At 62.4% G+C, this 139,827-nt stretch overlaps 1 protein-coding gene across 1 annotated transcript; it reads right to left on the bottom strand.

The window, feature by feature from the left end:
- Window positions 1-18,770: 18,770 nt before the first annotated feature.
- FBRSL1 (fibrosin like 1) lies at window positions 18,771-101,036 on the bottom strand. The gene is made up of 19 exons (XM_065889545.1): window positions 100,758-101,036; window positions 85,731-85,931; window positions 69,162-69,266; window positions 66,982-67,017; window positions 48,490-48,519; window positions 31,701-31,746; window positions 28,933-29,266; window positions 28,598-28,806; window positions 27,410-27,609; window positions 26,631-26,687; window positions 26,329-26,424; window positions 25,704-25,772; window positions 25,516-25,545; window positions 25,247-25,318; window positions 23,907-24,036; window positions 21,865-21,942; window positions 21,578-21,661; window positions 21,176-21,374; window positions 18,771-19,605 (listed from the first exon to the last, which is right to left on the bottom strand). Exons 1-19 carry the CDS (start codon window positions 101,034-101,036, stop codon window positions 18,771-18,773), a joined length of 3,090 nt encoding a protein of 1,029 aa, XP_065745617.1.
- Between the last annotated feature and the right edge of the window lie 38,791 nt (window positions 101,037-139,827).

The following is a 139,827-nucleotide window of genomic DNA, read 5'->3' as shown; positions in this document are numbered from 1 at the left end:
CACGTTGGGGAGGCGCCCCTGCCATTCAGCCACCGTGGCCAAGCGGGTGGAGAAGTCGCGGCTTCAGGTCACTTCGCCAGCCCGGTGCCACCTGACTGCCCTTTGCCGCGTGAGTCCAAGCGAGAACCGCCCTGCTGAGTCCAGTCAGCCCACAGGACCCGAGAGGCAGTCACAAACTGCCCTTCGGGCTGCTGGGTTTTGGGGGTCGCTAGGCAGTGGTGGACCCTGAAACACTGTGTGGAACTGAGCCCTTCACACCCCCGTCCCCAGAGCCCAGAGTCGGCCTGGGTCCCTGGTGCCCTCGCCCCACACACCCAGGCAGCACCCACTGCAGTGGTCCAGCAGTGCCAGCCTCTCGTCCTGTCCTGCGTGGTGCCCAGAACTTTCTGAGACGCCCTCTGGTCCTGTGAAGGTTCTTGTGCCAGCTCTCCAGGCCCAACCCTCCCATCCGTCCCCAACTCCCAGGCCCACCCCCTCCTCTGCCTGGACCTCTGTCCTGCATCCCACCACCTGGGGATCCCCACTTGGGGAACCCCGGTCCTCCCTCCCAGCATCCCCACCGCTCCCTTAGAGGCATCTTCCACACGTTATGTAATCTGTCGACAGGTCCATTTCCCACACGAGGCCAAGAACCCCCTCCGAGGCGATCAGGTGGCTGCGGACACTCAGTCTTCTTCCGCAGAGCCTGGCTTGTCGTCAATAATAAGTCAGGAAATGTAACAATGAACACTGTGTTCAGACCACCCCCGTGAGAACAAACAGGGCTGCGAATCAGCAGCCCCCCAGGCAGGCGGGTGGGGACCCTGAGAGTGCAAGAGGTCGGCTCCAGGGACCCTGAGGGGTGCTCGTGGGGAGGCAGGGCGGCTGACCGGCAGTGGGACGTCCCACGGGATGGGGCAGGGGCTGGTCCTGAGTCGGGGCGGGCAGACCCGGGGGAGCTGCGGTCGCTGGCCTGGGGCCGGCCGTCTGGGCCCACGGCTGCAGAGGCTGCGGCTGGTTCCTGGGGTTCCCACGTGGGCCAGCGTCCTGCCTTCCTGTGTGGCCCGGCCACCGGCCACTGTGTGTCCGGTTTCTCCTGAGGAGGGAGGAGACTTCTCGAGAGGGTGAAGGCGGGAACAGAGGCGGGGCTGGGAGCTGCTCCCGCGATTCCGCGGCAGCTTTGCCCCAGGCTCCCTGGAGCCTGGCTCCTGGGTGAATCTCTGTTTGGGGGCTGGGAGTCTTTTCCGGAAGCCACAGCCTGGCCAGCCTCACTTCTACACAGAGGAGCCGGTGGGACCCAAGATTCAAAGGTAGGGCCGCTGAGGATTTAAGCCGTTATCAGCTACCAGAGGGCGTTTCTCTGCGGGGAATGTCCACTCCCACACGTTTGCTGGCGCGCCTTATTCTTCTGCTGTGTGAGCGTGCTGGGCGGCCTGCACGCCAGCGCTCGTCAGGGCTGTACCTTTGGATCACCTCTCCTTGTGGGCACCAGAGGCTCAGCCGCCTCCCCGCTCGGAGAATAAGTGAGGCCGGGTGGGTATGGGACCAACACGAGGGGTTTATGCTCTAAATATGGTACCTGTGGTTGTATAATCTAATTTATCAGGATGTGTAACGTTTTGGGCAAGATTTGGCATCGGGCTTTTGTCAGATTGAGACGCTGTGGAATCACACCTGACGTTGATGTTGGAAGGCAAAACCGTGGAAAGATGCCTGAGCCGAGAGACTTATAAACGAATATCCGAGAAAAGAGATTCTATCCATAGAGGAGATTTCAGAATAAGCAGGGCCTGCGAATGCGCTGTTCTTCAAGCTCAGGACCAGCTATGCCTCCAGGGCCCTGAGTTTAATTCTGGTAAAATGTGTACAATACAGAATTTACCACCTTAACCATGTTTTAGGTGTACAGCTCAGGGGCATTAAGCACTTTTTCACTGTTGTGCAACCTTCACCACCCTCATCTCCAGGACTCTTTCATCTTCCCAAACGGAAACTCTGTCCCCATAAAATAACACCCCCCACCCCCAGACCCTGGAAGCCAGCCTCCTGCTTCCCGTCTCTGTGGATTTCACTCCTCCAGGAAGGATCACATAGTGGGAACCAACCACACAGAATCTGTCCTTTGGCGCCTGGCTTATCTCACTGAGCATCGCGTCCTCCAGGTTCTTCTGTGTTGTAGCAGGTGCCGGAGTGTCCTTCCTTTTTAAGGACAATAGTGTTCTATTATGTGGACAAACGTTTGGTTTGTCCATCATCCATCGATGGACCCTCGGGCTGCTCCCCCCTCGGCTGTTGTGAGTGATGGGGCTGTGGGCACAGGTGGGCCGTGACCTTCCATGAACTGGACTTTCTCCAAGGGGTACGGTGTTCCCACGCTGTGTGGGCTGATGGATCAGGCACATGGTACCCAACTGCGTAAACTGGGTCTGCGAACTTTTCAAGGGCCTAAGAAAAGGTTTGAGACCAGAAAATATTTTTTTCCTGGTTTAAAGTACAAAAAGAACACTGCAGGTTTGAAAGTTAAAGGTGTTCAAGTTGTGATTGAAATTTAGCTCTTACGTAGTTGTGACATAATGATTACATTTGATAGGTTTGACATGATGTGGGAACAGGGTTTACAAAGTTCCTACAATGGCTGTGGGGTTGCCATTTATCTTGGAAACTGCTTGTACGACTCAACTGTCTGGTGTCATTTTCCTTTAATCGTGTGATTTGAGGCATCCGAGACCTCTGACCTGCTATGAAGGAAAACAAGTGAGTTCCCGCGCCGTCCCTGGAGCCTGTGTCCGGTGGCCCTCACAGGTCAGCAGCAGGGCAGAGCGCCGTGGTCAGCACAAGGGCGCTTGTCCAGAGCTTGCCCAGCATGGGGGCTGGTCCACCGCGCAGGGGAGGAGACAGCCAAAGAGACAGGCTTCAGAGGGAACCAGCCTTGCCCACACCTGGCCTGCCGGGCTCCAGGATACAAGGCCGTCCTCGTCTGTGGGGTTGTTATGCAGCCTGGCAGACTGATACGGGGGTCCCGTGTGATGGGTCGGGGGGCATATTTGGCTTCTCAGGCTGGTCCTGAGTTGGAGGAGGGGCAAAGCCAGGGAAGCTGGGGTCACTGACCTGGGGCTGGCATCTGGGGTCACTGAGAGTTTTGGCCAGCTCCCCAGGGTGGCTGCTCCAGGCTGTGGGTCTGTCTGTAGGTTCAGTCTCCCAGGACCAGAGAGTGTGTCTTGGGTTCCACCGTGGAAACACTTATCCTCCTCCCAAGGGCCGATTCTGAGTGGAGGGACAGGATCCTGGGCGGGGCCGGGGCCTGGGAAGTGCGGGCGGCGGCGCCCGGTGAGGCCCCAGGACCCAGAACGGCCTGCTCACATCTGCCGACCTGCGATGGGGTTGCAGGGAGACCTGGAGACACACTTGGACCTCTGCCAGCACGTAGGACGCACGTGTGGGAAAGGTGTGTCCCAGGTTTGCAGGTGCTTTTTTTTTGAGGGGAAAAGTTTAAAACACTATTGTCGAACACGTTGAAATAGACTTTGAGGTGCTTTTTCAAAGGTAAAATTTAAATGAGAAGTGGTATTGTTGTCACTAAGACCTGCACCCTCTGCTCTCTTTTCTCTGCACCTTCACTTCTCGGCATCCGCAGATCCAAACAGGGCTCTGAGTTCATGCTATTGTGTCTCTTTTGAAAGAGCGAAGCTTCAGAATGAAATGCTTTAGCGCTGCTTTTGTGGCTCATGAGCTATGGTTTACTGTAGATAAATTTAACTCTAAAATTACAGACAACCAAAACTCAGAGAAGTGACGTGTCCTGTGACTTGCCATTTTCATCAACAAAAGTATAAACGAAGCCACTCTGAGATGTTCCGTGTTGCTCCATTCTGTCCTTACTGAAGGCACAGGGCAATTTCTGGATATTTGCATGGGGCCGAAAGAGTCTGTGCTGACGGGCAGGAATGGTTCTGGAGCAAATACCAGCCCTGGTTGTTTGGATAGGGTGCTCTGCGTGAGGTGCAATGCGCAGGAGACAACCCAGACCCCTGCCCGGCCACCCCCAGGTACCCAACACCGCTGCCCCACCAGGCCCCTGCCCACGACGACTTTCCTGGTCTGAGGTTCTGTCCCGATTGGGCGGGCTGGGGGGGGCACCACCCCCAGGCCACCCCCGCTCCCAGTCTGTGCTCCACCCGGCTCTGCTCTCCGGAAGGCTCTGAAGGGCCGGGCGTGCTCCAGAACAGGTGCGGGAGTTTAAAAAGCAGATTTCCACAGTGCTTCGCGAGGCAGATGACCCCGTGCTTCACGGAATCATCTGAAAACCGACGGTTCAAAGGGGGCCCACCCCTCATTTCACAGGGAGGGGAACTAGGGCCCAGAAAGGCCCGGCGGTCTCCCCAGATGCCCCGCAACAAATAGAGTGACCTGGGACAGTCTGAGGGTGAGGGCCGTGGGTCCTGAGGACACTCGTCCTGTCACATCGCAGGGTCCAGAGCTGGAGACCAGAGGGGACCGCTGCCAAGGTGGGCCCAAAAGAGAAGCGAGGAGAGATTCTGGGCGCGCTAACCTCAGAGACGCTCTTGTCTAAACCAATAAAGGGCTCGATCGCTCCCCAGAGAAAGGCTGTTGAAAATACATTTTCCACTCAGTGATAAAGAGAAATTTGCTACCAAGCCCTAAAGTGACACGGAGGACCCTCAGGTGCGTATTAGGAAGTGGGAAAAGCCACCTGAAAGGTGACACACTGCACAGCTGCAACCCTGGGACGGTCTGGAAAAGGCACAGCCATGGGGATGTGAAGGGATCGGGGGTCGGGGTGGGCAGTGCCAGGGCTGGGGGACGAACAGGCAGAGCACAGAGGAGTTTCTGGGCAGTGAAACGACCCCATATGATTCTCAAGCGTAGGTACACTTCATACATGTGTCCAAGCCCATCGCATGTACAACACCAAGGCCGAACCCTCATGAAACGGTGGGCTTTGGTTTATAATAATGTATCCAAATCGCTTGATGGACTGCAGCAAATGCATGACACCAACTAAGATACTGATAATGGAAACAGAGGCGGGGCAGGGGCATGTACGGGAACTCTGCACTTCCTGCCCAATCTCGTAAACAAAACCCCTCTAAGAAAATGACTATTCATGTTTAAAAATCCATCTGGATGGAGAAAGCCCCAGGAGGGGAGGGGCAGGAGCCCTGCGGCCGGGGCCTCTTGGGGGCCAGCAGGCCACGCGCCACGGCCAGCGCTGGGCATCTGCTGCTGCTCTGGTTGCGGCCCGCGACCCTGGTGACGACACGGGGGACGCACCTGCCACGGTCCCACAAGGTGAGCTACACGTCCCTGCCCCCTGTCGCTGCACGGTGCAGGGCTGCCCGCACCCAGGCCCGCGGGGCCCCTGGCTCCCAGCCCGCTTTCCTGCCCCGGCTCTGTGCTCCCTCTTCTGGGCCCCCTCCCACGCCCAGCCTGTGAGCACGCCCGCCTCCCAAGGCTCTCAGGCCCCCGGGACAGCTGACTCCTGACTCACACCCAGGCCCGGCGCCAAGTCCCCAGTCCAGTGCCCTGCGACCTGGGACAGAAGCTGCTCCAGGGACCCAGCGCGGCGTGGAATGGCAGGGGGTGGGCCCAGGGGAGCGGGGGGGGGGGGGGGGGGGGAGGGGCAGCGGGTGCGGGGCGGCAGTGATCAGCTCGTGTGCATCGTGGGTGCCAGCGGAGACAACGCGACTGGCTGTCCTGGGGGCTGTGTGTCGCCGCCCTGATCCCCTCATCCTGCCTGGTCCGCGGCGGCCCCTGCACAGAAGCGGCAGGGAGGACTCCGTGCCGCACGGCCCCTCCCCGGGGCCCTCCTGGCTGCTTGGTCTCTGGGCGGCTCCTCCTCTGTCCTCGGGTCTCACCCGCTGGGCCGCCCCGACCCTGAGCCCAGACGCCTTTATTCTCAGCCCTTGAGAGCTGAAGTGACTTTCCCAGAACAGTAAACGCGGAACAGCGGCTCTTTGGGACCCTCAGTAGTTTTGAGCTTGTGAAGGAGATTTCTGAGAGCCGAGTGGAGGGCCCCTCACAGGTGGTGGGCGGGCGGCAGGCCTGGGCTTCAGTCCAACTACTTGTTGGCTCTGTGATCCCGGGCAGGTCACCTACCCTCTCTGAGCCGCAGCGTCTCACCTGTAAACCGTGAGAGCGTGGGGAGGGGCTGGAAGCTTCATTCGTGGCACCCCTCCCTGCCCGCCGCTTCCGTCCTCCGTGCCTCAGTTTACCCTCTGCCTCCCTCCCCCGGCTCTCCGTCTTCTGGACCCCCGTGGTCTGCGGATGTTCCAGCAGTGTCAGGCGGGCGAGCCAAGTTTGCAGGGTGGGGGAGCACGCGGGGCTGCGGCGGGCACAGGTGGGGGAGCCTTGACTCGGCAGGGCATCGGGGAGGCCTGCGAGGAGTACTCAGAGTGCCAGAGAGGCGGCTGCGTCACCAACAGCCTGAGTCCCCAGAAGTTCTGCAGCCCCCAGGCCGTCTTCCAGCAGTGCCTGTCCTGGCAGAAGGTGTGCCCTGCCCGGGCCGGCGAGGGGCGAGAGGCCGGGGAGGGCGGACCCTGGGAAGGAGGGCCGGGGGCCTGGCAGAAGGGACCAGGTCTCCTTTTCCCGCAGCCGAACGGGCACACCTGCCTGGACCACACGGAGTGCCGGAGCGGCTGCTGTGTCACCAGCAGCTTCGGGCTGCAGACGTACTGCACGGCCAAGAGCATCTTCCTGCAGTGCGTGCCGTGGCGCAAGGTGAGGCCAAGGGCCGCAGGGCCGGAGGGGGCCGTCTGCTGGCCCTGACCACTGCCCCCAGCCCAACGGGGGCTACCGCACGGACCACGGCCCCCAGCCCAACGGAGGCTACCGCACGGGCCATGGCCCCCAGCCCAACGGGGGCCGCTGCACGGACCACGGCGAGTGCCGCAGCAAGTGCTACATCCAGCCGAACGAGGTCGGCCCCCACCGCTGCGTCCCCCGGAGCGGCGTCCTGGTCCAGTGCCTGCCCTGGGTGAGTCCTGGAACCGGGTCCAGCCTGCCTGTGGGGCTAACTCCAGCGACTGGCCTGAGGGCGGGCGGGCGGGCAATGACCTGGAAGTGGTGTGTCCCCTCCCAGGAGAGGCCGCCAACTGCCTCTGCAGATCGGTCTCTGTTCCCGTTTCCTGAAGCAGAGCCCGGATGAGGCGTCAGAAAAGGACACGGGTCCCGGGGGGTGGGTTCTCAGGTCCACCAGGGTCGCAGCAGGACACGGCGCTGGACGCCCGGGGAAGGGCCAGCACAGCGGCGGGGGGCGGACCCACGGGACGGGGCAGCACCGGGACTCACTCCTGTGGGGCTGGACGAAGGGAAGGACTGTCTCGGGGGCCTCCCCCCCATCGCCTTCCCCAGAGGAAGGAGCTCAGTGAGGCGGCCCCCCAGGACGCAGGACCTGAAGACACCGCGGAGGACGGGGTGGGGGGGGGGCGCAGAGGGAGGTGGGGCACGGTGACCGGAGGGGCACGGCGAGCGGCTGGGAGATGACACTCTGGTGCCCAAGCTCGGACCCCGGGACCCGTGACTGCAGTCTGACGGAGAAGGTGTGTCTGAGCCCCGAGGGTGAGAGCCAGAGCTTCCTGAGCACGCCCGCCTGGCCCGTCAGCACCCAGAGCAGCGGTGGGTACAGCAGGTGCCACGACAGTGAGTCCACGGGTGTCCCGAGGGTGCCAGAGACAACCAGGCCGCTCCGCCGGCAGCCTCGCCCAGAGGCGCGGACTGTCGGTCCCGAGGACAGTGTGGCCCTTACAATCCAGCTGCCCGAAGGCTGCGTCTCCCCGTGCGTTTCCTAATTCTAATGTGTCTTCTAGTGACTTGGACCCGGTCTGTGCCCTGGAGACCTGCCTGGACCCTGAGCCCCGCACGTGTTCAGGCTGCTCTTCCCGGGATGATGAAAACCTGCAGGTATCAGACGTCTAGCTGTGAACTCCTGAGACCGCCCGCATCCGGTGGCCCCTACTGGAACCTCGAGGTGATAACTCAGCATCAGTAAACCTCCCGACTGAGTGAGTGTTTCTGTGGACGTGGAGACACCAGGTCTCAGCTCAGCACCGTCCTAAGGAGCCCCCTTCACCAGAGACCGAGTCTCCCCAGAGGAAAGGGCAGGTGCAGACATGGCCCTCCCCCGCAGGCACACACAGATGACTGGTCACTGCAGGTAAAAGTCATCAGTTGGCCGTTCCAACTGGAAAGGCTCCCCTGACCTTGCGGATGGCGCAGTGAGGACATTGGAGCCCGCTAAAGACCCCTGGGGGGGGGCCTCCCACTGGTCCCACCTTCCCCTGGAGCAGAAGTGCTGGCTGATCTAGAAACTGTTCCCTCTGGTGGCTTCTCGGGGCAAACACCAGAGCCGCTCCTCTGCACCCAGAGTGCCAGAAATGTAACTGTCACCTTCCTCTGTGCCCAGCACCCACCCCGCAGACACCAGGCTGCTTTTCTGGGCTCTGCTAAAACAATTCTCCGCCCTGTGCCTCCCCGCTTCTGCCCGCTCCTCCTGGGCTGGAGATGACTATGACAGTACTTGCAGAGTAAGTCATGAGAAGCCGTCGCTCCCACCCTAATAGTGAGAACAAGCCAGGTAAGCCACAAAGTATAGTTTTTTTTTTAAAAAAAGAATAGATTTAAATGTAAAACATAAAACTGTAAAGCATTTAGAAGAAAAAGAGGAGACTATTTCATGATCTTGGATTAGACAAAGAGGTCTTAGTCATGACCAAACACCACACATAACAGAAAAATTAGATAAATTGGATTTCATAAAAATTAAAAACTTTTGTTCTGTGATAGACACTGTTAAGAGAATGAAAAGACAAGCCACAGACGAGAAATGACACATCTGACAAAGGACTCGGATGCAGACTATACAAAAAACTCTCAAAAGTTAAGTGAAAACAACTCAATTAAGGGACATTCCTGGTGGCGCAGTGGCTAAGAATCCGCCTGCCAATTCAGGGGACACAGGTTCAAGCCCTGGTCCAGGAAGATCCCACATGCCACGGAGCAACTAGGCCCGTGAGCCACAACTACTGAGCCTGCGCTCTAGAGCCCGCGAGCCACAACTACTGAGCCTGTGTGCCTAGAGCCTTGCTCCGCAACAAGAGAAGCCCCTGCTCGCTGCAACTAGAGAAAGCCTGCAGGCAGCAATGAAGACCCAACGCAGCCAAAAATAAATAAATAAAATAAATTAAAAAAAAACAACCCAATTAAAAACAAGACAAAAAATTTGAACGGACATTTCACCAAGACAATATACAGACAGCTCAGACGCACGAGAAAGCTGGTCCGCCATCGTTAGTCCCGAGGGAAACGCAGAGCAGGCTGAGGTCCAGCCTGTGATTAGACGGACCAAGGGCCGCCAGGCTGCAGAGCCTGGGGCACCCGCGGCGGACGGGACGCCGGCGGCCTCGCGAGCAGCGGGGGGCGGGGGGCGGCCGCGCACACACTCACCGGGTGCGCTGAACACCTGTGTCGCACCCTGACCCGCTCAAGCTCTTCATTCTTGCTCCTGACGCTGCTGCGTGAGTGGACAAACGTGGTGCATCCCCGGACGGGAGGCCCCGCCGCCCGAGGAGGAGCGGCCTCAGAGGCCACGCCCGCGAGGTCCCGTCCACGCCATTCTCCAGAAGAGGCCCAACTGGGCCCAGGCGGCTGCAGGCTGGGGGCGGCACGACTGGCCGCAGCAGGGCTTCCGGGGGCGACGAGAGGCCAGGCCCCGGTTGTGAGGGGTGCGTCAGCCTGTGGCTTTGTTCGCGGCTCGCCCGACTTGGGGAGACTTTACTGTCGCTCGTGAGCCCCACGTGAAACGAGTCTGGTGGAGCCCTGGGGACGCTGGTGTGTTTGAGCTTGTGCGGCAGGGAAGCGGGACAGACGTGAGGAAACAGGCAGCCGCCACGAGCTGAGGCCCCCCCGCGGCTGGCCGCTTGGCATGCAGGGCTCTCGGGGAGATGGGCAAGGAGAGGACGCTTGGGCCAGCCCTGGGGCCGGCGCCGCCCGTGGGTCGTGGGTCGAGGTTCACCGCAGGGCGCCCCCCTCCCCCCAGGGTCCTCTGGGCGGGCGAGTCTGCAGGAGGCCGGGCAGGCCTCGGGGCTCCGTCCAGCGTCCGCCGCGCCGCCCTCTCCCCCGCAGGCCACCACTCGTCCACCTTCTGTCTCTGCGGCTTTGCCTGCTCTGGACGCTCCGTGGAGACGGACTCACACGATCCGGGGCCGCTGTGGCTTCCTTCACGGATCGCGATGCTCTCAAGGCCCATCCACGTTGTCAAGTGAGGCAGAACTTTGCTCCTTTTTGTGGCTAACATTCCACCGAGTGGCTGCACCTACATGCTGTCTACCAGCACCCGTGGAGGGACACTCGCGTTCTTTCCATTTTCGACTCTTCTGAGTGAAGTGGCTGTGCACATTCTTATACACGTCCTCTGCGGACACAGGTTTTTAATTCTCTGGGCCTGTACCAGGAGTGGGACTCTGGCGCATACAGTTACTCCACGTCTCACCTTTTAGGAAATGCCAGATTGCTCTCCAAAGCACCCGCGCCCTGTCACACTCCCACGGGCGCTTTGCGAGGCTCCCAGCCTGCCCACACCCTGCACAACGCTGCTTATGGTCTGTCTTCTTGGTCCTGGCTATCCCAGTGGGCGGGAAGTGGATCCCAGAGTGACTGCAGCTCGTTCTTTAAAAACAACAAAACAGGACATCCCTGGTGGCGCAGTGGTTAAGAATCCACCTGCAGGGGACACGGGTTCGAGCCCTGGTCCGGGAAGATCCCAGATGCCGCAGAGCAACTAAGCCCGTGCGCCACAACTACTGAGCCTGCGCTCTAGAGCCCACGAGCCACAACTACTGAAGACCGCGCGCCTAGAGCCCATGCTCCGCAACAAGAGAAGCCACCGCAATGAGAAGCCCGCGCACCGCAACGAAGAGTAGCCCCTGCTCGCCGCAACTAGAGAAAGCCTGCGCGCAGCAACGAAGACCCAACACAGCCAATAAATAAATAAATAAATAAATAAATAAATAACAACAACAACAAAACCGGGACTTCCCCTGGCGGGGGCACGGGCTCAATCCCCGGTTGGGGAACTAAGATCCCACATGCCCGCCCGGCGCCGCTCCCAGCAAGGCCAAAAATAAATAAATAAAATAAACCCAGCAAAACCAGAAGGATCGCTCTCCTTAGCTCAAAATATTCTGGAGACTCTGGGGTAGCGGCGGGACCTTCGCTGTGGCGCAGGGTCCCCCGCACGGCCAGCAGTGTCCGACCTTGTCCCCGCCTCGTTCCCTGAGGTTCTGCCCACCGACCCCTCCCTCTCCGGGAGCCGGTCTCGCGCCGCAGGGCCTCCCGGGATCCGCCCGCAGAGCCACGGGGCGCCCTTAGCCGAGTCCGTACTCAGACGCCTGGTTCTGAGCGGGACCCCGGCCACCCTAGTGCCGGCCCCTCCGTGTTGTCCTCAGGTGCGGGGCCTTCCGATGCTGCGGACGCTCCGCCTGCTTCATGGCGCCTCAGCTCCTGGGGCGCTGGGCCCGCCGCGCGGGCGTCTCGCCGGTTCTGTTGTTCGATGCACCCACAGCGGCCCCACCCGCCGGCACGCCGCGGGCACAAGGGAAGTTCCGCCCGCGGCCGCCAGGTGGCGCTGGGGGTCGGCAGCCGGCCAGGCCCCGGGGCGCCCCAGCGGCTCGCTCCTCCGGGGATGCGGACAGACCCCGACGTTTCCCCTTTGCAGCAGGAAAACAGCAGTTTGCCCACTGGCTGCCGGCCTCGCGCAGGTTAGCCCGGGTGAGCGCCGCATGCGAGGAGATTCCTGGCGGGGGGGTGGGGGTGGGGTGTGTCCCTCCGCGGGGATCGGCCGGAGCCCGCGCTCTTCCCCCTCCAGGAGAGCCTGGTCCCCTCGAGGCCGGGCAGAGAACGTGGTGTCCGGGGCGAGCTGCCCCCGCGCGCACGGCTGACAGAGCCTCGGGGCGGCGTGGACGCGGCGTCCTCCCCGTGTCTCCACGTGGTGCTCCCTGTGTCTGTTCTCAGGACGCCCGTCCCGTGGGATTCGGCCCTACCCTAATGACCTCGTTCTCCCTCAGTCACCCATTTAAAGGCCCCGTCTCCACGCAGAGTCACATCCTGAGGTCCCGGGGTCAGGGCTTCAACCTGTGAATCTGGGGGACACAGTTCAGCCCGTGACACCCTCCAAGTCGTTCTAGAAACACCGTAGACGGGCGGGAAGAGCCGCCGGGCCCCAGGCCCTGGGAAGGGAGGGAGAGGAAGCGGCGGTTCACGGAGGGGCCCCGGGTGGGGTTCTCATCTGTCCCCTTGAAGGTCCTCCGGGTCCCCCCCCGCTGGCCTCCTGCCATCCTGGACGGCCCTGATTTGATGGCAGACCGAGGGCTCCTCGGAGGAGGGACCCCGGGATCCACCTCGGGTCCAGGGCCAGGCAGAGCAGGAGGAGGGGGTCTGCAAGGGAGCTGGCGACAGGTGATCCGAGGGCCACTTTCCACAGGGGCTCACGGGGGTCACTCGATGGTGGCGGCCCCGCCTCTGAGGCCTGGTGGCTGGGCGGCCGCGGGGACTTTGCCGCGGTGCTGGGGGCCGGGGCCCACGGTCCCGGGCACCACCCTGCGGAAGAGACTTGGGTGATTGTTTCTTCGTCCAGAGCAAGTCGCACGTCTCCCACGACACGGGGAGGACGGGACGACCTCCTCTGCAGGCGAGAAAGCGGTCTCCACGGGTGCCCCCAGGCGTCCTCGCCCCCAAGTTCACACGCAAAATGCTGCAGACGCCTGTCCGCCGTGGGCAGGAAGTGGGTCTACAGTTTTCCTGACTTTTTTTCTTCCCCCAAACTTCTTATTCTGTAGTCACAGAATGCAATTTTTGAAAGACTGTGGTAAAATACACACGACCTAAGAATTTCTCTCTCAGCCATTTTAAGCGCACAGCCCAGGGGCATTCAGTACATTCGCACTGAGCGACCGTCCACCACCATCTCCACAAATTCTCATCTCCCCACACGGAAACTGCCCCCTCAGACCCCTGACACTTTGGCAGGCTTCCAGCGCCGAGAAAGGCCGAGCCCGCGGCCTTGGGCCGCCCCGCCTGTGAGCACTTGGCGCCGTCCCTCTAGCTACGTGGGGAGGGATGAAGCCACCTCCCTGCTGCAGGCTCTGCCTGGCGGTCACTGCTCAGCGCGGCCACTTCCTGCGCTAAGAAGCTCTGGCTTGAAGCCCAGTGGGTCACGAAACTATCGATAATTCCCCGGGACGCAGGGCCACGATGGGGAGACAGTCAGGGGACGGGAGCTTCGCGCTCGGGACAAGTGGCCTACACTGGAGACACTCTGCGTGGTCTCCCCCAAAACTCTGATGAGAAGTGACAAGAGGTGTCGGCTCCCTGGGTAGGGTTTCGGATTAAGTCTCTAGGTGGCTAATCCCCTAGGTGCTGCGGGCTGAGCGCAAGCCTGGCCCTGGAAGCGCTTTGTGGCTACGGTAACGTGGCTGGAGAGAAAGCGGGCGCTTTGTGGTACCGATGCGGCGAGCGCCGGCGGCTGGAGCCTTGGGGCGGCGTGGGCCCTGCAGGACCCGTGGGCAGGGAGCCCCGAGCGCTGGGAGGTTTGCTGGGGAGAAGGAGGGCGGGGGCGCTGCGTCCTGCGGGCGTGAGGGGCACGGGAGGGAGGGAAGACCCAAAGTTTGGCTTTTGCAAAATATAATATAATAGAATAGAAAAACCTCTGAGAGTCTGACTGACAAAAGAGGAGACACCGGTGAGCCCGAGGAACGTGAAAGACAACAGTCTCAGAGGAAAGACAGTTGTAAAAACTGGAAGAAGCGTGCTGTGTGGACCCATTCGCTTGATGCGCCCACATTCCTCAGAGAGCAGACCCATTCCCAGGAAGATAAAAACTGCCCAAACTGTCTCTGAGACCAGGTAGTAATGCTGAAGAGATGGGTTACCCCCTAAAATCAGAAAAGGTCAGTGCCCCTGCCTGGCCGGGGGCAGGCTCGCCGGGACCTCCTTGGGGGACAGATGTGGTCACAGATGAACGCGACATCCTCAGAAAGATGTCGGCAAGGTTGCCAGGCAATGTGTTAAACAGCCACGGAGGCACAGGAAACTAAGTCTCAACTTCCTCCTCAGGACTCGGAGAAGCAGAATAAAATTTGGTCACCAAAGAGCTGTTGAGGGACTTCCCTGGTGGCGCGGTGGTTAAGAATCCGCCTGCCAATGCAGGGGACACGGGTTTGAGCCCTTGTCCGGGAAGATCCCCCATGCCGCAGAGCAACTAAGCCCATGCGCCACAACTACTGATCCCACAAGCCACAACTACTGAGCCCCCACGCCACAACTACTGAAGCCCGGGCACCTAGAGTCCATGCTCCGCAACGAGAAGCCACCGCGATGAGAAGCCCGCGCACCGCAACAAAGACCCAACGCAGCCAAAAAAACAAAAAAACAAAAAAAAAAACACACACACACACCTGTTGGGTTAAAGTGGTCAAGTGTGCAACCTACAAAACCATTTTAAAATTGAGTGCCTGGCTCAAGGCAGCGAGGGTCAAGGGGAAGAGCACGGGTTTGCTTGGTCAGACTTGGCCATTTCACAAGAACTTGAGTGCCTGAGCACAAAGGCGGTTCAGAGTCAGGACAGCTGTTTGTGCCATGTGTGACGTTATCCGACTCAAAGAGAAAACCCACACGGCCAGCTAACAGATACTGAACACCTGTGTCTGATTTAAAAATTTTAAAAAGTGAGCTAACGAAGAAAACCTGGTGACCTAACGTCAAACTACCCACTATATACGTACAGCACGTAAGTGCCAGCCCCGGGGTGGCACGAGGGGACAGCACGAGGAGAGACAGCACGAGGGGACAGCGAGAAGATGCTGGAGGACAGCCAGACTGTTCTTGCCTGAAGACGACCTCCCAGTCTACCTGGAAAGTAAGAGAACCAACAGAAAGGCAGTTGGAACTGCTAGGAGGTTTGGTCAGTACCTTGGTCAGGAGAGGTCCGGTTGTGTTGCCATGACGAACAGCCCCACGTCTCAGGACTCTGCTCTGTGCTTTCCCACCACGAGCCCCACAGTGCAGCCCGCTCGGGAACAGTCCTGGTTGCTGAGGCCCCGGGGGACGCCACACCAGCGATCGAGCGTCCCTGCTCAGAAGCAGCTTATGCCCTAACACGGCTGACGATGACCAGGGCGAGTCCCACAGCTCCGTCCACACACGGGGGCCAGTGGTGCAGCCCTCCCGTGCACTTGGAGGCTGCGGGGTGCTCGGCAAGCAGCACCAATGCCACAGGAAGGGAGAGAGACCCACGGCGGACACGCGAACCAGGAGCTGCTCTGCACTGTCGTAACGACCAGCGCGACACGCAGCTTTACCGCGAGCGTCAAACACCTGGCAGTACACACGAGCAGCTGCGAGACAGCTGAAGAGAATTAAAACCTTTACCAAGAGCCCGAAAAGGAAACTTAAATACATTGGTGAGAGTCCTGTGATGGGTCAGGAAGGATCAACATTGTAAAAGTGTCAATTCCTCCCAAACTTGTCTATAAATCCAATGCTATCCCAGTATAAAAGTGACAGGAAAAAACTAACAAAATTTGACAAGCTAACCCTAAAGTTCACATAGAGAAACTGTCTGCAAGAACAGCAGCAAACTTTGTGCTCACAGCCTCCCCCAAGGCTTCCCACCTCCTTCCTGGGCCAGGAGGGTATCCTCCTGGGCCCCTCTCTTTCTCTTTCACGTGGTTTACACCCTTATTTTACCGGAATATTTCTTCCAGTGGCTTGCAAAGAAGAGACGCAGGGAATGAATGTCTGTCTGAATCCTTGCGTGTCTGATACGTCTTTTTCTTGACTGGTATTTGGCCAGGATGTTTTAAGATCGCTCCTTTAAAATGTCCCACTGCACTTAGCTTTCTCCCCGCCGCCCAAATTCTATCAGTTGGATGAGGGACATCCTGGAAAGGCCGTCTAAGTCGTTCACCTTTTCTCACATTTTCAACTCTCTTTTTGTTTTACCTTCTAGGGGATTTTATCAACTATAAATACTATCTTTTAACCCTTTTATTGAAAAATTTTGACAATCATTTAACTTCACAGACGCTTCCTAGGGGGTGGCACTCCAGCGTGGACTGTGGGTCCCTGGAGGTTGGTGCTGCCTTACAGACAACGGTCCCTATGGGCCACTTTCGTAGACTACGGCCCTTGTTGGGTGATGAGCCAGCACGGAGGGCGCCCCCCAGTGGGCAAATTCCGTTATTGATTTTGCTCCATCAAAAATCGTGCCCTTCTGGATGATACTCCATTAGAGAGCATGATCCCTTGAAAAGGACGTCCCTTAGGGATGGCCTGCCCCAGGGCAGATACCAGCACTACCCTGCAGGTGACACGCTGCTAGGGGCCCTTGTCTGGGAAAAGGCAAGCCGCGCAGGCCTACTCCCCTGGTCCCTGTGGTTCAGTGCAGACTGTGTCCTTTGGCTTTAACTCAAGTATTTTATTCCTTCATGTGACATCCCTGGACTCCCAAGTGACACTGGTCAAGGGCAGACCCTGAATCGCACCCACCCTGCAACTACACCTACGGGTGGGGTCCCAGAGCCCTGGGCGCCAGCCGGCTGGGCCTCTGCTTCTCACTGCCTGCTCTGCAGGGACCCTGCAGCGGGGTGGGGGGCAGCCCAGGGTGGGCGTGGCCATGAGCCTCCCCAGTCCATCACAGGAGAACTCGGTGACGGGGTGCCCCTGAAGCTCTGCTGTGTAGGCTACAACTGAGACCGGGGAAAACCAAGATGTGCAAGAGGAAGGCACTGCGGCCCAGTGGCGCTGGTCCCCGGGAACCAAACCCCTTTGGAGAAGCCCCTGGCTGGTGCTCCAGGGTGCAACGGTGACCAGGAGCTTGTCCCTGGGGATGAAGGGCACCCCCCCACAACCCTCCATGGGGACCGTCATGGGCTCAGAGGCCCTGCTTAGGCCCTGGCTGCTCACCCAAGGAGGCCAATCCACTTGGGGTACAGTGCCAGGGCCCCATTTCTAAACCACGGCCAGGGCAGGAGTAAGGGCCCAGTGCTCAAGCAGCTGCGGTCCCCAGTACAGGGCAGGCGCCCCCTCGCCCTTCTCCTCCAGCGGGTGGAGGCAGCCAGCGGTGGCCCTGCTCCCCTCCCTCCTGAGCTCTCACCTCTCCAACAGCACCACCTGCTCTGCTGGGGCAGTGGGGGGCAAGGCCCGCCCCGCCCTGCACGTGCACCCCGACAGCTGGTGCACAGAGAAGACCAACCCAGCGGACAAGTTCCATACAGGGGTGACGTGGCAGATGACAGGGTGGGGACCACGTGACCAAAGCGGAGTTGAAGATCCAGCTGGAGGTGGCAGGCAAAGGTCAGAGGGATGAGGCTGAAGGGCCTGGGGGAGCGGGGCGAGGCGAGGCGACGTCGGCGCTCCACCGGGCAGCCCTGGTGGTGGCAGCGGCCAGGGTGCGGGAAGGAACTGAGGGTGGGTGTGCGACCCCCAGCTGTCACAAAGCCCCACAAAACACTCAACCGCCTGTCCATCCAAAATCAAGGCTGTATTTACCTTCATTGGTTGATGTGAGAACAGAATGTTTAAAATAACCGGAGTCTACAGTGGAAACACAGGGTTGAGGATACAGAACCGAAGAAAGCAAACAGCTACAGATGGCCGAACCAAGGCTCAAACGCCGAGGACACAGGTGTGGATGCCAGCAAACAAGGTACGCTGACAACAGGGCATGGTGACATTCACGGGGTTATGAAAGTAAGCCTGAAACCAAAAGGAAATCATGCCAAGGCCTTGGCCGGTGGGAAAACATGAGACAAACGTCTGCTGATGTCCTCCGTGAGAAGTTACTTCTTTTGTGCCTTTAGCCTTTTCACCTCCCAAGCCCTACTTGTCTGGGGTGGATCCCGAGGACGCTGCACAGTTAGCACAAGGTGCACACACGTCCCAGGGCCGCTCCGTGGTCCCCCCGGCGGCCCGGCCGCCCTGAGCGCTTGCATAGTTGAAGGACGGTGCTGCAGTTAAACGTCTCAGGGCATTTCCAAGTGACAGCGGGTGGGTTTTTGTGACCACGTTAAACAGATAACCAGAGGAGCTTCTAGAAACCGTTTTTATAAAGTCTACCCAGGTAAAGAATTTAATAACATCATATATTTATATTAACAGACTATTTACACTGTTTGTGTTTTTTTTTAAAAAAACAAACCGAAAAAGAAACCCTTCTACACTTCTGCATAATAAGGCAAATAAAGTTTTGTACATTATTAATTATCTTAATATATATCTGTAACTTCGGTTCCAAGTACCAAGGGAGGGCCAGGGCCGGGCCTGAGTGGGGACGTCACAGTGCGCTGGACAAAATGACCGTTTTCTTCTCCATAAATAAGACAAAAAAAACCCCTGGGGCTCTGAGGCCATTAAATCGCAAAAGCAAACTAAAAGTTAAAAAGCAAAAGTCTTTTTTGTTTCATTTAAATGTCTAAAGAGCACAAAGTTGAAAAAAATACAAATCTATTAAAAACGCTTCTCACCTGTGGGAAAAAAGGTACAAACTTGAATTTTTTTTCCAGTAGCCTCATCTCAAGCTCGGAAAACAAAAGACCACCCCCAGAAGAGCTGTGTATGACACCCCCAACTCCGCAGGCTGCGAGTGGAAGAGCGAGCATCGCCCCAGGACCGATGGAACTGTGCTTAAGTTCTAGAAACAGACGTTTAGGTTAGTCGACAGCAGTGTGTGCGTTCGTGGAGGAACCTCCGCATGCGCGGCGGGCGCGGCCCCGCGGCCACTACCGCGCCTCTACCTCCTGGGGGTTGCGCGACGGGGAGTAGTCGCGGGCCTCGCCGGGCGCGCGGGCCCCGAGCGGCGTAGTCCTGCTCCGTGGCGGCCCCGGGGGCGTGGGGGGCCCGGCCGCGGCCACCAGCGGGGGCGGCGCGCCGAGCGAGGCGGCGGCGGCCGGCGGGGTCCGCGCCAGGAGCCCGTTGTGCAGCGCGGCGGCGGCCGGCGCGAGGCGCGGGTAGTGCAGGGCGCCCAGCGCGGGCAACAGCGCCGCGCCGTCCAGGTGCGCGGCCCGGGCGCGCTCCAGCTCGTCGCGGCGCGCTTCCCGCAAGCGCTCGGGGCTGTAGTCGTGCGGCTCGCGGTCGCGGTAGGGGCGCTCGGGCGGCTCGAGGAGGGCGGCGGGGCCCGGGGCGAGCGGGGCGCGGCGGGGCGGCTCGGGGCCGCGGTAGACGTCCCGCGGCGGCTCCCAGGCGAAAGCTGGGCGCTCGCGGCCCGCGGGGCCCGGGCCGGGCTGCGGGGGCGCGTCGCCGTCCTCCCCGCGCTCCTCCTTGACCTTCACGTCGCTCTGGGGCCGCTCGGCCGCCGCCTCGAGCGGCTTCACCGGCTCACGGCCCAGGAGGCCCGCCAGGCGCAGGCCGTCCCCCAGGGCCGCCTTGCTGGGCTTGGCGCTGTCCTCCCGGGCCGGGGAGCGGCTCTCCTTGACGCGGGGCTCGGCCTCGCGCTCGGCAGACACCCCGGGCCGGCCCGGCTCGCCCTGGCCGCGGAGCAGGAGGCCACTGCCCGGGTGGCCCACGGCGGCCACGGGCGAGGACCGGCTCAGCAGGCGCGTCTTCTCCAGGAGGTCCCTGGGAGCGACAAGACAGCACCCCTCAGCCTGGCGGGACACCCTGCAGCGAACTCCCCTGACACAAAGCTCCCACCTCAACGCGGCGAGGCCACTGCCCGCCGTAGTGACCTCAGGGTCCTTGCCTGCGTGCGTGTGGGGTCCGCTTAGCACCCCCGGCTCCCGTGGAATCACTGCTAGTGGGACCCCGTCAACACGTGGTGACCACAACCCACGTCCCCACGAGTTACCCCACGCCTGTTTCCCCTCCACAAGCACCACGGAGACCGACTTTGCAGCAGAACCGCAGAGCGCTCCACGGGGTCCCAGGCCACTGAGCCCCTGAGCCGGCCCCAGACCCGCTGCAGAAACAGGGTCCTGCAAATCCTTCCTCACGTGGAGCGTGTGGCCTGGCTGCGGTCACCACAGTTCCACCCACCCCACTGCAGGCTGGTTCTCACCCGAGGCGCCACCCTGTTGTTGTTTTTTCACCCTGTACTTTTTAGTCCTTTGCCCCTGAGCTGGGAGCACGATGGGCACGGCCCCCACCTTGATGAAGGGCTGGGAGGGCAGCTGGGCTTGACTGGGTCAGATCCGAGGCTCCTTTTCCCCTTGGGAGTCCCCAGGTCCCCCGGCCCCCTGACCAACCCTCAGTGCTGCACCTGGCCACCATCACTCTACTCGAGCCCCACCCGCTTGACCCTGAGGTCCCCATGGGGGACCTGCAACTCCCCGGGCTCCTGACCCGCTGTGGCGTAAGTGCTGTGGCTGTAGGAGGTGGGCAGGCCCTGGGCTGCTCCCTGGCACCCTTCCTGGGTTCTGCGACACATCCCCACCGTCTTCCAGGCTGATTCTAGGTCATCTCCTCTCTCTCCTTGCTGTCTCAAGCTCCACCCTGTGCACCCTGTGCACCCAGTGCTTGGCACGCAGCACTACCCATGAGTGAAATGCTCCACATTCAGGAATGGGGGCACAGGACCTGGGTGGAAGGGCCGAACAGGGAGCCCTCTGCTCCAGTCCACGTGGCGGGCCACGACTCAAGAACACTCAAGCCCCAGCCTCTGCCCCTGACCTCAGAACGTGGCTACCACCTCCCCTGCCCTGGCCTAGCTCTGCAACGCATGGGGCTGGGGGTAGGGAGGCACGCACAAGCTCAGCCCCCATCCACCTGCCCACAGGTGTACCTCCCAGACTCGGGCCCTCTGGTGGCTCAGCAGCCCCCTGCAGCGTGCAACGGCATTCTCTGCCCTGCTGATATCTGAACTCCCTCGAGGCCCCGCTGTGGTCCACAAGCCCACGGTCCCCGCCAAGGCCTCGGAGGGAGCGAACCCCCGCCCTGGATGGTGCCTGCCCAGACCCTGCAGCAGCAAGGGTCCTCTGTGCAGGTAGAATGGAGAGTGCTTGGGTGTGGGGTCCCCTTCCCCTACTCTTCCCGGGCCCTGAGGATACAGACTTCACAGCCTCCCAACCAAGGAGACTGAGGGCAGAGCTCAGTGTGCCCCGCGGGCAGGTACGCACGGCTCAGCTGAGCTGCCTAGGCTCTGCGGGGGCAGGAAGCCGGCAGGATGGGAGAGCGGAGGGTCCCCACTCACCGCTCCTCCCTGCTCTTGTCCAGCTCTCGGTCGTGGTTGGTCAGGGCTGAGACCTGCTCGGCGTCTACAGGCTTAGGCCACGGGGGTGGCGTGGGAAACGAGGGCGGCGCCCGGTGCAGCCGGTTCCAGGCCTCGCGGGGGCTGGGCAGGCCGTGCAGCGTGGGGCCCTCCTTGGGGGCAAAGAGGCTGCCACCGGGAGCTGGGGGGTGGGTGGCGGTGGGAGCGTGAGGCCGGGTTGCGAGGGAGGCGCACACACACGGAGATTCCCGACCTCAGACCTACACGTGCCCCAAGGAGCCGGCAAAAGAGGTCCGTACGCCCGGCGTCGGGGCGGCCCTGCCCCACGCAGGCGTGCGCGAAGTGAGGGCGCATGCGCGGGGAAGGGGGGACGCAGTCACTCACTCAGCGCGTGGCTGCCCAAGCCTCCGAAGGCGTTGCTGCCCAGGCTCCCCAGGCCCCCGAAGGTGCTTGATCTGCTGAAAGGGTCTGTGGGGGTAACGAGGGCTCAGGGGTCCCCACGTGCGCACCGGACCCTCCCCACACCCCGTGGCTCCCGAAGCTGGCAGGCGCTACCTCTGCAATCGGAGGCGTACCTGCTTTTTGGGGTCATCTCCCCACCCACCTGCATCCCCCCAGCCCTGAGGTCAGCACAGGCCAGCCAGACCGCACGGACCTCAAGGGGCACCTACCCGTCAAGTGACCAGTGGGCAGGAAGCTGCCGGGATGGGCTGAAGGTCCGAACGGGCTGGTGGTCGGATGGGCGGCACCTGAGAGGGGGACAGGCTGCTGGAGGCCGGAGTGCAGCCGGGGCCTCGACTGTGGCTCCTGCCAAGGGCAGGTGCGCCCGGGGCGGCTGTTCCTCCCACTGCAGGCATGTGACCAGGTAGGAGGTGGGCTTTCATCTCCCCGGAGCCTGGGGGACCCCGATGGGGCGGAGCAGAGAGGCAGGTGCTGACAGCAGTGGAGCCCCCAGAGGAAAAAGGGCAGAGACACGGCCTGCGATCGAGCCTTCAGGGGGCTCTGCCGAAGCCAGCGGCCCTGGAGTTTCCGACCAGAGCTACAGTCCCGGTCACCTAACAGTGGGTGCGGCCTGGGTGCTGACGGACACTGGCCAGAGTCACAGCTGCCCGAGGCCGCAGCTCGTCCTGTGGCGTCCCCTGGCTGCAGGCCACAGTCCACAAGCGTCACGATGGCAACAGCCCCGGCTCCCCCGACGCCCCTCAGGACCGAACCTGGAGGGCAGCCGGTAGGCCCAGTCTGGAGACGGGGCCTGTTGAGTCAGGGGCCAACTCTGCTGCCTAGGGTGCCCCACCCCGTAGCCTAGGAGTGAGTGCCTGGCGAGACCAGTAACGTGGGCGCCCCCTCGTGTCCCTCCAGCTCCCTCCACCTGTGGGGACCCCAACAGTGGTGCGCTGTGTGCGTCACAGGCGGGCTCCTCCACCTAGACACACGCAGGTTCGAGTCCCCAGAGAGCTCCCAGCTAGAAACTTGACCTCACCTCCAAGCGACCTTAAGTCAAAGTTCGGAAGACAGCTGGCCCCAGGGCTAAAGAGGATGGTGCACGACAGGGCCATGGGTGGGTGAGGAGCACAGAGGGGCCCAGGCCACAGCCTGTGGGCTCTGGCCCAGATGGGAGGCCCTCTGCTTTCTGAGGGGCCCTGACGCCTGGCTGGGGTCTGGAGGCCATCAGGGTGGTGGAGCCGGGGCTGGAAGAGGCGCCACGCCCACCAAGCCGGCCAGCGTGACACCCATCATGCCTGTGCGCCGACGGGCTGCCCGCATGGACCACGTGTCCACGTGCAAGGGGGCAGCGGGCGGGGGTGAGCGTACATGAGCCTGGAGGAGGGCGGGGGGAGGTGTCCAAGGAACAGTCAGGGAGGGCTCTCTGAGGAGGGGACGTCCTTTGAGGGCCTGACAGCTGGGGGGGAAGCAGCAGCAGCCCCGGAGCGAGGGCTCAAGGCCGCTGACCTCGGAAAGGCCTGCTGCTCGGCTGCCCTCGGCCGGCGCCTGGGAACTCGGGTTCCAGCAGGTTTCTCGCTTCCCTCTGATAGGAAGGCCTCACGGAAGCTCAGTTGCTTGTGCAAACAAGGTGGTCTGTGTGACCACCTGCTCTCCTTCTGGGAGTCCGGGTTTTGGTCCATGCAGGCAAAGCTGCCTACGTGAACGGCCCCCAGTAAGAACCCTGGGCAGTGGGTCTCCACGAGCTTCTCTGGGAAACAGCGCTTCTCATGTGTTGTCATGGCTCCTCTCTGGGGAATGAAGTGCGTCCTGGGGCCCCTGGGGCAGTGCTCGGGAGACACCCGCCCATTTCCACCCTCCTCCTCTTCCCGGCCGAGGCTGCAACGCATACAGCCAGGGCTGGAGTGTGACTTGTGCCGAGTCCTGGGAGCACTGCCAGCCTGGGGTAGTCCCAGGGACCCTGACGCCGCGAGGCTATGGCGCGGCTGCTGGGGGGCGAGCACACGGGTTCTGAGAGAAAAGCCAGACCCTTCCTGGGAGGGACAGCGGGAAGGACGCCCCAGAGAGGAGGGCATCCTGGCCAGAGTCCACGCGGGGCTCAGGTTGGCGGGGGAAGTCTCCGCAGGGGGAGAAGCTCGAGGACCCACCAGCTACGGCCGGAGAAACAAGAACGCCGCCGGAGCAAAAAGGTGAGAACGCCTCCGCCCGGCCGCCCCCCCCCCGGCCTGTACGGTGGCCGAGCCCCCAGGGCCCACGAGCCAGGCTGCCTTACCTGAGCTGGAGAGGAGGGGCCGGGCCAGGTCCTGCGGGTAGTGGAATCCGGCGAACACACCCGGGGCAGGGGGTCTGCTGAACAAGTCCAGCTTGGCGCCCGCGTCCAGTTTGTGAGGGCCCAGCTGCATCTGCGGGACAGAGTGTACGCAGGGGCCGCCAGTGAGCTGACAGCAAGGTGGGAAGCTACCTGCTCCGCTGGCCTTGCCCAGTGAGCGCACAGACAGGTAAGATTTATCCTGACGGCGTTTCAGCAGATGCAGGATAACCGAACGCCACGTGTGACTGACACAGGAAGGTCCTGACTGGGGTGTTCCACTCCTTTTCACGCGCTTCTTGAAAGCTGGTGTGTTTTACACTTAAAACACATCTCAATTTGGATGCTACATTTTCACTGGAAATACTTTGTTTAGATTTTGTAAAACTGAGCTGGAAACGTACATCCCACACCCAAGTCGTTCCAGTTTTCCGATGACTAAATTTACCTTCAGTATTAAGATTCAAGTTTATTGAAGTTGAACAGAACTACGAAGCCCGTCCCTGGGTCACAAGGGCCGCAGGAGGCATGGGGCTAGGTGAGTTCTATCTGCCGAGATAGCAGCGACAGAGCGGGTGCTTGGGCCCTAGCTGGGGACCTGCCCCACCCCCGCTCCTTCACTGTGCCTTCTAGGTGGCTGAGCGTCTGCATGTTGAATCCCACAATACTCTGTCATAAATCCCTTTCTGTGACTGGGCCTTTGTAGCATATTTAGGACGTGATGAGTTAAAAGTATTGTGTGTGCGGTAACGTGTTATCTGAGACGGCAGACGAGAGCATGGAGACCCTTCTGCGATACGAGGGCAGGGTCCCGTCCCGGCCCATTGCCCCAGCTGTGGGTCCCCAGGTCTCCCACTTCCCTGTGTCGCTCGGCCAGGGCGCCTGGTACCACCTGCCGGGAGGGGGACGGCCTCGAGCTGGGTTCCTGTTCACCACCTGTCACCCGCCCCAGCCCCAGGAGCACGAAGGCTCCGCGAGCGCTTTTGGTCATCTTTGCCCCTGGCTAAAAACCCAGGCACACAGCAGGCCCAAGTGCTAATAGACGCCTGGGGGGAAGAAGGGGACAGGGCCGACGGCCCACTGGGAGGACTCAACTGATGGTGGGGAGGCCCCCAGAGTCAGCTCCTCCCAAACCCCTGCCTGCGTCACCCTGGGCGGCCAGGTGGGAAGTGGCCTTGAGTTCCCCACACACCGCTGTCCTGTCCCCTCCCCACCTCCAAGCCCTCACAGCCCAGCACAGCGCCGGGGCGAGGGGCAGCCTCTGAGCCGCAGGCCTGGCCGGCAGCATGCGCACCCAGGCTCACCTTTAGCTTCTGCTGATGGTGGTAGATCTGCCAGGCGATCTGCACGTGTACAGCACACCACTTCCCGGGCTTCTGCGACAGGGCGGGCGACGGGCTCAGCTTCGAGGCCAGGACCTCCTCGCTCCCCCCACCCCAGATTCCTGCTGTCACGGTGCACCCCTGTGGCCACTCAAGAGGCACCCAGAGTCCTCCCTGGCCTTGGACCTTCCCTGAGGTCCCGCCAGGCCCCTTCCTCCCAAGGTGAGGCAAGCAGGCATATGCACACTCACCCTGACTGCTGTCCGGTATGGGTCTGACACCTGCCATCGACAGAGGAAGAAGCATTAGACCCAGGCTCTGCAAGCAGCCCAGCCCCGGGGGGTCGGGGGGAGAGGACTACGTGGGCCTCCACGAGGAGCCACGCCGGCGGGAATGCCCACCAGAGAAGGAAGGAGGCACGGGCACCGCTGCCACCTACCCCGGGGGCTTTCTGTAGGAGGGTGTTAACAGCACTGGCCTGGCCTGTTAGCTCGAGTGGGTTTGAAGTCTGAGGGGAGAGACGGACAGGGCACGAGATGACTTTGCAGGCCCCATGCCCAGGCGGCACGAGAGCCCCCAGGCGCCACCCAGGGGCGGCCTGGAGTCCCACCATATCCTATCCGGAGGTTTCTGAAAAGGTTCTTGATCGACGTGCCTGGGCCAGGGGCTTCCCCAAGGGCCAAGGCAGCCCCGCCTCAGGCCAGGTGAGCAGAGCAAGCCCAGTCCCTGGTCCTGGGGCGTAGGGGGTGCTTCCTGCCTGGGCCTCCTGCAGCGAGGATGTCCCTGAGCTGCCGCCATCCATACCCCAACCCCGAGCGCTGCCAGCAGGAGGTGAGAACGAGCGAAGCCAGGCTCTCCCGGCCCCGTGGGGCACAGAGGGCCCCAAGGGTCAGGATGTTCTGCGCTGAGGTGAAGACCCCTTGGGGGCCACCCGGGGTCACGACACACGCAACCACGTGCGAGGCAGCTGGAGCTGCCCCGGGACGGCGAGGGCTGGCTGGGGGCGGGGCGGTCCTGCAGACCCCACCCACCGTGCCCACCCCCCTCCTGGGAGCAGCTGGTACCTTGGGCTGAAAAGCACCCTGCAGGGATCCAAAGGGACCTGGGTGTGGGAGCAGGGCGGGCAGTCCTGGGACGGCTGGAGGGAAGGGCGGGAAAAACTGCAAGAGAAGGCGGGAGGGGCATTCCAGGGGCCTCGCTGGGGCCTTGCTGGACGCTTGGACGCCCAGGGCAGGGACGCCGGGCCCAGCCCTCTGGTCCCCACCCCGTCACCCCTGCACTGGGTGGGAGGCTACACGGACACGGCACAGCCCCGCCGCCCTCCACACCCCTCACCCTGCCTGGAGAGCTCAGAGCGCACAGGGACACTCACGTTGGAATGTCGGAAGTAGGGACTGTCCAGCTTGGGCGTGTACTTGTCAAACTGGAAGGGAAGGAGACAGAGAGTGAGGCCTCCGGCCACGCTGACGCCCTCCAGCCAGGCAGTGGCCAGAGCAAGGCTGCTGGCCTTCAGCCAGCTGTCCCCTAGGCTCCCCGAGGGTGCTGCCCCTTGGCCTTCCCTGTTCTAGTGGACCCAGCACGGGAGGCGCAGACTCGCCCATCTGGTGTCTGTGGCCGTGACTGGGGCGGGGGCGAGGGCATGGAGCCCAAGGCCGTGGTTAGGCTGCAGGACACACCGAGGCCACTGGCAGACTACTGAGCGACCAAGCAAAGCTGGGCGGGAGCAGAGGGGACCCTGCCCCACGGCAGCTGGCTCAGGGCATGAGACCTCGAGGACAAGGAACATGGGAAGAGTCCTGGCTCCCGTAGCCCCTCAGTCCTGTCGGGCCTCCGGACCTGCAGCCCTGCTACCAGTGGAGACACTGAGGACCCCATGTGGGTGCAACTGGCCCCACGGCCGTGTGGACACGCGGTGCTCCCCAAGCCCGAAAGAACGGCTCAGGATGGGGAACCTCAAGGCATGACCCGGGGCGGGTGGGGGGGGGGTGGGGAGGGACGAGAGAAGAAGCTGGACGGATGGCCGGACGGAAGGGGATGGTGTCAGCCTGCATGCGTGCAGAGAGCGTCTGCGTGTGCCTGCTGCGTGTCCTGCGCCCGGGCCGCCCCCGCCCGCCCGCCCGCCCCGCCGGCACGCAGCCTACGCACCGGCGGGGGTGCGGCAGGCGGCAGGAGCGGCGTCGGGGGCGGCCCGGCAGGGAAGGGGGCGAATGTGTGTTGGTGCTGGTGTGTGTGCTGGTGTGTGTGTTGGTGCTGGTGGAACTCCGCCCGCAGCAGAGCTCCCGGGCCCAGGGGGGCGCTCTGGACCAGAAAACGCGCGTTCAGCTCTTGCCTGAGCAGCTCGTGATCTACAAGAGAAAAAGAGAGAGACAGAGAGGCACGTCGGCCGCGGGCTCCCGGCGGGGCGAGGCGGATAGTCACCTGCTGGCACTCCCGGTTTCGGCAGGCCAAGCCGTGGTGGCCGCTCGCTACGTGCGGGCCCCAGGGTGGAGGTAAGAGAGGTGCCTGTGACCAAGTACCAATCAGAATCCCCGAATGAGGCTGGCAATACATGATTGGCTGGCTGAATGAGATCAACAGGCTGGCATCTAAAGGCAAGAGAGAACACCGTGAGCCACCCTGGGAGCCCCCGGAGACAGCCCTGAAGGGGAGCCCTGCCCGTCCCAGCACCCCCGGACCAGTTTCCTGGTCCCATCCTGGGGCACTGAGCTGCCCCAACCCAAGCTAGGCCGACAAGATTTTAGAAAAAAATTGGGAGACCCACAGAGAAATCCTTAGTGACCTAAGATTTGGCCGTGAGGAAGCCCCTGCTGGAATCAGGCAGGGAGGGAGAGGCCAAGCTGGGCCAGGCCAGCTGCTGTTCACCTGGGGCCCCTCTCCTCCACCATTCAACCCTCCTCCCCTCCCCCACCCGCCCAGCAGCCCAGGGACGGTGGATGGGAAGAACCACGGCAGGCCCTGGGAGCCCTCACTGCCATGACCACGGAGCAGCTCCAGGTTTCACCAATCCCCTGCCTCAGACTGCCCGACCAGGCCTGGCAAGGGCTCAGAATGGAGCAAGGGATGTCTGTGTCCGTGTACGCGTGTGAGCATCTGTATCTGTGTGTGTGTGTGTGCGCGCGCGCGCGCGCACACACACATCGGAGGCCCTGGCAGGAAGCTTCCTCTGCCCTGGGCAAGGTGGCCTGCTAGCGCTATGGGCTGCTGGGGGGCTGCCATCCAGCTGGGTGGGGGCCGGCCCCTCCCCCGGGGCCGCTTCCCTCCCCCCGGGGATTAGGATCCCACAGTGGAGGGGAACAGTAACCCTGCTGCCCCACCAGCGGCGCCCGGACCTACCGGCGGGGTGTCCTGGGATGACCAGGCTGTTGGCCGGCAGCGCCGGGGGCGGGGGCAGTGTCGGGGGCGCGGCGAACATGGCCGCCGCGTGGTGCTGGTGCTGGGCCTGCGAGCGGAGCGCCAAGTGTGAGGTAGAGAGGTGGGGGCCCGGCCCGTGAGGCGACAGGGACGCGTGCTTCGCGAGCCCCAGGCTGGCGCCGCTGCTGGCGCTGCTGCTCCTGCTGCAGGGAGGGGCGCTCAGTGCCCGGCCGGCGGCGCGCCCCGCGCCCACCTGCGGCTGCGCGGGCCCCGCCCCGCGCCCACCTGCGGCTGCGCGGGCCCCGCCCCGCGCCCACCTGAGGCTGTGCAGGCCGTTGTGCGCTGCCGCGCCGGGGCCCGGGAAGGCGCCCGGGGGGAGAGGCACGTGTGTCGGGAGGGAGGCCCGGGTCTGCAAGGGCGCGGGCGGCGGCTGCGGCTGCGGCGTGAGGCGGGGCAGGCCCGGGGCTTCCTTCTTGACGGGTGGGCTGGACGAGGCGCCGGGCGCGGGGCCGGCGGAGGGCAGGACCGGCGCGGGGCTGCGCACAGGGGGCAGGAAGGGCGGCTCGGTGCTCAGCTCGCGGCTGCGCTCCAGGCCCGAGACTTTGGGCGCCGCCCCAGACTTGGCCTCGGACCTCTCGCCCAGCGTGGGTCCTGCGGAGAGAGGGGGCCGGAGTGAGCCCGGGGCCTGGCTCATTGAATGCCCTCCAGGACTTTCCCACGGGGCGATGCGCCGCGCGGAGCTCCCGCCCACAACACGTCGGTACCCCCGCCCCAGGCCACCTGCCCCGAGGGCCGACCCGCAGGGAGTGTGCTGCACCTCCTGCCCACGGAGACCCCAGCGCAGGGGCTGTCCCGGCCGCATTTTACAGAGGGAGACGGAGGTGCACGAGGAAGCCGGGCCAGGCAGGGCGCTGCGCTCCCAGCTCATTCTGTCGCCCTTCCTTCGTCTGGCAGGAGCTTCACTTGTGCTAGGGGCTGCTCCTTCGGGACCCACCCGGTGACCCCTGGCCTAAGCCCTCTGTGGGCCCTTGCCCTGGGGGAGACTTCCGGATGACACGCCTTGCCTGGTCTGTCGGGAGGAAGCTGCTGCGGGCCAACACCGCCCCCCTCGTCACCGCCCCGAGCCTCTGCTCCCTTCCGAGCTGCGGGCCTGCCCTTGGGCCTGAGCTCCAGCCAGCTCACTTCAGACCCTCCTTTTGAAACTGCTACGAGGGAGGCCTCAGGTCACAGCCCCAGCGGCCAGGCGGAGGGCAGCCCCACCCGTGTGAGCAGCTTTGCCTGCACGGGGCAGCATCCCAGTCCCCAGGAGGAGTGGAAATTCAGGTCGCTGGGCTGCCACGCTGAGTGAAGAGCTGGCCACGGCCTCCCCTGCAGCTGCAGGACAGTGTGACCCAGGCTGGCAAAGAGGTGAGAGGTCTGGAGCCTCTGGGAAGTCTCCTTCCCTAGGGCAACACCTCCCTCTGCCTTGGGTCTGTTTGCTTAGGGACGCACCTACAGAGGAGGCCAATGCCACCACTCCTGCAAAAGGACAGGAACAGAGGACCGCTGGCTTCAGCCCACGTGCTGTTCACAGCTGCCCAGGGACGCTAGCCCTTTGTCCCCTCCTGCCTCTCGCACATCTCCACACGAGGCCCTCACAAAGTAAGAGCAGCCATCAGAATGGGAAGAGGCAGGCATGGGCCATGCAGACCTGGACGTGACCCCACGTGCACCACGAGTGCCCCAGCCCTTCTGGAGACGCCTGGAACCTTCGAAGAGCCTCCTGCCACTGGAAGAGCACGAGCACTGCTGCTCATCACCCCCCGCCCTCCGCCACTAGGCACCTCTCTGGGCGCCTCAAAGCCCAGAGTCCCCTGAGCTCTGCTGTATCATAACCTCCAAACCTGTGGCTGTGACCTTATTTGGAAAAAGGGTCTTTGCAGCCGTAATCAAGCTAAGAATCTCAAGATGAGATCAGCTTGGAATCGGGTGGGCCCTAAATCCAGTGGCAGTGTCCTCGTAAGGGACAGAAGAGGAAGAGGCCTCGTGAAGACGGAGGCAGAGACGGGAAGGATGCAGCCAGAAGCCAGGGACGCCCAGGTTTGCCGGCGATACCAGGAGCTGGAAGAGGCAGGAGGGACCCCTCCCCCGGAGCCTCTGGAGGGAGCGCAGCCCCGCACACACTTGACTCCAGATTTCTGATCTCCAGAACCACGAGCAGGTGGACGTCTGTTGTTTCAAGCTGCGCGGTTTGTGGTCATTTGTTGAAACGGATGCGCCCTACGTTAATTCCGTGTGAAAGGCCAGCTGAGCGTGCCTGGCTCCTCGGAGCCTCTGGTGGGCCGCCTTACCCAGACTCCCCAGCAGGCGTCTGCTTAGCTGTGATGCTCTGACTTGAGGAAGGGGCTTCTTGAGTTCAAGGCACGTAGAGGCCATGCCCGGCTACCAGGCCAGCAGGACCCACAGGGCTGTGGGTGCCCCAAGGCCTGTCCTGTGTGGTCACATCCTGAGGGAGCCCTCCAAGCAAAAGGGCCCCTTCTCTGCGCTGGGTCCAGTGAAACCCCCTTCCCGGCCACAGCCCACAGCCGACAGGCTGGGTCACAAAGGCCTATCCTGGCCTTGATGGGACCGTGGCCAGGCATCCACCCTCCAGAGCAGTGCCTGCCAGAAGAGCTTTGTGGGACAGTGAGATGCTGGGTACCTGCGCCATGCCACTCGGGGCTCACTGGCCAGGGCCTGGGTGTGCTGGCGGGGCTGCATCCCGAGCCAGCTCTGGCCACCCCAGAGCCCCTGAGCCCGGGGAAGTGCATTCCTCACGGTCCCGAGCGGTGCAGGGACCCCGCTTTGGGAACCGCCGCTCCAGCACTGCCCAGCTCTGGCCGAGACACTGGCCCCGTTCTCAGCTTCCCTTGTTTCCTTGGGGTTTTCCCCGGGGGTTGGCGGGGGCGGGGGGGGGCGGGCTGCATCCCTCAGTAAATGACAGCACCCAACTCCTGCCTGAGGCTCTGCACCTGAAACCCAAGACAGCCTAACTTGGGGGCCGCCACGGACTTCAGGAATGTGTCCTGTCCCTTCCTAGAGGCCAGGAGCCCAGGGACACACGTACCTTTATCGGCTGCCGGGGCAAAGAGCTTCTCGGAGCCCACAGACGCCTGGAAGAAAGAGAGGAGGGTCAGAGGCCAGAGAGACCTACAGCGCTGGGGTGAACCTGGCCCTCACCCCCTGCCCCCGGCACCCAGGAAACAGGTCTGGGCAGGTTCTGTGCACACAAGGGCCGCCCAGCCTGGCAGAACACATCCTTCTGTGCCCACAGCCCCCATGGAGGAGGGTGACCACGCCCAGGCCCAGCTGCAAGTACTCGGACACAGGTCATTCGGCCTGTGATCAGGGAACCAAGGATGCCCCACTCAGCAGGGATGCAGGGGCTCAGCGTGGCCCTGCTGGGTGGGGAGCTAGGACTTGGGAATCGGGGCACCAACCCGCGGAGCCGGCACCAGGAACCTGAGGGCTCCGCTAGGCCTGGCACTGGAGGTGGCGGGGGGTGGGGTGGGGAGCAGAGTTGGGATGCCCCCGCCCCCCAGCCCCAGGCTGCGGGACATCACCTGCCACGCCCCAGACATGCTGCGTCACAGGTCTGGGGACCCCGGCCACCATGATGCACTGAGCATCCAGGTGGAGTGGGGTCAGCCCACTTCAGGGGGGAACGTGGCCGTTTCTGATGGGCCCCTGGGCCGCTCCCCTCCTGGGGAGACGCCCCTGTGTGTGCAGGGCCTTGGGAAGGACGGGGGGTGAGGGTGTGGCCCACCGCTGGCTCGCGGTTCTCCCCAGCTGATGTTGTTTTCAGTCTCGCTGAGGTATGGTTCGCATACCATACAACACGCCCACTGGAGGCACACAGCTGCGAGCGACCGTCACCTCAGCCTGTCTTAGAACATTTCCAGCCCCAAAGAAAGACCACGTGCCTTTCAGCGATCAGTCACCCCAATCCTCGCATCTCCCGCCGCCCTGGGCGCCACCACTCTGCTTCCAGTGTCTCCCGATGCCCCCATCGTGGGCTTCCTCGGGGAGAAAGCAGACAGTGGTCGCTGTTGGCGTGGGGTGACTGAGTACCAGAGGGCACGAGGCCTCCCCCCAGGACGTCCACTATCAAGAAAGACAGAAAACAGCCGGGGCTGGCGAGAACAACGTGGGTAAACTGGAACCCTTGTGCGTTGCTGGTGGGAATGGAGAACGGTGCAGCCGCTGTGGAAAACGGTATGGAGGTTCCTCAAAAAATCAATCACAGAACTACCGTATGATGCGGCAATCCCACTTGTGAGCATATGTCCAGAGAACTGAAAGCAGAAGCTCAAACATGTATCTGTCCACCCACGATCACAGCAGCATTATTCACAACAGCCAAAACGTGGAAGCAGGGACTTCCCTGGTGGTCTAGTGGCTAAGACTCTGCGCTCCCAATGCAGAGGGCCTGGGTTCGACCGCTGGTCAGGGAACTAGATTCCACATGCCAGCAACTAAGAGCCCGCCTGCTGCAACTAAAAAGATCCCACATGTGGCAACGAAGATCCCGAGTGCCGCCACTAAGACCCGGTGCGGGCCAAATAAATAAATACTTAAAAAACCCCCCAAAACAAAAAAAACAACAAACGTGGAAGCAACCCAAGTGTCCATAAACAGATGGCTGGATAAACAAAATGTGGTGTATACACACAATGAAATATTATTCAGCCTTAAAAAGGGAGGAAACTTTGACTTGGCAGCAACGTGGATGACCTTGAGGACACTAGGCTCAGTGAAGCAAGCCAGTCGCAAAAGGACAAATCCCGTGTGCTTCCACGATATGAGGCCCCCAGGGCAGGCAAGTCCATGGAGACAGAGAGCAGGCTGGTGGGTGCCGGGGGAGGGGAGGGGCATTAGTGTTTGATGGGGACAGAGTTTCAGTCTGGCAAGATGAAGAAATTCTGGAGCTGGATGGTGGTGACGGTTGCACGACAATATGAATGTATTTAATGCCCCGAGCTGTACACTTAAAATGGTTAAGATGGTAATTTTGTTATGTGTATCTCACCATGATAAATAAAAAACTTAAAGAAAAAAGCGTGAAAGAGCTCTCTGGGGGTGATGAAGACATCCTCTGTCGGACTCTGGTGGGGGGTATGTAGTGGGATGTATTTGTCGAAACACCAAACTGTAAACTCAGAACAGGCGCGTTTCGTTGCACGTAAATTGTGGTGCAAGAAAGTCAATCATGAGACGGGGACTGAGGTGAGAACAGACTGACAGGTGAACAGAACAGAAACAGGAGTCCCAGACAGTGACGCACACAGGAGGCCCAGCACAGGCAGGGCCCGGGTCTGTGGGAAAGGGCAGGAGCCGCTCGGACGGAGGCTCCCCGGGCCCGTGTCACTCCAGGCCTGCTGACGGCAACGTGCAGAGCGAACCGCGAACAGACCGCTGTGCCCCTTACACTCGTGCTGGGCTGGGGCCTCCTGCCTAACCACGCCCCGAAACCCCACACTGGGAAGAAAACAGGTGGCGAACGCAGCCCGAAAACACAGGCCCACGCTCCTCGGGCTGGACTCGGACCCGCACCAGAGGGGCGTCTGTCAACAAGCGGTGCCAGGCCGGCGGGAGTCCCCAGCGGAGGATCCCCCGCCCAGGGGGGCAGGGAGCTGAGGCCCGGCGTGCCCTCTGCAGGGAGGCTGTGGCTTCACCTCTTCCTAAGGGTGTTCCCGAGGCATCCTGCGTGGTGAGCAGCCTGGATCGTGGCCTTGCCCGAGGAGACCCCGGGGGGGGGGGGGGCGGGGATGGGTGGGTGAGGAGGGGTCAGGACGGCAGAGTCAGCAGCGCCGGCCCTCCTACCGCTCAGGGCCAGGATGGGGACACCTCATGCCAGCTCACTCTGCACCAGGCATGGCCCCAGCTCTGCTGGGAGCTACGGCCAGGGGCCCCCAGAGCCCTGTATCCTCCCGCAGAGGCCCATGAGTCACCGTTCCTCCCACCCGAAGAACCCCAGGCCTAACAGGACTGGACCCTCGCCATGACCCCAGGAGGGGGTCCTGTTGACACTCCCACTTGAGGCCACACAGCCCGAGTGACAGCTGCTTAATTACTAGCTGGTCTCGTTAACACTCTCACAAATTAATTCTCCATACAGCAGCCAAGAGTATCTTTAAAAACCAAATCAGAACAAGTCACCCTGGACTGAAAACACTCCAGTGCCTTCCCACTGCCCCAAACTACAGTGTGAGCTTCTCCCCCAGCCCCCAAAAGGGTGTGGCCGGCCGGCCTGTCTGGGCCTTTGACCCAGTGGCTTCAGCCAAGTCCCCACAGGCCTTCCCAGACCCCGTCAGTCTGAAGGTGCCCCGCCCCCACTGGCACACGTTTAAATCCTCTTCGCCTGCTGCCCTGCACCAGCGGGAGAAGGGCATGAGTGGGCAGGGCTGGCGCCGCCCAAATGAGATGGGCCGGAGCAGGGGCAGCCACTCTGCTCTCCGGAGGCCGCCCCCTTAAGGTCTCCAGTACCTGAGGCACCGACAGCCCCTCCGGGCCTGGGGGTGGTGCTGACCATGCAAGCAACCCACCCCAGTGCCTTATCGGGTGCCATCAGCAGGTGCAATGAATGAGCTCAGCCTGCAAGCTGTCATTAGCTCCCAGGGGTGTGGTCGCTGGGCCACTGGGAGGGGGAGGGGGCTACTCCACGGCAGGTGTGCCAGCCCTCACCTGATACAGCAGGGCACCCCGACCCACCAAGGCTGGTGTCGCAAAGGAACGTGGTAGAGGTGTCACTGTGAGAAAGTGCGTTTGCTCCTGCGGGGCAGGACTGCCCTCGGTCCGAGACTGGGGGTGGAGGGAAGAGCGGCAAGTCCAGTTAAGGCTGCAGGCGCCGCCGCTGCCCTGCCCGGGAGGCCCAGCCAGGCCAGTTCTGGTTCACTTCAAGGCCCCAGAGCCAGGAGGTGGCGCCCCAGACACTGGGAAAGTGAAAGGGTAGCAGAGGAGGGAGTGGAGGGGGGCGAGGAGCGGCGACGGGGAGCGTCTTCCCTGGCCCTGCCGAGCCCTGGGATGCCACCCGGGCAAAGGAGGGAGGCAGGTGGCAAGGCCACTGTCCCCTGTCCGTCCGGTCCTCCCAGCCACACTGCCCAAGTTAAAGTTTGCTCAGGGAAGCTGAGGGATCCGAGTCCCCACAGGGGTCGTGGGCAGGGACCTGGCAGGCTTCCACCGCACGGCAAGGGCCGGGATACCGGGCCAGGCACAGCCAGGCCCACTGGAGAAGGCTCTCAACAAACACCCACAGGCACCCTTAGCTCCCAGGACCTCTGAGGCCGTGGCTCAGGTTCCAGCCCTTCCCAGCACAGGCACAAAGCCACCCCTGCTGGGACTTGGCCCAGGTCGAGGTCCCTCGGTTCTTTCCCTTCCAGGACAAGGGGTCCGGAGCCGGCCAGCTGACCCAAGGCGGGTGGGCAGCCCTAGCGCAACCACCAGATCTGTGCTAATAACTTCTCGAGGATTATCCACTGAGACTTGACCCAGGCAGCGCCGGCACCCTCCAGTCCTGGCACTGAGCCGGTGTGGGTGTGAAAGGAAAGGGTCACTTCAGGCCAAAGTGCAGGTTGGAGGTCCCCGGGCTGCAAGTTCAGGGTCCCCGTGGAAGGGGCCCGCTCCGTACGGAGAATGTCAGGGTCAGCACTCTTTCCCCGGAGATACGCAATCCCGGCCGCGGGCGGAGGTCAAGGCGCGCTTTGTTTGCGAGGACCCAACCTACGAGGCAGCCTCGGCCCAGACACGCGGCAGACTCCGCCGGCCGCGCCCCGCCCCAGACAAAGAGCTCCAACTCCGGGCAGGTGAGCGCGGCGGCGGCCGGGAACCCGGGCGGCCGAGCCCGCGCCAGGGCGCAGACAAAGGCGCGCGTCCCCCAGCGCCCTGCCCCGCCTCCGCCGCGGGCCCCCCAGCGCCCTGGCCGAGGCCCAGGACTCTCTGCGGGTCTGCCGCCACGTGCGCCCCAGGGGCGCAGGCGGAGGTACGTGGGGTCTCCGCGCGCCCGGCTCCCGTGAGAGACGGAGTGAGCAGAGCGCCGGGGGCCTCTCCCGCTCCCCGTTCCTACAGAAGGGGCGGCTGCTCTCTCAACCCCGGCCCCCGAAGTCCCGAGTTCCTCCCCGCAGCCACCAGCGCTCACTCACCGCGCGGGCGCCCCGGGTCCGGCGCGCTCTGCAGGCGACCGCCGCTAGTCCCCGTACCGGAGCCGGAGTCGAAGCTGGGCGGCATGGACGCGGGCCACCGCCAGCCTCGGCCCGTCGAGGTGGCCCCTCTCCCGTGGCGCCCTGCCTAGCCGGAACCCAGGCCGGGGGCGCGCGGGGCACGCACGTCCGCCGCGCCGACTCGGCGCGCTCCGGGCGGCTCTCGGTGCGCACTGGGCTCCCAGACGCCGTCGGGCGCGGCGCAGGGCCCACAGGCGGCGAGGACGACGGCGGCAGGCTCACTGCTGGCTGGCGCGCAGGCGGCGGCCAGGGAGCGCGGCGGGGCGGGGCGGGGGCGGGGCGCGGCGCGGGCAGGCCCGATTAATCCAGCCCCGAGACGCAGATCTGCCCGCACGGGGCCGCGGACTTGGGTTCGAGCGTTCGCCGTCCCATCCCCGTCACCAGGTCAGAGAGCGCGGTGCCAGCTGTACCGAACGCTGTATGGGCTGGCTCCTCCGACGCTCACAGCAACGAATATGGATGGCTCCTACGCCCAGTTTACAGGGGGGAAAACTGAGTCACGGAGCGGCGAGGTCGAGGAGCTGGGACTTGAAGGAAGGACAACAGAGCCCCCACATCTGTCCGATGTAAGCTCCGCCCTCAGTTTCACCATCTGCGAAATGGGGATGCAAAGTGGGAGAAGGGGTCCAACTAGTTACTGTAATTGCGAGTACACGCCAACCCTGACCACTACTCCGGAGCCACCTGGCCGCTCCGTGGGCTCAAACCGAGTTCAGATCCAGGGGGTACAACCGCCCCTTGAGAAGGCCGAGTATATGCCCCACATGGATCCAGGCCCACGGGATGGCACCTAACATTCCAGAGCGCGCAGGTGCAACACCAGGACGCCAGCAGCACAACTCCCAATCATGAAACTTGCTGTAAAACAATCCACGGAGAGTAAGGGGGCCGAGGGGCTCCTGGAAGGAGTTTGAGAGCCCACCTCTAAGCTGCTGTGGGGCTAGGGGCACCAGGAGGTCAGCTCTGGCGAGGCATCCAGGGACCCACAGCTTAGAGCCCAGGTTCAGGGCCTGCATACGCCTGCCCTAAGCTGGGTGGCCAGAGGCGGGTCCATTCAGCGGGGAAGCTCGCAGCCATTCAAATGGGACCCTGGGACACAGCTCCAGAGCCTCGGGCACTGGGCCAGCGCTCCCTTTTCAAAAGGCGGCAAAACACAGGCAGACACATGCACTTACACAGCCCACAGTTAATCTCCAACCGTAAAAGAGAAATGGCCAACGGTGCCAGCCTCTAGGTGGGGCTTTTAAGTCCTTTTGTTCTGTTTGAATTATTTACCAATTACATATATTCCCCTTACCCCGCCCCCATAAACATCATACCACGGAACCCTGTTTCCTGCCATAAAAACAGCACATATGTGGCACCGTGCTGAATGGCTTCTAACCATGAAATCACTGGGCCCTCACGCCTATCCTTTGAGGACATACTATTGTCATCTCCGTTTTGTTGATGAGGAAACTGAGACAGAGAAGTGAGGTGACACGCTGGAGGCCACGGAGCTGGTGTGTGGCAGGGCTGGGATTGGAAACCCGGCAGTCTGACCCTGGGGTCCGTGGGTTTAGCCAAGATGTGCTCTTCCTCTAGGAGAGCAGTAGAGACTGGTCCTGGGATGTGGGATTCTGGCGGGAGAACCCTGACTCCCAGGCTGGGGGGTGGCTGTACCTCAGGGGTGGGTGTCTGCGGGCCCATGTGCCCCCGTGCCCACTGCACCGTGCCCCAGCAGGGTGTGAGCTCTTGCACTTGGCCCAACTCCAAGGCCTCTGGCAGCGAAGGGGAAAGGTGTTCATGCAGTGGGGTGTCCTGATCTACCCCTCTGGGGTCAGCAGCAAAAGGGCCCTAAGCCCAGAAGTCTGTGAACCTTACACAGCAAAGTGGAATTAAGGTTGGTCAGTTGACCCGGAGATGGGGAGATGATGCCATGGGCACAGCTTAATCTCAGGGTCCTTACTAGTGGGAGGAGAGACGGGAAGACGCTGCCCTCTGGCTGTGAAGATGGAGGAAGGGGCCGGGAACCCAGGCATGTGGGCGCCTCTACAAGCTCAGAAAGGCCGGGAAGGGATTCTCCCTGGAACCGCAGAGGGGCCGGCCCAGCCCACAGCTTGACTCCCGCGGGGACACTCCTGTGGGACTTCTGGCCTCCAGACTGAGAGATAATAGTGTAGTACTCAGCTGCCGAGTTGGTGACAACTTGTCACTGCAGCCACACTCAACTACACTCACAGCCAGGACCCTGACTAGGGGATGGAATGCAGAAGAACAAGCCGCCCCATCGGCAGGCCTGAGTCAAGCTCACAGCCTAGTGGGAGAGAAGGGCCATACACAGGGAGACAGGTAATACGAGTGCAGATGGGGTGGACAGACAGTAAAGGGCAATGTGAAAAGCAGTGACGGGCACTGATCTGAATGGCAGCTGGGGGAGCCTTCCCATGAGGGGCGTCTGAGCTGAGACCTGAAACATGAGAAGGACCAGGCTAAGCTGAGGGGAGCTCAAGGAAGAGTCTTCTGGGACGGCCACAGCCAGGGCAAAGGCCTCGAGGCAGGAACAACCTGGCAGGGCCAGCCAGGGAGGTGGGGTGGGGCACAGGGCCTTGAGGGCCATGAGAGAGCTTGGGCATTTGTGTTGAGCAACGGGAAGAGATGTGTGTGGGATCTGAGGAGGAGACGGACGATGAGGTCTTTAAAAAGACCCCTCTGTAGGATCCGCCACAGGGCTGGGTGGGGCACAGGGAGCTGGGCTAGGAGCTGCAGTGACAAGCAGGCATGGGGATGACAGCGGGTAGGTGGTGGGGCCCCTCCAGAGGTGGGGACAGGGGCTCTCCCACTGGAGATGTCAGCTGGCAGTGGTTACGGAGCTTGGAGCTCTGGGGGCGGTGACCCTGGTGCGCCAGCTCAGGCAACCTCCCCCAGTTGAGCAGCTGAATCCTTGGGGCCCCAAAGGTACACTCCATCATCACGTCTCCTCCAGATGAGCAGCCGGGCTGCACCCAGTCTCTCCCAGCTACCTGGAGACCCCACCCCTGGCAGTAAAAGTTTCCTGGAGCCAGTGGCGGTGGGGAGAGCGGGTGGCCACTGAGGGCTGGGCCAGCGCCGGGAACCAGCGGGAGCAGCTAGGAGCTTCTCCAGCCCCAGCCCGGCCTTGTCTCCCGGTCCAGACCAAGCCCCTGGGTCTGACCATCAGGTCATGGTCAAGGTCTCAGTGTGCCCCCCGGCTCCTCTCCCACCACAGCCTGACCTTGGAGGAGCCTGTCTTCCCGTAATGACACGGCTTCACTTCAAACATCATTCTTAAGACCACCTTGGGCACTCGTGGTCCTTGAAGCCACTGGGCCTCACTGACCAGCCCATCCCTGAGGGGAGTGGGTTCTCAGCCGGTGTCTAATGCAGAAGCCATGAGCTCCAGGTATCAGGAGGGGCGTGTGGGCACTGAGCGCACCCGTGTATGTGCACACGCGAGTGCCCGCTGAGTGCACGTGTGTGCGACACTCCGTGGGCGAACACGCGCACGTGTGCGGGTGTGAAGGCGTGCGTGTGCGTGCGTGGGAGCACGCGCGTCGCGACGCAGGGCAGGGACGTGCGGCGGCTGCCTGTCCCCAGCCGCGTCTGCGTCTGCACGAAGGCCACGGAGGCCTGGCTCTCTTCAGCCAGAGCAACGGCAAAGCCCTTCCTCTCGGGGCAGCGCCTCCGGTCCTGCTGGGGGCCCGAGGGCACAGCGCCGTTGTGGCGCTGATCCAGCTCTGCGCCGTGGCAGGGCCGGGGCGTGCAGGGACGGGGTGGGGGGTCTCGGCCGCCCTCTAACCCCTGCCCCAGCCACCTGACTGGCCCTCAAGCTCTGACCATTTCTGAAAGCATCTGCTTCTTCTACGTGCTTGGCCTCTGCCTGTGCCCTGACCAATACATGGTTCCCCCAGGTAAGGACCACCCACCTCGCAAGCCTGCACCAGGCCCCTGGCGCCCCCGCCCAGTGAGGCCCCCTCTGAGGCTAGCAGGGCAGGTGTCGTCTGAAGGTGCTACGACCCCTCCAGGCACAGAGGGGTATGGACACCCCAGGGCCAGAGGACAACCTCCCTGTAAGCGCCCAGGCAGCCCGGTGCATCCCTGCGGGAGCCCGGGGAGACCTGGAGGTGGATGCGGGAGCTGCCCGGGGTCCTGCTCAGCTAGTTCTGGAAAGGCCAGGGCAGGGGAGGCAGCAGGGGCAGCTGGCCCCCACCGTGGAGGTCTTCCTGCCTTCTCCTCCAGCCTCCCGGCTCCTCCTCGGCCTCAGCGTTCCCATTCAGCTGGAAGGTGCAGGTGCAAGTCCCGCCCGGCACTCAGGTCTGTGTGACCCCAGCAGGAAGTTAAACTCTCCGCACCCGGCTTTCTGCTGGGCACAGCGGGCACTCCCACCTTCGCTGCTGTGCCGGGCCTCACGCTACACGGCGCTCGTGGACGGTGCCCCTGGGGTCGGTGCCCACCCCCCATTCTCTGTCCCTGGCAGCCATCACACCTGTCTCACCTATGCTGGGACACCCCTCAGGCTCCTCAGACCCAGCACCTCCCAGACTGAGACCCTCCCCTACCTCTATCCCGTGGCACCCTGCGGCCCCCCATGCGCCCAGGGCCGTCCCAGGGGAGCAGTGGGTTCCCGAAGGCATCAGCGGGCTCTAGCGTCCCAGCCCACAGGCCCTAGTGGGCCTGGATGGACCCAACGTGGTCACAAGGGGCCACATAAGAGGGAGGCAGGAGAGTCAGAGAAGAAGACGTGACCTCAGAAGCAGAGGTCAGAGTGACGAGGGGAGGAGGCTACGAGCCCAGGAACACGGCAGCCTCTAGAAGCCGGCCAGGCAAGGAACCACGTTCTCCCTGGAGCCTCCGGAAGGAACCAGCCCTGCTGACGCCTTGGTTTTGGCTTAGGGAGACCCATTTTGGACTTCTGACCTCCTGAACTATAAACCTGAGCTGTTTTAGGCCACCCAGTCTGTGGTAATTTGTTACAGCAGTTGTAGCACACAAGCGCCTCTCCCACCCCTGCTTCCACAGCCCAGGCCTCCGCCCTCGCCTGCTGGGACTCTTACAGTAGCCTGACGGTACCTGACTCCCCTGAGGCCTCCGGTCCTGGCAGATCCTCACTCTGTACCTTGGGCTCCTCGCTGAGGGTGGGGCTGCAGGACAGATGCCACTTCAGAGGGTTATCTGGGGCGGAATGAGCTGACGCGTGCAGGGCCCAGGAGGCGCGGGCTACATTTCAGTCATCAGATCGTGGTCCTTGCTGGGACCTATGTGCCGCCCCAGTGCCTGCCTGGGACCCTCAGTGAGCAAACCGCCAAAGGCCCTTCCTCTTCCTCGGGCAGCCCCGTGGGAAGACACGCTCTGGTTGGAGCAGCCCTAGGTCACGGTGCACAGCCCGGAGCCCCTGTGAGGACACCCTGGTGAGGTCACCGGTGTAGGACCCCCTGCACGGGGGAGCACCAGCTCCCTGCACCTCTGTCCCCCAGCACCCAGCCTTGGAGGGGGGCCCGCGGCTGGGAGAGAGGAAGACGGGTGCACCTCCTACAGACTACGGGAAGGTGTTCTCGGGAGCGGGCTGGGCCGGCACACGGAGGAAACCTCTGTGAGCAGGGACGCTCCGAGGGCAAGCAGGGGCGTCCTGCGGGAACTGGGGGCGGCGGCGGTGGCGTGGGAGGCAAGTACCAGCGGGGCCCGGGATGCAGAGGGAGCTGCCCTGAGACGGGCGGCAGGGACGCACGCCGGGCGCCGCGCGGAGCTGCTGTCGGGCTGTCGTGCCCTTTCCTTGCTGCCACAGGGACCTAAGGGGTGGGTCCAGTGAGCCTCGTGTCAGAGGCGAGAAGGCGGGGACTCAGAGGAGGCCCCCGTCAGGCATCAGGCGTCAGCGCCTGGACCGGCGTCCGTGCTCACTGCAGACTGAGGGCCCCGAGCAGCGAGGCTGACCCGGGGCCTGGGGGGCGGACGCCGCCCGGCCATCTCAGCAGCAAGTGCCGACCCCTCAAGCCCCAGCCTCCACCCCGGGCCACAGGCACCGCCACAACCCCCCTTTGCAACGCTTAACTAAGCGAAGACCGAGGCTCGGGGCTGCAGGGCTGCCCTCGGAGGACACCCGGCCCTCCGGCCAGCCACCTGACGGCCCCATCCCCGGCCCTGCCCGTTCCCGCAGCCCAGTGCGGGGAGCACGTCCTGGCGGGCTGGAGGGGCGAGCCTGGCGGGCAGGCCAGACAGACACCCCTCAAGAGAGGGCTGGGTGCTGGCTGGGCCGCTCAGGCAGACGGCAGCCGGCCCGGACCAGCAGGCTGCCTGACGAGCCCCACACAATTTTTCACCCCGTATTTTTCCAATAAAACAACAGTTAGACACCAACCGCAGCCATCTGGCCGCGCGGCTCCGGAGCCTCCTGGCAGCTCAGGCCGCCTTCCCCGCCAGCACTGAGCGCCCAGAGCAGGGCCGGGGTGGGGCGTGGGGAAGCATGTAGGGGTTCTGTGGCGAGGGGAGCGTCTCAGGGGGCGGGGGGCCTGCATCCCGGGCGTGGGCTGCCCCTGGGGCAGGGCCTGGTCCAGCAGAAGGGGAGGTGGCGGAGAGGTTTTCCATCTGTCTGTCTGTCCCTAAGTCTGCGCGTCAGCCTCCGGGGCTGGGCTGGTTGGAGAGGCCTCGCGGGTTTCCGACTGTCCGTGTCTGGGAGGCACACCGTCCTCAGCATGTCCGCACCTCAAGCCAAGAGGCAGAGCCCGAGGCCGGTGGGCAAGGGGCGGGTGGGCCGGCAGGAGCCCGGGGCCGGGGAGGCAAGCAGGGCAGGAGGGGCAGCCGTGGGCCCTGGAGGTGCAGCTGCCCTCAGACCCCGACCTCAGACGCTGGCGGGCGCGGGGGCGCAAACCGGCCAGGAGACACGGAGCCCTGGTCTTCCCGCCGCCCTGCCCAGGAGGAGGCCTCCTTGGGGCTGCCTGCCTGGCACGCCATCCCCAGCGCCCAGCACGGGTGTGGAGTCAGCGCCCACAGACCCCCGCGCACAGGGCTCCGCCCCGCCTGCACACCCAGCTGGGTCTCCGCAGCCTGGGGGGGGGGGGGGGGGGTTCTGGCCGCTGCTTCCAGTCTGCTGTGCACCAAGAGGTGTGACAAGTCAGGCTTGTCCCAGCTTCGTTCAGCCTGTTCGCGGCCAGGCTCCAGGGGAGGCCAGGGCACTGCTGTCAGCGGACGGTGTTTTCCTTGACACCTGTGCTCTCGCGGCCTCGGAAAGGCAGGGCTCTGCCCCGGAGTGCGGCAGAGGGTGGACGCCTCTCTCTGCTCTCCCCGCCCTAGGGGGTGGGGAAGGCGGGGGATGGTAACTTTGGCCGAGGTCCCAGGCAAGTGTCCACCCTGGCCCTCTGACCTGCGCCTGCTTTTGGACAGGCCCAGAGGAAGTTACTCATTGCCCAGAAACCCAGCTCGGGTAAAGGACAGAAGGAGCTCCAAAGGTCTCTCCATACCCACCACCCCAACTCAGACCCAAACAGCCTCGAGTAACCGGGTGTCCCTGCCATGGAGGAAACAGAGGTCTGGACCGCAAGTGATACCCTTGGTGCATAATTCGTGTCCCTGGGGAGCACTGCCAGGGGGAGGCTGTGTGTCAGGGACCTCCCAGGATGGTGGCTCCCCACCACACTTGGATCAAAAGCTGAATTTCTTGCCATGACTTTTTACAACGTGGCCTCTCTGAGCTCAGCCACTCTCTCCCTCCCTCCCTCCCTCCTTCTGCTTCGGCCCCACTGTACATTTTACATCAACATCATCCCTGCGTCACCACGCAGGAGGTGATCAGTCAGGCTGTAAGATCAATGATGTGGGAAAGGGGAATGCAGATAAGATGGCTGGTGCTACAGCTGCTTCTGTGGATTAAGAGGTGGCTATGAGGAAGGAAGCCATATGCCAAGAATGGCCAAGCAGAAAGACAGGGGAGCCTGATGACCACAGACAGGCCATGCCAGCCGGCAGGGTCCACATCCGGGCCTTTAGGTGAGAAATGCAAACTCCTTCTCTAGTCCAGTTCCATTACAGCTTCCTCCCTGACACGGGGCCACGTGGTAGACAGTTGGTGTGTGCACCTTGAAAGCCAGGACAGAGGTAGGGAGTTTATCGCGTAGGCAACAGAGGTCTCTGCATCCTTCTGGTAAGGGCAGAGATGTGAGCTGGGGAGCAAAGAAACTGTGCCACACCCAGAGGAGAGCTGGTGAGGGCAGAGTGAGGGCAGCTGCAGCCTCCAGACCTACAGCCCAGGCAGCCACGCAGGGCCTGGCGAGTCACAACAGCCCAGCCAGTGCTGACCACACACATCCCCGTCCCGGCAGCAGAAATACCAAGATTTGTCCATGCTGGTTGGTGAACAGCCCTGGGGCCCTAGAGGGGGCCCCTATCCCAGGGGGCAGCTCTGGGAAGCCCCAAGACCTCCCCACCACCAGGCAGCTCTTGGGCTCCGTCCAGGCCCCCTTCTCCGAGCGGCACCATGGTCAGCTGCGTGGAATCTCGGCCCTGGCCTCTGGCCTGTATCTCCAGCTGTCTGGAACACACCCTAGTGTCCCAGAAGCCCCATGTGCTCACGGAGAAGGCAGACTCGGGTGACCGGGGAGGAATCCTGTACCTTTCCCTGGCTCATCAGCCGAGAGGCTCTCTGCAGCATGGCCCGGCTCTGCCCACTTCAGGGGGCCCATCGCCCCACAAGTGGCAGGCCCAGTCACCCTGTGCTAGCTCACTCAGAGCTCACCATAGCCCAGCAGAGGCACCCCATCACTCACGGGGCAGGTGGCGACAGTGGGAGGCTTCTCTCTCCCACCCCCTGCCCGGGCCCCACTAAGGCCTGCCCGCGACGGAGCCAGGGGTGGTCACATGCCCAAATCGCCTGTACAGCCCACTGGGGGCCCACCGCCATGGGGAAGACTGGGCTCTGCCCCTCCTCCTGGGGAGCCCCGGCCGCCGAGGCCCGATGAAAGTGCCACGGGGTCAGCCCCAGCGCAGAACCCAGTCTCTCCCAGCAGAGGCCTCTGGAACTCGGACCCTGGCCTTCCCAAAGACCCTCGGAGTGGGGCTCTTCCCTCACGCTGCACGGGGAATCGCCAGGAGGAACTGCTGGTTCCAGACCCCACCCCAGACCCGACCAGAGCGAGCTCCCGGGCCACCCCCAGTGACCGTGCCTGCTGTGCCCATCAGTCCTTGGCCAGGCTGAGCTCGGAGCCACGGCCAGTGCGCGGGTGGGCGTGAATGCAGAGGAGGCCAAAGCCACGGCCTCTGGCTAGCCCTCGGTCACAGCCTGCTGGCCTCGGTGCTCGGGGTTGACGGCCCTGGGCAGAAGTTCTCGGCGTGCCTGGTCGGAGCTGCCATGTGGGGCTGTGCCCTGGCTCGGCCCCTTCCAGCGCCTGGTCTCCACTCCAGGGTCCTCGCTCCGGCAGGAGGGGTGGACCGAGGGGTGGAGGGTGAAACATGCCAGACCCAGCGCTGACCAAGGGGCCCCTGGACAGAGCAGTCAGCTGCCTCAGGGTCTCAGAAGCCCCTCCCCACACCCCCTCAAAGCAGCCCATGGCCTCAGAGAGCGTTTCCTGCAGGTCTGCAATTAAAGGAGGTGCTGAAGGTGACGGCCCAGCGCAGCACTTTCCCAGGTGCCGCGATCTAATACATTAAAGACATCAGGAGTGGGGCTTCCCTGGTGGCGCAGTGGTTAAGAATCCGCCTGCCAAGGCAGGCGACACAGATTCGAGCCCTGGCCTGGGAAGATCCCACATGCCATGGAGCAACTAGGCCCGCGAGCCACAACTACTGAGGCCTGCGCTCTAGAGTCCATGAACCACAACTACTGAGCCCGCGAACCACAACGACTGAAGCCCGTGCATCTAGAGCCCGTGCTCCGCAACAAGAGGAGCCACCACAATGCGAAGCCCGCGCACCGCAACGAAGACCCAATGCAGCCAAAATAAATACATAAATTTATATATAAAAAAAAGACATCAGGAGTGACAGCTCCTGCGGAAACGCGGCACCTGTCCCAGTGCCCACCGGCGGCCCGACACCCTGTCCACTCCCAAGACGGCTGAGGGGCAGCACTCGGGACCACAGACACTTCCTAGCTGCCCTGCCCTCTGGCCACCTTCCCCGGATGGTCTAGACCACAGCAAGGACTCCACACGGACCTTCTGGGCCCCTCGCCTTGGGCGGCGCACCCCCAGCCTCAGCCGCCCACACCTGCTCCTCCTCCGTTCGCCGCGCCACTCCTGCCCCCTCCCGGCCCGTGGGATGAACGCTCGCCCAGCCCAGACCCGTGCCCTACCTCACGAGGCTGGTCGTCCGGACCCCAGGCACCCTCAGCAGGCCTGCCCTGACCCTGAGCACCCCGCTAGCCGGCCTGGGTTCCTTCCACACTTGCTCATAGGCTGCTCTGTGCTTGAGCGTGAAGCCTGTACGAGCGGGGCTGGCTGTCTGTCCGTCCACAGCTCCCGCCCACGCAGGTCAGGACACACCACAGAGGCAGCAGCTGAGGCTCTCACACTGCACAGACCCCCCGACGGGACCACGTTCCAGTTCACAGAAACTTGCCTAGACGCCAGTCGGTATTCAGCTGCCCTTCCACCCGCCTCACACGAAGAGCCCTCATGCACACTGGCCCCGCTGCCTGGACACTTGTCCTCCTTGGTGCCCAGCGCCACCCCCGGGGGGCCCCACCCGAGGACGAGGGGCTCCACCACGGCGGCGCGGCCACCTCCTGCCGTCTCACCACCGAAGGCCTTTCAGGTGGGCTGCTAGCTCGTTCACCAAGGACGGCGTGCCCAGCCTGCCCGGGTTCCAGCTGTGTGACCTCGGGCAGGTTCCTTACCCTCTCTGTGCCTCCGTCTCCACTTCTACATCAGATGGCGACAGTCCCTGCCCCACAGGGCTTTGGGGTGGTGAGTGCCAGGCGCCTGCACCCGCTGGGTCTCACGCCTGTGCCTGCTGCTGCTGGGCGCTGCCCCTGAGAGCCAGTCCCGAGTGGCGCCCCCAGCTGCATCCCTGCCCACACAGAGCTCAGCACACAGTAGGTGCTCTGCAAGTAACTGCTGAGCCAAGGGCTCCTCCCCTTCCCCCAGGACACACAGGGCCCTGCAGATGGCCAGGACCAAGGCCTCCTGCACCCCAAGGGCCAAGGCAGGAGCTGCGGAAAGGAACGCGGAAGGATGCCGGCACCTCCGGGAGGCCCCTCGGCTGTCCCTGTGCTAACTCTCCCACTGCATAAATCCCGAGTTAGTAGAAACTTCATTGTTCCTGAAAAGCGGGGGGTAGGAGGGAATTGCGAGGGGCCAGGCGCTGTTGCTATTAGCGGAAGTCTCTGTTTTGGGGTGATGTTTACGGCCCCCAGCATGGAAACGCAACAGAGTGTGGCCCCCGCTCTGCCCACGGCTCCCCCATCCCAGGGAACCCTGGACTGAGACAGCTGCTGACAGGCCAGGAGCTGAGGCCCGGTCCTGCAGTCCCAAGGGGCCCGGGCAGCGTCCCAGGTCCCAGCGTGGACGTCTACCGCATCTGGTCCTCAGCCAGGTCGGGGAGGCGACAGTCACCCGCACAACCCACAGGAGAACCATGACCTTTCTGCCTGGTGTCCAGGGCCCTGCCTGCTGGGGTCCAGGTCAGCAGGAGGGGCAGGTGAGGGGGTGGAAGGCTTACCTTGTCATCCCCGTCGCTCTCGCTGTCGCACTGCAGTGGGGGGAAGAGAGAGAGAGAGGTGAGTCAGCGCCCCAGAGGCAGGTTGGGTGCTAGGGGCTGAGAAGGTGAGAGTGTGGGAGGGGCCTGGGCTGGTGGGGAGGGCCAGAGGAAGCGGCTCTGGCTGCCCCACGCCCCGACTCGGGGCCTCAGGTCTGGGATGGGGGTGTCCCCAGCCAGCAGGACCAGGGGCCCAGGCACCGGGAGCCGGGAGGGATCTGGGGGCCTAGGCAAGCCCTGGATGGGAGCTCCATCGAGGACCTGGGCAGGGGGCCAGTTGTGGGGGTAGGCGAGGCAGAGGTGAGACAGAGGAGTGCACGTGACCGGGCAGATGCAGGCCAGCACCAGCACGCCCCAGCAGGCCCGAGCTACCCGGTAACCCCAGGAAACACGTGGAGCAGCCCCCCGCCCCCTCAGGCTCCCTCCCAGGTGCTGAGCTCTCCAGGCAGCGGGGTTGCCGCGGTGAGATGCGAGGGGCCCCTGGCTGCTTACGAGGCCGAAGGACCAGGGCCCAGGGGAGGGACTTTGGGCACCGCCTGGGCAGGGAGACAGAGAGGCCCAGCCTCGGGTGGCCTGAAGGGGCCGCAGGGCGGGCGGGGGGCAGTGAGGGCTGGGACCCATGGAAGACAAGCAGTCAGGACAGCCTGTCCTGCAGGTGCTGCCTGGCGGGGTGGGGGCCACCTGCTCCCCCGCCCGCCCTGCAGATGCCCCAGCAGAATCCGCCCCACGTGGTAGCGCAGCTGGTTAAGGGAAGATTGTGAAAATCGTGCAAACAAATCCTTGCTTTCCATTTTCAGCGAGCAGAGCTTTAAAAAGAAACCACAGCAATTTCCCCCCTAAAAGAATATACACCATAAAGAATCTCTCCCCAGCAACTGTAATTGTGACACGTTTATGTCAAGTGAATTATGTTGCTGAAAATAAATCTCCCCGGGACGCACAGGAGGGTGATGGGCCCCAGGCAGACATGAGGAGGTGCTCCAGACACGTGCTCTTTCTGTGGGGCCCTCCACCAGACCCGTTCTGCGATCCGCCCTGGGGCGAGGGCCGGGGTGGGTCCAACGACAGAGTTCGCCGCGTTGTGGCGGCCTGCGTGTGCTTTATCAGGCGGAGAGTGACCCTGGGGACAGGGGGGAGCTTCCTGAGGCTGACAGCAGCCCCGCGGACCCTCTGGCCCCCGACCTCGCACCGCACCCTGCAGGGCCTGGCCCAAGACCTCCAGGGTGGGTGTCCCTTCACACATGGCAGAAGGGACCACGGGCCCAGTCTCCTGGCTGTACAACCACGGTGAGAGGCCAGGTCCAGCCCTCATGGCTGGCTGGCTCTGGCAGGGTGGCTGAAACCCAGAGACAGAGCAGGAAGGCGAGAAGGGGAGGTGGGAGATGAGGCTGGAAAGGCGAGTGGCCAGAACGTGCAAAGCTTCACTGCGCAGCGAGCTTGGACTGAGCTTTGTCGTGCGGCCACATGACCGGCACTTCGGGACGCTCTCTGTGCCAGGAGGGAGGGGTAGGGGGAACTGGGGGCTCGTGGCCTATGGGAGCGCGGCCTGGAGGGGGGCTGTGGGGGACAGGAACCCCTCTGATGCTGTAGAATTAGCCGAGCTGCCAGACACCCCCAATCAGGCCTCTTTATGCCTAACTAGCCCTTGAGGTGGAAACTGCAATCCCACCAGACCGTCAGGGGGCCGGGCCTCGGGCGCAGCACACCTGTCCCTTGGGCAGCCTGGAAGCACCCCTAGGCCTGGCCCTGCTCCACCCCAGGCCCGGTTTCATCCTTTCTGCGCTTTCGGACGGTGCCACTGGTGACAGCTAAATGATCTGACATGGAGGAGGGGGTGAGGGTGCTTTCCAGCGAGGCCACGGAGCCTATAATTAAGCAAACAGCTCACCGTTTTCAGGCTGCAGTGCAAATGAATTGACGTTATTAAGTCCCACTGAATTAACGTTGAGCCGCAATAGAGTCGGGATTGAATGAGGCAATTAATCAGGACAAAGAGAGAAAAAGAGCCCCATCTGTCTTGTGGGAGCTGCCTGAGTGGGGCGACCTTCACGGGGCTGTGCTGGGCTGGGCGGGTCCTGGAGGGCGTCATCCTGGTGTGGGTGCGGGTCTAGGCGGGGAGTCCACAGAGCAGGCGACAGCCCCTAGGCCCCAAGGGATGTGCTGGGTATGGTGGGAGCCCAAGACATGGGCTCTGGAGCAGACGCCTGCTCTGATGCTGTGCAGCCCTGGGAAAGTACCACGACCTCTCTGTGCCTCAGTTACGCTTCTGTAAAACAGAGCCAACAGCCCACCTACAGGATCGTTGTACAGCTTATATGAGTGAATACATGCAAAGCACTAGGACAGTGCCGGGTGTGTCCTCATCATGGTACACCGTGTGGTTGTATTTTCACCACCACTGCCACCACCACCACCATCATCACTCAATATTATTACTGTCTTCCAACTAGGCCAAGAATGAGGGTTTCCCCTTTGGAATGGCTGAAGGCCCAAACCTGAGAGTTTCAGGGAGGTGTCTCTCAGCCCTGGAAGTGCCAGCTCTTGCCTGACCCTGATGGCTGGTGACCAGGAAGGGAGCACTCCTTGGCCCAGATGAGAGCCCAGTATCAACTCTACCCTTCCCTGCTCGCCCCCAGCTCCAATCCCGCTCAGGAGGCAGCATACCCCTCTACTTGCCTACCAGTTCCTCCCAGCCTGGTCGAGCCAGCAAACAATGAACCAGTAGGACTACTCATCCGGGACCAGCCCCTCTGCCCATCCTTCAGTCAGCCCAGAGGGTTCCAGTCCTGAGTGCGTCTCAGCTCATTCAAGGGACCTCAGACCCCGTCAGCCTGAAGCCTGGGCCAGGTGACTCTGAATGAGTGGCTGGGGAGAGGCACCCCGCTGGGAGCTCAAGACCACCCCGTGTAGGTCAGAGGCAGATGTGAGCTCAGGGTCCCGCATCCCAAAGCCCCAAAGCTCAGCTGTTCCACGTCCCCGGCCACCGTGTCACTCACGCTAACAGATGTGACGTGGGGACGCCCAAGGCTTAACTGCGTGTCGTTCACGGATGTGATGTGACGAGGGACCCATCCATGGGTGGACGTGGCCTTGAGACACAGCGTGAGAAGCCATGAGCTGGATGAGGCTTTGCTTGGCCTAACTGGCCTAATTTTCAAAAAAAAATTCGCTGCCAGCTTCCCAGTTGGCGCAGTGGTTGGGAGTCCGCCTGCCGATGCAGGGGACGCGGGTTCGTGCCCCGGTCCGGGAAGATCCCACGTGCCGCGGAGCGGCTGGGCCCGTGAGCCACGGTCGCTGAGCCTGCGCGTCCGGAGCCTGTGCTCCGCAACGGGAGAGGCCACAGCGGTGAGAGGCCCGCGTACCGCAAAAAAACAACAACAAAAAAGAAAATTCGCTGCCAATATTTAAAAATCTGGAGATCTCTCATGAGACCCTGTGGAACAACATGCCCACATACAGCCCTGCCCAGTGCCAGGCAGGGCTCCGCTGGGCCCCCTCCCCGCCTCTCCTGACGTCCAGGGCCTGAGTGCTGGCCCTTGTCGCATGCTGGGGACGTAGCCCCCCGGCGGGTCCTGGAGCCCGGGGCTCCGTCCTGCCTTCACTCTCGGTAATGTTGGCTGCTCGTTTCACCTCTCTGAGCCTCAGTTCTTCGTCTGCCAAGACGGGGGGCCTCCGAGCTGCGGTGGCTTGGGGTTAAATTAGTCAGTGTGGGTGGAGAGCTCAGAGCACCAGCTGGTTGGCAGTCTGGGCTTCACAAGCGTGAGCCGCTGTCGTCGTCACCTCCACCTTCCTCAGTGTCACCCCCATCATCACCGTCATCTTCATCATCACCACTGTCACCTTCGCCGTCACCGTGATGTGCCCCGGCCCCTTCTTCCGTATCACCCGACCAGCCCTTGGAGGCACCTGAGCCATCCACGGGCCTGGGCACAGACACTGTTGCCGGACAATGCCTGCTTCCCTGGGGGCACCTGCACAGCAGGTCTGGAGAGCTTGGCCTCCGTCACCGAGACCCTTCCAGAAACCTGGGCAGCTACTTGCTTGGGGCGAGGGCGGCTCACGGGCCTCCACAAATTGACACAGCTGTTTAGCAGCCGCAGAGGCAGGCCTCGTTCTGCTCTCAGAGCGAACGTTAATTACCGCTGCGTCACAGCAGCGCTGAGGAAGGCTGCCTCTCCCACTCCCCAGACAAAGGCATGAAAAATTCATGGGCAGGGAGCCCTGCTGCCGAGCCTGTGCCCCCAGCAGACGTTCCAGCACCCAGGGCTGGGCCAAAGTCACCCCTGGGGCGGGGGCGTCCCTCCTGATCGCTGCGGAGTCTCCACTGTGCGACGGGGACACAGGCCGAGGGGCGGCTGGGGGGCTGCTGGGGGGCTGCTGGAAGGAGGTGTGAAACCGCCCCGGCCCTTCTTCTCACGCAGGCGGCCCCCCCTCCACCCAGGGGTCCAGCAGGCTCAGGGTCAGTGTGGCCTGGCGCTTGGAGGCTGGGGTGGGCCGGCCCCTGCCCAGCCTGCAGAGCTACTGGGGGCCGAGGAGGGCCGGTCCCTCCCCCCGGCCTGGGCCGGGCTCCCAGTGGGCACCGTCACCTGCAAAGGCCTGAGCAGCTGCAAACTGAAAAAGTAGGCGGGATCCGCGGTCTGCGCGTGAGCGGAAGGTGACAGGACGTTCTGTTCAGGCCACCTGAGCGTGGCAGCTGCTGGGCAGCCGGTGCTGACCCCTGCCCTGGGTCGCAGCCACGTGGCCGGAGGTGTGCCGGGGACGCCCGGGGAAGCCCAGGTGGCACCAGTCCTCGGCGTGGGCAGCGCTCGCTGGGCATGTTCTCGTGGCTCACGTGTGCGCCAGGACCTGGGAGTCGTGCTCCGAGGCATCTCACACATGAGCACCTGGCACCCTGTCCAGGGCCGCTCTACCCTAGCGTGTCCTGCCAGATGTCCCACTAGGGTGTGGCACCCGAACAGTAAGGCGACCTGCCACGGGGCCACGTGGGCCCAGGAGCGGTGGCTGTGTGGACAGTCCGTGCCTGCGCTCGGGGCTCCCGCCCTTGGCCTGCACATCAGCTCCAGCTTATTAAACACTCTGCTTTTTGGAGCCGCTTTGGAAGAACTGGGGGACAAGAGAGGGGCGTCACTGTCTGGGGAGCAGAGGGACCCCAGCCCGGGCGGAAGTGTCACCTTCGTTTCTGCTGCAAACGCTCTATGGGGATGTAGAACACATGCCAATTAAGCGATTCAGCTAAAATGCAGAGCCAGATGAGGAGCTGTGAACCCCTGCTGGGCAGTGGGCAGCCTGGGAAGAGGCAGCGCTGTCTGGTTACGCTCTGCAGTGGGAGGGCCACTTCTCATCCTCATATGCGCACCTCCAACGTGTAAAGGAGCACCGCGGCTGAGGGTTTCAGCCAGGCACCCCCTGCCTGTCAGAAGTAGACCCTGGGGGCCCTCGGGGGCGGGGGTGCCAGGAGGGCAGTGCTGGGGCCTCCACTGTCTCATCTGTGGAATGGGGTGCCCATCGGGTTGTCGGGTGACCGGCTCTGAAGTGCTGGGAGTTGGGCACACGGCTGGAGAAGGCTGGCACCAACCTCCTTTCAAGGGCGGCCGCAGCCACCAGTGCTCACCGTGGCATAAGCCCACTTCACAGATGAGAAAGCAGAGGCTCAAAGGTTAAAGGGATTTATTTGCGGCCACATGGCCACTGAGCAGGGGCCGTGAGCTGGGTCCAGGCCCCAAATGGCCCTGTGCCACTGTCCACCTGCCCTAGAACCCCAGGCAAGCCCTGGGACCGCAGGGCTGGCAGGAGTGGGCGCAGAAGAGAGGCAGAGGCCCAGAAAACCACAGGGCACGGGGCTGATGCTGTGTTTGCTCACTGGGCTTGCTTCCACACACTTCACTAGGCCCCGCCACAGATCTACCTGCTTATGGACGGGGAAACTGAGGCAGAGCGGTTGGGAGTCCTCCTAGGGCATGGCTGGAGGGTGGGTGAGCAGGGCTCCAGAACCCACAGTCTTAACCTGGCCCATGTCGTCAGGGCCCCACGCCAGCGACTCCCTCGTGGTGGCCAAGACTGGACTGAGGTCCCAGTACTGCCCCTCAAAGAGCCCCTGGCCCCCTCGGCCCAGGAAGTCACAGTCGGCCCTGGTTAGCTAGGCGTGATGCCTGGATGGCGGACCCTGAAAATCCCACTCTTGTTTAATCAGCTAAGTCACTTTTTGTGAGTGTTTAGGCTTTAAAGCGAAACAAAGCACTAATTGCTCAATTAACGAGCAATTAAGTTGCTGCATCCTAACAGCCGGGCGCCGACTGCCTCTGTGAGCAGAGAGAAGGTGGGGAGACCACCGAGCAGGGATGCGCTGTGGGGACGCCATCCGTCATGGGGTGGGCGCAGCGGGGACAGAGGGGCCCGAGTCCGCCTGGGCCAGGCGCTCAGCCCACACGGCCCACCTGCCTGCCCCGGGCCCCTCCGGGCCAGGAGGACTGAGCCCCGCAGCCCGTTCCCCTTTCCCCGCTCCTGCCTGAGCGCCTGTGCCTCGCCGGCCAGGAGCTGGAGCCAGAGGTGGCAGTGGGTGGAGCCCTGGGGGCCACAGCGGCGCCAAGCCTGGCTGAGAAGAGATGGCCCTGCAGCCTGGCCGAGGGTTTCGCGGGGCCTGAGAGCCGGTGGGGTGGGGGGCTGGGGCCCCTCCTGCACTTTCAGACGCGGCTGAGAGCTGCCTCTGAGGGAAGCCTCCGGGGACACGGTGCGGGTCTTGCTGGCAGCCCGGCTTCATCCCAGGCCCCAAGTCTGAGCTGTCGCTGTGGACACCGCGGCTTCCAAGCGGCCAGCGTGTGGTCTGTCTTCAGTGGGGAGAGTCTGGGGTGGAGCCGGTGCCCAGTGAGAGGGGAGGCGGGCACAGCAAAAGCCGCCCCTCCCAACCCGCCAACCTCAGGGGGACCTGGAACAGAATTCCAGGCCTTCCCACGCCTGGCCTGTGCGACTGGCCTGCTGCCCCGCCCCCCACTCCCCTGCCAGGCTGGCCTTCCCTACCCTTCCCTGAGCTGGGCTCGGGTGCAGTCCTCCACAGCTGCCTATGCAGTCCCGACCTCGCCCTGCAGCCATCTTCAGTTAGTTGCTAATTTGTTTATCATCAGCCTCCTTCCAGTGAAACCCAAGTTCCCTGAGAACAAAGATCTCATTCTGGGACTTCCCTGGTGGTCCAGGAGTTAAGACACCGCGCTCCCAATGCAGGGGGTACGGGTTCAATCCCTGGTCGGGGAAATAAGATCCCACATGCCACGCGGCAAGGCCAAAAAAAAAAAAAAAGTACAAAGATCTCATTCCTGCAGTCTAGCGCGGGCAGGGAATGAGTGACTGACTGAATGACTCGGGGGGTACACACAGCCCCGGGACAGCAAGGGGTAGGGAGTGAATGAATGAATGACTCGGGGGGTACACACAGACCCCGGACAGCACGGGCAGGGAACGAACGAATGAATGACTCGGGGGGTACACACAGACCCCAGACAGCACGGGCAGGGAACGAACGAATGAATGACTCGGGGGGTACACACAGACCCCGGACAGCACGGGCAGGGAACGAACGAATGAATGACTCGGGGGGTACACACAGACCCCGGACAGCACGGGCAGGGAACGAACGAATGAATGACTCGGGGGGTACACACAGACCCCGGACAGCACGGGCAGGGAACGAACGAATGAATGACTTGGGGGGTACACACAGACCCCGGACAGCACGGGCAGGGAACGAACGAATGAATGACTCGGGGGGTACACACAGACCCCGGACAGCACGGGCAGGGAATGAATGAATGAGCATTTGGATGACTTAGGCCCTGACAACTGGCCGCTCCCACCCTCCTCCTCCCCTCATGAGGTCTCGAGGGTCGGTATCCAGAGGGTGCTTTGGGTGTCACACAGAGTGGGGCTCTGCCTGTGCTGGGGGCCGTACCCACAGCATTGCCTAGCACCTCACATAATTCTGGAATGTTCTGTTAGACAAAGTTCACAAAGCTGACACCCTGCTCAGTATCACCAGAGCCTTGACCCTGTTACGAAAAACACAAAGTTACTTTTCATTTTATCCCGGTGCAGCTCCCACAGATACCAAGGAGAACTGGGGCATCTCCTCGTGGGTAACTTTTCCAAGAGCGACGAGGACGCACTGCAAACGCCCCATGGCCTCTGCTCTGCGCATCCACGCCAGGACTCAGGCCTGGCACTCACATCATGAACGAGTCATTTTCCCCCAGCAACTTCTCTTCCCGTCAGTTTCACCAAGGGCCGAACTCTCTGCTTTCTAATTCTGTGCTGGGGTTATGTGGTCCCACCGTGAGGGGCGATGCAGGATGCGGGGACAGGGGGCGCGGAGGGCAGCCCCGTCCTTCCGGGGAGCCCTCCCTGAGCCCTCCGCGCAGCAAATCTGCTGCCTCCAGACGGGCCAAACGTGTCTATCTCTGCAGCCCCCATCCTCCGCTCTATGCCTCATCTGTCCCCACCAGCAGCTCCTGGCAACAGAGCGGCAGCCACATCACTGCTCAGGGCCAGGAGTGACACCCGCCTCATTCCCGGGGCAAACGTGACGTCCCCAAATCTCCACAGGCCTCACGGGCCACCAGCTCACCCGACATCCCCCCGCCACTGGCCGGCCACATTGTGACTGTAATTACACCTGCACGTACACACGAGTACTCACGTTGTCGTGTACACGCACACACCCGTACACGTACTTGCACACATGCCCAAGCACACACACACACTGACACACAAATGCTCACGTGATGGCTAGGGTCCCACGCACTCTATTCCCCTTAGGAACGCCAATGCCACAGGTACCCGGAGAGGCCGGGCCCCTCCTCCGAGCCTCTCCTCGGATGGCACCCTTGGACCCCGAGCCTCAGGGCACCCTCCACATCCTCTCCCCTTCCTGCTTCATCCCGTGCAATTTTGCTGACACGACGCTCCTTTGACTTGCTTCCCCTCTTTCCCATCTGCCCCTCCCTCCATGGCCTCCTCGAGAGCGGGGATTTCTGGGTTCTCTTCAATCCTCTGACCTTGGGGCCTGGAGTGGTACCTGGCCCACAGCGAGGGCGCCACAAATACTTGGGGACGGCCAGCAGTCACCGCTTTAGGACCCACTTCTCGCCCACCCCCGGCCCCGCCCGAGCTGCAGGGGAACAGGCGGGGCCTTGCTGCAGCTTTCGGCTCGTCTCAGGGGCCTCGCTGGGGCCTGCTGGGTCCAGTCCTTCCTCCACACCCAGGACGGTGGGTCACACCAAACCCGCTCTCCCTTTTCTCATCAGCGGCTCTCCCCGCAGCCCTCACTGGGCTGGAATAATGAACGATCCCATGTCAGGAATGAATAAAAGATGGCCCCTGCCACCCGCCGCTGACCTTTTTGGAGTCGACTGTATTAATATATTCTCCTGTTGTCAGGCTCAAAGCGCTAACTGCCTTATGAATTATTTATCAACACAAAAAGTCTTAACCAGAACGGTGTTAACATTAATTCCTAACCTTCTGGGTTCTGGCAGCCCCGCCTGTTCCACATAATTGAATTTCACTCCCAGCGGCCTGCCTGTCACCCACCCGCTCCACAGCATGACCGTCCCTCCAGCCGTGGCTCCTGGCACATGCGGCCGTGGCCTTGAGGGGTTCCCTAGAGCGTCGGCGTCCAGGCTCTAGGGACAGGACCAGACTGGACGAGAGTCCTTGGCTCGTGCGAGGGGGGAGGGGCCTCCAGGGGCCTGAATTGTTCAGGGTCTGCTGGCACCCCAGGCTGGGTCAGGAGGGGCGGGTGCCCGCCGCATCTCGCCTCTGCAGCCGCCCCTCTGCAGCCGCCCCACAGGCCGAGAGGGGCGGGACGAGTGGGACCAGGGGTAGAAGCTGCCGCCTGTCCAGAGGGGCGGGGGAGGAACCTGGGGAGGGGGCTGTGGTGGCCCCCACGAGCCCTCCCAGAGCCCACCGCAGAGTGACCACGCTGCCCAGAGCTGGGCCTCACCGCCCCCCGCCCCACCGCAGGCTGCGCTCTGGAGAGGTCCGCAGCCAAGCGCCCCTGAATGCCCGCCCTCAGAAACGCTCATCGTGAACGCTGCTGCCCTAAGCAACTAAGTCAGGGCAACTGGTTACTTAGCAACCATGACAAACACACGAGTGAGAAGCAGCTCGCTGGCCTGGCGAGGGGCGTCCTGAGGCGGCACGGCCACACCGCAGCGGGCATGTTCTCGGTCGCCCTCCCATCGAGGGCAGAGGCCCATCCCCTCCCCTCGGACCTGGGCTGGCGTGGCTGAGCCGACCAACGGAAAGTGGCACACGTGCCACCAGGCCAGCCCCAGGGCTGCCTTGCCCCCCGGGAGCCCCGAGCCGCCCCACTATCCCACAGGGAGACCCCCGTGGAGGGCCTCGAGCTGCCATGGAGAGGGTGGGTCTGTGCCCACCCAGGAGCCAGGAGTGTGAGTGAGGCCACCTTGCGGCCTGCCGCCCAGCTATGGGGGCCGAACGCCCAGAGCTGAGTGCACAAAGCAGTGGGATACGACAAGACAGCTCTGGGGGCCGGTGGTTTCTAGAATGTCCCAGAGCCTTCCACATGGAGAGCAGGGGAGGGGAGGGACCCCGTACGGAGGCCAGGGGCTCGGCAGCCGGATGGAGGCGCCTGCAGGGCAGGGGCTGGTACGGTGTCCGGGGTAGCTTCTCCTGGCAGTGCCTGCTAAGTGCCCAAGGGGGGCCCAGATCCAAGGCCCCCTGAAGGCCTGACCCCGCAAGGCCAGCTGCGGGTGTTCTCCCGTCAGCGGCTCCGTAACGCTGGGCGGGCTGGTGCGTGCGTCTCAGCTCCTACCTCTGCAGCGGGCTGATGCCTCTTCGTGGGTCTGCTGCGGTTTGAAATAAAATAATGGGGGGTGGGGGGAGCCTTTTAAAGATGGTTGCAAGATGCCACGGAGACTTGAGGTTTCCTCACGAATGAATGCTCTCTTGCCACTAAATCCGACCCTTGCTCAGATAACAGCACAAGATACAGACGGGTGACACCCATGTCAAACCCGAGGCCCGGACAACCCCGCCTGAAGCTTCAGGCCCCCAGCGAGCAGAGGGCCTCCCAGCCTCCAGTCCGGCTTGCTGATCACTCCCCAGAGCTCCCGTGGAGCCACCCACCCAGAGGACTGCCAACGCCTGATGTGTTTGGGCAGCTGGGACGAGCCTTGCTGAAGCCATGGGCTGGCGGGCCCCTCCCTTCCTCCTTTCGGGCCCCTGGCGCACCTGCACCCCAGCTTGCATTTGCCCTTGGCCCGACTTTCCTGCTGGCTCTTCCTGGGATGCTGCCCCCAGATGCCCTCCGCAGCAGCCAGCACTCTCTGGAAGCACCTGCCGCTGATGTATCTGCTTTCTCCCACCATCTCCCCACCAGGGCAGGGACCCCAAGACTCGCTATCCTGTGCCCCCAGGGCGGGCGGCGCAGAGGCCACAGGCCTCAGTGGTGCCCTCGGCAGACACGTGGAGTGTGACAGCGACCCGCCACACGCAGAGAGTAAGAGCAGGCGCCTGGCAGGCTCGCGGCTTCTCCCCGCAGCCCTGTGGGGCGGGTCCCGGGGCTCCACTGTCTTACAGATGAGAAGACCGGGGCACCAGGTGGCACCCAGCCCGGCGGCTTCACCTCCTCTCCCGACCTGAGACCCTGCTAGGCCCTGCCCAGCGGGCCGCTCAGCCCCTAAGGCTTCGCAGGACCTCGGACTGGCAGTGCAGCCTCCAGGCGGGCAGGGGCTAGTGGCCTCTGGCTCTGCCATCCCTGCTCCTCCCCTGATCGACACCTGGGGGCCACACTTGACCTTCCTGGAGGTGGCTCCAGCGTGTTCCTGATACAGCAGAGCTAGGAGCCAGAATATTCACCAACCCGGAGGGCCAAGCCGTCCTGCCGGGTCAAGCGCCCAGAGGACAAGGGGCCTGGGGGGCCCAGGGCTCCCAGAGGCAGGTGGCTGTCCAGGTCTGTGCCACCCCAACCTGACTGTGACCCGTGGGGGCTCTGAGACGGCCTCCCCGCAGCACACGCTGGGGCGCTGCTTCATGAGAGGGCAAGCAGCACACAGCGGCGGGGCGGAGGGAACGATGCGGGCTCAGGGCCAAGAGGTTGGGCCAGGGACCCCCGGGGAGCACGGGACGCCTCCTTCTCCCACCCCAGCGTCTGGCCGGACAGAGGGTGGCTGCAGGAGGTTTCCTGGCCGGGAGGCCGGGTCCCCAGGACCCCGGAGGGGCCCAGACGCTGGAGCCCTCAGGGGAAGGGCACGCTGCCCTGGCCTGCCTGCTGTACACCCCGTGCCCCGGCAGGCTGACCTCTGTGCGGGACAGCAGAGTCAGGGGCCAAGGACCCGGCTGCCTGCAGAGGATGGCCATAGACAGACGGGCTCAGAGTGCGCCCATGGGAAGCCCCGGCAGGCAGACCTGTCAGATGCACACGGCTCCACTCGGGGCCGCTCGTGCCGGTAAAATCCCGAGCCCTTGATCGCTCCTCCTACACCAGCACCCCGTGTAAAGCTAGCACCCACCCCCCATACCAGCACCCCTGTGCCTGCACCACCTACGCCTACAGCACCGTGCAGGTCACCTGCTTCTCTTATTTATCACTCTGTCCCTCTCTATCTGGGGCCTAGACCCCTCTTAGGAAGAACCTGCTGCCCCCTGCCTAGAGAGGCCCCCCCACCCAGTGCCCGCTCACAGGAAGCTGAGCAGAGGCCCTGAGGGCCATTCCGTTCCTGGTGCCACATCCACCGACCCAGGTCAGCGACGAAGAACGGTCCAGCTGTCCTGGGCGCTCTCCCTTCCTGGCCCTGGCTCCCAAGGCGAACACATCACGGTCTGCTTCCCTGGGAATAACAGCCATGGATGTACCCACATGCCTCATTCAGAACCCCTCACAACTGGTCGAGGAGGCGGTGCTGACCCCCCTGCCCCAAGCCAGGCCAGGAGAGGTGCCGGATGACAGGGGCAGCGGGACACAGGCTCTCCATCAACCCACAGGGAAGGACTTCCGTGTCCTCTGCCTGGTCGAGCGTGGGGCACAGCTGCACCCCAGGACCCTGAGAGGCGGGCCAAGTGAAGGACAGACGATGGAAGGATGGACGAACAGACGGATGGATGTATGGGCAGACGGTGCCTCCTGACAGAAGGCCGGCTGGGCACGGGCTGGGGTTGCCTCACAGGTGAGGACACTGCCCACCACACACCCGCCGTCCCTGGCGACCCCTTCCCAGCGGGCGGCTGAGGACTGTCCTGTGCTCGGAGGTGGGACGAGGATGCAGTTCCCAGCTCCAGGGAGAGCCTGATGGACTTTTATTGCTTTTGTACAAATTACGGCTGCTCGGAAGTGGCCCGAGAAGCAGGGTAACGGATGTTGTAAACCCGCCTCATGAAGACGGAGCCTGCCGCGGGCTGCGAGGGGGGCAGCGGGGCGGGTTAGCGGAGGCCCGGGCCGCCAGAGCGCGCAGGGGGCGCCGCAGGGGCTGAGGGCGCTGAGCCGCTCCCGCGGTGGGCACGGGGGCAGGCAGGCCTCAGGACGGCCCAGGGGCACCCCGGGTGCCTCTGCCAGCCAGCAGGACTCTGCCGCTCGCGTCCACCGGCCCTCCCGCCCCTGAAGGCTCACGAGAGCCGAGTCCCCCGCCACGTGCTGCACCTCATCTCAGCCACGATCGCCCCTGGCTTACGGGCAAAGCTAGCAAGCGACCTGCAGGCGGCCAACCAGGTACCCCGTCCCCGGGGGCCACCTGCTCTGCCCTCCCGAGCCCCAGACCGGGGCTCCCAGAAGGCAGGGCTGTGCCGCTCGCTCCTGCCAGAGAGGGTGGCGGGGCAGAAAGCTGAGTGTGGAGCCGGGAGCCCCGACGAGCACGTCCGGGAGGAGGGCCGGCAGGAGCCACAGGGCGGCGGGCGTGTGCACACGCGGGGCACGGGACACGGCCCTGCCGTCGTGGCTAGAGCGCAGCTGGCCTTGGCCACCGCCGCACCTCACAGGGCTGCGCGCGGGCTGATGCCAGCTGTCACACGCGCGTGCACGGCTGACTTCCCCAGCGGAAGCCGCTGCGCCCCTGAGTGTGAGAGGCCTCGTCAGAGTGGGGAAGGGCTCCGGTTAGTGAGCGGCCTGTGCTTCCCCAGGCTGCCCAGGTGCCTGCACCCCTCTCGTGAGGTGCTGACACTCTGACCAGAGAAGGGAGGCATCCACAGCCTCTCCCCACGAGCCTAAGGGGTGCTTACGACGACACAGCCTCAGGAAGCCACGCCATGCACCCGGAGCTGAGGCCACACCGTCACTGCTGCTTCCTCCAAGCTCTCGGGACCCTGGTAACCAGCCACCACGCTGGAGGAAGCCCAACCAGCCCGCCGGGGGAGGCCCACGTCAGAGGAACTGAGGCCACCAACCACGAGCTGGCACCAAGCCCCAGAACGGGGAGGAAAGGAGCCTCCCGTGACCCCCAGACGTCGAGGTGTTTCCTCGACAATGAGCCCCGGCGGCCCCCCTCCCCGCCCCTCCAGACAGACGTCCTCGGCAACAGCTGGCTGGGCACAGCGCCAGCCTGGGCCCTACCAGCCCTCGTGTCGGCTCTGTCTGGGCCACGCCAGCTGCTAGTTTTAACTCTGCCCTACTGCCCAGGCTCCGAGGGGAAGGGACAAGCCAGGGGCGCGCCACAGGCCGCAGCAGCCCCCTCCGTGGCCCTGGGGCAGGGCGCCAGCTGGGCCTTGACACGTCTTATTCGCCCACTTGCGCCAGGAACGCGAGGTGTGGAGGTCCCTGCGACCCGGGGCTGGTGCTGCGGGCAGCTGATGTGAGATTGGCAGGCTCTCTGCAGCCCAGCCAACAGCTCAGAGTTCATTTCCAGAAACCCCCTTGAGGCAGTCATGCCCATCAGCTAACCATGCCTCGTGCATATGTGTGTACGGGGGCCACCCTGGCTGGTTTGGCAGGTGGGGTCCCGCCCGACCCAGGCAAGCCTGGGCATCCTGGAGACCAGGGTGCAGGCAGGTGCCCCTTCCTCCCAGCCCTCCACCACTCTACTGGGAACCAGAGTTAGAGGCTCACTTACCACCCCCGCACTGTTCCCGACACACGACACACGTGGGCCCCCCGGCAAGGGCCGCTCCCTGTGTGTGCGTGTGTGTCAGGGCCGCTCCGGTGTCAGGGTGAGGTGGGGAGGCCTTCCCGCCACGCCAAGCAAACTCCTCCGCAGCGCTCACCACCCCCACAGGGACGCTACGCACCCCCGGGGCAGGGGCCTTGGCTGTTTGATTCCTTTCCAGCCTGCCGTGAAGGGCGGTGACTGGTGCAGAGCAGACGCTCAACCCAGGTGTCTTGAGGGGAGGAGGGAAGAAACAAATGCACCCAAGCCCAGGGGAGGGCGGGAGGACGGCGGCTCAGCTGAGACTGGCCAGTGAGGGCGGGAGAGGTGCCAAAGGCAACCAGCTGGGTGCTGTGCCTTGGGCTCAGGCGGGCGAGGTGGCGGGCAGGCTTCCTCCCATCGGTGACAAGCAGGGGCCGGGGGCAGGCGGGGCTGCGCGGGAGGGGACGGCAGGGACGCCGAGGTGTGGCCAGGGCTGGGGGTCCCTTAGCAGAGACCCCTCCTGACAGTGGGCGCTGCAGCGGCTTCTCTGCCCCCGTGCCTCAGCGCCCTCATCTACAGGGTGGGCAGCCATCACCAGGATAACAAAGTCCACCCCGAGGGTGGTGTGGGACACCTGCCCGGGTCACCGCGGCGTCACTGCCGCTTGGCGTCCTCCGCTCCCGTCCCCGGGCAGCACACTCGGGGTGGGGGCAGGGCCAGCCTCCCGCCCCGGCGGGAGTCTAGATACTCATTTCTCTTTAATACAGGAAAGCCCCAAGTCCCCTGCTTCGGCGGGAGACGAATCCTCATGTCCTTGGTTGCAAGCAGTCAAATTAGGAAAATCACTTTCTAAGTAATTTTATGGCACTAATGAACCTCTGATGGCGGGCAGGGGAGGTTGCACTGAGCTTTCGGGACAGACGCTGTTGAGGATGAATGATAATTGGGGATTTGCTGGGGATAAATCTCGGCAAATTAAACTTTTTTAAGTATGGTCTATAAACCAGGTCAGGTGACAAATGCCCCCCCCTCCGCCGCCCTGTCACCTAGTATGGGGGTGGGGGGACGCTGTTGGGGAGAGGCAAGGACAAGTGTGACCCCTGCTGGGCCTGAGGCCCCAACTGCAGACACGCACAGACGGCAAGGGACACACAGGCCAAGGTACACACCTATACGCAATGCCACGTGGCCAGACACACACACACACACACACGTACTGCAGAATCCCAGTTGTACATGTACAGATGCACCCGTGCCACGTCCGGTCACAGGCTCCCAGATGGACACTTACATGCAGACACACACGTGTGGCACACACCCACCTGCTACATACATAGACACATCCGGGCACCTCCAGACAGACATGCGAGAGGCCAGGACCCAGACACACACACAGATGGCCAGAGAGAAACACGTAACGCTTCCACGCGCAGGCGTGCAGCCGCATGGCCACACAGAGACACCGCCTCAAGGCACGTGCATGTGACCGACATATGTCAACACACAGGGGTACACAACACACACTCCCCTTTCACTGAGAGCCACACACAGACACGGCCCCCAACCTGAGTGGCACCCTCAGGTGTGTCTGAGGCCTCCACAGTGAAATCTGGGTCTAGAGGCAGGACTGCAGCCGCCCTGAGCTCAGCCCAGCTGGCCTCCAAACCCCAGCCCCCTGTCTCCTGGCAGAGCCGCCTGCCTGCCCCCAGCCCCGAGCCGCTGCCTGCTGGGGAAGGGTCCTCTGGGCCCATTTCCATTCCTCCAGCTGCAGGGGCAGCCCCACCTGCGACCATGCCAACTGGGCAAGAGTGCCACCTGGGCCGGGTTGACCACGCATGCCCTGCAGTGCTGGCCAGCACACGTCAGGGACCTGCAGACACATCTGCTCACGCCAGGGCCTGGTGCGCACACGCAGGCTGCTGCAGACATGGCTCAGGAACCCCACGGCTGAGCAGCAGGCTGGGCCCCTGCCCGTCACCATCTGTCACCCCTGTGCAGCGGCGGTACGGAGCTAAGCTGCAAGCAGCTGGCATGTTAATTACAGGTTCTTCTCCAGGAAACATTCAAAGCAGCGTTCTGGGGAGAAACCACGAATGACACATGGTGATTTGGAAGCAGAAGGGCCGCCCAGCAGCTCTGGCAAGGAGACTTGGGGCAGGGAGACCCCAGCCGCCCCGGGCATCTCAGAGCCAGCGGGAGGCTCCACACAAGGCATCCCTGGGCTCAGCCTCTCGGGACTCCTGGACCCTCTGGGGCCGATGCAGGCCGGTGGGTGTTCTGGCTCCCATTACCATGCCAGCTCGCCCCCATGCCGACCTGCCCACACTGCCCACCATCTCCCACAGCCCTGGTCCTGGCCCAGCTCCTGGCTTGAATGTCACTGCCAACACAGCTCCAGGGGAGGCTGGTGTGTCAGGCCCGCCCAGGCCCACGGGAGGAAGGGACAGCACGGGCCACCAACCATGACTGTGACCACAGATGAGAGCACCAAGGCTGCCCAAGGAGGGCAGAGGCCTCCCCAGGAAGACACCCCTTGGTGGCACCCGGGACCAGCACCCAGAAGTGTCCAGCCCCCCAGGTCAAAGGCTCGCAGACGCTATGGCCTGGCCCGGGGTTAGAGGCAAAAGGCAGAGCTGCCTGGGCCGGCGGACCCTGGGGGTCGGGGAGCTGGGGGAGAGGACGGCCAGGGATCCATGGCTGTCCCTGCCCCCTGGGGAATTAATGGGCTAATTACACACCCTATAAAAAGCCCCTGTGATTTAGAGAGGCTGCCTGTCAAACCCTGGAACTCTGGAACTCGCAGTAAATCAGGGGCTGCGGGGATGAGGCGGGCGGAGTCCAGGCCCCTGCCCTCCAATGAGCCAAAACGGCTGTAAATCCGCAGAAATGGCTTTTATGGAGCTCTGGGTTTTATGGTGTCATTAACAGTCCTCCTGATACTCAAGAGGAAATGAAGTCGTGAGGAGGGGGCTGGGGGACAGGGACGGGACCCCCCTTGGCTGGAGTATCAGGCGGCAGCAGGCCGTCCCCCTCCTGCCCTTGGGCCCCAGACGACAGCTAAGGGGCTGGGGCCTCATGCCCCGGTCCAGACTCTCCGGCCCGGCCGAGTATGGTCCGGGAGATGGGGTCAGGGTGCTAGGGGGCAGCTGCTCCACGGGTGGGACCCCTGACACCAAGCGCTGTCCCACAGGACCCAGAGGCAGAGTGTCCGGCCCACCCACACTCCTCGCAGGCCAGGACCCCAGGAGGGATGCTCCCTTGCAGCCTCTGGCCCCACCCCCAACCTGCACCGACCCCCCCCCCCCCTCCAGCCTGGGGGCAGCGCCTGGCACAGTCGGGACTCCTGAGGGCCGGGGTGTGGGGAGCAGCAGCAGAAGCAGGGCGGGAGACTTACGGAGTAACCTCTGCCTGAGACCGCCTGCGCCGAGCTCTGCAGGGAAGGAAGAAGGACAGTCAGGAACCGGGGGCAGCCCCTGATGGCCACCCTCTCCTCCGAGGACCTGAGCGGGCAGAGACCGGCAGCCCCCTCCGGGGTCTTTGCCGGCACTCTGGCCTGGGGCCACGCCGAGCAACACGGAGCCCAGATCAGCCTGGGGCCTGGCTTGAAGACCCACACCAGGAGCCTTCCACCCCCAGACCTGGAGATGTGGTCCAGCCCAGCGGGGTCTCCCCACGTTCCTCGGGGACGGGCTCAGCCCTTGGCCAGATCTCAGCCCCTCCCAGAGGACCAACCCCACCTTTCCACACGGGGTTCTGGGCCAGGGGTTGACCCCCTCTCTGTGCTCAGGTCGACCTTTCCCTCACCACCCACGAGCCTCCCAGGTCACAGGGTCCAGCGGGAAGCCTCGGGAAGCCTTCCTGGAGGAGGAGCTGGGCAACTGGGGCCTCAGATGTCAAGATGTGGGGGTCAGCTGTGGCCTGGAGGCTGGCAGCCACCCCAGAGGTCCTGTGAGGGCGACCCCAACAATGCTTGACGGAGCTCCCTCTGGTTCAAAAGGGCATTTCGGATCCGACGGGAGAGACCAGTCAAGTGCATTTCAGCAGCTCCCCAGGGCTGGCGGTGGTCACCAGGGCTGAGCCCTGAGGTCCAGGCGGACAGGACATGGTGACAGGGCAGGTGTGTGTGCGGGGGACATTGGCGCAGTCAGCGAGGGTGGGCTTGTCTGAGGTTTGTGGGACCCACAGACCAGGGTCCAGACCGCACTGAGGTCCAGATGCCAAGATTCTTCTGGGAGGGGTGACCACTGCAGCCCGGGCCACTCTGCTCTGCTCAGCTGAGGCCAGGCCACCCCTCCCCTCCCCGGGCAGCCCCTGGGGTCTGCCAGGCCGAGCTCACCGCAGTGGGGGTCCCTCACCAGCAGGGGTGGCCCAATCCCAGGCCCTGCTGATGGGGTGGGGAGGGTGCCATAATTGTCCCCAAGCTTGCGCCCTCACGCCGCCGGCGCTGTGCTCAGAATCCGTCTCCGTTCGTTTACCCCGGCTGGCAATTAGAGGAGTTCGAACTAGGGCAGCCCCCGCGGCCCCAGACAATTACCAGCCTATTTTCCCATCTTGTGGCAACAAGATCGGAGCCCGGCCTCCCGTGCCCGCCCTCCCCCAGCCCCCATTTAAATGATAATGAGAGACGACTCGTTCCATTTAGCCCTGCAGAAAACCCATCTCTGCTCTGCGGCCACTTCTGCAGCTGGGGGTCAAGAAGACAAAGGCCTCTTCCCGAGCAGCGCCTCCTCCTGGGGCCCCTTCTGCCTGAGTCCTCCCTCCCCCTGGGGCCCCTCTGTTCCCACCCCTAGCCCTTACATCACCTGCCCATCCCCTTCTCCATGGTCCAGGGAGACCCGGGGGCCCTGGAGGGCTACCCAGCACCCCCACTGTGGTGGGCCAAATCCCAGCGGGAGCTCCTGTGTGTTGCCTGCCTGGGTCATCCGCACACTGGGCCCCAAGAACACCCACCCCGGGACCTGAGCTCAGGGACCCGTCTTTTAGGCAGGACACCGAAGGGTGTCCCCAGACCCAGGCCAGCTTGTGCCTCGGCGGCGCACCCTCCCCTCCGCGTGGCCCCCAGTGTCTGCCTCAGCAGCGAGCTGGACTGCTGGACGCCCATGCCACTGCCAGCCCGAGCTGACAGGCTGGTCCGCCTGGGCAGGTGGGAGTGCTTCCAGCTTGTTCCCTGCAGTTCCAGACCGGCTCACCGGGCCAGGGACACTCCCCCTGCCCTTCTTAATAAACACATCTGTGGGAGTCATTCCCCATCGACATCCCTGCCGGCTGCCAGCCTGGCACCAACCCCGAGCCTGCCCCCAGCGGGATGCAGGACCTGCACCCCAGCATGGTCACCTCCGTGGGCCCCTGCCAGTGCCTCATGGCTGCTCCTCATTTAAATCCCTCCTAACGGGGAAGCCCTAATTAGTGAAAAATCATGTTTTAATGAAGGCAGATGCTAATTGTGAGCACAAAACCCTCAACTGAGACTCCGGGCCCCTAAGCAAACGGCTTGCAGTGTCTGAAGGTTGGGGGCTGGTCTGGCAGTCGCCCCAGGGACCCAGAAATGCTCCGGTGAGCGGCTGGGCTACTCACGTCACTGAGCTGGTCCCGAGAACTGCTCCTCCGGGAGCTGGTGGCTTCTCGGACGCTGTCGCCGTCACTGTTGTGGTCGCCCCCTCTGGACACCGTGACCTTCATCTGGGGAACGGGAGAGACGGGCTCAGCAAACACCCTGCAGGGTGGGGCCGGGGCACAGCCAGGCTCGGCCTCCTCCCCGCTCCGCGACCCGGTCCCTCTGGGCTGAAGCCTGGGGCGGGGGCACCAGGGGCACAGCCAAACACTTACAACCCACTACCGCCCATTCCTACCCAGAATGGGAAAGAAATGCCTCAGAGGGCAAAGGGCGGGCACTCAGCGGCATAAACTGCTACCAGCTCTGTCTGTCCTTTCCTCCCGCTGGCCCAGTGGACGGCTGTAAAGGGTCCCGGATGGCAAGCGGGCCAATGGGCCGCCCTGCCCTTTTCCACTCCACCAGGGCCGGTCACGGGGCGTCAAGACAGGCCGGCGGCAGTTCACCCCCGCTCCCGGCATGCACGTCACTCCCGGGCCTCTTCAGTCCTCACCACCACCCAAGGTGGGCAGTCAGGGCTGCAAGGTCTGCAGAGCCACTCCCCGCTGTGTGTCCTCGGGCCATTACTCAACCTCTCTGTGCCTCAGTTCTGTCATCTGCAGAGCGAAGCAAGTAGTACTCACTAGGACAGGTGCTGCCATGTCATATATCTGCCAGAATTTCTGTAGACCTGGTGGGCCCTCAGCTCTTTGCTCCTCACACAAAAGCCCTGTTAGATGCTCTGCGCCCACTTTACAGACGAGGAAACCAAGGCCTAGAGAGGTTAAGTGACAGTGTGGAAAGTGGACCCAGAATCCTGCTTGCATCTTTCTTTTCACTCGGAAATAGTTTCAAACCTCACAAAACTGTGGGGCAGGGATGCACATCACAGCCCCAGACCTCCACCCTCCCTGGCCCAGGAAGTCACCACCCCTGAACCAGGCCAGCCTCCACCCATGTCTTGCCAGCTCCTGGTGCCCTCCTGGCAGGACCCACTGAGCTCGGCCATCCCACCACCTCCCGGTCTCTCCAGCCTCCCTGTGTTGGAACATTCCCACAGCTTCATCTGGACACGCACCGACAGCCCAAACCTTCGTCTGCGTGTCTGACGTCTCCTAGCAGCACACCGAGGCCGTGGTTTTCGGCCTGCACGCTGCCTAGCAGCCGATGACCCCTGCTCCAGGGGCGGCCACTGTCCCCGTGGGGCAGCTTGGGGGCCGTGCAGGGCGTGCGAACGTCCTGTCCTCCTATCCACCCCCAGGCCTCCCAGCCCAGCGCACAAGCTCGCGGAGCTCAGGAGTGCTCAGAACCTGCACCACGACGGGGTCAGGCAGGCCCAGTCCTCCACACCCAGCCGTTTTGTCATAAGCATCCTTCAGCCCCAGAGACCCCAGGCAGGGCGGAAGGTCAGGACGGGTCAGCAGGGCGCACCAGCTATGCTCTGGAATATTCTCGAGTCCCCAGGAAACCCCTTATGGCCTGCGCCCTTCTTCCTGCAGACCCCAGGGTGGGCTCAGCCAGAAGCTTCTCTCGAGGCAGCCCCTCAGAGCCCCTTCCCCAGGGCCAACCGAAGCCCTGAGATGGGGCACAACTCCCCAGAGCCACAGGCCCTACATTGTGTGGCCAGCAGAGTATAATGACAAAACAGAACCAGTGACCGTCCACAGCCCGGGCCCTGGGTGCAAGGACCCAGGGGAGGGCAGCCCTCTTGGGAAGCTAGAACAGCCACAGCCGGGGGGAGCCCACGCCTCAATACCACCCTCGCTCCCCACGGCAGGCCCAGGGTGGGGGTCCAGTCCTAGCCCAGGAAGGAGCACCCCCGCCTCGCTAGCTCCATCGTGCTCAGCCCGGCGGTGAATGCGCAGCCCCTGGGCCAGCGCTGCCTCTTCTGACTGTGCTTGAGCTTGTCTCCTCATCTGTGAAAGGGGGGTGCCGACAGAGCCCTGCGCAGGCACTATGGGGGTAAGAGGTTCTGCTTGTGAGCCGGAACCCTTCTCCAGCACCGAGAAGCCACCAGGTGTCCCTGTTGCCCCCAGTGGGCTCTAACTGCCCCGCAGGGATGGGCCTTTCTTGCCTCTGGACCCCGTGACAGGTCTCACCAAAAGAAGGGAATATGGGAGCCTGGGGGACCTTCCTCACTGCCTTGCTGGTAGGGAGCCTCTGCAAGAAAACAAATGCCCTAGTGCAGTGGTTTTCAAAGTGGGGTCCCTGGACCTGCAGCGGCGGGACCCAGGAGCTTGTTAGCAGTGCAAGTGCGCACTTTCAGGCCCCACCCCAGACCTGCTGCGCCATCGGGCCTCTGGGGGATTCTGCTGCAGCTCCAGTTGAGACTCACAGCTCTGATCCTTAGTAATCACCCCCATGAGCCCCACATTCACTGCTGCGGGACAGTATTTTGGGTTGGGCTCAGAGCAGGGTCCCTGCCCAAGAAGAAGGCTGGACCCAGGGCCACCGCAAGGACAGGAAAGGCCTGGCGCAGGGCTGCTGTGCATAGTTGCGCAGGTTGCTCACTGCACAAGGACACCCAGCGAAGCGGGAGGGGAAGCAGAGGCTAAAGAACAACCCCCACACAGCTGAAATGGGAGGAGGGAGCATGCCACAGTCCACATCATACATTCACACAAGTTGTCTCCTCTCTAAGCTGGGCCTCAGAGAGGATGCCTTATCCTGACTCCTCGGTGGTGCCCTGCAGAGCGGGGCAGGCTGGGGTCTGTCAGCCTTCCTCAGGCAGTTGGTTTTAGCTCTGAAAGCCCCATTTCCCAGAAAATCCTGTAAAACTGAGTCCTGTGCCCTGGGAACCACCCCAACCCTGGACTGGGATGGCTGGTCACCTTCTCTTCCTAGGCCAGGACCCCAAACAGCCCAAGCTCGGGTCTGGCTGTCCTGTAGCCTTGTCTGCTTCCTAGCGGCTCAGAAATGCTGCTAGCCAGCTATGCCAGAAGGCCAGGGATGCCATGCCTCCATTTCTAGCTGGAGCTGGAGAGATAACATCGGATTCCCTGGGCACTGATTGTCCTGGGAGGGCAGCTGGGAGCCCCTGTGCCTGTGCCCACCCCTGGGCCTTGTGGTCTATCCATCTGCCCATCCATCCATCCTTTATCCATCCATCCTCCCTTCCACCTATCCACCCATCTAGCCACCCACTCATCCAACCATCCATCCATCCATCTTTTCACCCTTCTACCTATCCACCCATCTACTCACCCACGCATCCATCCATCCATCCATCCATCCATTCACCCTTCTACCTATCCACCCATCTACTCACCCACGCATCTATCCATCCATCCATCCATCCATTCACCCTTCTACCTATCCACCCATCTACTCACCCACGCATCCATCCATCCATCTATCCATCCATTCACCCTTCTACCTATCCACCCATCTACTCACCCACGCATCCATCCATCCATCTATCCACCCATCTACCTGTCCACTCATTCATCCATCTGCCCACCCATCCATCCACCATCCATTCACCTATCTATCCATCTATCCATTCACCCACCCGTCATCCACCCGTCCATCCATCCACCCACCCAAGGCTTACCGAGTGCCTATGAGCTGGCTCTGTTCTGGGCAATGAACACAAACAGACACAAGCCCCGCCCCCCTGAAGCCCACAAAGAGGCCAGCACACGGTCGGCAATGGCCACAGGTGCTTTGAAAGGACTACGGCAGAGAAGAGCAAAGAAGGGTCGCCAGGGAGGGCCTCACTGAGGTGACACTCTGAGAGGTGAGGAGGTGGGTCACGAGGCTATCGGGAAGGGTAGGGGACGGCACTGCTGGGAGCAACGAGGCTTTCCTCGAGGTGTGCAGAATCCTGAACACACAACAATCGGCTCGTGCAAGGTGGCACACCACCAGAACGTGTCCTCAGGCTGGCGGGGCCAGCACTCCCCTTTAGACGGGTGGATATGTGGAAGCAGGGTATTGCTCTCCAGCTGGCAGGGTCAGGTCACAGCCTTCAGAAGGGCGGGGAGAGGACACTTCCCTCAGACCAGCAGGGTTAGGGACACCACCCTCAGACTGAGGCACCCCAGGAGCACCTGGGGTCCTGGGCTTTCCGGCCAGCAGGGCTCCCCTCCCCGCCCTGGGCTCTGTGGCACATCCCAGGAGGAAGCGTCTGTCTCCCGGGCCGGCCGCCAAGTGCACTTGGCCACAGAGAGGCAGCGTGTGGTTCCACTTGGTGATCAGACCCCCAGAGTGTGGGGAGTGGGCGGCCAGTCCAGGGGGTGCGGCTGAGAAGGGGCTCAAGAGGTGGGACCCAGCGGTGTCCCCAGGCTGCCCCTCAAGCTGCACACCAGGTGGCTTCCCCCCTGGTGGGGGGAGGAAACGCCCTGGGCCTGGGATGCCCTGGGGCTGTCTGGGGCACCCGGCACCCCTCTCTCCAGCAGTGAGCAGGCTCACGAGGACTCCAGACCCTTCACAGACCAGCACCCACCAGAGCACACAGATACGAGGGCGACGGAGAGCCCCTGGACGGTCCCACGTGAACCCACCCCGGCCTCTCCTGCCCACATCCCGACCATCGCCCACCTGCTCCTGACACCTGCCCGGCGCCCTGCACGCACACCACCCTGCCGAGACCCTTGGCTGAAGCAGGGCGCACACAGGGCCCCCGCGACCCATGGAGCCCTGCAGCGCAGACGGAGCAGAGGCGCCCTCCCTCCGCACACCCGACTGCTGCGCGCCACCTCTGGCGACAGTGGGGCGGCGGCCCTGGAGCTGTGCAGTGCACAACCCGGACAGCCACACGCGACAGCCCCTGCAGGAGCTCACGCCCCACCAGACGGTTCTGCCCGCAGACGAGCACCAGCCCGTGGAGCTCTCAGGAGTGCACACGAGCGCACACACATTCTCAGGGGCTCTGGGCTCTGCCCCATGCCTCTCCCCTCTGCCCGCCAGGGGTGGGAGGTGCCCTCTGACCCACGGCTGGTCTGCACTGGCCTCCAGGATAAGGAGAGACCCACTTGGCCTCCACACCCGCGGGCCTGGGAGGGGAAGGGGTGGAGGATGGCCTAGTGCAGACCCTGGGGAACCCTGAGATGGGGGCTGCGGCTCAGGCCACCCAGAGTCTCCTTCAAACCAGTCGGGGGACAGGCTCTGGGGGGTGGGGCAAGGGTCAGGCACATCCCAGCGAGAAGGGAGTCAGGAACAGTGCCGCCATGGCCAACTCCACTACACCCCTGCAGAAACAGGCTCACGACAGCCCAGGCACCCCGTTCCGTGTCCACTCAGCGAACACGCGCAAACACGCACACGCCCGGCCTCTCCGTGCCGGGGCCACGTGGCAACCCAGGCCTGCAGCGGAGGCCCCTCCTCCTTCACTCCCCACTCCTCCCAGCACCCCGATTTCCTCTCAGGGACCACCCCCTGTGCAAACCAAGCGCTCCTGGGCCCCCCAGGTGACTCCCCTGGGCACCTCAAGGACGACTGGGCAGCCATAGGTCAAGCCCATGGCCCTGACTGGCCCCCGCGGGCTGGACTGGGAGGCCAAGCTGCGCTCATCCATGAGAACCCATCTGCCTTCTCGCCCCCACTCGCGGCTCCTGCTCGTTCCAGCCGGTCCCCAGTGTCCAGTGCGCTCTGTGGGCTCCGAAGCCTTCCATGACCCCTTGGAGCAGGTGCCCGGCACAGCTAAGTGGGGGGCGACAGCCTGTCCGGTCCACCTGAAGCCTGGACTGCAGCAGGGTCCGAGGCCCAGGCTGTGCCGGGGATGGGGCCCCCCCTCCCCATGGTGCCCCGCCCCCTAGCCCCTGTCACCCCTGCTACATCAGTGCCCCAGGGCTGTAAACCCAAAGCTCTGCCCAAGAAGCCCCTTGCCGCCCAGACTACTTGCTCTGTACCCCGTTCCCTGTCGCTCAGGGGGCCACCTGACCCCACTGGACCTGTACCCCCTCCGGCCTGGCATGTGACAGCAGTGAGGACATCACATGCTTTACTCTGTTCAGCCCCCCGCCCCCGGCCCCGCCCTCCGAGCTCCACGTCTGTGCTCTACCTCCCACTCTGGGAAGCCTGGGCTTTGGGCAGGGCCATAGGGCAAGGCTGGCCCAGGGAGGGGCCCTTCTCACAGACCGTGCAAACACACCCACGAGGGGGCTGGTGGGCGAGTCCGACGCTGGGGTGGGCGAGGAAGGTCAGGACCCCCGCCGCACCCGACAAGGCGGCCTGCACGGCCTCTCCTCCGCATGCGCACAGCACACCCCCCAGCTCCGCGTGGAGGACGGTCACCCCAAGTGCAGCATTGCAGGCTGGCGTCCGCGACTGACAGCAGCGCCTGCTGGTGAAGTGTGGTACTGCAGCTGCCGGGTGACCCGGGGAAGCGGGAGGGAGGGGGGCGGTTCTCCGGGCTGCGAAGGGGTGGAGGCTCCAGAACCATGGAGTCAGCCCTAAGGAGCCCCGGCTCTGGCCGTGGGCCCTGCTTCTCCCAGGGATCCTTCCCGATGCTCCCTCCACTCCTGCGTCACCAGGTGTCCCTCTGAGAGCGAAGCAGGGTCGCTGGACCGCGAGTGCCCAATAGGCAGGGGCTGTCCTAAGTCCCCACTACCTGGCATGGGGCCCGGCACAGTGGGGAGGGTCCCACGGCCAGCACAGGGTCAGGGAGCGAGCTGCTGCCCTCGGAGGCTGGCCACCCCTCCCGCTGCTCCACGTCCTTCCCCGGGACTCGGCCGGGTGGACAGATGGACAGATGGGTGACTGATGGATGGATGGACAGATGGGGGATGGAGACGTGCAACAGACCGTATACGGGATGCTGGCTGAGTTGAGGCTACAACCCGAGGAGCCAGCAGGCTCTGGGAGCTCTATGTAAGCAGTGAGTGTCCGTGACGCCCTGAGTGTGGTCCCTCTTGCTGGGGGACAGGGGTGGTGTGCCGTGTCCTGCCCCCAGTCGTGCCAGTGGACCCTGGGTGTGTGTGCCACCAGAGCAGGGTCCTCTGGGCTCCATCTCACCTCCACTCTGGCTGAGCCACTCAGCCTGCTCCACTGCCGGCCCCATCTGTCTGCTAAGTCAAGCCGCAAGCACCTCCCCGCAGCCGCCCAGCCCTCCTCCAGTGTGAATTCTGAAAAGCGTAACTCAGCTCACATCACTGCGCAGCATGGAACCCCCAGGTGGCCCCTCTGTGGGCGAGTGGCATTCACCCCTGCCCAGGCCCTGCGCCACCCCCATCCCAGGGTACTGGCCAGCTGGCTCTTTGTCACTCGGGCCTCAGCTCGGGTCACCTCCTGGGTGAGGCCGCCCCGATCCCCTGGTCTAAAGCAGGCCTGTTGGCACCCCCAAATCTCCCCACTCCTGTCACGCCTGTCTGGAACTCCAACGTGTGTCGTAGTCACTGAGGCATTCCCGGGCCCAGACAGGGACTGACAACAGAGCCCAAAGAAGTACACGCCGAACGGGCTTGACAGCACGGCGGGCCGGGGGCGTGGGGTGGGTGCCGGCCGCGCCCAGGCGTCCACTCCCCTCCGCCCTCCTCCCAACAGCGCCCCTCAGCAGGTCCCCCATGCTCCATCCGCGTGAGGGTCCTGTCTGGGGTGGGGGCCCATGTTGCAGGCCCCGGGCACAGGCGCCAAAGCTGCGGAAAGGCCAAGCACTCTGCCCTTAGGCCGTGCCAGACCGCCGGATTCCCCCCGCAGGATGGGGCCAGGTGAGCGTGCCAAGGAGGCCAAAGCTGAGCCTCGCCTGGCCAGGCCTCACCCAGGAGGCAGGAGGAACCCTTCTACAGGGAATAACGATAAAGCAGTGACCACGGTAAGAGCAGCAAACGAGCGGATCTAGCACGGACCGTGCACGCCAACTCAGTTTTTCATCTCAGCAACCTGAGGCGCATGCAGTATTGACAGCCCCACTTTACACACGAGGAAACAGGCCATCTGAGAGGAGGAGTCCTTGCCTGGGGCCACTGCAGAGCCCGGGCGCCTAACCCTGGAACTGCACCTCCACGTGTGTGGTACCAGCCAAGCTGGCGCAGAGCCGACGATAATGACGATGACGGCATGATGGGGTGGGAGGGGGAGAGGATGAAGAACGACCCAGGAAAGCCCCCCGCGGCTGCCCCTCCCCACAAGCTGCAGCCCAGGTGGAGGTGGGAGAACAGGTGGAGGTGGGAGAAACCATCCACATTAAAGGAGCCAGGCATTTACAGCAGCTAGCCAGGACCCAGAATGGTTCTGACTTTAAATTGACTCACCGAAAACCCTTAGAGAGGGGTGTCATTACCCCACTGTACAGATGAGAAAACTGAGGCACCAAGGGGCAGTCACCTGCCCAAGGCCACACCGCTAGCAGGTGTCAGAGCTTATTCCCCACCACGATGCTCATCTGCCAGCGGCCAAGTGTGAATCTTCTGGAAGGACTCTACCCGGCCCAGTCTGGAAACTGTCTTGTAAGTGATCAGAAACACCCCTAAACAAACTGGCCAACAAATGTGGGCCCGGCCGACAGGTGTGATGGTGAGGAGGATGGACGGGCCAACGTGGAGTGCGCCCACGACTCTCACCGTTTACCGAGGCTCCAGGGGCCCAGCCCTCTGCCAGCCTCGGGGTTACCAGGCCTGGTGGAGGGGTGCAGATGAGAAACGGGTCATCACCACACCGCAGAAGGGTGAGCTGAAAGAGAGGGGCACGGGGGACTTCCCTGGTGGTCCAGCGGTTAAGAATCCACCTTCCAATGCGGGGGACGCAGGCTGGGTCCCCATTCAGGGAACTAAGATACCACATGCCGTGGGGCAACTAAGCCCGCGCGCCGCAACTAGAGAAGCCCACGTGCTGCAACGAAGGCCCAGCACAGTCAAGATAAAAATTAAAAAAAAAAAAAAAAAAAGCAGGAGAGGGGCACGGGCACAGGGGAGGGAGGGCGTGTGCGGAGGGGTGGGCGGCGCGGGAGCTGAGCCACAGGGTGAGTGAGCTGGCAGGCAGGCTGCGGGGGGGGGGGGGGGGGGGGGGGAGCAGGGGGAGCTCAGGCCATATCCAGGAGCCAGGACTTCCCGAGGGTGGAGGGGACCTTCCAGAACGCTTTCAGCAAGGGAAGGGCATGCTCAAATGAGCTCCTGAGAGGAACCTCGCTGCCCGCAGACAGGCAGGGAGACGGGGGCTGGCCAGCTGCTGCTGTTGTCTTCCACGGAAAGGTCAGGGTCAAGGGCAGAGACTCTGGAGCCGAGCCACCTGGTTTGAATTCTGGCTCAGCCACTCTTCCTGCTTGTCTTGGGCAAGTTACGGAGATGCTTCCTCGTGTTGTCATTGCTGTTGCTGCTTGTTTTTTGCTTCAGTGCCCTCGTCTGAAAATGGCACTAGCAACACGCGGCCTCACAGGCGCGGTCGCTGAACACAGTCCCTGGGCCGACTGGGAGGTCAGCTTCTCTTTGCTGGTGAGATGGTGGTGGGCTGGCCACGACGGGTAGGCACGACATCCGGTGACAAAGTCAGTTTCTTTAACAGGTACAGGACTATTCAGATCACCTATTTCATCTTATGTCGGTTTTGGCAAGTTGTATTTTTCCAAACATTTGTTCATTTCACCTAGGTTGTTCAATTACTGGAATAAAATCATCTCTGCGCCATCCCTCCACGTCTGTAGCCCCTGCAGCGCTGCTGCCTTTTCCGTTCCTCACGCTGGTAATCTGCCTTCTTTTCTGCTTAATCATTCTTAACTACGGAGTTCTCAACTTCGCTGATGTTCTCCAAGAAACAATTTTTGGCTTTATTTTCTCTATCGTTTGCTTCCTGGTTCACTAATTACGCTCATTTGCATTCGCCCCTTTCTTCTTTAGGATTCCTTCCTCTTCTCTTTCTAGCTTCTTCAGGTCACTGATCTCGAACCCGTCTTCTTTTCTAACACGAGCACTGAAGCTGGAGGTCTCACTCCGAACACTGCTTTAGTTGCACCCCACACATTCTATATGGTGAATTTTTGTTTCCATTTGAATTTTCTAATGAAACCCTGCTCATAAGGACAGGTAGGAGGCAGAAGCAAAGGACTGGCCTGGGAAGGGGAGTGAGCAGTGGAAGGGGGCCCCGTTTCTGGCCCAATCACCGGGGCAGACGCAAGCCTCCCCACTGAAGTGCGGGGAAGCTTTAGAGCTGTGTTCTGGCTTGTTCTCACTCAGTGCGGGGGCTGTGGCATCTGAGTGGAGGGTCTCGGGCCTGGATACACAGGCCTGGTGCTCAAGGGGAGGTTCTAGGCTGACACGCGCCCGGCTTTGCGGCCCAGTGGTGAGGGGTCAAACCAAGGCTGGCTGAGCGAGGGAATGAGGAAACCAACAAGAGGAGCAAGTGTGGGGAGAAAGTGAACTTGGGAAGCTCACCTCCCCACCCTGCCGGCTCTGAGACACAATGGACCAGTCTGAGCCCAGTCTCAACTGAGAAGGGCTGCATAAGGGCAGAGTTAGATACACGCTGCCTTTCCAAGACTTGGTACAAAAATACTGGAATATCCCATTGATAATTTTCATACTGACTACATGTTGAAACGATACTACTTAGAATATAGCCATCCCTCGGCGTCCGTGGGGGACTGGTTCCAGGAGCCCCCTGCAGATACCGAAATCCACGGTTGCTCAGGTCCCTCGTATAAAATGATGTAGCCCAGTCAGCCCCCTGCGTCCGCAGATACACAGAGCTGATGGTACATGGATCTAAAATATATTAGGGTTAATTCTGTCTCTTCTCTTCATACTTGTAAAGTGGGTCCTATTACAGTCCTATCAAAGAGTGTGCTGTTCCAAGCGTCACCTGCAGGGTCAGGACCTGCCTTTGACAAGGCCCCTGGGACCCCTCCAGGGGTTTGGGCAGTGCACCCCTCAGTCTCAACCTCCCCAGTCCCACCCCTGGGATAGGTTTCTTGTCAAGCCCCCCAGGCAAGGGCAGGTGGCTGGACATGGACACCATCTTCCTTAGACACCACCACCCCCGCTCTGATAAGTTGCTAGGGGTGTCTTGCGGTCAATGCTGCCCCTGGCTGGGGGAGGCGGGCCAGCCAGACATCTGTGCACACCAGACACACGCTTGCCTCTCCTAACATACTGGGGGACTGAGTCACATTCCGTGTCTGCAGGGACAGAGGCTACACGGGGCGTGGGTGATCTGCTTCAGTTGGGACGCATCCTCAGTGTCGGCGCCTTAGGTGCCGACGACGTCCTCGTGCGGGGAGCGGCCGGTCCAGGGGCCTGTCCTCCCCAGAGTGTCTCCCACGTGAAGGAGTAGATCTTGTTGGGAGTGACCAGGCGTTCACGTGTGGAGCACCTCTGTGCTCAGAAGAGGTGCGTGCACACGTGCACACGGGGAAGGCCTGCGCACAGCAGCAGACGAGCAATCCTCCCCAGGAAACTGTCAGCCTGGACTGGGCGTCCCAGGTGGACGCTGGAAGTGGCGTGCGGTCCCCTTTGAGGGCCAGGGGCTCATCGGGGTCGCCCACGCTCACCTCCCGGGGCTGCCCTGCCACCCACTGGCTGGATGCCAAGGGGTCTCCTTAGTAAGCACCTGCACAGGACGCTCCATCTCTGGCCGCTTTTGGACGGACCACCTGGTCACCCCTCCCTCTTCAACCTGGCAGCAAATCACAACCACCACTGCCCTTGCCCATCACAGGTTTAACAGGGACCAGGCGCCAAGTCAGGGGCTCCTGACCAGAAGGTGCCTGTCCCCTCCCCACGGCCCAGTCTGCAGAAGGGGAGGTGGGCTGCAGGGCCGGAGGAGAGGTCCCAGTACAGCACTGTGCCCAGGCTCTGGTCTCCGTCCGAGGGCTCCCTGGGGCAGCATGGGGCCTCCCCCAGAGCCCCACGACACCCCCAAAGACTCACTCCAGCCCCACCCACCAGGCTGGGCTGCCCTACTCTCCCTATGACGGGGTGGGCCACACCCCACACCCCACACCCCTGACCTCGGGGCCAGGTCAATTGCCAGGGCCCCAACCTCTGCCACCAGGCCACGCAGAGCCCACACAGCTGTGTCCTTTGGCCAGCAAGGTGAGTCATCAAATTAGAATTAGCCACCAAAGTTTCAAAAATCACTGAATCCACAGAAAAACCCAGGATTCCAGTTGTTCGCAGAAACAAAGATCTGGCCACACTGGACCTATATTTTCTCATGGCAACACGGGTCCCCCAGGACACGACACACGCAGCCCAGTCCCCTCCGTGGCCAGTGGGTGCCTCGCCCAAGTGCACGTCCCTCAAGGTCCCAGCACTTTGAACCTGAGGCCAGCCGCAGCCATGCGGAGCCCCGTAGGGGTCAGAGGGCCCCTGCAGGTTCAGGCAGAAGCCAAGCCCCTTCCTCAGCAGCGATCACACAGGGAACAGCCCCACCCCAGTCACCTCGGAGCTCCCCCACAGCCGGGGCCCTTCCGGAGGGGAAGGAGGAGGGCGGCCCCAGCCGTGGCGTCCCTGTGGGCTCAGCCCTCTTCCCCACCCCGCTTCTGCCATCAGAGATGGTGCCCCGACAGTCCTGTCTCCCCCACTAAGTGGCACCCAAGCACTGCAGCCAACATGCGCAGAGCAGAAAGGCCTATAAAGGCAGGAGCTGCACCCGTCCAGTCCTGGCCTGCCTGTGCCACGCCCAGACAAGAGCATGGGGCCGGGCGCGTGGGCGGTGCAGCGATGCTCACGCTACCCCTTGGGCTGGGAGTTCAGGGCACTGGGAGGGAGGGGGTGGCCTGAAGCCTTGCCACCCTCAGTGCATGACGACAGGGAACAGTGGGAACGAACGTGAAGGGTCAACAACAAGACCTCAGAAGCGCCTTCAGTGGCATATAGAAAAAGACCCCTTCCAGAGCCGGGGCTCCGAAACAGGACAGGTGGAGCTGGTCCATCAAGGAGGCCGCCAGGGAGGCCTGGAGGGTGATTATGGCGAGCTGAGTCCCCCCAAGCCCACACCATGTGACGCAGTGAGCCAGGTCCAGGCCAGGCACCCCCTCCCCTGGCTGCTCTCCTGCAGCTCAGCCGGAATGGAATGAACGACAGGCAAGTCCAGATGTGCAGAAAACCACTTGTCAGAGTAAAGCACTTCCAGTACGACACATACTTTGTTAAATTACAAACACTGATGCTGTTATAAAAATAATGGCACAGCACTTTTTATTTTCTTTAATCAGAAAAATAAGCCCCATGTTTCTGGGAGGGAGACCAGGTATCTGTAGGCTCTGCTCTGGGTGTCAGGACCCCCGGAGGGCCAGGGTCCTCATGACCAAGCAGGGAGGAAGGCTCGGGTCTGGAAACCGGGGGGCACCTCCGTGGCCTCCATGAACCGGGTCGGTATTAGAGGTGGCTGTCACAGCCGGGTGAGACTGGGCGCACAGAGCACTGCGTGGGAGCCTGGCCAGGGCACCCCTGGTGGCCGACGCTGTTCTCCCACCTTGTGCCCAGGACTCCAGGAGCACTAGTGCGGGGCTGCCCTGAGCCAGAGGTCAGGGGCAAGGGGTGGTGACCCTTGAGCACAGGTGCGGGTCGGGTGGGAGTGGGGGGAAGCAGAGAAAGGTTTGTAGTGTGAGGTCTGCCCTGACCGGGGACGTCCTAGGGGGCCCGGAGCCGGAAAGCTGTAGGGGACGAGTCGGATGCTGGGAGGGGACATTCTGGGAATGGCCTCAGAATGGACCTTCTTGGTCCAAAGCTGGGGGGGTGGACAGGAGACTGCCCCCGGCTTCAGTGCTCAGTCACTGGGGTGGAAGAAGAGTCCTGAGGGGGAGCCTCTTGTCTCACCAGCAATTGCTACTCAACCACAGACAGCCCTGAGCATCCCTCGTGTCCCCTCTCCACAGTCACAGGACTCTAGAGCTGGGCAAACATCACCCTTTGCAGAGGGAAGCAGCAGGACCTCAGGCCTGGCTCTGGTTGTGCCCACGTTCTACCTGGTGGGGGATGGGAATGCACACTGGCCAGATGGGGTGGGGCCCAAGGAGGGCAAGGCCTACAGCTGGCACACCCCCCAAAATCACACACGCACACACTCCACGCACAGGCAGACACTTGCAGACCACACACCATGTATATGCACACACAAACTCACACACTGGCTGGGCAGCACACCCGGGCATGGAAGTCCAACATTCAAGGACATGTGGGCACTTTAGAGGCACAGAGAGATGCTAAAGGACCCCCCACCCCACAAGCCTGAGCCCTTGGGGGTGGCTGTGTGCTCTCTCCCGGGCGCGTGCACGTCACAAAGCAGCGGGCACGGCGGGGGCCAGCCTGGCGGGAGGTGGGAAGGCGCTGTGGTCCTCTCCTCTCTTCCCGGCGTGGGGGGCCTCGGCTCGGTGGTGGCCCTGCAGGGGCTCCCGTCTCTGCTGAGCCTCAGCCTCCAGCCGCAAATGGCCCGGCCTGTCCGGAGAAGGCCTCCGGCCAGTCTGACAACACACCTCGGGCCACAGGCTGAGGGGGCCTTGGCCCGGCCCAGCACAGCCACACCTGGGGTGGTCTGGGAAAACAGGCGTCAGGCTCCAGGGCTCACAGATGGGGCCTGGCGGGCCACTGCAGGGGTGGAGGATCGAGTCCGTCGTGACCTCAGGGGCCGGCAGGGTTGGCCTGGGGCCAGGAGGGAGAGCTGGGGCTGATGGGCCCGGACCAGGTCCAGCAGGGACTGCCGTGGCTGGCTCGGGGGCCCCAGGAGAGGCCGGCGGGGCGGGGTTGGCCGGCCCAGAAGTGACGGGCGCTCAGGTATGGGGAGTAACGGCTGGGGCTGGCAGGGCTGGCTCGGACCCAGAAGTGACCGCAGGGGCTGGCAGGGCTGTTTCGGGCCCAGAAGTGGCCGCTTTCGTCGGCACGGCTGTTCTGGGCCCAAGAGTGGCCGCTTGGGCGGGTGAGGCTGTTCTGGGTCCATGAGTGGCCGCTTTTGTTGGCACGGCTGTCCAGGGCCCAGCAGTGAAGGCTTGGGGGGGCCAGGCTGCTCTGGGGTTTCGACTAATTGCTGGGGCTGACTGAGGCCCAGGAGGGACCGCCGGGGGCGGCTGGGCTGGCCCAGGAGGGACCTTCGGGGCTGGCATGGGGCTAGGGACAGCCGCCGGGGGCAGCAGCACTGGCCCGAGAGTGAGCTGGCAGGCCGGCGACGTGGGCGCAGCACGAGGAGTGACTGTGGGGGCCGGCACCGCTGTCCTGAGGATGCCCTGCTGGGCTGGCCACGGAGACACGGGCCCATCCACGACCGCGTGGGCCAGCAGCGGTGCCAGAGGGCCAGCAGGGACCGACAGAGGTGGCACGGGGCCAGGACAGACCGCAGGGGCCGGCAGCGGTGCCACGGGGCCAGGATGGACCGCAGGGGTCGACAGAGGTGACACGGGGCCAGGAGGGACCGCAGGGGCCGGCAGCGCTGCCACGGGGCCAGGAGGGAGCGCAGGCGCCGGCAGCGCTGCCTGGGGGCTAGGACTGCCCAACGCGGCTGGCGGGGCTGAGCCGGGAGTGACCGCTGGGGCCGGCAGGGCTGATCTGGGGCTGGAAGCAGCTGCTGGGGCCGGCAGGGCTGACCTGGACCCAGAAGTGACCGCCGGGGCTGGCTGGGCTGTCTTGGGCCCAGAAGTGACCGCTGGGGCCAGCTGCGCTGACCCGGGAGTGGCCGCTGGGGCTGGAAGGGCTGCCCAGGGTCCGGGAGAGCCCGACGGGGCTGGCAGCGCTGACACGGGGCTGGGAGTGACCCCTGGGGCTGGCTGGGCTGGAGCTGCTGCTGGCGCTGGGCCGGGCCGTTCTGGTCCCAGTGGTTGGCTGGGAGCGGCCCCCCTTCTGGGGAGCACACCTGCATGGAAGAAAGAGCACGTGTCCACCTGGGCAGGTGTGCCTGTAGACCCCCCATCCAGCCCAGGCCCCTGAGACATGCTGCCCCCTCACCAGCATTCCAATCCCCAAGGGAGTTGAAAGTGGAGTGTGAAACACCAAGAAGAACCCCTCTCTGAAAAGAAGGCGCAAACCAGTGAGTCCCTGGAGAGGAAAACAGCTGTAGTGCTGAGCCGACACCTAGGACAGAACCCTGTACCCTGGGAGAAAGCCCCTGGCCCCAGTCTCCCTGCCCCATGCCAGCTGGGCTCTGGGTGACAGCAAGGATGGCCCCTCCCAGCAGGGCTGCTCCTTGCACCTGGTCCACCAACCACAACTGACGTGACTCCCTCCCTGTCTCGCAGACCCACTGCGTTTCGCGTAAGTTTAGCACATGGAGAGCAACCAGCAATGAGCCTGGTCCCCACGCGTTACAGACACGCTGGACACCCCATAGTCGGCGGAGCCTGACAGACGCAATGGGGAAACGGGGCCAGCCTATCAGCGGGTGCACCCTCCAGTTCCGCCTGAGCCAAGCACCCCCTGCCCCCAGTTCCTGGGTTCCTGGCCTGGTCTGCCTTTCTCTGGCTGTGACCCCAACCCCCCACCCCGGGGTGTCCCCTGCCTCCACTCAGAACCCTCAGACTTCCGGCAGGCGGCTGCTCCCGGCCCCAATCCACATATGCCCCTAATCCCACACCCGACAACGATGGAGCACGTTGCCAGGCAGGCCCAGATGCCGATGGGTGGTGTCCAGGTGCTGCTGTGGCCCCCAGGCCGCCCAGGAGCCCTTGATTCGGAGTGGGAGGGCCCAGCGCTCACCTGCTTGGTGGGCTGCAGAGGGGCCTTCTTCTCCCCTCGGTCGCAGGTGGGCTCCAGGTCCTGCTCGGAGCTGCCTGCCTCCAGGGGCCGCCCGTTCTCACCAGGCTCTGCAGACGGGCAGTTTTCTGATTCACGGGGCTTCTTGACAAGGCGACGTTCCCACTTCTCCTTCCGCTCGTGTGGCTTCAGGGCCATGTCCTTCTGTGGGGTGAGGAAGGACAAAGCCAGTTAATCGGCGGTGACACGATTCCAAGTGTTATCCCACCAGTGACACCATGAGAGACCACGTTGTGCCGAAGGTGGGGCCCTGGGCACGTGACAGCACCTACCTGGAGGTGCCACTACCCGCCACCTCCCCGCAGTGGGCTGTCAGGCTGCCACACCTCGGGAAGGAGCCTCCCATCCTGGGAGGGCCACATGAAGGGGAATGAAGGGAGATGGGTGAATGGGTAGGCGGCAGACGGGTCTGATGAGTGCGGGTGGGCCTGTCAGGACTGGGGGTTTGGGGAGGGTGACTGGGGTGAGTTTCCCGAGGAGCCCAGCCAGTGACGTGGGGTCTGATCCTTGGCCCAGTGTGAGGCCTCACCCAAGCTCAGCAGGAAGCAGCTGCTGAGACTGGTGGCTGGGCTGGCCTTCAGGAGGCACGGCCCATCCTGGCACCCTCTGGATTCCTGGTCTGAGACCGGGGCGAGCCCTGGGCTGAGGGCCATCGCCGCAGTAGCTGGCTGTAGGCAGAGATGCTGCAACTCCAGCTGCCCCGTCCCCTGGTCCTGAGCCACCCGTGGGTTTATCAGCCCAACTCGAGGATGCCCAACTGGCATCCTGACCCAATGGGAGCCTGTCTTGGGAAAGCAGTCTCCATGTCAGCCAGGTGTGCAGAGCTGCAGCGACCCCAGACATCACCCCTGGAGCAGGGACCTGGGCCTGCCTTGTTCACAGCTGTGCCCAGTGCCTGGAGCCAGGCCTGACACACAGTGGGTGTTTAATAAGCACGTGCTAAAACGATGCCGACAACGGCAGCATGGTCTCCCATCCCCATGGGCGGCTGGGCCTCTGCACTGCCTGCACAGCTCCTACAGTGCAAAGGGGGCCTGGACCCACCGCCACCTGCAGCTCTGCCAATGTGCCCAGAGATGCCTGGCATTCACTGGTGGTGAAGAGGAAAGGTGCACCCACCGGCCTCTTGCTTGGGTCCATGGGGGAACCAGGGGCAGCACCAGCGCCACTGGGCTGCTAAAGAGAGAGCTAAGGAAATGCCAACAAGGGACCCAGAAGGTTCCGAAAGCATCTGCCCACGAAGGAGGGGAAGAGGAAAGCCTGAATGAGGGCAACGGTGACTTATCCCAGGTGACACCCTCACGGCCCCCCAGGAAACGTCCCTAAGCCACTTAAGCAGGTGGCAGGAAGGACCAATGTCCCAGCCTGCTGTGGTCCCCTGGACTGGGGGCAGGGAAAGGGATGTGCTGTGCTTGCCGCGTGGGCTCCTCTGACCTGGAGCCAGCAGCTACCTCAAGACGACTCCCCACATCCCTCCTCCCGTCCAGTGAAGGGGGCCCACAATTCCCAGAATTCGAGAGGAGTGCCAATGAGGTCAGCCAGACTGGAGCTGTCCCTCCAGGCACGGAAGCCCCCCAGCTGCCCTGCCTGGTGTGGCCCGTGGCCTGTCCTGGGAGCAGCCATGTCCAATCGCAGGCTGACTGACCACCCCCCTCGGCGGCTGCACACGGTCGTGTCTGCGCAAGGCGTGGCAGCAGATCCCTCTCCTCTCCCAGGCCCAGATGCATGGGCACACAGACCTGCGGCTCAAGCAGGATCTGGGGAGCGAAGGGCCATCCACAGCCTCTCAAGAGGGGGCATGTGGCACCCCTTGACCTCTGACCCCACACCAAGGGCTGGCGTACTCACCTTCCTGCACGCCCTGCACCCCTGCCCTGTCCCCAGTGTCAGCTCAGGGGCTGACTCAGCGTCAACCAGGAAGAGAGAGAGGGATGGTGTGCCAGTGGGGTTGGGGGCTCCTAAAGGTCAGCTGAACCGTGAGGCCGCAGGCAGGACGCTCGTCCTGGTGCATCTGTGAGGTCAGACACCCTTCCACGCAGAAGCACTCCCACCACACGTGGATCTGCCCAAAGTTCCACAGGCTTCTGCCTGAGCAGCAGGTGAGACCCCAACGTCCTGGATGCAGGACTGACCCTTCCCCATGCTCACACTCTGGGCTATCAGACCCCAGGGACACCCACAGGTCATCTGCACTTCGGTGGCCACTGCCAGAACCCCCAAGGGCACCAGCTCATCTTAGCCCGAGGGGGTCACTCTCCCTCACGCCCTGCCGACAGAGCCCCTGCTGACCCCAGGACTTCCCAGCACCGGCCCTGCTCACAGGCCAACTCATTAAACTGGCAGTGAGCGCCGACTCTAGGCTAGCTTGGCTCCAGGCACCTGGGACCAGATCAGGAGGGAGCTGGCCCAACAGGCGAGTTGTCACGACACCCAAAAAGGCAGCAGGGTAACACAGGCAGGGAAGCAGAAAGGAAGGAGCCACTTCAGAGATGCTTGGGGACGACCCTTGGTCAGAGCCCAGGGAGCCTCCCTCAGGGAGCAGCCAGTGCAAAGTCCCTGAAGTGACGAGGAGTTCCACGCTCCCTCTCTGGTGCCCTCTCCTCAGGACGGTGATGCCAGGAGGGAGGTTCTACTGGTCAGCAGCTGGCCCAGCCTATGGCCACGGGCTTCCCTGGCGAAGAACGCTGAGGCTGTCCCTCAGGTGACGAGGAAGCACTGGTGAAGGCGGCTCGCTTTCCACACGCAAAGTACTTAATAAGTATTGACTCCTGGTGTGCCCGTGACGCATGAATGTCAGCCCCCTTATAGACAGAGGCCAAGGCCCAGAGAGGTCCAGAGATATTCCTGGTCACCCAGCCCACAAGGGTCTCACTGCTAACAGGCTGCTCCCACACAGGCCCCGGAGAGCAGCGAGGCCCCCAGAGTCCCTACCTGTCCACCCTGGATGTCACCTCCTAACCATGGGACGCCAGCCTGCAGGTCCGTTACCTTAGAGCCTCACTGCCCACCCGTGGGTGCCCACCTCCACCCAGCCCCATCGTGGTGCAGAGGGTGGGCCCAGCAGGCTGCGGTCAGAGGCCCCAGGGAAGACACAGGGAAAGTCCCCAGGCACCACGCTATAAGGGGTGCACGAGTCAGGGCCCTCCAGAGAAACAGACCCACAGCGTGCGTGCGCAGGCGAAGCTCGATTAGAAGGAGGCGGCGGCACGACCGTGCAGGCCGATGTCCCAAGACCCGCTGCGGGCAGCGTCGTGACCCCAGAGGGCCGCGGGAGTAGTTCCAGTCCGAAGGTGGAGGAAAGGCCCCCGTCAGACAGGAGGAGCCCCCTCTTCCTCGGGGCAGGGCGGGCCTTTTGGTTCCACACAGGCCTTCAGCAGACAGGACGAGGCCCGCCCGCATGCAGAGGATGCCTGCCGCACTCAGTCTGCAGTGGAAATGCAGCCCCGTCCACACGGCCTCCCGTCTGGGGCCAGGCTGGCACGGGCAGGCACCACTTGAGGGGCCCCGCGGGTGTGGGGAGGTGGGGCTTTGAGGCAACGCCGCCCTGCACACCCGGGACCCTGGAGCCCCTGGGGCCCCGGGCAGGACGCGAGTCTCTGGGCTGCAGCCGTGCTGGTCAGGCCCCGGGCCCAAGCCTGCCCTGACAACAGGCATCTCGACTCCCACACCTCGGAGCCCCCCCACCGTGGGCCACCTTGACCTTCTCATCGCCACAGAAAGTGGCAAGTTATCTCCCCCGACCTCCCCATGGGCCACCTCCTTCCGGAAAGAGTAACTAACCATCCTGTCCCCGTGCGACCTGGTCCTGAGATGAGCACGTCCCGCATCACTGCGGGGTGAGCCTCGCCTTTACAGGGCAGGAAGGGAGCAAGAACCCGCCTCAGGGTCTTTCTAGGGCCACCCGAGGCCACTTTTGACCTACTTGGCTAAAGTCACAAAGACTGCTTCTAGCCCGGGGGGATCACCTCTGAGCTCTCACGTCTGAGCCCTGGAACAGAACAGGGCTGCCCGTGGTGCGTCCGATCAAACACAGAGAACGTGTCCACTACTACCGATGAATCTACGGGGCAGCCTGCCCCAGGGGGACACCTGGGACCTGTCTTTCTAACAAGCATTTGTGAACAAAGAAGGACAGGGAAGGGCAGACGTGCAGCGAAGCAAGCGTGGTGCTGACTCACGTGGTGCGCACCGCACACAGACCCGCCCCTGCCGTGCTCCGGGACCCACCTCGGCCCCTCCACAGGTTCTGGAAGGGCCTCAGGAAAATTCTAGGTCATCTCTCCAGACACATCTGGCCACCGCATCGTTCATGTGGTAAAAAGGACGCGTCTGTCAACCACAGACTGTTCTAACTTGTCACATCTTCTATAAACCTGTTTTTGGCATTCTGTTGTTTTTCGTTAAAAACAACTAGATTGTCGGAATCTTTGAAACACCAGTGCCTCTCGCCTGGCCTGGACTCAGTCCAGCTCCATCTTGGCCATAGCCCACAGTGGCAGGTGGGGCCCAGGGCGGGACCTCCTGCATCTGGAAGAATGGGGGGAGCAGGAAAGCCACCTGCCTTGGCCGGGTTGAGGAGCACCAGGCGCGGGCCTTGTGCAGACGGGGGGGACGGCAGGCCCACCGGCTCTCTCAGGCTTCCGCAGGCAGGAGGCCTCGTGCTGCACACGTCCCGGCTCCAAGCGAGGCCCATAGTGTTTCCTGCCTGAAGGTTCGAGAGGATGAACTCTAAGCCAAGGGCCTGCCAGTTTCCTCGCCTGGAAGGAAAATCGCCATCTCAGCAGGATCTCTCTGGAGCAGGGCTTACCAGGGTCCAGATGCAGCTGCCCCCACCCCGAGCCACTGTCACGAGAACGACCGCAGAGCTCCCTGGGCTTCTGTTCTGTACCGCACTGCTAGTGAGCGCGAGCCAGGCCTGAGCTTGGTGCCCGAGGCTGGGGCTGCCCTCGAGGGCCTGTGACGCCAGCCCCATGGGGGTGTGTCTGGGCCCGTTTTGAAGGCTCAGCCATGCTTGGGCACACGCAGTGCCAGCGTTCTGCCCTCACTGGCCTCACTTTCCTCATCTGTAGTCTGGTGCGGCAGCTGTGCCCAGGCCTGCAGGGAGGAGCGAGGCTGAGGCGTGCGGGGGTTTTACACACAGCCACACTGCGGGCCCCCACTGACTTGAGGCAATGGCCCTGCAGCGAAGCCCCCTGCAGTAGCCAGGCCCTCTGACCCTCCCGGACCGTGGGGGCGGGGGTGGGCATGTTGCTGTGAAATCAGACTAGATCTTCCTGCAGCGATTTTACGTGACCACCTGTAACTCCCCTAAACAGGATTACTATGCAGCACCGATACATTTTCTAACTTGCTTCTGTAAACCGACCACGGAGAGAGAAAAGCAAGTACAACTAGTAAACACAGACTGGAATGATTCCCCTCACCGGGGGGCTGAGGCTGCCTGCTCCCACCTGGATCAGGCCCTTTCAGGCCCCCAGACCCTGCAGGCAAAGGCGCGGCCACACCCCTCTGGCCAGGCGGGGGCCCCTCTACTCTGTGAACCACGCTGGGGTCTGCTCCCCAGTACCTGGGCCCCAGCCCATAGAACTCACCCCTCGTCACCAAACTTGGGCAACTCTCGCCACCGGGGGTGAGAAGGCAGATGGCCCACCTGGGCCCTCACCACTGCCCCCCACCCCACCTGCCCCTCCACTTCCTGGAGGAAGGCTTTGTGGGATGTCCATGTCACCCTGGGACAGGGCCAGGCCTGGAGACCCGTCCCCGTAAGGGGCCAGGAGGCTGCGGGTGGCGGAGGTTGCCTTCTCCCAGAACCTCTGGACCTGAGGGCCCCGGCAGCCCTCCCGACTCGTGGTTCAGGCACCTGCTCTCCATGGTTCCAGGAGCTCACGCCACATCCCACCCACGTCCAGTCTGAGTGCGGCCCCACCCATTCTACCTTCAGAGCCCCACCCATGGCTCACCGGGCAGGCTGTCATCCCCCGACCTGGATGCCCTTCAGAGCACGTCTGCCTCAGGGCCTTGGCGCAGCTGCTCCCTCTGCCCTGGCACCCACATGGCTCACTCCCTCTCACCTGCAAGTTTTGCCTCAAACTCCCCCTACCCCACACAGGGTAAAACCGCAGCCCCCATGCTCCGCCCCGCCTTCCCCACCCCTCAGAGCCTCAACGTGCAGGTGCTCCTTTCCTGTGGTCGGGGCAGCAGGTGGCTTAGCGCAGGGTCTCTCCCCAAGCGGGAACCCCCTCCCCTTCCCCCTGGCCAGACAGGAGGCAGCTTCTGCACCACCCACCCCCAAGTGACCAACTCTCCACGCCTGCCTGGGACTAAGGAGGCTCTGGCGACGACGTGGGACTCCAGTGCCAAAATCAGGGAAGTCCCAGAGACACTGAGGCGGCCCCGTGAACCACGATGACAGCATCTTCCTTCATTTAGACAGCCTTCGCCAGAGCCCCTCCCTGCCCACACAGTGGGCTGGGGGCCAGGATGCAGGGGTGAGAAGGTCCCTTTGCCTGGCCTGACCCCCACCCCGGGCCCTGCTCCAGGTGCAGGAAGGCCGGGGACACCTCCAGCACCTGCCGCTGACCTCTCTCCGGGCTTGAATGCTGAACTGGGAGCTGTCCCGGCTGTCCCAACCCTGGCGTGGGGACCAGGTCCAGTCACCACCTCCAGCTATGCTGCTGGGACAGAACTGTCCTCCCTGACCCATCCACCGCGTAAGTCACATTCACACTGCACAGGCACCGCTGCCCGTCTTCTCCTCAACCCCACGCCCAGTGTGCCAACCCCCCAGGCAAGTCATCTTGCCTGAGTCACCTGGCCCTTGAGGACCATTTCCTGAAGGCCTCACTGACATCTCAGCTGTTCCAGAAGCTTCCGGAACCTGCCTCGTTGCATCCTGGTCCCTCTGGGTCCGTTTCCCGCTGGCCCGCTGAACACCTGGTGAGGCCGGCATGGCTGGATGGCAGGTGGTCAGGGAGCCGGGAGTCAGGAGCCGGGCCTCCAGCAGGACGACCACGGCATCTGGAGTGCTTTCCGAGCGCCAGCCCCCTGCACGTGAGTGGGCAGCCCCTCCAGGAGGGAGGCTCCTCCCAGGCCCTGTACCCATCCCTTCACATATCCAGTGAGCCCCTGCAGTGTGCCGAGACAGAGAAGAGTCACCTGGAAACAAAACACAGACCCACCCCGTTGCTGAAGACAAGCCAGACGATGCCTGGTGGAAGAAGGCGGCCGCCTGCCCAGGTCTGTGCCCTGTGGGTCCGCTTGAGCCGCCACCCAAGACCACGTCTACGTGTGGGTCCCCCACCGCGACCCTGGCCGACGGCTGGGCCACCCTCTGCCCCACACTCGACTGGGATTTACGGTCACAGCCACTGTCCTGACAGTGACATTGCGAGGTCAGTCTGTCCAGGCCCCTCTCGGCATGACTGCCAGCTCCTCCACACCAAGACAGCACATCCCACACTTGCCCACGACTGCCACAGCCACTCTCACGCTCATGGCCCTGGGAGCTCCCCCTCGGCCCCGGAACCTACACAGCTGTGGCTGAGGCCTGCCTGGCCCGGCAGGGGAAGCTGTGGGGGCCGGGGCCGCTGCCGCTGAAGCATCTCGTGCCTGTCTTCCGTTCGGGTGGGGCACAAAGAGAAACAAGCTCAGAGAAGGGCCTCGAAGAGGAGACGGGGAGGGCGCAGGACCACGCGGCAGGTACTTCTACCTTGTCATTCCCTAGACGAGGAAACTGAGACCCGGAGCAGGCACAGGGCTGGCAGGGCCCACACGTGAGGAGAGGGAGACACTAGCTTCACTGGCCACCTCAGCTGGCTGGGAGGGCCTCGGAAGAAGCATCCTAAACTTGCTCCTGGGTGATGGCGAGAGCTGGGCAAAGGCCCCAAGGCAGATGTTCCTGGGTGCAGGGACTGAGGTGAGGAGATGGGTAGGGCCAGGCCTCGAGGGGAACGTGGGTTCATTCCACAGATGACAGACAGGGACCCCTAGGGGATCTGGGCCAGGCAGAGATGTGATCTCTGGAGCCAGGGGCCCCTGGCTGTATCCAGACGAGTCTATGAGCATTCCTGTCTGACAAATCCTCACTGGGGCCGCAGGCGGAGCCAGGGCTGAGGGCAGGCCAGGCAGCACGTGGGAAAAGCATCGGCCAGGGGCCTGCCAGGGTCTGAGGATCAGCACGTGGGTCCGGGGCTGGGGGGCAGAAGGGACAGCTGTGGTGTGTGAGGTCAGCTGAGTGATGGGGTCGTGGCAGACCCATAGTCCCTGTGGGGATTGGCTCGCACAGAGACGGGAGCCCTGGGGCCACAAGAACACCCCACCCAAGGCTGCAGAGTATTTGCAGGGAGGGTGGCAGCTGCCAGGCACCCGAGGTGGCACAATATGTCAGACTGGGGGCGACCAGTGGGACAGGGCCAGGGGAGAGGATTCAGGACGTGGCTGATGGCCACGCAGGGCTGGAGCTCCCATGGAAGCTGGTCTGGAGGATCCACCAGGAACCTGATCCTCACAGGGTCAACTCTTGACTCAGCGTGAAACTGCGAGGCCCCTCCCTCCCAAGGACAGGAAAGGCAGGGTGGCCAGACACGCGGCCCTAGGCCAGAAAGGTGAAGCCCAGGCTGGACAGGTGGGAGCCCTGCCGCTCTCTGGTCACGTGGCCTCCACGCCCAGCCCCCAAGGCGCAGCACAGACCCACGCCCTGTGCCTGGCTCCCATCCCGCGCTGCCACTTGCCAGCCATGTAGACTCAAAAAGTGACTTAACCCCCATGCCTCAGTTTTCTCATCTATACAATGGAACAGCAAGCACCCACTGCAAGGGCTGCTAGGAGGATGAAGTGAGCCGAGGCCCCGAAGGCCGTCGCTCCTGTTTCCGTGGCTCCCTGGCAGTGGTGTGTGAGTGGCGGCCCCCTGCCAGGGCCACACGTGTGCCTCGCGCAGATGGCGGCTCTGCTCACCACAGTCACCGGCTGACGCTAAGCTCTCACCAGAGAACCCTCCCGTGCCTGGGACCTGCAGGCACCTGCGGCCGGTCAGCGCGTGCTGCTCCGTGCGGCGTCCAGAGGGCAGCGAGCGCCCCAGGCGGCTGCTCCAAGGAAGCAGCAGAGCCGGGGCCACCGAGACGCTTCCCCAGGCCAGGCTGTGACCCGGCGGTCCCTGCCCTCACATACATTCCGTGCGAACCAGGAGCCCATCAGCTCGCCCGCCACATCCACACAGAGTCCTGGTGAGCTGAATGAAGACAGTAGCGCAGTGCGTTTTCCCTCCAGGACGACTGTGGGGAACCAGGGCACTGGAAGGTTCTCCACATCCCACCGGAGCCAGATACATCTGCCCCAAGTCCCCAGAGCACTTGACTCCATGCAGGTTTCAGATTCCAGCTCCCAAGGGAGAAAGCGCCTCAGGTGACCCCAGTGACCACCCACATCCCCACCCTCACCCCAGCCGACGAGCGCCTCACCACCTTCCCCAGGCGTCTCCACCTGAGAGTCCCACCCGTGCCGGCTCCTGCCCAGCAGCCGCCTGGCCTGCACGGCGGACGCTGTCATGACAGCCCGTGACCTCCCCCCAGCCTCCGGCGAGTCTAGTCACCTATCTGCCTGGAGCCAAGCCCGCAGCCAGCACAGGCACGGCCACTGCTTATCGATGCTTAGTGAGTCAGGAGAGAAGGACGGGTCAGAGCCCTCCCTGGTGGCCAGCGGTTGCTGCCAGAGGCCCGGCAGCCTCATGCGAGCCTGCCTTCGCCTACCTTGGGGCCACCACTGCCTGGGCCGCAAGGAACGAGAGCGACGAGAGACCGTCCCGAGCAGCCGTCCAGGAGAGGGAGGCTGCCAGGGCTGGATGAGGGGGGCCACGGCTCAGCTACGCAACCCACGGTGCTGAAAACCTCTGACTGGGAGGCGGGCCGGCTGCCCAGGGGCCTCACGAGACTGCACCCGGGGACACATCCTCAGGGGCACCAGGGCCAGCAGGTACGCCGGTCACCAAGGAGGCAGAAAGGGGCTCTTGGCAGCGGAGTGCGGGCCGGCGGGCGGGCGGGCAGCACGGCCTGGGCAGCGAGACCACAGCAGGCACCTGGGCCCTGCCCCAGGTGAGTGGCAGAGGCCAGGCCAATGCTTCAGTCTCCCCATCTGCACAGGGCCCCCGTGACCATGGATCCCCGCTCCCAGGGCTCTGCACAGAGCACGTGAACCACATGGGTCAAGGCCAGGACGGTGGTGTCCCCCAGCGGGTGTCTCACTGCGTGCCACTGCTGTCACTCTGGCGGCCCCCAGCTCACAGTGACCCCACGCCCACGGTAGGGGTGGTTTCCAAGCGCCAGCATCCCTCCTACAGAAGGCCGACTCTGCCCGCCTGACACGCATACCCGGGCCCCCAGCCCTCCGCAGCGCAGACATGTGCACACTGCCCAGAAGCCAGGGTGGGGCAAAGGGAAAGCGGGGTGCAGCTGCCCCCGGGCCGCACCATCAGGGCAAACTCAGCTTGTGGGAAGGGGAGGCTGCAGGACGCGGGGGCCCACGACGCTCTGCCCCAGGCACAGCACAGCCTCCAGGCGCCCAGGAGAGGGTGGCAGTGGGGAGACGGACGTCCACCACCTTTCCTGTCGTCAGCCCCCCGCCGGCCTTCACAGCGTGGGTGGGACACACAGGGAAACCAAGGCCCAGGGGCCACAAGTGCTGTGTGCGCAAGCCCCAGCCATGGGAGCAGGGGAGTGGGCCAGCGTGCCGGAGCGCAGGAGATGGCCCTGGCCCCCTGCGTGGGGCTCAAGACCCTCACCTGTGCTCAGGGGCAGGCGAGGGTAACGAGCTGACCGTCCGTCAGGACTGTGGCTGCCTCCACGCTGGGTGTCACCTCTGGGTGTTCGCTCTGTGATCCTACTGCCTGCGATGGATACGTGGTAACGCGGGGGACGCAGCTGAGCCCTCCCAGCCTGGTGCAGCCTCGGGCTCTGCAGTCTGGCATCGATCCCCGCGGTGCTCAGAAGGGACAGCCCTTCCCTAGAGGTGGGACAGCCGGCCCGGGCCACAATGTTGCTCCTGCAGTGCAGGAAAAGGCTGCCCCTTCGATGTCACGCAGGGCCACCCTCTGCCTCTTCCCAGCCGTGGACTGGGACTGTGGCGGGCAGATCCTGGGCGAGGACTTGTCCCCCCGCCCAGCCTCAGTTTCCCCATCTGAAGACTAGAAGGCAGCCTGGAGGAGGTGCTCTGGCCTGGAGGCTCAGACGCTCTGCAAGCTGAAGGCTTCTCTGGCTGCTGGCTCTCCTCACAGAGCCCAATCATCTGCATGGCCTCAGCCCTGCTTCCCCGTCAGAGGGCTGGGCTGGACACGTGGCCCCCCAGGCAAACCAACAGCATGGGCTTCCGTCCATGGGCCGCGGGGACTACACCCCAGCTCCCTGAGCACCCAGAGCCAGCACAGACCACGTGCTCTCAGCCCCCGTGGGCCGCTGAACGCGGCGCACAGACAGACCACCACCATTGAGCCTCCTGATGTAGCCGGGGGTAGGGGGCGTCTCGGCACCCCTCACCGACCCCCCACGGGGCCAGGTCCAGACCTGACCCCACCGCTCAGCGGGTCTGAGGCTCGCCTCCCAAGCTGGAAGAGTGCAATTATTTTTAGGGGAAATGCACAGCAAGCCCCTGGGCAGCCCCCCACGTGGTGTGCGGCAGGGGCAGGGCTCCCCAGGCACGACTCCACGTGCAGCAGCTCACGTGCAGCCTCGGGGTGTGCTCTGTGCTCATAAGAGTAACACGTGTTGGTCAGCATGTAGGAAACAGAATTAGAGGAAGGCAGTCACCTGCGACCACAGCTAAAACGTGGGGTCTTTTCCTTTCCATCTCTATTCCCGTACACACACCTCCCAGACTTGTGTACAGATGTGGTAAATAACCTTTTCCTGCTGCACAAAAGGAGACACAAGACTGAAAGCGTGGTCACAGCTGCACAACATGCTCTGGACAGGCCACGGGCTGGCGAGAATGGTCACTGAAGGAGGCTGAGTTTGGACCTGACTTTTTTCAAAATACACCTTGTCATAAAGCTTGACTTTTGAAGCACGTAAAAGTGTTTTGCCGTTCGAAAAGCAAATTAACAAAGAATCATATGGATGCCCAATCAGAAGAGTGGTTCTAGCGGCAAATGCTTTCTCTCCAGACCTGCGGAGATAGAGGTGAGGGCAAGGGCTGGCGGCCCTGAGGGAAAGCCCCAGGAGGCGCACAGTAGGTCTGCTGGGCACGTCCTGACTGCCTGCGAGGCGACTCCCGGGAGACCTCGGGGCCCGCACAACCTGCCCTGCGGTCGGAGGGCAGATCTGCCATAAGGAAGAAAGGTTGAGAGGACCCGGGGAGAGAACCACAGTGCAGCTCTGGCCTGCCCCACAAGGGCCTTCCCATCACCTCTTGTCAACACACTGGGAGGTGGAGACATCACAGGAATCAGAGGGACAGCAAGGGCTGTCCATCAGTCTGTCCCAAATGTCCCTGGTCAGTGAGAACAGAAGAAAGAGCCCCTGTCCTGCCCAAACCACAAGACTGCTGTCCTACTGCTACCTGCTCACTGCCCCCACACAGATAGATGCAGACTCGGAAAGCCGATGGGGACCAGGGCTCAGGTGTAAGACCCCCTGTCCAGACTGCGGCCTGCATCCTCAGGACAAAGGCAAGGAGAACTTGAGGGACACTGGCACCGCGCACAGGTCCCACCTCCTGAGCAGGGCCACAACCAACATTAGGTTATGCTCCAGGGGTGGCAGCCTGTGTCCACATGGAGGCCAAGACGGACCCCCAAGGGCTTGGCAGAGCTCTGAGACCAGGCAGGCTGAGGCCTCAACGCTCACGGTGCCGGGCCTCAATGTCCCCATCTGTGCCGTGGGGACACGCAGGCCTCAGAACAGCACCTGGTGGAGCACACTCGTCTGCTGAGTGCTAGCTGTCACCCTCAGCCTCATTATCAACTATCTGAACTCTGGGGGAAAACCACTACACTTTAGCAAGAAATGAGGCCAAACAAGCGGGGCTGGTCTAGAAGTTATGACTCGTCCAGAAGCCCCGTACTTTCCAAGGCAGGCAGACTCCTCCCTGGCTCAGAAGGGCAGAGAAGGGTGCACGGAGTGGCCCTGGGGTGGTGCGGCTGTGTGAATGCCAAGCAGAAAGCAAGCTCAGTCTCACTATGACCCGGCCGGGGCTGGTCTGAGCCTGCAGAAGTCCCCTAAAGCCGAGGCTGCACCTTCTGGCCCCTGATGCAGAAGGGGTGCAGCCAGAGCCACTGCAGGCAGCGTGTGGACCCAACAGGTGCACCGAGTGACCCCGGGCGCAGCTTTCCTGAACCTCAGCTTCTCCTCTCACTGGTTCATTCCACAAACACGTATGCTAGGACCCCGCAGGGGACACACACACACACACACACACACACACACACACACACACACACACACACGGGGCCTGCTCTCTTTCAGCTACAAGTTCTGGCGGGGAGAGCATCACAACAGAGCAGACAGCTTCGGAAAGAGTGGTAACTGACAGCAAAGAAAGTTTGTGAAATAAAACGGGGAGATGGACAGCTGGGGGGAAAGGCATGCTGCTTCAGGCCATGCCCGGAGAGGGCCTCTCAGGGTGACATTTGCGTCTGAGACATGAAGGCGCCAAACAACCCAGGCAGAGGGAACAGCAAGTACGGAGGCCCTGAGGCAAAACCTGAAAGGGGCTGATACGCTGGTGTGAGAGGATGTCAGGTGGCAGAGGCCAGCTGATGGGACGCAGGGCTTTGGAGGCCGCAGTAGGGGTTTTGTCTTTTCCCCACGGGGCAGAGTGGTTACACTTCTGGAAGGTGGGTGGTGTATCCCCTCTCAGAGGCCGCAGGCCAGGACCTGGCTTGTACAAAGGCAGAAAACTCAGCCCCGGGACCTCCCCTGCCCAGTACGGAGCCAAGGCACGTGCCACCACACCTCACCAAAGCGCGTTCGCTGAGGACCCCTAGGCGCAGGAGCCATCTCAGGCCTCCCAGATGTGCACAACAGACGATCCTGGGGCTGTGTGTTCACACAAGCTCTGACACAGGTGCCCCACCTCTGTGCATCCATGTGCCCAGACAAGAAGGGGCAAACCTGTCCCTGGGCCACCTCTCCCTGGCTGCCAGCACCTGACCCTGAGGCTCTCTACGGACCCGGGGCACCCCTGGGAGGGGCTTACTGCAGAGCCCTGCACTGTGGGGACTTCCCTTCCCCCAAAGCTCGGCCTCTGCGACTGGCGAGTCCTAGGCCACTGGCCCCCAACCCCCAGGAAAAGGGGAGCTGTTAACTGAGCGGCCCCTGGAGGGTGGAGGGGCTGGCCAGCTGGCTGGGGCTCACGGGACTCCGCAGCCAGGCGGCATTCCTACCCAGGCCCAATCAGTCCACTTGCCAACTCTGACAGCATCCATTTCCTTCTCCACTCACTTGGTTCCAGGCGAGAAGGGAAGCATTTGCTCAACAAATATTGTCCATGATAACTCAACCAGACAATTTTTTTTTTTGCCATCCTATTAACCACGCAGCAAACAGCGGTCGCAGAGGGGGATAAAATATGACCCTCCCTCTCCCCGTCTAAACAGAAACCTCAAGGAGGAGGAGAGGAACAGGAGGAATTCCCCATGTATCCATTTTATCACGGCCTCCACCAAGTCCAGCAGTGTCCACCTCCCTAGCACATCCTGAACCGAATCAAGTGACATTTTGGCAACAGAAGCACAATTGAAAAAAGACCGGCTGAGTAGCCAGACAGCCCCCAGTTCGGACAGTGTAATTTAGAGATTCTTCTCCCCAGCACCTCAAGACACAAACACACCTGCACCCAACGCACGTTGCCGGGTCCTCTAGGAGCAACCCGCCGGGCGCGTGGGGTCCACGCAGCCCGGGGAGCCCTAAGGGGTGGGTGTGCCCATGCCCCAGGGGCTTCCCGCTCGCGACCCCGCGGCAGCATGCTCGCGGGGGGCCCACCTACCTCCAAGGCCTCCAGCGTGCTGAAGCTGGCGATGGCGAAGCCATCGATGACCTCTTCCTCCTGCGAGCTGGACTCGCGGCGGCGGCGGCGAGGGGGGCGCGCGGCGGCGGCGCGGGGCGGGGGCGCGCGGGGCAGGCCCGTGTTCTCCTTGCCGGGCCCGGGCTCGGGCTCGTCCCCCGACGACGCGCTCTGGTCGCGGGCGTCGCGGGCCGCCTCCCGGCGCCGGCCGCGGTCCCGCTGCGCGCGCGAGCGCCGGCTCTGGCGGACCTTGGCCTCCATGGCGCGCGGTGACCTTGCGGCCGCGCCGTCGGGCTCCCGCTCCGCTGCCGCTGCGCTACGCGGCACCGCCGGCCTCGGTGCGGACCGCGCCGACTCCGGCCGTGGGCGGCGGCGGGCAGCGGGCCGGGCCAGACATGCCGCGCGGGTGGCCTCAGCCCCGGGCCCGGCGCGGCCTGGGCGCCTCGGCGCGGGAGGCCGCGCGCATCGGCGGGGCGGCCGGCGCTCAGCGGCCCTCGGCCGCGGATCCGGGGGCACGCCCCATGCGCGACTGGCGGCGGGCGGCTGTCGGCGGGCGAAGGCTGGGCGGAGGCCCGGTGGGCGGGCGGGGCGCGGACCGGGGCTGAGGCGCCTGGGCTCTTGAGGCGGCGGTGGCAGCGGCGCCCCGAGCGGATAACAACTGACGTACTTCCGCCAGGCAGCCGGCGCCAGAGGAAGTGGGCGCTTCAGCAGGGCCGACACGAGCCCCGCCCCGCCCTGGCCCCGTCCTGGACCCGCCCCTCCTGGCCCCGCCCAGGCCGCGATCTGCCCCTCGGCCTTGCCCCACCGCCCCGCCTCCGGCCCCGCCCCGTCCGAGCCGCGCTCCGCCCCGCCCTCACCCCGCCCCTCGGGGAACGCAGCAGGAAGGCCGCCCCGCTTCCCGCCCCTCCGCTCGCACCTGGGCAGGCGTCCCTGAAAGTGAGAGGTGTGGGGAGCTGGAGCGCTGCCCGCTGTTTCAGTTGCGGGGTGGGGGTGGGGGGGGCGTCTTTGCGCCTCCCCAGGCGCAGCCTCGTTCCGAAGAATCTTTAAATGGGAGCGCATGAGCAGAAAAGTGGGGGCCTCTCCACGCTCACCGTCACCCCCTTCCGCCTCCGTCGCCGCCCCCGCCCCCGCAGGGTGAGCATGGATGAGGCGTCCTAGTCCCAGCCCTGATGCGAGGGCGGAGGGTGGGGCGTCCTCGCCGCCACTCCTGATACAGGGGAGGGTAAGGGTCTTACTCTGCTTGTGGAGGGGCACAGACCACCTCCGCCCCGAGTGGGGGCGTGTGAAAGTCGGGTGACAGTTTCTCGGCCCCTCACTACCCTGCGCCCCAGTCCAGGACTTCTTCACGTGTCTCCTGCCCCTGTTCCCCTTGGGGGGCTTCCTGCAGGCTGGTCTTGCCCCTCCACGGCTTCACCGTGCTCTCCACCGGCCTCTGCCCAGGCACCCCAACCTCTGGGTTCTAGTCTGGGAAGGGGGAGTTCTACACGAAGTGCAGCCCCTCTCCCTTCTCCTGGGTCAAGTTCCCCACCTCACCCCTCTGGGTGGGAGGCCCCGGGCATGCCTGGTTGGCACAGAGACAGCAATTTGGGGTGCAGGGGCTGCTCCCCATCCAGGGCTGCACCAGGGCAGGAACGGATGAGAAAGGGCAGCCTGAGAGTTGAAAGCTAGGTCTAGGAGGACCTTCCTCTTTCACGCATGGAGACTGGTGAGGACCGACTGCAGGTCGGGAGGGGCCAGCTGTCTTCCTCAAATCTTAAGGTCATCAATTCATTTAGCACACATTTACCAAATACTCTCCATCCCAGCGCTGTTTGTGATGCAGTAGTCGATGAGACAGATGGCTCTTTTAGAAGTGAGAGAGCACGAACACAGCCAAATAACGTAATATGGAAGGGCAACTTGAAGAAAACTGACAGGGAAGTGTCACAGGAAGTGCGCATGGGGTGGTCCCGGAAGGCCTCTGAGGAGTGGCAATTCGAGCTGAGACCCACCAGATGAGAGGGGGCCAGCCAGCAGCCAGCCCAGGGCCCCAGCGTGCGCAGGGCAGGGAGCTGTGTGGTCCGGGTTGTCACAGGCTGTTGGCAGGGTTGTCCCTGGGGGTGGCTGGGAAGGCTGCTCTACAAACTTCTGGATACGGGGGTGGTGGGGAGCTCAGGCCTCCAGACCAACCTCCAGTCCTCCCAGGCCCATCCTGCCAGGCTCCCTCTGCTCTGGGCCCTCCCCCCAGCCTCTCCTAGCCTCTCCGGGGTGGGGGCAGGGTCCCCCTCCCCCGCTTCCCATTCCAGATTTTGTTATAACTGACTTCCCCCAGCAGCATATCCCTTTTGATTTTTAAGAGGCTTGTTAGGAACGCAGAAAACTTTCTTTGCATTCGTCCTCCCCTAATTCCCCTCTGAGGACAGAAGGCCAGAAAATCTGTGTTGGGGGGTGGTCCCAGGGGAAATACTTCCGGGTTTCATTTGGATCTAGGCCCTTGGGCCTGCCTGCCCATCCCCAGAGGGGTCTCCAGGCCCCATGCCTGCTCCGGAGGCCTCAGAGACCTGCAGCCTGGGCTGCTGGACTGACCTCGGGGACTGTAGGGGCTTCCTATGGGCCCTTCCTTGCCACCCCTTCCCCACCCTCCTAGAGCAGTGCTTGGGAAGGTCCAGCTTCTAGTGTTGAAATTTTCAAGTGTAGAAATGACTGTGTCTGCTCATCTGTTCTTGAAGACGCTTGGGTGTGCGTTCAGGGTGAAGGATGGGATCTCTGTAGACACCCTGTGGGAACTCCTCTCTGAGTTTCTTAGCTCTCCTGGGGAGCACCCCCTCCCCACCCCCAGGTGTTTCCCTCCCTCGATTCATTTCCAGGTGGCTGGCCAGCGCCTTAGGGACCAGCTGCCGCCATGTCCTCTGGATTCTGGGCCCAGGGAACCTCCCGTCTGGAGAGGGGCAGGGTGGGGCGATCTGAGGCCGAAGCCTACTTGCCTGCCTCATGCTCCTTTTCCCCCCAGCTATGCACATCGTGACAGAATGACTGGGTACCCTTCCCAGGGCTCTAAACCTGCTCCGCAGGGTTTGCAGGAGCCCTGCAGAGCTCAGCGCCTGACGCCTCCGCTCCCTGCTGGTGTAAGGGGTGGCAGGGCCCCTGTGCCTCTCGTTTTGACCTGTTTGCTTGCACACACATTTGCTCTCTTCTTGCTGGAGAGACATGGGGGGGTGGCTTTGGAGTGTGGACACCAACAGTGGCTAAGGGATAGCTTCTACACCATGCTAGTGATGGGAACTTTCTAGATCTATGCTGTCCAGTCCGGTAGCCACCAGCCATACAAAGCTCTTGAGCCCTTGAGATGTGGCTCATGCAAGTAAAGAACTGAACTGTACATTTTATTTATTAACTTTAATCTGAAATGAAATGGCCCCTTGTGGCTGGTGGCTACTCTGCTGGCCGGGGCAGATCTAGGACCTGGGCTCCAACCTCAGCTTCTGTCATCGGACTGTGGGCAGGTGGTCTAACTTCTCTGCATCAGCTGTCCCTTCCATAAACCCTGGGTGGGGGCGTGATGACGATGCTCCCTGTGGTGGGTGGTCTGAACTTCACCTGGAGTGACACAGGGGCAGGAGGCTTGTTACCGTACCAGAGACTCATCTGGTCCTGGAGATTTGCCTTTCCAACAAGCTGGGCTGCGGGTCTGCGCCCCTCTTGTTCACGTGAGAAAGGGCTTCTTCGCCCCTTGCTCTGCCTCCCCCGAGAGATGCGCCCCTCAGGACCTGGCTCTTGATGACCTTGATTTCCTCCCTCTTCTCTGCCTTCCCACAAGCTCCCTCCAGGCCCCTGGGGCTCAGCTTTCCGGTCTGCAGCCAGGCCAGCTCTCTCCTGCCTCATCCCATCCCTGAGGACTCATCCCTCCCAGTCCAACAGGGGAAAGGGGACCCTCCCCAAGGGCAGGACGCTGCCAGAGAGAAGCCCCCCATCCCACCCCCAGCCTGCTGGCCCATTGCTGTGAGGCCAGAAGCCCAGCCTTCCCCTGGGCCCATCCCCAGAGCCAGGCCCTCGCCTGGTCACCACAAACAGCAGAGCGCCCTCCCCAGCAGAGCTCTGAGAGGCATCGCTGAAAGTTATTTGCTTCCAGGGTGGCCTGTCAGCCCCATTGGTCTCCGCTGTTTGGCTTTGCGTTAGAGTCACTGCTTTTCTGTCAGGCTCTGAGCAGAGTTAATTGGTGTGGAATTGTATTCAGAATTCAGTTTGCCCTCACAGAGCCGCTTCAGGCCCTATAAATCATCAGAGTCAGCTGCTCCTTTGGGGTTCAAACATACTTTTCGCTTGTAGGGTGACAGCCAGAAAATGAGTTCCTGCTAACAGGTCAGCCCCTGCTGCCCCGTCTGTGAACATCTGTTTGCTCCAGCACGGTGAGAGATGATGTTGGTTTCCACCTTCCCAGTATCCATTCCACCTCCTTCTGGCAAGCATGCCTCAATGTACTTGGACACTTAGCCTCCTTCCATGGGTGCAGTCTGGGAGGGGTGGACAGCTCACTGCACGCTCCCCCCTCTCCTAGCCCAGGAATGGGCAGGTGTCCTAGTTCCTGCCATATTAATGCTGTGTGACAGACAGCCCCTGGAATCTCTGTGACTTGGAACATAACTCTTTCTTTCTTGCCAGTGGGGCTGCAGGTTCCTGGAGGGGCTCAGCTTCAGACTGTGGGTCAAGTTCAGGTCTGTTTCAAGGGTCTCTCTCTGGGACCCAGGCTGCAAGACATGAGCTACCTGAGGCATTTTCTTTGCAAAACTCATGGGGCCAAGCCACACTGCACAGGCACTTTGGAAGTCTATGTTTAAGCCTCATCATGTCTGCTCATGTCCCGTCCAAATCAAGTCTCCCAGCCAAGACTGCCACCCATGGGGCAGGAAGTTGAGGCCTGCCGCTCCGGTGTGGGGAGGGGAGGATGACACTGTATTCTTGTGTGTGTGTGTGTGTGTGTGTGTGTGTCCCTGCTACAGGAAGGAAGTAGAGATTTGGGGACCATATTCCCATTTGTCACAACAGGGGCCCAGGCTACGCCAATCCAATGGCCTCTGCCTAAAATTAGACTCTGTCCTTGTTTTTTGGCCACGCCGCAAGGCTTGTGGGATCCTAGTTACCCCACCAGGGATGGAACCTGCGCCCCTTGCAGTGGAAGCGCAGAGTCCTCACCGCTGGACCGCCAGGGGATTCCCTAGAATCTGTTTTGAGCAGGGTATCCAGGGGATTGGAATTTGGGTGTGCTCATCCCAAGTGCTCCCCCACTCATTCCTGCTGCTCAGGACCTGCTCTGTGCTTGGGCTCTGAGCCACTGCTGCTCAGGGGCTGCCCAGCTGTCCTGACCCCCTACTGCCCCACCCTGTCCACAACCTCCCTCTTCATCAGCCCTAACTCAGATGTCACTCCTCCCCGAAGTGCAGTTGGGCGCTTCGTGCTGGGTTGACCCAGCTGAGTGGGAACATTTCTCAGAATTCCCCTCGCCGAGTGGCCAGTCAGGGATGCCCACGTGAGAAGTCCATGCGCTCTGGCAGGCGGAAGTGAGAGCGAGAGCCGTCAGTTCACCTCCGAGGACCCTGCAAGGCGCCCGGCCTGCCAGCATCACCCACGGAGTCAGGACCCACCAGCCCCCGTCCCCGAGAGGCTCAGGCAGCTCTGGGCTGTAGCCCCAGGGGCTTCCTCCATCTCCTGCCCCTCCTGGAGCCCCAAGGAAGGGCTTGGCTCCCCGGGACGGCTGTGAGAGGTCCCTCTGGAGCGTGGGTTTGTCCAGGCTCTATCTTAACAGCTGCTGCCCGGCCTCCTGGCCATGCTAGAGAAACACAGGCAACACCCCGTAGCACTGTCCTGCCACCCCTATCCGCCCATCGCGGAAGACCAGGCTTCGGGGCCCAGTCCCACAGGCAGTGCACCTCCCTGGGCCCGAGGCCTCTCCAGGCACAGGCTCCCTCCTGCCATCTTGGTATCCTCTCCTTCGTGGGTGCGTCAGCTCTAGAAGAGCAGCTGTGGGCCTGACTCTGTGCCGCACACACTGGGGGCCCTGAGTATCCTTTGTCTGGGGCACCCCAGGAGTCCCGGCTTCCTGATTCTCCTTGGAGGGTGTCTTCCAGGAGGTCCAGCCTTGGAGGAGTGGAAGGCTCATGCAAGAAAGGGGTGTTTGGGGACTTCTCTGGTGGCGCAGTGGTTAAGAATCCGCCCGCCAATGCAGGGGACACGGGTTCAAGCCCTGATCCGGGAAGATCCCACATGCCGCGGAGCAACTAAGCCCGTGCGCCACAGCTACTGAGCCTGCGCTCTGGAGCCCGCGAGCCACAACTACTGAGCCCACGCGCCTAGAGCCCCTGCTCCATAACAAGACAAGCTACTGCAATGAGAAGCACACACACTGCAACGAAGAGTAGCCCCTGCTCGCCACAGCTAGAGAAAGCCCGCACGCAGCAACGAAGACCCAACACAGCTAAAAATAAATAAATAAATAAACAAATTTATAAAAAAAGAAAGAAAGGGTTGTTTGCAAGGCAGGGAGATCCTGTCTGCACTGTCCCTGTGTCCCCAGCATGGCCCTGAGCGGTATGCACAGCAGGTTGGGGGTGGCAACCTGTGGGAGGGAGGACAGGGCCACAGGGACCCCTGGGGCTTTTCCACTTGAAGTGGACAGAAACCCAAACCCAGCCTGGCTTCCTCTGCTGTGGAGCTTCAGATGTGCACCTGGGCCTCAGGCCGGGCTGGACTCAGACTGGCTTCACCTGGGGAGGTGAGGGTTGCAGCAGTTTCATCCTGCTAAGTTCAGGTGAGCAGTAAAGAGGCAGTCTTTTCAGAGCCTTCAGAGGGAGCACAGTCCTGCTGGCACCTCGATCTAAGACCTCTGGCCCCCAGAACTCAGAGAGAGTGAGTTTCTGTTGCTTTAAGCTGCCCATTTTGCGGCCACAAGAAATGACTACAGGCTGCTACCCTGAGGGGGGTGTGTTGCTTCCCCTACCAGCACCCCCTCCCAGAGGCCCCTACAACCTCGCCTTGGTCCATGGAAGGGATGGAAGTGGCCATGTGCCCATTCTGAGCCTAGACTCAGGACACCCTGTGTGTTTCCACTTGCTCTCTTATGCCTCTGCCAGGGCCGTGAGAAGGCCATGCCCAGGCTAGCCCACTGGACCCAGGAGGATAGGGAGGGTGAGGCTCACCCAGGACTGAGCGCCCTGGCTACAGTGCTGGGCATGCCCATCCTAGAGTCAGTCCAGCTGAAATGAGCAGTCCAGCCAATGTCCAAACACATGAACCATAAACACTTATTGTCCAAAGAAGCGGGATCTTGGGGCCGTTTGTTACACAGCATGTTGTGGACTAGCTGACTGATGCAGATGGGGATGAGGAGGGTAGAGGGGACGTGCAGCCAGGCTCAGAGAAGACCTCACATAGCTCCTCAGCTACAGCTGGGTGCCTCAGGCATGGACTGTGATGAGCCCAGCGGTCAGGGACTGAAACGTTTCTGCTCTGCCAGCCTGTGGGAACCAGCTGTTGGTTCTGCAGTGACTTTCAGGACATCTGTGTCCAGCAGAGGCATTGGTGACCTCGAGGGGCACAGACCTGGCCCTTGGGGGCCTGCGGTCAGTACTGGAGGTAGGTAGTTAGCAAGTCATCACGCTCGAAGTTACCAGGTTCTGCCATGGCTGGTTGGCTGTGGGTGTGACGTTAGGAAGCACAGGCACCTCTTTCAATGAGTGTGACAGTGAAGGGGAACATGGTGTGGGACGGTACCTGGAGAGAAAGGTAGGGCCGGGAGAAGCTCCCCGTGGAGGGGGCACCGTGTGGTGGTGCAGCAGTGGTGATGGTGACAAGGGCACTAATATCCGTCGCTTTTTGAGAATTTATCTGTCAGACGTGGCTCCAAATCCTCTTCCTGCGTCAACTCATTTCATCTCTTAGTTGAGCTAAGACAAGACTCTTTGTAGGTGTTCTTATCACAGGTTGCCGTTCTTTTTTTTGTTTGTTTTGTTTTTTTTTGCGGTACGCGGGCCTCTCACCAGTGTGGCCTCTCCCGTTGCGGAGCACGGGCTCCGGACGCGCAGGCTCAGCGGCCACGGCTCACGGGCCCAGCCTCTCCGCGGCACGTGGGATCTTCCCGGACCGGGGCACGAACCCGCGTCCCCTGCGTCGGCAGGCGGACTCCCAACCGCTGCGCCACCAGGGAAGCCCAGTTGCAATTCTTAATTGTCTCCAGCTAGAAAAGTGCAAGGCTCAACGCATTCTCATAAAATGTTCCGTGTTCCGTGTTACCCATGTAACAATCAAGAAATAGAACGTTACTTACAGCATTGACTTTTATTTATCTTACTTGATGTTTTATTGATACGACATGATTGCTGCAGTTCCAGCCATCATGGCCTCACTCCAGCACCCCATGAGGAGAGGAAAGCAACAGTGATGCCAAATCCCAGGAGTTCTCATCACCAGAGTAGTGTGTCTCATGGCCGTTAATTGTTGTAAAGGAAGCTGGGAAAGTGAAAATCTGGCAAAGGGGGGTGGGTTTACTAATGACTGTCTTCAACCAAATATGATTTGTCATAAGGCTGGGGTTGGGGGTCAGACTTTCCTGTGGTCCTGGGGTTTCTGCCTCTGAAGGAACAAAAGGGGCTCTGTGAGCCAGGAAGGGGGGCATGGACGGCTATTTGGTGGACAGCGGGCATCGTCCATCGTCCACCGTGCAGCACGTCTTTGCTGCTGGCACCCTGATTTTCCTCTGGGGAATCCTCCTCTCCTGTACTCAGTCCATGAAATTAAGGAGGTGTTAACTTCATCTCTGGCTCCAGGTGTGAGTGTGTCACTCAAGCCATGCCAGTTGCAACATCCCATTTATGTGCCCAGTGATTGGTCCAGGGGTGGGCACATGACCCAGGGCCTTGGTGGTGACCATGGAAGGGAGGTTCCCTTTTTCCTCAGGTCTTGGGGGCAGGCAGGTGTCAGCTGGGGTCTTGCCATCACAAGGGGAGTGCCTGCCAGAGACTGGATCCCACATGGAGGACAACTGAGCAAGGAGACTGAGGGGACTGAGATCTAACGACATTTTTAACTTCGGATCCAGCTGTACCTGAAGCCAGTTCTATGCATGGACTTCACATACACATGATTCAATACATTCGCTTTTTGCTTAATCCAGTCTGAGTCTTCCGCCACAAGCACATCTTACTGAAAGAGTGCATCTGAAACGACCCCGTTACCTGTCAAAAGCCCGTGAAAGCCACAGCAAAGGGGATGTGGAGCCCGGGTTCTCTGGTTCCCTGTGCCTTGAAGCCTGATACCCTCCCAGGGTCCTGGCTGCCCCTCAGTCAGGGCTGATGCCACCCACCACCTCCTCAGGCAGGGAGTGGCCCCTGAGGCGTCCGGCCCCGGCAGCTCTCAGGCACCCGTGCCACGCTTGGTTTCTTTGTTTATCCAGCAAACACTTCCTGAGCTCCTTGGAAGCCCAGAACTTCCCTTTGGTTATGGAGAACCCAGAGGAGAGCAGGACAACGTTGGATCTGTCAGGTTTTCTTTGGCTGTTCTTGCAAACGGCAGACACCCAAGTTCAGGTTCCGCTGACTCGGGCCGGAGGAGCCTATGGAGCGCACGGGAGGGAGGTTGAGCAAATGAGCCCCAGAGGGCGGGGTGGGGGCGCTCGGGAGCCACCGGAATGGGGCTCAGGCGCACGTCCACGCGGGCTCTGAGGGGCGGCGGCTGCTCTCGGAGCTGTTTCCCTCTCCACTTCCTTGAACTGGGTGTGAGCACCCAGGCCTCAGCCACGACAGGCTAGCTTACGGTGCGAGCGGAGCTGGAAGCGCAGCGCTTCTCACAGGCTCATTCCATTCCTGTGCACGTGGTCATTCAGGAACCCAGGCCGGTGGAGGGTCTACTGTCTGGAACGGCGTCAGTTCCCCGAGCCGTGTAATAGGGAGCTGGGAGGGAAGGCCCCAACCCGTCATGCGGGGTGAAGTGACACAAGGCAGAGCAGCCACGTGGGTCCCCAAAACACGAGAGGGCTGGGAAGTGAGAGGAGCTCACAGGTATTTGTAAGCAGTAGATGTCTCTCCAACAGCGTTTACGAGTCCTGGAGTGTAGACAGGACTCGATACGCACCAGCTGTTGCGCTTATAACTATCTGGACTCGTCCGCAGAAGCCCTATCTTCTGGTCCTTCAGAGATCACACGAGGTCTCGAGTCTCAGGTTAACCCAGGTCAGTGTTATTACCGAGCACCTGCTCTGCTGGGCTCTCTGTGGGACACATAAGACTCCATCCTTGCTTAAGGCACAGTGTCTCTATTTCAAAGATTCTGAACTTGACCTGAATTCTGCTTTGTGCTCACTTTTTTGGCAGGTGGAAGGTCAAGGCATTTGAACACCTTTAGGCAGAGTCCGTGCTTCCCTGCCACTATCCTCACCACTCCCTATTCCCTTCCACCATGTGCTTCTCTCATCTGGTTCCTGCCTGTCTCCGCAGATATCTGTTGTCCCTGGATTTCCTTATCTGCTTGTCCAGGTTACTCTTTAAGCCTTGTTTCAGGTGGTTCCAGAGAATCGATGATTAACCTGACCTGAGCTGACCTTTAGAGATTTGGGCTGAAAATTGTCACTCCAAATACAGACTGGAAAGCCTAAGTGCTGAAGGTTGGCGTCTCCTGAAGTTGTGCAGTGTACAACCTGTGTGGGTGTACACGGCGACCCTTGACTGGAAGGGAATGAGAGATGGGCCAATTCTGGAACCTGGCCACCATGGTGTGAGGAAGCTCAAACTGCTGCCCATGGCCACGTCCTCTTCTCCCTCCTTCCCTCACCCTTCAGACCTTGCATGGCTCATCCTTCACTTATCACCTGCCCTCAGGGCTCAGCAGAGGCTCACATGGATCCACTGGGGTCCCTTCCATCATGAAGAACCTAAACCTAAAACAACTGGTGAACGTAGAATGAAAGGACTTTATTCATGTTGCTGAAAAGGGCAGACCCAGCTTGACCTAGGGTTTCAGATAATCTGCCAAGACCCTGCCTCCCTCCATCAGCTCCGGAGTCCCCTATGTTGGCCCTGTTCTCGGCCAGGCTCACACCCTGGGGTGCAGGTTGGGGCAAAACGGCCCGGGGCTGAAGCTGCCTGATCACACCCTGCCAAGGCGGTGACCCCAGCGAGATGCTTCTAGTAAAGTCCCAGGTTTCCCTCTGATTGGACTCTCGTGGGGATCCTTGACCAGACACTGTGACTAGGGGGGGATGACAATGACACTAATAGTTAGCAGTTATTGAGTGTCATCGATGACCAGAGTGCCATCTTTCTACCTAGACATTTATTGTCATAGCAACCCAATGAGATCAATTCCTTTTTATCCTCGTTTTATCACTGAGGACACTGAAGCACAGAGGTTGAACAACTTGACCTAGAAGTCACATGGCTTTTAGTCATGATCCGGGGGTGATGGGTCCCAAATTACCACCCTCACCTCCATCACCACCACCCTCACCTCCATCATCACCACCCTCACCTCCATCATCACCACCCTCACCTCCATCACCACCACCCTCACCTCCATCATCACCACCCTCACCTCCATCACCACCACCCTCACCTCCATCACCACCACCCTCACCTCCATCACCACCACCCTCACCCCTCACCTCCATCACCACCACCCTCACCTCCATCATCACCACCCTCACCTCCATCACCACCACCCTCACCTCCATCATCACCACCCTCACCTCCATCACCACCACCCTCACCTCCATCACCACCACCCTCACCTCCATCACCACCACCCTCACCTCCATCATCACCACCCTCACCTCCATCATCACCACCCTCACCTCCATCACCACCACCCTCACCCCTCACCTCCATCACCACCACCCTCACCTCCATCATCACCACCCTCACCTCCATCACCACCACCCTCACCTCCATCACCACCACCCTCACCTCCATCATCACCACCCTCACCTCCATCACCACCACCCTCACCCCTCACCTCCATCACCACCACCCTCACCTCCATCATCACCACCCTCACCTCCATCACCACCACCCTCACCTCCATTACCACCACCCTCACCCCTCACCTCCATCACCACCACCCTCACCTCCATCATCACCACCCTCACCCCTCACCTCCATCACCACCCTCACCTCCATCATCACCACCCTCACCTCCATCATCACCACCCTCACCCCTCACCTCCATCAGCACCACCCTCACCTCCATCAGCACCACCCTCACCTCCATCATCACCACCCTTACCTCCATCATCACCACCCTCACCTCCATCACCACCACCCTCACCTCCATCACCACCACCCTCACCTCCATCATCACCACCCTCACCTCCATCACCACCACCCTCACCCCTCACCTCCATCACCACCACCCTCACCTCCATCATCACCACCCTCACCTCCATCACCACCACCCTCACCTCCATTACCACCACCCTCACCCCTCACCTCCATCACCACCACCCTCACCTCCATCATCACCACCCTCACCCCTCACCTCCATCACCACCCTCACCTCCATCATCACCACCCTCACCTCCATCATCACCACCCTCACCCCTCACCTCCATCAGCACCACCCTCACCTCCATCAGCACCACCCTCACCTCCATCATCACCACCCTTACCTCCATCACCACCCTCACCTCCATCACCACCACCCTCACCTCCATCACCACCACCCTCACCTCCATCATCACCACCCTCACCTCCATCATCACCACACTCACCTCCATCATCACCACCCTCACCTCCATCATCACCACCCTCACCCCTCACCTCCATCACCACCACCCTCACCTCCATCACCACCACCCTCACCTCCATCATCACCACCCTCACCTCCATCATCACCACCCTCACCTCCATCATCACCACACTCACCTCCATCATCACCACCCTCACCTCCATCATCACCACCCTCACCTCCATCACCACCACCATCACCTCCATCACCACCACCCTCACCTCCATCATCACCACCCTCACCTCCATCACCACCACCCTCACCTCCATCATCACCACCCTCACCTCCATCATCACCACCCTCACCCCTCACCTCCATCACCACCACCCTCACCTCCATCACCACCACCCTCACCTCCATCATCAGCACCCTCACCTCCATCACCACCACCCTCACCTTCTTCATCACCTGTTTCACCATCTTCCTCCTCCTCATTGTCTCCACCCCCACCATCAACATCCTGAGAGTGAAAGTGGAGACGGAGGTGGTGATAGTGGTGAGGGACGCAGGGAAGACTTCTCTGGCACTGGGGTCTCCAGCCCAGATGTCAGGCAACAGTGCTTTGCCTGCATGGGGAGAGTCGGGGGGCACGTTGGAAATATCAAGTCTTTGCTGAAGGACCAACATATTGGCTTCAGGCTCACTTTCTTTGCAGTGTCACTACTCGTAGATGTGATGTGCTGGGGGGGCATGGGGACTTGCTCACAGTTGGGTTAAGTTGTGGAATTTTCCTCCAAGAAGGCAGAGTTGGATGTGGAGTGACTCCTTCCCAGTCCCTCAAGCCCCACTTGGAACACCCACACCAGGTCTTGTAGGAAGTACTGAGGGCCATGGGCTCCTATCCAGGGTGATGGACACAGAGTCTCCCACCGAAGGCTCCTTCTGGCTGAGCCCAGGCAGAAGCCAGCCTGGGAGGCTCCACCTGCAGGGTCAGGAATGGGCAAGGAATGAGTCCCAGGGCAAAGAGCTGGGCACAAGTTGGAACACAAGGGTGGAAACAAGAACGAACTTCCTGGCTGGCTATGCACAGACAAGTTTCTTCTTGCTGCAGTGAGGCAGGCAGCTCAAACCTCTGTTAAAGAGATAACGTTCAGCCCTTCTTGCTTCCCTGGGTGCCCTGACATTTTTCTGAAGACGGGGAAAGGCTGACGTCACAAGGAGATTCTTTTGACGTCCTTCTGATGGCACAGAGTGGAGGATGCTCTCACAGTGAGAGGCCATTGTGAGCACCCAGTCCCCATGACATAGAGACCAAAGCTCCTGGGGGGTGATTTGTTTAAAGGCGCACAGGGTGGGTCAGGGTGGAGCCAGGACACAGCCTACCTGTAGGGATCTTTTTAGGACCCAAAGAGTGTTAGTGAGGGCTCTCCCCAAAGTGACAAAACCCAACCCAATCAGGCATGAATAAAAATGGAGCTGTGCTACCTCAGGCAATTGGAGATGCCAGGGATACTGGTTTCAGGTATGGCTTGAACCAGAGGTCAACCCAGGCCGACACATCTGAGTCTCCCTGGCTCTGTGCTCAGCCATTTGCCTTTGCTAGGTGTTTGCACGTATCCAGGAGTATCACTGGTTTGACTAAGGTTACCTGCCCAGACCTGGACCAACCTGTGTGACACGGACAGAGGTAGGGGAGTGACACCTGCTGACTGGCCAGACCTGGGTTTGACCAAGGTGAGGGTGGGGCCCCTGAGTCTGTACTCACAGGAGGAGGCCGCGCCTCAAAGCAGGCTGGGGTGCCATTGGCAGAAAGGGGGAGGGAGGTGGGCAGGTCGCCCGCAGTGGGGCTCCCCTGGCCCTGACGGATGCAGAGGGGCCCAGCATCGCCTGTCCCTCCCAGGGAAGGCCCCTGGCTGTCCTCAGTGAGGCCCGCTGGGAGCAGGTCCCCAGCCACATGTGTGCTCTGGGCACTGGGCCAGCAGCCTGGCCGGGGGGTCCCAGGGGAGCGGGTGTCGGGCTGCCAGGCGGCCCACACGCTCTGGGCTTTTCCATGGCAACAACTGGGCCAGCTGGCAGCTGGGCAGGCACTTCACGAGCCTCTCAGAGGACATGAGGCCGTGTCCTGCATCCAGATGAGGGAAGAAGCTAGGCTTGAGGGTGTGGCCCACAGCGGCGTTAGCGACACGGCTGGCAGGAGGTGGAAGGAGGCCGGGGGCTCCCAGGAGGGCCAGGCAGGGCTGGACCAACCGAAGCTCATCTCTCACCCATCCCGCAGAGTCTCCTGGGTGCAGGCGCAGTGGTTCAGAGCCTGGCTCTAAAGTCATTGTGTGGGTGAATGACCTCCAATGCTGTGCACACAGCAATCTGGGCCTCAGTTTCCTCACCTGTAGGACACGAAAAATCATGCCCCTGTCGTAGGGTTGTTGAAAATCGTAGGTTTAAATGAAACGGAATGAGTCAGGCACCCTCCACCTGGGCCCTCTGAGGAAGGTATAGAAAAGAGACAGGCACCAGGAACCTGCCTCGAAAGAAATGGTGGACGACGGCCTTCAGGCAGACGGAGAATGATTTAGGCCAGAGCTCAGGTCTGCAGAAGAGAAGAGAGCTGGAGAAGGAATAAATGAAGGCAGAACAAGATCTTCGCTTTTTCTTATTCTAGTTGTCCTAACACGTAACAGTTTCTTCAGAATGATACCAGCACAAAGTATCGGGTGGTTACAGCTTATGGGGATGTGAACGGAGCAGTGTTCCAGGAAGGTGCGGACATGCCTGTGGAGCCCGGCAGTGTTATTGGAAGTGGACTTGGATTGGTTGTGAATGTACATCGCAGACTCTAGGGCAACTACCAAACATTTTTTTTTCCCACAGGAAGTACAGTTGCCGTGTTGCAAAGGGACACAGGTGTGTTTGGGGCGTGGGCATCCACAGGTGGGGCTGGCACGGGAAGAGCCGTCCCACCTGGGGCTGAAGGGCGGAGGGGAGGGGACAGACGTGGGAACCGAGGGAGTGAGACAGACACACGGGGAGGGAGAGAGGAGGGGACCCTACGTGGGCAGGGTGCCCGCAAGGGCTGTGGTCCAGGTAGGTCAAGGGCTGCAGCCAGGGGCCCTTCCTCTCTTGCCCCTGGCCCTGCTCTCCTGCGGACGCTCCCTGGGCTGGACTCAGTGGTGGCCGGAGGGCAGGGAGCCCCTGACTTGCCCTGTCTGGGCCCACGGCAGGATGGGGAAGTGTGGGGCAGGGAAATTCCAGGAAAGGCACAGATGGTGACCCGCCCCCGTTCTCAGTACCCGGGAGCTGCTAGACGCCTGTTTGTGTTCCTGGGCTTTACTTCCCCGCCCCCCCTCGGGGGTTCTGGAGCCTGAGTGATGGGGCCAGGATTTTGTCCTTGGGGGCTGTGTGCTCTCATGGCGGGATCTAGTCCTCAGGATGTCTCAATCACCGTCTTTTTAACGACCTCAAACAGATGCTCTGCCCACCAGGGAGAGACGGCGTGGTGTGCCAGGAGCCTGCCCAGCAAATTTAATCAGCCACGTTACTCATCTAACAAATGCAATCCTTCTCCACCCCACAGCCTCCAGGCGACCACAAGCAGCGAGTAGAAGCAGGGGTGTAGCCAGAGGGTGGGGACAGCCCAGGGCCATTCTGGGCCTGCAGGGAGGCCCTGGGGGAGGCTCCTGGCACCCACCAGCTGTTGGTGACAGCTGCTTCCGTCTGTCCCCCCACCCCAGGGCTCTGTCAGAGGGTTGTTGTTCAAACAGATTGATTTTGGCAAAGCCCGTGGGATGAATGTGCTCTCACAACTGTCACCGGGTGTGCGGTTTCCCGGCTGCCGGAGGGAGGGCCACACCAGAGGCACTCCCTTGGTCTGGAGGCCAGGAGCCCGATGCGGGTCTCATGGGGGCCAAGGGGTCGAGGAGTCGGCAGGTGCCCCAGGCAGCCGGCTGGCCCTGCTCTTGAGGGCTGCTTGCAGTCAGGCCCCAATCCTCACCCCAGTGAGACACAATAAGTGAGTCAGATGGGTGACAGTCGGTGGTGAGGGCTGGCAGAGACAGGGCCCAGGGGACTTAGGTCACAGTTAAAAAGGAGGCCAGGGGCGGGGGAGACGTCAAATAGAGGCCTGGGTGAAGGCCTGAGAGCGGACCCTGCTGTGACAGTGGGGAGAGCGCGTGAACACGCGGCCACCATTGGGTGAGGGGCAGAGGCTGTGAGTACAAGTGGACGACGGCCCAGCACCCAGTGGGCTCAGCCTATGTGACCTGGGAGTGAACTGCGGCCTGGGTCAAGGTCAGACCGTGCACTGAGGGACCCTTGGCTCATCAGAGGCCACCTGGCGCTCCCAGAACCGGGACGGAGCCCTCGGAGCAGGAAGCCCCTGCAGCCTGGGAGGACCCGCCGTCCACACAGATGCGACGGAAGGTCATCTCCGACTCTCACAGGGCCAACGCTTTCCCTGGGAAGCAGCAAGGGGCCAGGTGCTAGCAGAGGGGTCAACCCACCCCCTGGCCTTTCTCTCTGTCACTGTGACCCAGTGCCTGGGTCCTCAGGCCCAGACAGTGCTCCTGGAATCTGGAAGGCACCTCTGCTTCTCCCCCACCCTCACATCCAACCGGGCAATTGACTGATTCCAGCCGATATTGATTAAGCCCCTGCTCTGTGTCAGGCTCTCTTCTCGTTACCGGGATGCAGCGAGACAGAGCACAGAAGGTGCCCCGTGTGAGGTTTGGAAGCAGTTCTGCTGGCTACCGTGTGAGCGTTAGCCACCCTCAAAGTTAGGGGGAGCCCAGTGCACACAAGAGCCCTGCTTGGACTACAAGTCCAAGGCCCCTGAGATCCCCTCGGGTTGGACAACCCCCCGGGAGGATTACCTGAGCCCCCTCAGGGCTCTGTTCTCACTGTCCTGGTTCACTGCAGGGAGGGGGCGTGAAGTAGCCTCGGCCAAGGGAAGGGCGCAGGACAGACCCCGGAGATCCCCGACCACGAGCGTCCGGTGTCTTCCCCGTGGGCCCTGACGTGTGACGGCACACGCACGGGGTGCTGCCAGCCGGGGGCTCCCCGCCTCGGCCTCCCGTTTTTACCGGGGCTGTGGGACCCACGTGGCTGCCTCCAGTGTCCAGCCCCTCCGGAGGGGGAGCGGATGCCACTGAGCCCAAAGCCCCGCCGTGACCCCCATTGGGGACTCTGACGGGCCGCGGCCCCGCAGACGGCGCTCCCACCAGGACGCCCGGGGCCTCGGGTCCCTCCTGGAGCTGGACAAAGGCCAGCCCTCAACTTGGCAGGGGTGGGTTAGCTCTACACCCTCTGCAAAGCATCTCTGGCTGCAGCAGACTGAGAATCCCCGAGGCAGGGTCAGAACGTGCTACCTGCCACACAAGGTCCTTCCATGAGGCAGAGCCTCACGGCTACAACTGCCAACAGTGCCATCTGGGTCCCGTCACCGTGCCCTGGGCCAGGGCGGGGGCAGGGGGCACACTAAGTGGCCGCACGGTGTGGGGCTTCCACGCTGCCCCAGCGCTGTGCCTTGGGCTCCAGCTGCCACTCCCTCGGGTGGCACGGCTTGGGTGCCCACTGTGTGCTGGTGTTCCGGGCCCGGGACGCAGCCGGCCGGCTGTGTGTCCTGTCCAGTGTCACACAGAAAAATGCATTAGGAAGAGGGTAGGGAACGAGGGTACTCAAAGGGCAGAGCAGGGCCGGCTGAGAAGGTGCCTTATCTGGAGGCGGTGAGGGAGCGGGCTGCCCGGCGGGGAAGCAGCGGGGCGTGTGCGCAGGCCCGTCACCTATGGCTGCTGTGACGCGGCCTCCGAGCCAAACGGGCGCCGGGGAAGGCGTGAGACCCGGGAGGCAGGAGAGGCGGAGACAGCGCCTCGTGTGTCAGCTCGCCTGGCCGCGGGCCCCTGCCGCAGAGGCCTCGCCGGTGTCGGGCCTCTCCAGTCCGGAAGGGCCTGAGTAGCGCCCAAGGTGCAGGCAGGAGGACGCCCCCCTTCTTCCCGCCTCACTGGCGGTCAGGGACACCTCGTCTCACCTCCTCCTGCCCTCGGACCGGGCTTCACCCCGTCGGCTCCTCTGGTTCTCAGGCCTTAGAACGCGGCCGACCTACGCCACCGGCTGTCCTGAGCCGCTGGCCTGCAGGCGGCAGGTTGTGGGACTTCCCAGCCTCCATAATCACGTGAGCCCATTCCTAGAATGAATGAATGAACGAATACAAGCAGGAGGCCGGCTAAAGCCACTGCAAACCTAGGCAGCAGAGGCGGGGCTGGGGACGCGCGTCTGGATGCGAGTCCTTCTCGTCCTGGTCGGATGCACTTGCTCCGAGCCCATGTCCCTGGCCCACTGTGCGCGCCGGCACCCAGCTGCCGGTGACGCGCCGGCATGCGCCGACGCGCTGGGCGTGGCCGGGAGGACGGCAACATGGGAAGGCGCCAAGGTCCTCCTATCGACCTAGGAAACCAGGAAGGAGCAGTCGTCTCTCAAGGGGGGGCGCTGTACGAGGGGGCAGGTTTAGGGTGTCGTACTTGCTTCCTGGGGCTGCTGTAACGAAGCACCACAAACCAGAAACAACAGGAATGCGTTCTCTTACCGTTCCGGAAGCCCGAAGTCTGCAGTCAAGGTGCGTGCAGGGCCACGCTCCTTCCGGAGGCTCAGGGGAGGGTCTTCCTGCCTCTTCCAGCTTCTGGGGGCCCCAGGTGTCCCTGGGCTTGTGGCCCCATCACTCCCGACTCTGACCTGCACCCAGCTGGACTTCCTCTGCCCAACCCTCCTCCTGCTCTTTTCCTCTCCGGGGTGCAGGCCCCTCCCAGGCATCTTGCTTACTTACCCAGGGCCCGGGAATAGGACCTGGATCTGTCTGTGTGGGCGTGGCCTGTCTCTCGACAGGGATTTCCCCTCCTTCACCCCAACATGGACTTTGTTCCAGGAGAAAACGTCTAATGCCAGGTGGCCATCCAAGCACCTGCAACAGCAACGCTGCTCAGCTAGCTGCAGGCTCTCTATGGCACCTCACCTGCACTACGCCTCTGGCTCTCAGGTCGCCTCCGAGGCTGCTGGCGCTGTACCCATTTCACGACGAACATGGGGGCCGGAGAGGCAAAGCGACTTGCCGGAGATTCTCAGCAAGAGGTTGTGGTGCTGAGGTCCAAACAGAGGCTTGTGTCCTGCTTCCAGGCCGGATCGCAAAGGGGAGGGGACAGGACCAGAGCCGCTCTTGGTGGAGGCCCACCGGCTCCTTGGGGCGGCAGGCAGGAGGCCAGCCTCTCCCTGGTGGCTGGTCATATTTATTCTGCTTGAATAACAACGGCTATGACATGAAAAGAGCTAAGAGCTATTTCCTCTGCCCGAGACAGGGACTCACCTAAACGGCTGTGAGCGCCCTCGTGTCCACCACGGCGTCCCCAGGACAGAGGCAGCTGCGGGGTGGTGGCTAATGCTCTCGTTCTCTCGTCACCTGAATGGGCAAGTGCTGACTGGGGCCTGTGGGTCGGGCCCTGTTCTGGGCGCTGGCGGCAGGCAGAGCCCAGGCACGGAGAGGCCCTGCTCCCACGGGGTTGTCCCGCTGCAGGGCTCTCGGGGTGGCCGCCATGGACGTGGCCCTGCCCTCCGTCCCTAGAATGTCCAGCCTCACACGTTGGCGAGAAATAGGGTCCTCCTGCTAAGGCCTCACCAGGACGGGTGACCCGATGGAGGTCAGGCAGGCTGGGGTGCAGGAGTGCGAGGCCAAGCTGAGGTGGAGCGGGGAGGGGAAGGCCTCTGTGCAGGTAGCACGGGGACATCCGGGTGGCCTGGACCCGCTGGCCGGAGTTCAGCTGCCCTTCACACTGCTGGTCTTTAAACATTTGTTCAGATTTTGTTAAGCGGTGGTGGGGAGAGACAGGTTTCTATTTTGCTAACATTTCATTTCTTCCTCAACACTTGTCATGAAAACTTTTCAAACACACGGGGAAGCCGAAGGAACGCTCCAGTGCAGACCACAGCCCATCGTCCAGACGCGGCTGCACCATTTACTGTACCTGCTCTCCACCCAGCTCTCACCCGCCATCCAGCTGGGCTGGTCACCTTGGGCAGCTGCAACAAGTAACCACAAACTGGGGGCTGCATCTAACAGACTTTATCCTCTCATGGCCGGGAGGCCAGAGCTCTGGGATCAGGGGTTGCGGGGCTGGGCCCTCCCTCCTGCAGGTTCTGAGGCAAATCTGGGCTGGGCCTCCTCCGGCTCCTGGGGTTGCCAGCATCCTTGTTGTCCTGGGCTGGTGGCTGCGTTGCCCCGTCTCTGCCTGCGTCATCACATCACCTCCACCTTTCTCATCTGATGACCTCTGGGGGCCACCAAATGGTAAGTGAGAGAGCTGGAACTCAGGAGAACAGGAGCCCAGGAATAAATGAATTCGTAAATGCAGGCGTGATACGGGCAGCACCAGGCGGAGGCTGCCTTAACTGTAAATCTAGGGCCAGCTCTGTCAGGGCCTCTCGGGGATGGGACGAGAGATGGGGGTGCTGGGGGTCGGGGGGTGACCCCGACTTTCATCTTGCTCCATCTTAGACCTCATTTCTGAGCATATAATACCTAGACAATGACGGCAATTAAATGCAGATTAAAATTTAACTTCGAAGTGTGACCTACAAGTAGGACAGACAGATGCAAACACCAGCACCTCGATGTCCCCCAGAGCCAGTCCTGGGATGGGGACCGGCGGGTGGGTGCCGCCAGGTGGCCTGGCTGCAGGTGCAGGAGGCTGCTGGCCTGGGAGAGCCGGCGGCACGGGAGAGGAAGTCCTCTTTATGGGGGTCCCAGGCTTGCCGCATTGGGGCCCCGAGGAGGGCTGCCTCCCTGCCTCTGCCTCCTGATTCCTGTGACCATCAGACCATGGGATGCAAGCCCGGCCCTCCAGCCCTCCCAGCAAACATCGGACTGACGCGGTTTGATGGCCAGAGACACCCGACCCCTCCACGAAGCCCTCCCCGGGGGCACCTCTGGCCTGGCAGTGTTGACGGCGCCCCAGTCAGCCGCTCAGGGAGAGACCTCGCAGCCAGGAGAGGAGGCTGGGGACCAAACAAAGTGAGATTTCAGTTTCCAAAAGGGTGGAGAGGATGGGGGCCAAGCCCTCGGGCCTCTGCGATGGATGTGGTCTTGGGCACAGTTCCGGGGCAGACCTCGAGAGGACACTGGAGGCCCTGGGAGAGGGAACAGTCACTGGGTGGCAGGCCCCCCTGCTGCATGACAGTCACGTGAGCTCGTGGCTCGAAGCCACCCGGCCGCCTTCTCCCCGCGAATCCCAGTCTGGGGGGTCAGATCTGGGCAGGTGGCTCCTTTCGGAGGTTCCGGCGAGAGTCCTTTCCTTGCTTTTCCAGTTTCTAGAAGCTGTCCTCGTCCTTGCCTCCCACCCCTCTGCAACTTCAGAGCCAATCCTTCCAACCTCTCCTGCCGTCACGTCCCCTTCTCTGACTGACCCCCCACCTCCCATTATAAGGACCCTTGTGATGACACTGGGCCCACCCTCATCACCCAGGACAATCTCCCCATTTGAGGACCTTAATTAGTAATCTCTTCCAAAGCCCTTTTGCCTTATAAGGTAACTATTCACAGGTCCCACGGATTGAGACCTGGCATCTCTGGGGGCTGTGACTCTTCCCCCCACCCCTGTGCTAGACCAGCAAGGAATAAGGCGGCTGGGGAAACGTGTGTGAATTTTAGCATTTGGCCAGACTTCCAACCTGTTCTGCGGCGAACAGCAAACAAGGCTGGATGCTGAAGGAGACAGTGACCGCTGGACCGCGGGTCGCCGCCTGCTGACGCACGGGGTGTGCCGACCGGGCCGCCCCTTCGCCGGTCCTGAAGGTGGATGAGGATCCTTAGGGGACACTCCTCAACCTCGTGGCTGGAATCGTGCGGATTGTCCAAAAGATTCCACTCAGCTGCAACAAGGGAAGGTCCACCCCCTGGGGACGGAGGTCTGGGTGTCCATCCCAGCTCCGCTGTCCTTGTGCGTGGCCTTGGGCGGCTTACTGACTGCACTGCACCCCGGTTGCTCACCAGGAACACACGTCTGCCTCAGATGGGGGTGTGAGGGCTACAGTGTTTTGATTCACACGTAGCAAGCGAGTCTCTAAAGATGCCGGCATAGCATCTCCCACTTGCGTGCCCTCCTCTGGTCCTGGTGGGGCTGCTCCCTGCCCTGGAACCGGGCTGGCCTTCGTGATTGCCTTGGCTCACACAGCACAGTGAACGTCGGGCCGAGTGCTGGACTGTGTGACACTGATGTTTGCGCTTGGAACCAGCCGCCATGCTGTGAGGAAAGCCCCAGCAGCTCACGTGGGGAGAGGCCACGTGGGGAGGGGCCACGTGGGGAGGGGCCGGGGGGGGCCACGTGGGGAGGGGGGCCACGTGGGGAGGGCCACGTGTGGAGGGACCACATGGGGAGGGGGCCACGTGGGGAGGGCCACGTGTGGAGGGACCACGTGGGGAGAGGCCACGTGGGGGAGGGGGCCACGTGGGGAGGGGCCACGTGGGGAGGGGACCACGTGGGGAGGAACCAAGGCCCTTGGCCCCCAGCCAAGTGGGTCCTCCCACCCAGCTGAGCTGCCCAGGTGTGGAGCAGAGGCAAGTACGGTCACTGAGCCCTGCCCACCTGGCAGGTGCGTGAGCAAAAGAACTGAGTGCAGTTGGGTTGAGCCACGGGGTCTGGGTGACTTGTCAGGTGGCGACAGAGAACTGAGGGCCCGCATGAAGCACTTGGCTCGGTGGGAAGGTGCTCAGTAAGTGCATGGGGCGCAGGCGTGGGTGCAGGGCGCCTGGCCTGCACCTCCTCTGTGTTCGGGCCCTCACCTCCCGCAGCTGAGCCCCACGTGGCTCAGGGTGTGTGGGTCGTGGGGACCCCAGCCGGCACGTCAGGCGGGGCAGGGGTCTCACTAGGGTGACGTCGCCCCCGGGGCATGTCTAGAGACATTTCCGACTTACGCACGGCGGCAGGAGTGACACCCGCTCTGCGTACAGACCCGCCCTTCCTCCTTCCCACTTACGGGCGCGGGGTGGCGCTGGGCCCGCCTGATCACCGTCTCACCTTATTCTGAGGCAGGCTCCATCCCCTGCCGTGTCTGCTTCTGGGGATTTAGTGCAGCAGTGAGACCTCATTTTAGCTTGATCACATTGGAAAGATTTTTTCCAAATGAGGTCGCATTCACAGGTGCTGGGCACCTACTCTTGGAAGGCCGTTCAACCTTTCGACCCGTAACAAGGCCTTAGATGAGCGCTGACGCCCGCCAGTGCTGTGCTACGCTGGCCGCAAGGTCGTGCAGCGGGAGGCTTGGGGTCGGCCTTCTCATCCTCACGGGGCTTCCCGCACACCCCCTCGGCCTCCAGAGGGCCCGGCCTCAGCTGCTCGGCTGTGCTGGGTAGGAAACCCTTTCCACGTGCTGCTCCAAGTCTGTCGGGGCTCTGCTGGGGCATGGGGGGTGTGGAGCGGTGGCCTCTCGCCTCGGCTGGCTAGCCCAGGTCTTCTGTCTTCCCCGGAAGCCTCCCCAGGGGCTCTCCGGAAGCGGGGGCCTCCTGAGGCCTGGGTCCGGGGCTCGAGCGATGACACTCCCTGGTCTGAGCATCTGGGTGGGACACAGGCCAGCCCTGATTCCGGGGGAGGGGAAGTATACCTCCCCCCACCACCTTGATGGGAAGACTGTCACAAGTCACGGGGCGTGGGTGCAGGGGTCCGCAGCGCCCTGGCCGTCTCTGCTACCGTTGGCCGGCACACAGGGGCATTCGATTGTTCTTTTGTTCTGGACTTCAGGAAGGGTGTGTCACACACGTCACCTTAGGCCACCCCAGTCAGGCGGCACATTCACACACTACACCAACCGTTCAACGCTCCACATGCCGACACACTCCCGCACATAGGCACACACGTTCACACATGCTCACATACAGACCCAGAATCTTCTTTATAAAGCCGTAACCCGTAAAACCACACACACCCCTATTTATTCCAAATTAATGGCTCCCCTCCCCCGCGTCGCCTGTTGGAGCGCCGGTGCAGGGCCGGGGGCAGCAAGCCCTTCAGGTTCCTCCTGGCGCCCCCTGGCTGACCCCCAGGCACATCCCTGCCCTCTGCCCTGGGCCGGCGAGACCCTGCACTGCTCAGCGCCCTCCCTCTTCTCCGAGCAGTCCCCCCAACTTGAATAAAAGCCAGTCTTTATAAATGGCCTGGGGGACCCTGCTCTCTCTCGGCCTCCTCGCCCCCCGTGGGGTCCCCCCGGCCAGGTGGCCTCCTCAGGCTTCTGTGCTGACAGCTGTCTCTGCTGGCACTCTTCCCTGGGTGGCAGGAGGCTGAGTATCTGGTCCCCCCCCGGCCTAGGAACGGGGACAGAGCCTTCCAAACGCTGGGCGCTGGCCTCGTAGCTGCCTTGTGGCCTCACGTGGGGCTCCGACGTGTCCATCTGGGGACGACGGTTACTCTGCGGACTGAGCCCTTGTCCGGCCCTGCCCTGCCAGCTGCAGGTGTGTCCCCTGCTTGATCCCTTGGATGACACTGGCACAACTGAGTAGCTGGACAGATGTTCCCTTAACCCCTTCTCACGCAGGCCGGGGAGCAGACCGGAGAGAACGCCCAGACTGGCTGGGAGCTCGTCCTGACCCCCAAGGCCTGCTGGGCAGGGCTGGGCGGGCGCCCCTAAACCTGCCGCCCAGCCACCCAGAGCGAGCTGGCGGGCTGGAGCCAATCCAGGCTGCAGCGCCTTTGGCCCCAGTAAATCCTCCCGTGGGAGGCGTAACGAGGCCTGAGGCGTCTGCCTGCTCAGCTCGGCCCACAAATTGCAGGTATACATTTCCTAGCTTATTGCAGGGACTCTGGAATTCAATTAAATCAGCCATCCTCCTGCTGCTGGGCGTGCTGAGACGCCTGCTCTGGGGCCCTGCCAGCTGCCGGCTCTGCCCGGGACCCTCAGCCCCTCCACGCAGGCCACGCGCCCGACGCTGCTCAGGCGGTGGGGTGCCGCTGTGAGCAGAGACAGAGCCCTGCCCTGGGGGCGCCATCCGGCTAGAGGCACATGTGGCCTCACGAAGCCGCATTGTGTGCCGCACGGAGGCCAGTGCCTCCCAGTGGGGCTCCGGATGCCCAGGACGGCTGGTTTGCTTTGGATGACCAGGAAGGTGATATTAGAATTCAGTGAGGAGCGAGCCCCGGGAACGTGGGGGCAGAGGGAGCGGCCCATGCAAAGGCCCTCGGACACGAAGCCGGAATGCTGGCCACAGCCTGCGGGGACGCGTGGCCGGAGCACAGCGTGGGGAGCCGGTGGCTGAGGGAGCAGAGGCCTCCAAAGCCGTTTATACGGACTGTGGTTTCATAGTATGCTGCGTGGGAGAGCGTCCCCCCAAATTCACGTCCACCAGGACCTCAGAATGTGGCCTTACTTGGAAATGGGGTCTTTGCAGATGCAACTAAGTTAAGATGAGGTTATATGGGATTAGGGTGGGCCCTGAATCCAAAGACTGGGTCTTTATAAGAGGAGAGACAGAGATGGAGACACAGAGAGGAGAAGGACCCCTGAAGATGGAGCGGAGATTGCAGGAGCCGCGGGACGCTGGAGAGGCAGAAGTGTGAATAAACATGCATATAGACATACGAGTAGGGCTTCCCTGGTGGCGCAGTGGTTAAGAATCCGCCTGCCAATGCGGGGGACACGGGTTCGAGCCCTGGTCCGGGAAGATCCCACATGCCGCGGAGCAACTAAGCCCGTGCACCACAGCTGCTGAGCCTGCGCTCTAGAGCCCATGAGCCACAACTACTGAGCCCACGTGCCACAACTACTGAGCCCGTGTGCCATAATTACTGAAGCCCACTCATCCTACAGCCCACGCTCCACAACAAAGAGAAGCCCCCGCTCGCGGCAACTAGAGAAAGCCCACACGCAGCAACGAAGACCCAACGCAGCCAAAAATAAGTTAATAAATAAGTAAAGTTATTAAAAAAAATATATACAAGCAAGTACCGGGTGCGGCCATGGAGGGACAAGTAGGGCTCCCTGATTGGGAGAGATATGGGTACTCTGATGGGCGGTCACTTTGGGTTTCTGTCTGTTAGCACAGGGGCTCAGTATGGAAGTCAGCAGGCAAATTACATGGACCCGGCCCTTCTCGAGAGCAATTTCATAGTGGTTCAGACCCTTCTGACCTAGTGGTTTCACTTTCAGAAATTATCTTCATGAAATAGCCATAGCTATTTCCTTGTGGGTATATGTGTCCATATTCTAGAACTTTCTGGAAAAGGGAGAACCTGCGTGGGCTCTGGGCTGAGAAGGGGGAGCCGGCAGCCCTGACAGAGAGGGCGTAGGAGCTAAGCTGTCCTGACAGCAGCCTGACTGGGGCTCTGGGGTCAGCCTGGGGGAAGGCGGCCGGGGATGGGGCCCGTCACACCCTCACACAACCACTCATACACCTGCACGTGCCACCCGTGGTGGGAGCCGCTTGGGGTGAGGCTGGGCCTGGCCCTGCCCCCCGCCCCGCCCCACACCTGCCCCTGATGGCCCTGCAGCTCTGGATGCCTTTCCCAGGGACCTGAGGGCTGCAAGGAGGGGCCGGAGGAGCCGGCAGGAGAGCACAGCCCCTCTGCGGGTGCTGCAATCACCTCTTCCAGGCCTGGCCGCCCCTCGCCAGCGGTGGACGTCCTGCCCTGTGACTCGTGGGCCTGACCTCTGGGGCCGTCATCCAGCCGGCCTCCGTGCACTTCAGCCTGTGGGGACCCCGGCCTGGCCTCTGAGCCTGCCCTTGGGGGGCCTGTGTCCTCAGATCCGCGACACGAGCCGCCTGGCTGTCCGCTGGGCCACTGCACATCGGTGGAAGGAGGGATGGGTGTGCCCCCCAAGCGCCCCTCCCCGCCTCCCCCGCCCAGTCTCTCCTGTTTAAGAGAGCGTTCAGCTCTCCTGATGCTGCAGAAGGAAAACCAGTGAAATCCTCAGCGAATGCCCCAGAGAGTGAGCCCTGGGAACTCTATTCAGACACTTCTGACCAGTGGCAGGAGGCACCAGCGAGGATGTGGTCCTGGCATGGGGGCGGTGCGGGCGGGCCCTGGAGACTCCTGGGCGGTGCCGGGTGGCCCTCACTGCCCCCTGCCTTCCCGAGCCGGTTGGGCTCACCCTCCTCCCATTGGCCTCTTGAGCGGGGACCGCTCAGCCCTGCCTGGCCTCCCGGGGACCCTTTATTCCATTGGGCGAGCACTGCCCAGCAGGCCTGGCCTCCTCTCTGCTGCGTTCTGAGTGGCTTCTTCTCACAGGCCGGGGGCGTCTCCCAGGGGCAATCAGGCCTGGCCCTTGGCTCCTGGGGGCTCCTGGGGGCCCTCCCATGGGGGCCACTCGGGTGTCTGTGATTGTACTTGCAGTGCCTGCCTTGAGCGCTCTCCCCGACAGGGTGTGTCCACACACCGGGGCGGGGGGAGTCTGACCCCCAAGACCCAGATATCTACACCCCTTACGTCAGCCCAGGGGTCCCCGGGACAAGCCTCCCGTTTAAGTGGCCCCTCTGGGAGATCCAGTTCCTGGGTGCTGAGCTCAGAGGGAGTCACTTGTCACCTCCCGGAGATCTCTGGTCGCCAGTCCAGGCTGAGTGGAAGCACGTAACACTTGAACTTCGGAGAATTTACCGGGAGGTTGACTCTGCGCAGGACCCCTGGCCCAGCTCGGCCGCACTCAGCACCTGCGGCCTCCGCCTGAGGGTCCTCTGGCCTCTCAGTTACCCGCGGCCCCGGGGCTACGGCGTGAGCAGCGGGTGCCGGGATGCAGCTGGAACGCTCGCCTGGCAGATGGGGGCCATGGCTTCCGGCAGGTGCTCTGAGCAGCGGCCAGTGGGTTAACACTGGATTCTCTTCGCAGAGCTGGTGGGGTAGCACTTCTCCCGGGGGCTCAGGACTGAGCGATCCTCTGTAGAGCACTCACGGGCTGTGTTCCCAGGACCCGAGGGGGTGGCCCTGGCGGTGGGTGGAAGGGTGCCAACAGCACAGAGAGGGAGGTGCTGTGACCTTGGACTCAGGGCAGGCATCGGGACCCCTCGTGGGAGCTGTGGCTGCAATCTGTCAGTCAGGAGCCTCTGCGGGGTACAAACAGAGGAGTGGGATGCAGGGGCAGCCAGCAGAGCCCTGGCAGGGCCAAGGGCAGCAGCGGGGAGGGAGAGGTGCCCTGGTGACTGGCAGCTGCGTGGGGGAGGGGCAGAGGGCCTTGGCCCTGCCAGCGTGGAGGGTCCTGAAAGAGGAAGCCCTTGTCCCAGCAGCCTCCCAAGTCCTGTGGCTCACTCGTCACACTGGCTCCGATAGTGCCCATCCCAGCACTGGTCACGTGGCCAAGGAGTGCCGTGAGCCAACACCTTAGGCCTGGGTTAGTGCCCGAGGTGCCCCACTCAGACAACACGGCCGACGGGGGAATCTGGGGCATCCTCCTCCCGGGCGTGGGGATGCTGGGCAGGAGCATTTGCCGATGACCATGTGTTGGCAAAGCAGACCCAGTCCTGCCCCACACCTGCCGATCAGGAGGGCCTTCAGCGGGTTCCCGGTGATGGAGGGCACCTTCCAGGCCTTTTCTCTGGCCGTGGCCTGGGCCTGTCACCCCTGGTGAGTCCTCCCTACCAGGCTGGAGCGGGGGTGGTCTTGAGCCCCGGGAACTCGGCGATCCCACCCCGCCTTCCCCGAGTCCTCACCAGGCACTCGGGACCCAGCAGTGCGTAAACCAGGGACACCTCCACCCTCAGTGGCTGTCCCTGTGCAGGAGAAAGACCATAAGTAAACAAACGCACATACGCGTGATCGCTGGAGAGAATCGGGGTTAGGGCGAGGGTGGCCTCGGGGACCCCCAAACAGCAGGCGACAAGGAAGGAATTAGATACAATAGCTGAGCCGCCCTTGACTGAAGGTGCACCGCTGAGCCCTCACCCCAGCGTCCCTGACTCCGTCGTGGGCCTGGAAGGCTCCCGGTGTCTCAGTGAGAAACCCCATTCTGGACTTCACGTCTGTCCCTCCTTCTGCCTCAAAGAGCATGCCCAGCCATCTCACCTGTGGCTGATTGCCGACGTGGCACACCTGTTCCCACTCAGGGCTGCACACCTGCTCCTTCCTGTTCTCCAGGTGGAATGGCCGTTGGCATGACGACCTTTCTCAGTGGTCCCGTCTCAGGTCCCGGCGAGACTGCATCCTTTGGATCAGTCAGCATTCTGGATCTGGAGAAATCGACTCGGTGATCTACGCAGGAAATGAGTTTAGTACAGAGGATGCCGGTTAGCTCACAGGTGCAGAAGACACACAGGGAGGTCAGAGGCCAGAGCATGACAGGTTCCCTGTGCCGGGGCTCAGGCTGGTGAGGGGTGACTGAGGCTGCCTTGGAAGGCAGAGCCCTCGGCTGTCCCCCTGCTGGCTCTGGGTGCTCTGCACACCTGGAAACACCTGCACATTTCCTGCTCGTGTGGGGTCCTCAAGACAACCTCACTTCCGACACCCACTGCAAGTCTGGTGGTCCCTAAGACCACCCTCAGTTTCAATGATTTGCCAAGTCTCACAGGACTCAATGCTCAGCTGCAGTGCTCAGGGCTACAGTTTATTACAGCAAATGGTCCAGGTTAGAACGTGCAAAGGGAAGAAACACACAGGCCCAAGTCCCAGAGAAACCAGGCGTGGGGTCCCGGTCCTGCCCTCTCCGGGGAGTCGCGTGGGCAACGCTGGATTCTCCCAGCCGTGATGAGTGACGACACGCGCAGTGCCGCCGACCAGGGAGGGTCACCGAGACTCGGGGTCCAGGGTTCTCACTGGGTTTGGTCACATAGACATAGCTGCCTGCCCATGTGGTTGCTCTTAGCCTCCCACCCCTCTGGAAGTCGAGCTGATGCTGTGTGGACAAAGGCCTGACCATAAATCACATGGCAGCAGAGACAGTCTGGTGTGGCTCAAGGCCCCAGGCAAACAAAGACGCTCTTATCAGGCAGGACCTCCCCAGGGCTCAGAGGTCACCTCCCCGAAGCTGGCGAGGGCCGGTCCTAAGGACCTTGGGAGCTTGCGGAGTATGGACAAGCGGGACCTTCTGAGTTAACCCTTTCCTGCCCACGGCTGCTATGAGCACAACTTCTGCTCTGCGTCAGAGCCGGGTATAGGAGTGTCTGGGTGGCCAGAGCTGGGTCCCGTGCAGCGGGGGCTGAGGCGGCATCTGGACCTGTCAGCATAGACGGTGGGAGACAGGGGCTGCCCCTCACCACCCCTGCGCTTGTGGCGACTTGCCTGAACACAGGAGGGGGCTTCCGCTCCCCCAAGTCACGGGAGGCCCATCCACTGTTAAATGATGGATCCAGAGTCTCACACGTGAAGGTACGAGGTCCTGGTCTGCCTGTGTGTGTGTAGGATCTGCCTTTGTCTCGTCCTGACCCCAGAGGAGCAGGCTTCGGGGACACTCCTCTTCCCCGCCGCCTCTCTGCTGGCCACGTGGGTAGCAGCGACATCAGATTCTTCCAGGCCGGGAGACCTGAGCCCATCGGAGCCTGGCGCCTTTGCCACGTGGGCTCTGGCGCCCTGCACGTGCCCACCTGCTGCTCTGGCAACGTGGGGTCTCCCTGGTGGAGCGGGCAGGGGCAGGACAGCATCCCGCGTCCCTGACAAGTCGACATAGTCGGACCGGCTGGTGTGACGGTGCAGCCTCCGTGGGTCCCTCCCGCTCTGCCCTCCCCGCCGGGGTCTGGGCTGCCCACTGCCGGGCGCCCCTCACTCCCTGAGGCGTTCAGGTCCGGCTCCCCCAACACCCATCCGCTGTACTTGGGTCGCCCCCCTGCCCGTTTCAGGGTCCACGTGTGCCGGGTCCCCTGACCTGCCCCCGTGCTCAGCCTCGGCTGCAGGGCCCAGTCCTTTGGCACCTCGGTTTCCAGCCCCGTCTCCGGAGCCTTGTCCGGCCGTCCCCCTTCTTCCTCTGCTGCCCCCGGCCCGCCGCCTTCTCGCCGTCCCCGCCTCTCCCGCCCGCTGCCCCTCGGCGAGTAACCCTCATGGTCCCTCCTGCACGGGTGTCCTGACCCCGCCATGCTCTCCCTTCATCACGCTTTGCTGAAAAGCTATCATCCTGGGCGCTCTCTGCATCGTTCAGCTGAAGTTGGCTGCGGGGGAGACAAGGACAACAATCGCTCTCACTTTAGATTCACAGCCACTGACCCCGGAGCGTCCGCAGCTGTCAGTCCTGCGTTTCCCAGTTCTGGCCTCTCTCCCGGCGTCCGTCTCTCCTCTTCTCCAACGTCAGGCGCCCCTCCCATCCTCACTCTCGCCCCCCACCTCGTTTCCTACTCCAGCAGTTGCAAGAGGACTTCCCCAGCCCCGCACCCTGCGTCCGCCCGCTTCCTGATCTGCCGGGACCCCGCCTGCCCGCCCGCGAGGGGCAGCTGCCGGGATCCTCTGGCTTCCTGCGCCGGGGCCCGCATCCCTCACCTGGACCGCATGGCCCCCCAGCAGCTGCTTCTTTCTTGCATCGTCCACAGTCTCTCTCTAGGGGCTCTTCCATCTACACACATGACTCTCCCTCAACACCCCCGGCTTCTGTTTTTCTTCCCCTGGCCTGCTGTCTGTCCACGGCTGAGCCCCCCCTCCCTGCATCCTCTCTGAGCCCATCCTCTACCCTGTTCATGTATTCCAGCCACACTGTCCTCCTGCCTGTTCCCGCTTCGCCGCCCTGCTCCCTCCTCGGGGCCTCGGCCGGGAACCACCTTCCGTCCAGGACTGAACAGCACAGCTCTCCCCCGGGCTCCTCTGATCAAAACACCGCCTCGGGTTGGCCTCACAGAGTGTCACCCGAGCCGCGCATGGGCCCCCCCACCCAAGGGACCACACTTAAGTTTAATGCTCTGCGGTCCCTGCCTTGAAACGTCTAATGATTTTGTCTTTGAGCTTGTTTTGCGAGTGGGGTTGGATGGGATGGAGGAGAGTGCCCCTCTCCCACCCCAGGGCCCCAGGCCCTGGTTCCCTGCCCTCCACGGGGCCTGGTGTGGGCAGAGGGGTCAGATCAGGCTGGGAGCCCACCCTGCAGTGTCTCAGCGTTGGGTGGCGGTGGCCGCCCCACACGGATGGCAGCACGGCAGCAAGCCTGGTGGACGCAAGCCCCTCGGGACCCTGATCAGGGAAGCACGTGCGTCCCAGCATGGAAGTCTAAATTCCTTGGGGGATCACCTGTCTGAGTGGTCTGTTGGGGTACGGGCCTCTGGGAAGGGGAGACACCTGGCCCAACACCCCCAGACCCTGGCTGGCCGTCAGACCATCAGGAGGAGGGGACCTTCAGTCGTCAGGTCCGAGCACACGGCTGTGTGGCAGGAACAGGCCCCACAAACGTCCCCATGCCTGGCACCCTCCCTGGTATCAACCACGCCTTCCATCTTCTGTAATTATGAGTGTCTGGGGCCTCGCTGACCCGGAGGGACGGCCTCTCCCAGGTTCCGGATTCCAGGAGGCTGTAAACCACTCACCTGAGCGCCCCTGTCACATGTAACCCAGCCAGCCCGAGCCACCCCCCCCGACCCCCCCCCCGTGGGCTCTCACCCCCAGGGCAGGGCCAGCCCCGCACCCCAGAGCCCCAGGAATGGCTCAGCCAGCCACTGCTGGGCTCCCCTGAGGCATCCTCCCCTGGGAAGTCCAGTAAAGGCTCTGACCCCGGTGCACCCCACCCTCTGCCACCTGACCTCCCCGTGGCCCCTCCTCCTGGGAGCTGGGAGTAACCCCCTCCCGTCAGTGGACGTGGTCTCCTGATCCGCTGGCCTGGTGGCACCTCACATTCCCATCAGTACTCTGTGCTTTACAACGTCCCTCAGACAGGCTCCAAGCTTTGGGGGGTCCTCTCTTCCCCCTGCGACTTCCCTTGGTCTAGGCTGTGTTTTCTCTTGGGCCGGCTGAGGGACGAGCCGCACACGTCACGTGAGTCTGGTGACGCTGCCCGTAGGTTACATGCTGTGGCGAGTGCAGGAACGAAGGGTGAAATTCGTGCTAATTGTGTCAATATTTTATGTCGTTCGAATGACGTTAAATAGCAAGTGAAAACACTATGACAGTTAGAGAGAGAGAAAAGCGGAAGAAAGAAAGAAAGCGAGAAAAAAGAAAAAAGTTTAGTGCCTACGACACTCTCCCCCTGTGTTTTGAGCAAGGGGCCTTGCTTTTCAATTTTTACACCGGGCCCACATAGCCGGCCCACAAGCGCTGTGTATCTGCGTGGAGGTTTGTTCGTCATCTGTCCCGTGTCATTGGAATGCGAGCTACCTGAGGGTGCAGACCTCGGCTCCTGAATCCCGGGACGGTAGACGGATGATCGGTTCGTGGCGCTGTTGGCGGTGGGGTGGGGGGGAGGGATGCCAAAGGCGGGGTCAGCAATAGCGGTGCCGCTGTGTTTGGGGTGCTGTGGATAATGGTATGGCTGCTGGCGACAGCGGGTGACGGTGGTGGTGGTGAGGGAACGGGGATGTCCGCTTGGTTTGGGGTTTTTTAAAGATCTTTTTGACGTGGACCATTTTTAAAGTCTTTATTGAGTTTGTTACAATATTGCTTCTGTTTTATGTTTTGTTTTTTTGGCTGTGAGCCGTGTGGGCATCTTAGCTCCCCGACCAGGGATGGAGCCTGCACCCCCTGCATCGGAAGGTGAAGTCTTAACCACTGGACCACCAGGGAAGTCCCTGTCTGCTTGGTTTTTAGGAAAAGGACTCACATGAAGACCCTCATCTCTGGTTCTCACGCGTCTAGGCTCATGGCTCTTTCCAGGCTGTGGTGGAGCCCTGCTGGGTTTCTGCCTGTAACATTCAGGCTACCAGCAGGAAACAGAATTCAAACAAAGAAACCGTATAAATTGACGATTTACAGACGTTCAGGCAAGGCTAAGGGATGCTGGGGGTACCCAGGGACCGGCAAGAGTGGGAGGCGTTGCCTCCAAAGTAACTGGGCAACGAGCGCTGGTTACGTGAGTCCAGTGAGAGCTGGGGACCGGGAGGGGGGTGCCCACGGGGCTGACTGGCCGGCCAGTGCAGAAGCCAGTGGACAGGGAGCCTGGGAAGTGCAGCCGTCAAGACATCTCCGGCACGGCGAGGCGGCCCAGGACAGAGAATGGATTTGGGGGGAGGGAGGTTGTGTGCCACATTGACCGGCCGCACACCGACCCAGCCCAGGAAGGACCATCCTAGCATCCCGGCACGTTTGCGGGAAAAACCTGGGGCAAATGTGGGGACGGTGCTCCCGGAAAGTGATCCTGAACCCATTCACGGGGTTCCCATCCACCTTTGGGGGCATTGGGGTCATGACGTGGAAAGAAGGCAGCTAGAAGCGTCCCCATGATCTCAAACCCAGCTTCCGAAAGTCCTCCTGCTGATGCCCTACTATTCTAGAGCTGGGCGCCCACCTCAGACCTCAGGGAAGGCCCATCCAGCCCAGGCTTTGGCTCTCATGACCCCACGACGCTGAGCACGGTTGGTCACACAGTGACCAGGAAGCAGCGTTAAGGTTCCACCAATTCATTTGCTCTCATTGTTTTCCCATAACCCTCACTCCCACCCCGGCCCTCCTGCTTTGTTTCGCAGCAACCTCTCTGAGTCAGCCCACCAGGCCCCAGCTCCCAGCCAGCCCCGCCTCAAACGTGGCAAATCCCTCTTATTGATGACATAAGCCCATCCCTGCAGTGACAGCATTAAGCCATCAAATTCCTCCAAAGGGAAGTTTGTAATGGGAAGGGTTTGGCAGCGAATAGGGCTGCTCTCCCCTCCATCCTGGGGCTGGGGCAGGACACGGGCCCTGGAGGAAGAGACAGCCTGGACCAGCGGGGACTCGGGGACGCTGGCAGGGCGGGGGCCCCTTGGAAGTTGTTCTCAGGCACCTGTGCTCCATTTCTCTGGAGGGTTTTTGGTTTCCTCTCCCTTTTCTGTACTTTGTTCCTTCTGCAGGCTGAGCTTGGGGCAGAGGGACAGATGCCTGGGAAGTCAGGGGACCTCTGCAGGGGGACCCGGGTGCTGGGGCAGGTGCCACCTCCCCACCCCAATCTGTGCACCCACTGGAGAAACGCCCGCCCTGGGTGGGCCGCACAGCCGAGAGGCCATGCCCAGGACACTGCCGATACCAGCTCTCCGATGGCAACAAGGACAGACTCCCGACCTCGGAGGACCGGCCCCTGCAGGTGCGTCCTCTGTCCCCCGCGCTGTCCCATCCTGCACATGCCTCAAGCACACACGTGCGTTTGGAGAGGAGGACACACACAGACCCACAAGTGTACTTCAAATGTAGAGACCCCGCCAAGGTAAACATGGGCACACCTGCGCACACACACACTCACAAGGCTCTCGCATATACACACACACTCACACACTCTCACACATGCGCACGTGCATGTCACACGCTCACACACGCCGCGCACATGCAAACACCCGCCACATACGCGCGCGCTCACACACGCACACTCGCGCTCACGCACACCCGGGCTCAGCTGCAGACCCACACGCAGATGGCCACGCGTATTTCCGGACACTCACAAACACATGGGCGTCCAGATTCAGACTCACACGCCTGACTCACGCACGTGCCTCGTGGGCCTCCATGCGTCCACAAGCAGAGGCACACATGTGTGCACCCACAGACACACCTGCATCTCCTTGTGCTCAAAGACAGATGGGCCCGAGGACGCAGGGCCATGCACACCAGGGCCTGGCTCCCTGGCCTCTGGGGGGGTCTTTGCCTCCACTTGGATTGAACAACCGGCTCTGTTCTGGGACCTGGGGGTGGGGCGAGGGGCAAGCTCCACACTTAAATGCCTTTGGCAAAACTCCCCAAGGCAGGAGCGAAGGCAGGCCGTGCTTCGGAGGAAAAGCCCCGAGCAGCTGCAGCCCAGCCCTACTCTGGGCCCACGTGGCAACATCCCCCCGAGGTGGACAGCCACTGAACTACCAGCCCTGGAAATGCAGGAGGGGGCTGCAGGGCTGCAAGTGCCGAGCACCCCCTCCACCAGGCAACCCAGGAAGCAGGGGCCTGGGAGCTGCGATGGGGTGTCCAGGGCTGCGCCCACCCCGTAGCTGAGCTTCCCAGCTGGGGACCTGGGCTCGGCGCGAGCAGTGTGTGCCCGGGGCCGGGCGGGGGCTGGTCTCCTGCCCTTGGCCCCATGCCCGTGGACGCCATGCTTGATGCCAACTCTCACGAGAACAGCCCTATCCACTGAGGAGCAAGTGCTCGCTAGAAGTTTCCATCCCAGGAATCCTGTTAGGAGCCAGGGGGCCTGCGGCGAGGGGGATTTTATTTTATTATTACTTTAAACTTAGCATCTTCACCCCAGCTGGAAGCCGGCAGCAGATCTGGGTGCAGGTTGAGTGACAGCGGATGGTTTCTTGGCCTCTTTCCAAGCGCGACTGCCCTGGCTGCTGTGACGTCACCACAAACTGGGCGACTAGAAACAAGGGCAGTTTATCCTCTCCCAGTCTGGAGGCCAGACGTCCAAAATCACCGTGCGTGCAGGGCGGCTCCCCCGCAGGCTCCAAGAGGGTCCCTCCTGCCCTCCCCAGCTCTGGGGCCGCCAGCGCCCTGGGTGTTCCCTGTGCAGACACGTCCCTCCAGCCCGGCCTCCACCTGCACTCAGCCTTCTCCTCCCGGCATCTCTTCTGTGTTTCTGTTTTCTCTTCTTGTGAGGACACCAGTCACTGGATTTAGGTCCCACCTTAATCCAGGATGACCTCACCTTAACTAATTATATCTGCAAAGACCCTACTGCCAAATAAGCCGCATTCTGAAATTCCGGGAGGGGCACGCACGCTTAGGGGACACTCTTCAACCCGGTGCATCACATGTACGTTCTTGCTTAATCCGCATGACGCTCACGAGGGGTGGGCACCTTATTATCTGTAATTACACACGTGGAAACGTGCACAGAGGCCCTAAGCGACTTGTCCAAGGTCCCTGAGGGAGCAGACACTTTTCAGCTCCCTGTCGTTGAGCTAACAGACCAGCCCAAGCTTAGCGGCATACAACCACGACAGCATTGATTTTGGTCGTGAATCTGCAGTTTGGGCGGGGCTTGGTGGGTGGGGACAGCTGGGCTCTGCTCCACTTGGCAGGAGCTGGGGTGAGGCCCTCTCCCAGGTCTGCTGGGTCAGCTGGCTGTCGGCTGAGACCTCAGCTGGACCCTGGCCTCGCCATGTCACCTGGGCTTCCTTACAGCTTGGCGGCTGGTTCCAGGCACAAGCACCCCGAGCACAGAGGGAAAACCAGGCGGAGACTGGCTGTAGACAACCAAGCCTCAGAAGGCTGCGCATCCCTTCTGACGGCTCGGCTCGCCGAGGCCGCCACTGGGGCCCACCCAGTTTCATTCAAAGGGGGGGGAGTAGGCTCCGCCTCATGGCGACGAGGGGTGTGGCAGGTTCTGGAAGAGTGTGGGGGACTGAAAAATATTGGGTTGGCCATTTCTGATGCAATCTACCTACAATCTGGGAATAGACGTGGTCCCAAACCCAGGCTTTCCAGATGCAGGGCCCGTGCGCTCGAACACAAATCGGTTTATTGAGCACCAGCCATGCGCCAGGCCCTAGGGCAGGTGCAGGTGCTTTAGCTGGACCATCGCTGCCATCCTACAGCTGCCCGGTCAGGGGATGACATCTTCTGACACATGAAAAGACTGAGTGGAGGTCTGCTGGAGGCCTGGCCCTCCACGCAGGACGTGGTCAGTGCAGACGTGGAATCCACATGCCACCTGCACTCTGAAATAGAAGTCACACTCCAGGGCCTGTCGGGTCACATCCAGCTCACAGACACATTGGCCAACAGGATGCTTCTAAAAATGGGATCTTCACCCCCAGATCCAGGCTTGCAGCTTCTCTCGAAGGGCCAGATGCGGGCATGCCGGTCGTTTCTACAGGGTGACGTCAGCTGGTGCTGCGTGGAGCGGCTGCCCCGCACGCGGGCTCCTGGTCTGACGTGTGTCGGTCCCCACCACTCCCCGTTGTGTCACAACTGGCTCTTCACCGCCTTGCAACTCCTTTCGCTTTCTCCTGCGGCCTCAGCTGTGGTGGCCTGCCTGGGAGGATGCCTCAGCCAGATGAGAAGAGCATGGTGGTGTGCAGGTGTACACAGGTGTGCTCGGGTACATGTGCAGGTGTGCACCCAGGTGTGTGCAGGCGTGCTGGGCGCCAGGCACTTCAGCCTGTCTTACCCTAGACTCCTGAGGCCCGAGGTCTAGTGTGGGAGGTCAGCTGATGCCTTATGACCACCTGCCCAGGAAGCAGATGGGACTTTTCCCCAATTCTCCGCCACGCCGCTCCGAGTCTTTTCTGGCCCAGCTAGGGCTGAGGGGCTGGGCCCAGGCGGGATGTTCTCACACTGCCACCTGGTGGTCTCTGCCCCAAGCGGCGCAGGGACATTCCAGCCCACCCAGGCTGGCCCCGGCACACCTGGGG

This window comes from Phocoena phocoena, chromosome 13, assembly GCF_963924675.1.
Source record: "Phocoena phocoena chromosome 13, mPhoPho1.1, whole genome shotgun sequence".
Classification (NCBI taxonomy): domain Eukaryota; kingdom Metazoa; phylum Chordata; class Mammalia; order Artiodactyla; family Phocoenidae; genus Phocoena; species Phocoena phocoena.
Note: the sequence above shows the minus strand (reverse complement) of the source record. Positions and strands in the feature narration are given on the sequence as shown.

Excerpts from the sequence above, each read along its gene's own strand:
- FBRSL1 (XM_065889545.1), bottom strand. The coding sequence starts at position 101,036 with ATGGAGGCCAAGGTCCGCCAGAGCCGGCGCTCGCGCGCGCAGCGGGAC. Across the intron at positions 27,610-28,597 it reads CATCCCAGGACACCCCGCCG|ATCACGAGCTGCTCAGGCAA; the intron begins GTAGGTCCGGGC and ends TTTCTCTTGTAG. Across the intron at positions 25,319-25,515 it reads CATACCGGACAGCAGTCAGG|AAGCCCGGGAAGTGGTGTGC; the intron begins GTGAGTGTGCAT and ends GCCCTGTCGCAG.